Genomic DNA, 138,993 nt, shown 5'->3' on the forward strand with positions numbered 1-138,993 from the left:
AGGCTGGCTCATGATACAATCCTAAGCACTGCTGATCCCATTCTGATGTACTTAACCTTTACCTGAAAACTTCAAGCTTTCTACCCCCAGTAGGCAGTATGGAACACAGCAGAGATCAACTACCTCTGTTCAAGGATCAGAAGCTTACTAATTCTACTCGCCCATTCAAAATCAAGAGCCATCTCACCCCTGGAGTGAGTTGTCTCTCCTAAACAAGAAATAGAAATAGTACTAGCTTAAACTTTTTGATCTATTGCACTCCCCTTCTTACCCTGCTTATCTAGTCTTATGACATATGTTAGTCCTGCCCTTACACATCTGAACTCTAGTCCTAGTTTTACCTATTGCTCCTTGTCCCATTATATGGCAGCTTATAGTAGGCTGAAGGCTACTGAACTGCTTAGTGCCCTACCTCAAAAAGTAATATGGCAGAAATAGCACAAACTTTGAGTGCAGAAATGCTGCCGGATTCTATTAGAGAAGAGACTATTCTGCTTTAATTATATTCTATCCAACAACCACCTTCAAAACACTGGTGACCATGGTCATCCTGGATCAATATGGCAGCACTGAGCACAGTAATCTGGAAATTATCAAGCCTACTAAGCTCTTCGGTTTGGGCCTATAGATCATGGCAACCTGGAGAACAAAATAGCCAGACAGCCCATTAAGATTCTGAATGCTCCAGCAGTAATGAGTTGCGTGTATGGAGTGGGCTGTGTGACTAAAGCCAACACATCAAAATCTCTGTCCCCTAAGCAAAGGATTCTTTGTGTGTGCATGTGCACATGTGTGCATGCATGTTGGGCACACCATGGAATGTTTTAGCAGTCTTGCAAAGAGTATGGAGGGGCACAGAGATATACCCTACAGGGCATGATCTCAGAGTCCAAATATAAACCAATATTTCCCCAAAACAATAAGAAAAAATACAAATATGAAAAAACACACAGACCAGAGACTTAGGTTTAGAGATGTAAATACCAGTACACATGCTTTCACATGCAGATCCTAGGAAGATTAAAGTAGGAACACACACCTGAGATGCATAGTCATTAAAAGATGAATTCATACATGAAGGTACAAAGGCAAACATGTTCTATAGAGGATAGACATGGGCGTTTTGTTACAGAGATACACATTCACAGACCTCTACCAGACATCCTCTTAGGGAGATCCAGAGAGAAAAAGAAAGAGAGAGGGAGAGACAGAGTGAGAGAGAGAGAGCAGAGGAGAGCAGGATACACCCCTGGTCACAGAGAGAGTCATGCAGATAGATATCAAGAAAGAGACATTAACATTGAGACCTGGCTGAACACAGAAACCCAGACGTTCAGAGACACAGACAAGCCAAATGTTAAATGCAAATGGAATGCCTAGCTGAGAGTCAGTCTCAGGTGAAGACCAGAAGAAATACATAGGATGAGAAACAGACAGGGAGATATAACAGAAGTATGAGGACATGGGAGAATAACTACTCTCTCCTCTTTATTTGTCTCATTCCCCCTCCCCACTCCTGCCAGCTAAGCGGACCCTACCCCAGCGCCACAGTCTCTACTCAGCCTTCTCCTGGGCTCAGGTTTGATTCTCTTTCCACAACACCATTTGCTCTCTAGGCTCCCCTCCAGGATGGCCCACCTGGGCCTGCCCTGAGCTCCCAGAGCTCCCCTCCCAGCAGGACCCAGCACTTCCCAGCTCTGATGCTGTAACTTCTTTCACACCAATGAGGCTTCTGAGTAGATCGACCTTCCCTCTTCCCCAGGAAGGTGTGTTTCTAGTTTCCTCACCTGAAACTTCCTAGGAGAACCAGATTCCGCCCTCCCATCCTGCTGATGCTGCCAGCCCACTTTACCCAACACAGACCCTGTTGAGGAGGCTGCTGTGGCCAGGGCCTATGCTGGGTAAAGTGGGCCGGCAGCACCCAGCACCCGGAATCCTTAGGGGACTCTGGGGCCGAGGCAGTATGTGACACTGACCAGGTGGGTGCCTTTCTCCATTCTCAGCTCTTGGCTCCCGGGAGCTGCAGAGCCCAAGAGGAGGTAAGGGAGGGGCTGGAGCAGAGGAAACTAGGCCTTCACCCAGGGATCAGGCCCAACTGGGTCCCTCAGCACAGGTTCTGGAAATGGGGGGGTTTGACAAATGGGCAGAGTTCTGGGTGTGTGGCTGAATGCCCTGGTAAACAAGAAGAGGGAGCTAAGAAGAATTGCTCTTGGCTGAAAACTTTGCTTCCTGACTCAGTCCCCACCTTGGAAATGGGCACCCTGTCCTCATGTTAGCCAGGCCCTCTTCAAAGTATAGGCCCTGGGGAGAACTAACCCCTATAATAAGGAATCATTGAGACTTGTCCCTATCTGGAGATGTTTTATTGTCTCCTTTTTGTCAACCAGACTGCACTCCATGGTCTTGCATTCTTATGTCTATTCCAGAAACCTCCCTGCTCCTGTTCAGTGCCCAGTGTGACCTCTTTCTCACACTTCCTGTGTTATCTACCCTGGAATATGAAGAAGTGTGCGGCCTAGGCACTATCATGTGAGGATCATTTGTTAACCAATCTGTAGGTCACCTGAAACTGAAGCCAAGTCCATTGCAGGGACTCTTGGGGGTAAGGGGACATGAGAGATGGGAGTGTTGATTTTGAGTGAGACTGTTGTGCACAGGAATTTGGGAAAGGAGAGAAGTCAGGGATGTGTTAAGGAATCCCTCTTACCAAATGATACGGTAATTCTACATATAGTCAAGTCTTCATGTAATAGGGGTCCCTAGAATATATGACTGCCTATAACATGGTCAGTCTGAAGATGTGTGTGACCACATTAAGCAGTGTCTAGGATAGACAAGAACATGTTATTCATGGTCTCCAGAGATGTCCATACCTATGCAGTATGGACAAAACAGAGTTACTTGCAGGGTCACAAATTGAACAGAAACAGTATTGCTCCAATATCAATAGTGTAGACAAAAACAGGAAATTTAAACATCTGATGTAGACTGGGGTTCAGTCTCTCAAAGTATCCACCAAGTGAATAGGATCTGATCACTTACAGTATCTGCAAGGTAGACAATAACAAGGACACAAACAGATCACTCACAATAAGTGTGTTGATGACATCAGGGCCACAAATGTGCTTGTGGGATATAGGTACATATTTTAGTCACAGCTGCTAAAACAAATGCCATATAATGGGTTCACTTAAATAACAGGAATTTCTTGGCCCATGGTTTTAAGGAGTCCAAATCAAGATGTCCTCAAGTTGATGCTTTCTCTCTAAAGACTGCAGCATCCGGGGCTGGCTGCTGGAGGTCCTTGGTACTTAACTTTTATACATGACATTTCCTATGGGAATGTCTTCTCCTTTCTCCTCTCAGTTCTGTTGACTTCTGGTATCTTGTTCTTCCCATGGCTTCTCCTCCTATGTCCAATTCCCTTTGCCTATAGGAACTTATACCAAATTGGATTAAGGCCCACCCTTACCCAGTCTGGGCGACCTTAACTAATAACATCTTCAAAGGTCCTATTTACAATTGGGTTCACACCCACAAGATCAGGGGTTGGGGCTTGAACACATCTTTTGTGGGGGACATAATTCAATCTCCAACCATCAGCATTGATGCTAATGATTCTTATTCAAGTTATTCAAGACCATCAGTCTATAAAGCAGTAGATGATGTGATATCTTCAAACATGAGAGAATAGATAAGAAATGTTTATTAAAGTTTTCATTGGGATGATGGAGTTCTCCTAAATGGATATGGCATTCATCTTAGCAGTCAGTTGTCCAGAAAGCTATCCAGATTTTGATATTTTATCTACTATTGGGGAAATTTATATCAAACACAATGAATATACTTGTTTGGGTGATCTTATTTTCTAAAGCAAAATGAGAACCCATGTTTTAATTTAGGGATCATTTTCCTAATGTAAGCAGTAGCATAGATGATATCATTTAAATGGAGAAATATTGTAATCTCAAGGGTATTTCAGTTATCTCTGGTGTATATCAATTATTTCAAGTAGACAGTGCTAGAAAATCCAGGAAGCATAGTTCTCAAAAATACACATGACATTTGACATCAGTTCAAAGAATAAACAATCTGATGTGGGAGTGTCTTTGAAATGCAGTTTTATCCTGATGACTAGAAATAAACAAGAGCTAAGATACAGAGGGCTTTAACTGAGATGAGGGAGTCTGTCACACAGTGTGTTAATGGGATGACTTGGAGCTTTGTGTCTTAAGAAGTCACATGGGTGGGGTCATGCAGATGCAAAATGTTTCTAGTCTGGAGCAAAGCCAGGCCATCTTTACCTGTGTTCAGGTAAATAGTGATTATTCACAGTCAAGAATGACATAAAGAGTCTACAGTAACATAATAGATAATACAAAAAAGGCTCTCCTGATAGCTTTATGTGAGTAAAACCATGTTTAAAAGATTTCTTTGGCTTTATTATGCCTTATTGTAACAAGATTACTAAGACAGAATCAAGCATAGAGAACATGCTGTAAGTTCTCCCTTTGGTATAAATGTGGCTAAAACAGGATCTACCAATTTTCCAAATCAATAAAGACATTCTTAAAAATAGTATCAACAGGTTGCAGGATACATGCATATGTCACTAGAATGGAATTGAAAATGTCCACGTGGCCCATGGTATATAGATATAGCCTGGATATGTGAAAAACACACATATATTTGTGTGTCTCCCTAAGACAGCAGTGAGGTGAGTTCCTGGGACTGAAGGCCATGTGAAGGGGGAGAGGTCTGAACAGGTGATAAGGCAGCAATACAGAAAGTCAGGAACAAGTCTGTGGAGGGAATATAATCCGTGATGAATATTTGGGTTTTATTCCAAGGGCACTGAGAGACTACTGAAGAATTTTAAGCTAGCTGTAGCGTTTTAAAGATCACCAAGGTGATGTGGGAAAAAGAAAGGAGTAAGATCAGGAGGTTAATACAGCTTTATGAGTCTAAATGAAATTGGTAAATTGTGGTACCAATCTAATAAGCCTCATTACACTTTAAAACAGCTGCCCCTAAAATTGACAAGAAAATTGTTAATTAGCTATGAGACTCTGCTAGACGCAAAGGAAAATAAAAAACATAAGTAAAATCTCAACTCTGTATACTTTGGTACCTGAGACATTGACTAAAATAGCCTGACCTATTTTAATCCCATGGCAACAATTTAGAAGGAAAATCCTCCTCCTGACACTACTTTCCTGAGCTGTTAGATCCAGTGTGTGTCAGACACACAGTGTCTTGGAGTAATATGGGGCTGAGTCACTCTTGGTGTCCAGAGAGTAGGCAGGGAGAAACAGAGCATAACATAATACAATCTAGAATATAATGGCCACTGGGAGCCCTTGGCACTCTGTGACAATGGTTTTATACTCTAACTTAATTGTTCATATTTTGCCTGTATGACCAGAATGCAAGCTCCATGAGGGAAAGGTTTTTGTCTATTGAATGAAGGCCCAGCATTTGAAAGGATCACTCAGTAATTATGTATTAAATGATAAGTTTTAAAGAACTTATTGCTTACTTTGTTGAGTACCTTTTGTCTCAAAGAATGAGCTTCAGTGGAAACAAAGAAATATCCCAACATGGTTCTTTATAGTTTCTCCCCTGAAATTTAAAAGCAGAGAAGGTAACAGAAACTTTTGTTTTTTCTTCCTGCTTAGGATCCAGCCCTGATGGAAGATATGGAGTTCCAACACAGATCCTCTACCCCATCTCTGACACAGTGGAATTAAATTTGATCCCTGAAGCTCTCATAAGTAGCAACAATAGCACTGCTTTAGGGCCTGAACCTCAAGAGAACCTGAACCCATCCTATGAGCGGGCAGAGTGACACAGACTCTCAGACATCCAGAAGAGAGAATTAATTGATATGAGTGACTGTTCAGATGACAGTAAGCCCTCTTTGCATATGGAAGACCCTGTGGATGTGGGAAACCAACCAGGGAGACCCTGTGCCTGAGGTGTGTGAAACTCCTGAGTTCCAGGAAGCAATATTCCAGAGCCTGGCAGACCAGCAAACAAGGACAATAGCTCACCCCCAAGATCTGGTCCTGCTCCAGCTGGGGGTAAAGCCTAGATATGGTCCCAGTCTTCAATGAATGGAACAGCAGAGTTTAGGCCAGAACTCATTTCTCTGACATCGGGAACATGACAAGCAGAGAAGGAAGAAATATCTTCAAACAGCTGTACTCAAACCAGATTTTGACAAGGTACATTTTGATAATATGTAAAAAATAATTTATCTGCTCCATATTTACAGACCAAACAATGGAGAGATGACAATATCTTTTGCTGTCTTTTACCAAATCCAGAATGCTGAGAAGTTTCCAGAACTCCTGTGCCACACTCGCTCAAATTTCTAGGAAGAGAAATCTTTAAACCTCAACCTACCTTTAATGCAGACATATTACTTTCATAAAATAGCATTTCTGGGGTGTGTTAGATTCGGTTGTCAACTTGGCCAGGTGAGCATACCTAGTCTTGTTGCTGCGGACATAAGCCAATGGTGCGTGAACCTCATCTGTTGCCAATTACATCTGCAGTCAGCTAGGAGGTGTGTCTGCTGCAATGAGTGACATTTGACTTAATTGGCTGGTGCTTAAATGGGAGATTGCAACGTAGCACTGCTAAGCAGCTCAGCATTCCTCATCTCAGCACTAGCAGCTCAGCCCAGGCCTTTGGAGATGCAGAAAAAAGTCACCCCAGGGAAAGTTGTTGGAACCCAGGGGCCTGGAGAGAAGACCAGCAGAGACCATCTTGTGCCTTCCACGTAAGAAAGAACCTCAGTGGAAAGTTAGCTGCCTTTCCTCTGAAGAACTAACAAAATAAATCCCCTTTTATTAAAAGCCAATCCGTCTCTGGTGTGTTGCATTCTGGCAGCTAGCAAACCAGAACATGGGGTCTACTAAATACTTTTACAGACTCTACTTCTTTTTTAGTTACAATATCTTTGTGAGCTGGAGGTCACTGTACCTATATAAAAAGATAAGAAAACTGAGCCTCAAAGTCATCTAGCTAGTGAATATTCCTAACTAAGGATACAAATGAATCTTCAGTGCTCCAGTTCCTTCAGAGTGGATGTGAAGATCTGGTCATGACATCAGTTATCCTAGTCATCACCATGGTGTGGGTCTTCTTTCTTATTTCTATCCACACATCCATCCATGCACCTTGACACATCTATCTTTTTCTTAAATAAAGATCATGACCATCCCCACTTGAGGAGGACAAAGCCATGAGCCATTGTACTTCTCTCCTGGGACCTACAAACAAGTTCTCAAGTGCTGGGTTTTTTCCATCAAGCCACAACTGTACTCTCTCATTCTCAAATATCCTACTTCCTTCTGTTTATCTCCAAAATGCAAATCAGACTCACCACCTTCATCCTCTTACTTTGTGCCTTTTTAAAATCCTCCAGTTCTGTAAATGACTCCATCATTCATCCAGTTACCCAACACAAAAACTGAAGCATTAGTTTGACTCTTCCTCTTGTTTCATCCCCTGTTTCTACTTAATAACCCAGTCCTTCCAAGTTTACTTCCTAAATAATTATGAAAGTGGTCTACCTCTCCATCCCCTTGGCTGCTCAGGCTTTCATCTCTCATATGGAATTACAAGAGTTTCCTAGCTATGCTCCTTTGCCCTTCTTTTATCTACACTGCACTCAGAAATAGCTTTATAAAATGTCTTTATTAAAAAGAAATCTAATCGAATTGTTTATCTATATGAAATCTTTTTTATTTTACCATTGCTTCAAGATAAGTCCAAATGATTTCATTGAGTTTACATAACCTCACAGACTTCATCTCTAGTTACCTCTCTACCTTAATAACTTGCCATTTCTTCCAAAAATGCTCAATTGATTTAAGTTTATTGAAGGCATCTCCTTCTCTTATACCCCTGGAAGCTTGCACATGTACTTTCTACCTCCCTTATGAATCAGATGAAGTGTGGTGTGACTGTGAGCTATAAAATGTTCTGTCCTTTTTGTGGCTCCAGGTCTAGAACATTGCACAATTCCTGGTACATTTCAGATTAACACAAAAGGTTTTAAATTAATCTTCTCCCTCCCCAAACTCCTAGGCCAAATATGAGCTGACTGTGTCAGAGGTCTCTAATCTATGTAGTCTACACATAGCTGTGGGTCACTTCCAATTTTCAACCCAGCTCTGACCCACCCGTTCCAACCAGGATCACCAATGGCTCTTCTCCCACTTACAGGAAGTGCACAACCTCAGTACCACAGGAGACACTACCCTTCTCCCAAATACCATTCACTTGTGCCTCACCAGAGTTAGTCTGTAAACCTCCAGGTGGTTTTTATCTTTCAGAAACACTTTCATAGTGACAGTTACAGAAAGAAATTGAACATCAACTTCCTTCATGATCTCTAATGCCCCTAGAGATAGGAAGAGCAGAGAAGAGGAGTATGTGGATGAATAGATAAATTAATGGATAAATAAATGAAGGAGAAATAAATGAAGGAGAAATGGGTTAAGGTTTTGAATGTACTGTGGGCATCTACTGCATTGTAGATGAGATGTGAGAAGCAACTTAAGATCAGAAAATGATTTTAGGAACAAAAGAATAATAAGAAATGGAATCTTAGGTTCAGAAAGTTACATTAAGGGCAAACTAGGGGTAGCCTTGGAGAGGACTCTAGAGCATAATAAAGGGCACTGAGCTAAGGACAGTCAATAGATCCAATTGACTAAAGGAGGAAAGAAGTCACAAGCTCAAGGTATAACAGAGGTCCATTAACTGCCCAGTTGTGATGTACAAGTCTCATGAGACTTGTTTGTATTCTATACAGGTTCCTTTCCAACCTGGAAGAAAACTTTGAGAACAACATCTTCATCTATCAAGTGTGTGATGTAATGCTGAACCATGGCCTGATTTCTACCAGATCTACGTGCCTTATATCACCAATCAGACCTACCACGAATGAACCTTCCAAAGCTTACTGTTAGACCTAATCCCTGCCCAACCCCGTCATGGGCCCTTGATGCCCTCTCAACACACCCCCAATCCACAGCTCAGAGTGCTATCCCAAGAGCATACTTTCTAGTGCCTGCTCTGTGATCTTAAGGCCTTACCCTTCCTCAGAGATCCTCTGAACGATCACCTCGGGACTACTGCAAGTCTACTTCTACCATTCCTTCCAAACCCAGAGATCCTCCTCTGAGCCTCCACTCCCCAGGCTGTCATTGTATACCCTATTACTCCCCACATCCCCCCCTTACCTGTCACTGTACACCCTATTACCCCCCACACTGTATACCCTATTACTCCCCACATCCCCCCTTACAGGAAATGGCTGCCAGTGATCTCAGCACCCACCAAAACATGCAACTGAAAAAAAGATTGAGTTATGATTCACATACCACATCTGTTCAAGGTTTTTACATTTATTTACCAAGTTTTACCAACATAACCACAATAATATTTTAGCATTAGCAATCATGACTCTATACACCAAAATTACACTTTCTGTGTGGTTCATGCAAGAATAGCAACAGCAATTTCCAAGAGGCCCTGGAGAAGCTGGAGAGTGACCCTATGTGCCAATGCCTTTCACTCAAATCATTTCTGGTTCTGCCCTCCCAACGCACCACTCATCTTAAATTGCTGCTCTAGGTATGTCAGCTCTCACCTCTGTCCCCTCCCCTACTCAAAGGGATGGTCTTAGGGAGGCCATCTTCTCCATGCTACCACCAAAGCAAAGAACTGCCCATTCTTCTTCTCTTCTTCCAAAGCTCTTCGATGATGTGATCAGTCTCTCTGAGGAGCCCACACCCTCCTCTCTCAGAAATATTTATTTGCTGTTGAAATTTTGTCCCTGGACCTCTCTGCTAACCCACCTCCAGTCACATCTTCCTGTTTCCCCGTTTCTCCTCCCTATCTGCCTACCATTTGTTCTATAGAACATTCTAAAGAGAATACAACCTGACTTTTCTGAGGCAGCTGAGGCCAAGAAGACACACCATGCACTGGAGGAGAAGGCAGCCACCACCCCAGCTCTGAACCCCTGCCCCCAGCGATTGTTTTCCACAATCATGAAGTAGGCAGATTGTATGGTGTGTGAATAAAACTGTTAAAAACAATACAAAAAAAAAAAACCTACTTAAAATGGGTCTATACCCACAGAAATGGTTCCCCTTAAGAACATGATTTTCTTGGGTACATAAGTTCCAAATCACCACAGATAATTTAGGTCTGAAAATCCAAGTAATTTCAGATATCTTTCATCTAAGACATAGGAGGTCTTATTAGGTCAGAAACTGGAATTGAGAAGAAAACACTATATTAGATGTCAAGTGAGAAATGTGTAACTTTTGGTCTAAGTTATACAAGTAAAAAGACATCTGGGAACAGAGTCCTGAATAAAGCATGTTGGAATAGCCATTTTCATATAGGCCCATCTGGAATCTGGTCAATAAGAAACAAATGTGACTGTCCTGTAACGTTGTATCAGCTCCTTCAGATTGGAGAACAGATAGCTCAGGGTTGTAAATAGATTAAGAGGGAGAGTTTGAACGTTGTAACCAAGTAGCTACATATATTGAGCCAAGTTGTAGGTAGGCTTTGTGGAGACTAATTCTTCCACTGTCTTTTTGTTCTTTCTTGGTATTAATATCAGTCTCAGATAAAGATAAACTAAAGGTAGAGGATTTTACCCTAGCTTTGCTGGAAGTATTAATATGGCAATAATAAATCTCAGAATCAACATGAGGGAAGCTGCCATAAAATCAGCACAATACAACCACACAGAAAGTGTAATTTTGGTGTATAGAGTCATGATTGCTAATTCTAAAATATTATTGTGGTTATGTTGGTAAAACTTGGTAAATAAATGTAAAAACCTTGAACATATGTGGTATGTGAATCATAACTCAATCTTTTTTTCAGTTGCATGTTTTGGTGGGTGCTGAGATCACTGGCAGCCATTTCCTGTGATTTATGCTATACTGGTTTGAAAGGATGTATGTCCCCTAGAAAAGCCATGGTTCAATCTAAATCGCATTTCGTAAAGGCAGATTAATCCTTATTCAATATTGTATGTTTGAAACTGTAATCATATCATCTCCCTGGAGGTGTGATTTACTCAAGAGTGGTTGTTAAAATGGGTTAGGTGACAACATGTCTCCACCCATTTTGGTGGGTCTTGATAAGTTTCTGGAGTCCTATAAAAGAGGAAATATTTTGGAGAATGAAAGAGATTCGGAGAGAGCAGAGAATGCTGCAGCACCACAAAGCAGAGAGTCCAGGAGCCAGGGACCTTTAGAGATAAAGAAGGAAAATGCCTCACGGGGAGCTTCACGAAACCGGAAGCCAGGAGAGAAAGCTAGCAGATGATGCTTTGTTCGCCATGTGCCCTTCCAGCTGAGAGAGAAGCCCTGACTGTGTTCGCCATGTACCTTCTCACTTGAGAGAGAGACCCTGAAATTCATCAGCCTTCTTGAACCAAGGTATCTTTCCCCGGATGGATGCCTTTGATTGGACATTTCTATAGACTTGTTTTAATTGGGACATTTTCTCAGCCTCAGAACTGTAAACTAACAACTTATTAAATTCCCCTTTTTAAAAGCCATTCTGTTTCTGGTATATTGCACTCCTGTAGCTACCAAACTAGAACATATGCCATCCCTTGGTTTTCTTAAAGAGAGCCATGTTTTTTTTTTTTCTATTAATTTTCCAGCTCATCTGATAGTTCTGTAAGCATCAAAAGTATTACCTTAAAACTCTTCCTCCTTGAAATAGATTGGTTCATATTTTCTTGAAAATACAGGCTGATATACATTTTGATATAGTTTCAAAATGGGAAGCAGGAATTAGTAACGTCATTATAATATAGGTGTCTTAAATTTCCAGTGCTGCTTTAATGAAGTACCAGAGACTTAGTTGGCTGAAACAACAGGAATTTGTTGTCTCACAGTTCTGGAAGCTAGATGTATAAAATCAAGGTTTCAATAAGGCCATGCTTCCTCTGAAGTCTTTAGGGTTCTTGTGGTGTGTTGCTGACAATTGTGATCTTTTATTGGCTGTGGTGTAACTCAAACTTTACCTCTATCACATGGCTGTTCTCAGTCTCTGTCTCTGTCTCTGTCTTTGCCCAAATATGCTGCCTTTAACAGACACCAATATATTAGATTAGGGCCCACTCTAATCCAGTTTCACATAATTTTAATTAATACCATCTTCAAAGATCCTATCTACAAATAAATTCACAAGATAGAGATTAAGTCTTGAACATGTCTTTTGGGGGGCATAATTCAGTTGATAATGATTGGAAAGCAATAATGACCTCATTACCAGAGCAAATGAAGGAATGGAATATTGACAGCAAAATTGTTATGTTATTACCTATAACTTGTGGAGTAAAGTAACCATTGAAAATGCAGTAACAATAATGCTTATTGCAGCATCAAGGTATAGATGATGAGTCCAAAGATGGTACAGTAGGCGGCTTGTTCTGAGTATACTGTAAAGCTTATATAAGGAAATGATGGGCTCACATTTCTATTCCAGACTATGAGCACTGCCAACAAAAACTTCAAAGATAGAGGCATGGTGACATTTTCATTTATCCTGTCAATTTGGACTATTCAGAAGATACAGATAAATGTTGGATAGAGAATTATGGATTATCTTGAACTTAATTCTGTGGTGATTCAAATTGCTATTACTAAAATAAAATTGCTATTATTACCAAAAAAAAAAATGTAGCCCATAATATATGATATATACTATTCATCTACAAATGTTCATTTTTTTCCTCTCTGCCAAAGTCCACCAGAAGCAGTTTGCTTTAACCTGAAAGAAATAGCAGTGCACTTTTACACTCACTTTTTACATTTACAGCAAGGTCTAAATTGCTGGTTCTCTATCTTAATCCAGACATAGGGACCATGATTGACTCATCATTCTATAATATACAACTCTAGTCCACTACATTGACCAAACCATGTTCTGTGGACCTGAAAAACAGGATGTGGAAAATAACTCAATTATTTGCTAAAATACAAAGACCAGAAGTTAGGAAATGTTCCTACTAAAATATAAGGGCCTGCCATATCAGTGTATTTTCCAGGGTCTAAAAGTAGGGGAATGTTGAGATACCCCTTAATTTATCAATCCTATCAAGCTACTGTTCAGATGAAGAATTTATCTGAATCTTAGGTAGTGGTCAGCATAGGTTATAATGCCAGCCCTAGGATTCTGGAGAAAGGGTTAATGAATTTCACTCAGATTCTCAGCACTGTAGAGTTTCTAGTGTTTCTTGATTTTACTTCTAAGAACAACTGTGTTAGTACTGAAGACTATATTTTCCAAGGGAAAAGCAGGACTGTCCTAAGACCATAGGAGAAACAAGAGCAGAACTTCCAAAGACCTTTGCGCATTTTTCCATTTACAAACCACCATACCAGAGAAAACAAGGCTTTTTCTTTCCAATGGTTCCTCACAATTCCCCTCTTCATGTTATTTTCTCCCTATAATACATCTTTAGTTGACACTGGAAGAATAGGCCTTTGCAACTTTAGCATCTTGGTAACCCTTTGAATTAATTTTATTCAGACTTCAAGTTTATCTCATTCATCTTTCTCCGCTTCTATCTAATGACCTTTTCCTTTGAAGCCAACTCTATGACTGGTGGTTTGGTGCTATGTATCCCCAGGAAAACTTGTTCTTAAGATTAATCCATTTCTTAGGGTATAAATTCTTGTATATTGTACTGTTTGATGAGGTTACTTCAGTTAAGATGTGGCTCATTGAATCAGGATGGGTCTTAATCCCATCACCACAGACTTCAGAGGGAAGGTTACAGAAAGAGAAAGCCAGACAGAGCAGCCAGAAGTTGAACATCAAAGGAAACCAGAAGAGAATGGAGATGCCAAGAGAGGTCACTACGTGATTTTCCATGTAATAGAACAGCAAAAGAACAAAGGTCAAGGGCAGCCCCAGGCCCAAAATGCCACAATCTCCTGGGAGAAAACATAGTCTTGGCAATGTCTTGATTTGGACTTCTCCTAGACTCAAAACCATAAACCAATAAATTCACATTATTTAAGTCAACCCATTGCATGGTATTTGATTTAGCAGCCAGGAAATTAAAACAATGACCTTTTATTTTTCCAGTTTGCACTGTGTGCCAGTTTGAAACTATTATGTACCCCAGAAAAGCCATGTTCTTTAATCCTCATTCAATACTGTTAGGTGGTATCTTTTTAATTAAGTTGTTTTCATAAAGATGTGACCAGCTCAATTGCGCAAGACTGTGCTGGTTTGAAATGATATTTGTGCCCTAGAAAAGCCATGTTTTAATCCTAACCCCATTTTGTAAAGGCAGCCATTTCTTTTAATCCCTATTCAGTATTGTATGTTTAAAACTGTAATTAGATCATCTCCCTGGAGATGTGATTCAATCAAGAGTGGTTGTTAGACTGGATTAGGTAGAGGTGTGTCTCCACCCATTTGGGTGGGTCTAGATTAGTTTCTGAAGTCCTATAAAAGAGGAAACATTTTGGAAAATGAGTGATTCAGAGAGAGCAGAGCAGAACAACATAGCCACAAGAAGCAGAGCCCACCAGCCAGCGGCCCTTGGAGATGAAGAAGGAAAATGCCTCCTGGGGCGCTTCATGAAACATGAAGCCAGAAGAAGCTAGCAGATGATACCGTGTTCACCATGTGCCCTTCTAGATGAGAGAGGAACACTGACTGTGTTCACCATGTGCCTTTCCAGATGAGAGAGAAACTCTGACTGTGTTTGCCATGTGTCCTTCCACTTGAGAGAGAAACCCTGAACATCATCGGCCTTCTTGAACCAAGATATCTTTCCCTGGATGCCTTTGACTGGACATATCTATAGACTTATTTTCATTGGGACATTTTCTTAGCCTTAGAACTGTAAACTAACAACTCATTAAATTCCCCTTTTTAAAAGCCATTTCGTTTCTGGTGTACCGCATTCCAGCAGCTAGCAAACTAGACAGAGACCCTTAGATTAGGTGGTTTCCATGAAGATATGTCTCCACCCATTCAAGATGGGGTTGTTTACTGGAGTCCTTTTAAGGAGGAAATATTTTGGAAAAAGCCAACATGAGACCCAGGAATTTGGAGATGCAGAAAGAAAATGCTCCTGGGGAACTTGTTTGAAACAAGAAGCCAAAGAACCCAGCAGACACCAACAACGTGCCTTCTTGGCTGACAAAGGTATTCTGGACCCATTGGCCTTTCTTGAGTCAAGGTATCTTTCTCTGGATGCCTTAGTTTGGACATTTCTATGGCCTTAGAACTGTGAACTTGCAACTTAATAAATTCCCTTTATAAAAGCCCACCCATTTCTGGTATATTGCATTCTGGCAGCTTTAGCAAACCAAAACATATGGAGAGCCAATTTTCTGTGTAATCTTCTTTGTCAATTTCTTGTAGTGAATTACTAGTAGTTACTTCATTCTTTAAAATATTTTTATATGGCATGACTTCTCTATAAAGAATGCTTCAGTTTATCTTGAATCCTACATAATCTCAACAGAAAAAGTCATTTTTTCAAAGTTCTCATTTGTTAAACAGGGAGATAATACTTATGTTACAGATTGTTTGATAGTCAAATGAGCTTTACCCTGCATAACTGCATGCTGGAGACTCTGGGCATTTGTGAGGCAATAAAGGACTGATGAAAGATTTCTAAGAAAATGAACGAAATTTCAAAGGATATCATTTACAGGAATAGATACAATAATTCAATGAGAATCAGGCTAAAACAGGTAAGATACCCAAATCAGGAAAATTGACTAAGCTATTGTGGTAATCTATATGTCAATGAATAAATAGCTACATGAGTAGGAAATAAGAACAATACAAACACGTGAGTGGTGTCAAAGGAAAAAATAATTTGCAAGGCTTAGCACCTGGTTATGTGTTATAGCAAAAAAGAAAAAAATCAATGAATAAAAATTTCCTACATAAATTTAATTCAAATTTCTATATTAAATTCTAGTCTCTCCTCTTCCAGTCTGCTCACACTATTTCTTCTCCATAAAATTCATATCATATTTCTAATTTTTACCCCTTATTTTAGCACATAATCATTGTTTTCTATTTATTCTCAATACATCATTTCTGTAATTCTCATATGACCACTGGTATTACAAAGCCTTAAAAAAGCAAGATTTAGACAATATATGTATATTCTTATGATATACAGTAGAGCGTATAAACGTATGTATACATATAGAATAGAGTGAGAGATGAATAAGGACTAGATAAAGGTAGAGACCAAAGGCATTGCAGGATATAGAAAGAAAAAATGCATCATATTAGAATAGTCGGGAAAACCCCAGATACTGTGTCAAACATTAGGACACCCAAATCAATAGGCCAAGCCCTTGATCTTCAGGCTTGCTCTTACAAAGCTTATGTATATTGCAGAGAAGCTTAGCCTACCTATAGGCATGTCTAAAAGTCACCTCTGGAAGACCTCTTTTTGCTACTCAGATGTGGCCTCTCTCTCTCTCTAAGTCCAACTTAGAGAAAACATTGCCCTCCCCACCACCGCCCCACATGGGACATGACATCCAGGGATGAAAGTTTCCTGGAAATCTGGAACATGACTCCCAGGGATGAGCCTGGCCCTGGCATCATGGGAACAACAATGTCATCCTGACCAAAAGGGGGAAAAGAAGTGTAGCACATAAGTATCAGTGGCTGAGAGAGTTCAAATAGAGTCAAGAGGCTACTCTGGAGGTCATCCTTATGCAACAGTTGGACATTGTTACCTATTATAACTTGCCAAACCCCAACCGAAGCCATTCCTGCCAATCCTAAAGAATACGTAGGGCAATATATGAGATTCTACAAAGGTTCCATGCACTAGGGTAACTTTCCAGAAACCTACAACCTCCAGATGGGTCCCTGGACCAGATAAGTCCTGAAATGCAGAGGGGCCGGCCTCTCCAGAATATCAGCTAGTTCTATCTCCCATTCCCTCCAAATGAAAAAGTTAGAGTGGGGATAACCAATATACCCCTAAGGAGTGAGAGAAAGATCAAAGGTGACTGTGGAGTTATACAGAAAGGTAGGGTTTAACAAATGAGTATGATTGCTGAATCATTATATTGATATTTCTTTTGGTCTCCAATGTATTAAAGTAGCTAGAAGAAAAAATGAAAAATTGTGGAACTATAACCCACACCAAACTTTAAAATCTGTTTTGCAACTACTTGTTAAAACGTACATGGAAATCTGTTACTTTTTTTGTATATGTGTTGCATTTCACAATTTAAAAAAAAAGTAAATAAAAGAATATATTACCTGATGTAACCAGCCGGAGCCAGCAGAAGTGAGAACATCAGCAGCTGTGGAGAACCGCTCGCCTCAGTTTGCAAGCATCATGGGCATCCCTGCCGAGCAGCCTCCTCAGCCTAGCAGTGAGAAGAGCAAAGCAAAGGTACAGTAGGTACAGACCAAGAGGGCTCAGCCTGTGACATCAGCTGGCCTTGACAGCTGGAGCCTGGGCTACAGGGCATCACCTGCACCATAAAGGAGCACAAGTGCATAGAGGAGGCCTCCAGCCTGCTCAACAAATATGGTGACGACATGTATGGGCCAGAAAAGTTTACAGAGAAGGATCAGCAACCTTCTGGAAGTGAAGTAGAAGATAATGTGGAGGCTGCCCTGAAGAAAGAAATTGGTGACAATAAGGTATCTACAAAGATGAGACTTCTTAGTCAGTGGAAAGTGGAGCGAATAATGTAGTCTTCATCAGGACACTTGGAATAGAACCTGAGAAATCGGTGCATCATATTCTCCAGGACATGTACAAAACCAAGGATAAGATTTGGGTTATTCAGAGATGTTACCCATCTCTGGCACATGCAAGGCTTTCTTAGAGGATAGGGAAAAATATATATAAACATTTCTGGAACCCTGGTTAAAAGCTCCAAATAAAGGGACATTTTAGACAGTATATAAATCTTGAAATAACAGTCATATGAATAGAGAATTTATCAAAGAATTGGAAGGAATTGTTGGCAGCCTCAATTCAGAAAATAAAGTGGATCTTTCCAACCCACAGTACACAGTACACAGTGGTAGTAGAAATCATCAAAGCTTTCTGTTGCCTGAGTGTTGTGAAAGATTACATGTTTTTCACAAAACACAATCTCCAGAAAGTGGTAAAGAATGCTAAGGACCTGTCACAGCTTATCCCAAGCAGACAGTGCAAGTAGGAAATGGGAAAGTAGCTAAATTGAAATCTGGTGACAAATCAAATCAAAGTGGTGCAGCAAAAGGAAAAAATAACCAGCAGGTGGTACCAGAGAATAGTGAAGAGGCAGGGAAAACAGAACCAAAGTCTGACACACAGTTGGTGAATGAGGGAGGAGCTAAACCTGAGCTTGCAAGTAAAATCACAGAAGCATCCAAGTCAGATGAAAATGACCTCTCATAGGAAAAAAAAAGCTGGTGTTAAAAGTGAGTTTTACAGCTTGGGTTCCATGTAAAATTATGGCTGGAAATAATTGTTTTTGAACTTTGTGTGCTGTACTTTAAATAGCAAACCATGACTGAGCAGCTCTGTTGACAATTTAGGTAGGACCTTTCAGCCCTGGATGGCAGTGTGTGGTAGGTCCATATACATTTGGTGCGTTTGGGGGGAAGCTTTTGATTATTGTTGAACACTGTATTATATGGAGGAGAGGAGAATAATTTTTGGTCTCTCTGCTAAGATTACCTTCCCCAGTCTTCCTCATGCACTGCCCATTGACTTTTGGGAGGAGCGAGCACTCCCAATAAGAGGGAGATTTGCATTCTAAGGATGGAATTTTTACATGCCACAACTCAGATGTTCTTAATATTTTGTTGTAAATCTTTCAAAAAATGTGGCTTGTATAGGTTAGAAATGAATTCTTTTGTCAAGTTTTTGTGTTTTTTGTGAATTTCCTTAGTTACACCCATTTTTATATTTTATTAATATTTGTTTGTTACAAACAACTCTAATGGTCCAATGCTACACTATTTGAAGGCATGGAGTGCAGTAGAAGGGGGCCATTCTAGGCTTACATCTCCACACCTTCTGATAAGGTTAGTGATGAAGAATTCCAGTGTTATGAGTTAATTCAGTATACTAGTCCTTCAGGGCACACAAAGAAAGTCTGTCTTCATGATGAAGGCTACTTATCCAGGGTATTTGTGTGTCTGTGTACTCTAAGCTTATATGTATATATGTGTACTCTTATCGTTTATGTATTCCATTATGCATCATCTGTTGACATGAACTTACAAATCTGACAATTGTAACTATAAATGACAGGCATTTGACAAGTAAAGATGTTGACTATCTCATAGGGATGTCAAAACAGCCTTTTTTTTTTTTTTTTTTGGTAAAAAAATGTTACATTCTTTGAAAAGATTTAGGGAGCAATTATTTAGTAGCAGAACTTACCCTGGAAAAGAAAAATTTACATAGCTGGTGAGAATCTAATAATGTCAACATTAAAATCCTAGGGCAAGATGCAGTACAGGAAAATGAAAAGACTTTATGATTAATTCAATAAGTTGACATATTAATGATAAGTCACATGATGTTTAGAGATTTAGTGTAATTGAAAATAAATAGCTACTCCATCTAGGTTGATGAGTCAGCAGATTTCACCAATATTTGACCTTCTATAGCACTTGTAAGATTTGTAAATGATGGTAACATTCAAACAAGCTTTTTGCTAAAAAAAAAAAAAAAAAAAAAAAGCTTTTTTCTGCACACAGCTGCCTGAGACAAATGACAACATGTATTTAATGTAGTGTCTTCATATCTGGAAACCAAAGGTCTGTCATTTAAACTGTTGGTGCAGTGGTTGGCTCCATGACAAGTATTGCCTTGTAAAAAAAAAAAAAAAGAAAATCTTATCGTTTTCTTCCCAGAGAGCTGCTGCTATCAAAACTTGGAGATGAAGTTCTGAACAATGCTAAAAATATTACTAAAACTAAAACCTGTTCATGCAAGAACACTAAAACAACAACTAAAACCTGGACAGAACACATAAATCTCCAACTACATACAGAGATCCAATGGCTGATGAGAAGAAGTTTTGAACAGGGTGATTGAGCTAAAAGTTGAATTACCAGAGTACTTATATAGAAAGTAGTAGGCCAGTTTTAAAGTGACAGACTTCTTAGATTAGAAATGACTCTGGAAAAATCACAACGCCAAAGGAGCTCTTGAAATGTTTCATGGTCACCCTAGCTTGAGAATGAAGAAGGATAGAACAATTTTCAAGCCTTACTAAAAAATACCTGGAACTGCAAAACCAATTAGACAGTACTTCCCCTTCTTTTTGGCAATACCTAGTGTATGACTGGTTGAGAACCCTTTCTCTAAATCTTTTACTCAGCCTGAGAATTTGTCTTTGAGAGAAGAGGAAGAACTCTGTGAGCTTTAGTCTGATAATTTTTGGATTTCTGTGAAACAAGAGTCTATATCTACAACTTGGTACCCATACTAACATACTATCTGGGTTCCCTGCAAGGGTTCCCTGAATTTAAGTGTTACTTTAAGAGTTCCTCCAGAGTACAAAGATTTAAAAAGGCTGGAAGAGACAGATACCAAAGAGAGCTGCAAAATAACTGTATGGATAGAGAATATTAAGGGACTATGAAATTAGCTTTTGGAGATGGATTTATTCTTAAATTTCAAAATATTAAGAAGCACTATAAATGACTTCCTACACAAATGGTTATGTTTAATGGCTGTTTATTAAATGACCAGTGATATGACAAAACTTTGCCTGGCATAAGCCTTCAACTGATTGGATTATCTTGTTGGGTGTGGCAGCCCTTAGTTGATTGCAGATGTAATCAGTCCTGGATGCAATCAACTGACTGATGATTTAATATACCAGACTTCCAGTTTATCAATCTTTGCTTGCAGCAATGTTCAGGCCAGCAACAAAACATGGGTTACAGAATTCATCTTTGTGGGATTTAAGCTCAATGCAGAGTTGGAAGTATTCCTCTTTTGGATTTTCTCCCTATTTTATATCTTTAGTCTGCTGGGGAATGGCATGATATTGGTGCTTATTAGGACCTCAAACTGCACAACCCATGTACTTCTTCCTCTCACACTTGGCCATCATTGATATGTCCTATGCTTCCAATAATGTACTCAAGGTGCTGAAAAATCTGGTGTTTCAGTTTGCTAAAGCTCCTGGAATGCAATATACCAGAAATAGGTGAGTTTTCACAAAAGGGATTTATTAAGTTACAAATTACAATTCTAAGTCTTTGTCTCCAAAATGTCTCTGTGGGCATTTTCTTTTTCTTAGCTTCTCTCAGCTCTGAGATCTCCTCAAAATGTCTCTCCCTTAAAAGACTCCAGGTAGCAGATTAAGATCCACTTTGAATACATGGTGTCGCATATCCATGGAACCAACCAAACCAAAAGGTCCCACATAACAATAAGTCTGTTGCCACAAGATTATATTAAAAGAACATGGGCTTTTCTTGGGTACATAGCAGATTCAAACCAGGATACCTAGTGAACGAGAAGAGAAAAATCTCTTTTGTCCCATGCACAATGCAGACTTTTTTGTATTTGGCTTTTGCTCACACAGACTGCCTGATTCTGATGATAATATCCTATAAAAAGGTATATGGCAATCTGCCACCTCCTTCAGTAAACTCTTATCATGAGCCAGAGAGCATGCACTGTCATGATAATCACTTCATAGGCATGTGGATTTTTTCTGGCCATGTTATATGTAATTCTCCTTCTAAGGCTTATATGGGCCCCAGGAAATGAACCACATCTTCTGTGATATCCTTTCTGTCCTCAAACTGGTCTGTGTTGACACTTGGATCAATGAAGTTGTCTATGCTACCTGTGTGTTTGTCTTATTCAGGCCCCTTTGCTTGATCCTGGTCTCCTACACATGCAACCTCTGGACCATTCTGAGGATATAGTCAGGGGAGGGCTGCAAAAAACCTTTCTCCACTTGCTCTTCAAACCTCTGTGTGGCTTTTGTTTTCTTCAGCACTGTCATGGTGGTTATACGGTCCTAAACTCCAGTCAGTAAGAGGAACAGGAGAAAATGCAGTCCTGTTTTACAGCCTCTTCAACCCATTGCTAAACCCCCTTATCTACAGCCTGAGGAATGCTCAGTGGCATGTGCCTGCTGCAGAGCACTATGGAAGATATGGAAGAAGAGGTCCATATGAAGGGAAGAAGTGGAGTCTTTAATAAAATGTGGTTCGAGGATGATGTAGGGACAGAAAAATTACCTAACAGGAATGTTTGATGTGAGATGTGATTTGAAAGACATATAAGAAGATTGAACTCCTGAACCAGGAAATAGGGTAAAGTATTGATGCACACAGATAGGTCCTGGAGTTGAGAATTTTTGTCTAGACTTGGAATAACTGAGTTATCAATATGTTTCATGCAAAAAAAAAAAAAAAACCTAGGAAACCTGCTTGCTTCAAAGACTAGACTAATATCCTTATAAAGCAAACATCTTTTTTGTATGTTTAGTTGCTGAAACAAGATGTAAACATATTACCTTAAATAATGAGCTCAAACATAACCATTCACATCACCAGGAAACAACTGACATTTTATAAGAGAAATGAACACCACAAAGGAAAATCCCTGAATGGATATTAAAGCACTATACATATAAACATTGCACTGCTGTGTGTTTCTATAAAACCAGCTGTGAAACAAATAATAAAAGGGCAATGGCTCACTATTGGATAACTGTTCTAGTTTGCTAGCTGGCAGAATGGCTTTTAAAAGGGGGAATTTAATCAGTTGCTAGTTTACAGTTCTAAGGTCGAGAAAATGTCCCAGTTAAAACAAGTCTATAGAAATGTCCTATCAAAGGCATCCAGGGAAAGATACCTTGGTTCAAGAAGGCCAGTGAAGTTCGGGGTTTTTCTCTCTCAAGTGGAAGGGTACATGGCAAACACAGAGTTTCTCTCTCATCTGGAAAAGCACATGGTGAACACGGTCAGGGTTTCTCTCTCATCTGGAAGGGCCCATGGCGAACACGGCGTCATCTGCTAGCTTTCTCTCTTGGCTTCCCTTCACGAAGCTCCCCAGGAGGCACTTTCCTTCTTCATCTTCAAAGGTCACTGGCTGGTGGACTCTGCTTCTCGTGGCTATGTCATTCTGCTCTCTCCAAATCTCTCTCATTCTCCAAAATGTTTCCTCTTTTATAGGACTTCAGAAGCTAATCAAGATCCACCCAAATGGGTGGAGACATGTCATCACCCAATCCAGTTTAACAACCACTCTTGATTAAATCACATCTCCAGGGAGATGATGTTATTACAGTTTCAAACATGCAGTATTGAATAGGGATTATTCTACCTTTATGAAATGGGATTTAGATTAAAACATGGCTTTTCTAGGGGACATACATCCTTTCAAACCAGAACAATAACTTATAATTTCCAAGAATTCGCTCTGGAGTTCATACATATTTAGTGTTGGACATAAATTATATAATGATATCTCACAACCCCTTGCATATCTGTAACTGTTTCTCCTTTTTTGCTGCCTTTATCAATACTCTACTATAACCACTCTTTCAATTCCTCAATTGTGTCTACAATACACATAATTAAACGCCTATTTATTCTCTAGTGCTGCTACTTCTATGGTGTTTGGGTATCTCTTGAAAAAGTTTTCTATAAAATTCTGTCTTTCTATTTTCCAGAGCAACAGAATGTTTTTAAATATTATCTTTCAACTCATCATGACTTTTAGGCATTAAAAGAAAGGGCGATGCAATGGTGGCTCAGCAGGCAGAATTCTCACCTGCCATGCTGGAGACCAAGGTTCGATTCCTGGAACCTGAGCATGCAAAAAAAAAAAAAAAAAGAAACAAAGAAACAAAAATAAATAAATATTGTAGAACACAGTAACATTATAGAAGCTTAACTTCTCAAAATATAAAGATAAAGCTCACTAATGTTTATTGTTTAGGAGAGGACTTCAAGGCAACATCATACAAGATAACCAGCACTTCTAAGGCACACTTTATATTCCTAAATGAGTTTCTTTCCTCATGAAATCATATAATCAAAACCCCTTTTTAAACCAATATTTGAACTATACTAGTTAATATTATTGTGAATTTTTTAAGATGTAAGGAGAGAATAATGAATTTATAGCTTTACATTAAGAAATAATCAGCGTGTATCTTGACCATAATAAGGTAGTTGGTATTAGATTTACCCTCCCACCATAAATAATTATGCAGTCTGGACAAAACACAGAAAACAATCTTGACAGACATTGAAGAATAACCAAGTCTGGTATGAGATATATAAGGAAGGGGAGGTGTATGAGGTGAGTACCAAATTTGTCCAAGTTTCCTATGAGGGCATTTTCCTGGGCTTGGAACAGGAAAATGGAACTCAAGGAGGGATCAGTGGTCTTGGTGGCCAAAGGAATCATAGATAAGAGTTCAAGGATGCTTCCTTGGTTAGAAAGGGAGAGCTGTGAAGAAAACATTATAAGCATGCATGGAAATACCACCTCGGACCTTAGCTTGGAGGTTTCTATTCACAAATGGTCCCATACCCTGAATGACTTTAACATATTCAAAGATACAATTTACAAATGGGTTCTCATCCACAGGAACACAGATTAAGACAAATACATCTTTTGTGGAGTACATGATTCAATTGCCAACATCTTTTCTTACCAGTAATCATTTTAAATGAAAATTGGTTAAGTCTTCCAATTAAAAGGCACAGATAGATAAGTAGAATAAAGAAGAATAAAAAACAGGATCCAAGTATATTCTGCTTACAAAAGAGTCAGGGTAATCCAAAGATACAAATTAGCTTGTAAAAAGGATGGAAAAGATATTCCATGCAAATAGAAAATAATACAGAGCAGGGGTGGTACAAAGTTAGAGGAGGCAGTAATCCAGAACCCTACTAACACACTTGATACCAAGAGTGAAGATTGGGAGACATCCACATGACTGTCCTCACTTCTTACTCCACTTCCTAGTTTGGAGCTCCCCAAGAGCTCATTCAGATTTAATAATTCACTAGAAAGAGTCACAGAAAGCTGTGGTATTCACAGTTAGTTTTTAGCATAGATTTAAATTACCCAAGAAAAACCCATAGGGGACATTCCAGGGAAGTTCCAAATATAAAGATTCCAGTTGTCCTCTCCTTGTGAAATCCCTCATTATTTTGCCAGTATGTATGTGTAATGATATGGATGGAGTATTGACAAAGAGAGAAGCTTACCAAATCCTTGGTGTTCAGAGTTTTTATTGGAACTTGGTCACATGAATCTGAACAATGACTTGGCAGAACTCAGCTTCCAGACTCTTCCCAGATCAAGTTACTTTGCATGACCCATCGTCCCCACCTTAAATTGCATTTTTGTTATGGCTCAAAGTCCCCAGGCAAACAATGGCCAGGATATTCCAAGGGTTGGTCCTTGTTATCTCCCAAAGGTCAAACTTCTCTTTGGACAAGGATAAATTTCTTACAACATGGGTGGCTATACTAACATCAGAAAAAAATAGACTTTAAATCAAAAACTGATAAAAGACAAAAAAGATACATATCTTGATAAAATGGTAATTTGTTAAAAAGATATGATAATCATAAACATATACATGCAGCCCCACAGCATACAGAGCAAGAAATTAGCAGATTTGAATGAAGAAAAAGTTCACAATAATATTGGGGTCTTCAATAACCCACTTTCAACAATGAATGAAACAAATAGAGAGAAGTTCCATGAGGAAATGCAATGTTATAAACCAACTAGATCTAACCGACATATACAGAGCACTCCATACAACAACAGCAGAATACACATTCTTCTCAAGGGCACGTGGAATATTCTCCAGGATAAATCACATGTTACAACATAAAGCAAATGCTAATAAATGATTTCAAATGATTGAAATCATACCTTCTCTAACCAAAATGGAGTGAAATTAGAAAACAATTACAAAAGAAAAAAGAAAACATTCACAAACATATGGAAATTAAACAATACACTCCTCAACTTCTAATGGATCAAAGAACAAAACAGAAGGGTATTAGAAAATACTTTGAAACTAATGGAAATGAAAACCCATCCCCAAACTTGTGGAATGCAACAAACACAATGCTCAAAGGGAAATAGCTGTAAACAACTACAGTAAAAAGAAGAAAGATTCCCAAATCAATAACCAAATGCTATACCTTAGGGAACAAATAAAAGAAGACTAAACTTAAAACTAACAGAGAAAAGAAGTTAAGACTAGAGTGAAGATAAATGAGAATAGAAAAACAACAGAGAAAATCAGTGAAACTAAGAGTTGGTTCTCTGAAAAAAAACCTACAAAGTTGACAACCTTTTAGCTGAAATAAGGGAAAAAGAGAGAAGACTCAAATGGCTAAAATCAGAAATAAAAGTGAGGATTTTCAACTGACACTACAGAAATTTTAAAGATTATGAGGTTATTATGAAAAATTGAACACCAACAAGTTAGAAACCCTAGATGAAATGGACAAAATTCCTAGAAAACCCAACTTCCCAAAACGGAATCAAGAACTAGAAAATCAGAACAGACCTACAACAAATAAGGAGATTGAATCAGTAATAATCTCTTTAGAAAAAAGAACTGCCAACAAAGAAAACCTCATACCAGATTTTCACAGGTGAATTTTCATTTGATCTACAGCATCTTTAATCTCTGTGATTTCTGCTATTTTTCTATTCATTCTTTCAAATTCCTCTTTATGCTCTTCTAGTGTCTCCTTGATCTTCTTTATGTCATTAGCCATCCCATTTACTTTATTTAGTAGAGTTATATGAACACCTTTGATTAGTTGTGCCAATGTCTGTGTCTGCTCTGGTGTTTTAATTTGGTCATTAGGCTGAGCTATATCTGTCTGATTCATGATATGCTTAGTGATCATGTGCTGTCTTCACAGCATGTAAATCTCTTGATTGGTTTACTTTGGGAGTTTGATTTCCTTCAGTAATCTAAAACCTTGTATTTGCAGGATGGACATGGAGCAGGATGTAGGGTGTGGCACAATAATGCAGTGATGCATTGCCACACAGGGGTAGGTGCAGGTTGGGGATGCTATGCCCGTGCCCGGCTCAGGAGTGGGGAGGATGTGTCTGTGCAGGTGCACAGGTGTGGGGGGAAGAGACCTGATGTGCACTGGTCTAGGACATAAGCCTTTGTGTACATGCTTAGGGCTCAGGGCAGCAAGTCAGCATTGCACCTGTGTGGCTGCAAGTGGATGTGGCCATGCTGCGCAGGTCAGAGCTTGCCCAGAGCTGAGGTTCATGTGCATGCGCAGATCTGGGAGGCCCATAAACTGATGTTCATGTGCAGAGAGTTCAGGGAAGTGGGTGAGGTTGCACAACTGTATGGGCTGGGGGCGGGTGTAGCCTGGGTGTGGACGTAAGCACCTACAGCTTTTTGTGCTGTCCCCAGTCTGCAGGAAGCAGGGACTGGGAGGTAGGACTCAGGAGGGGTGGGTGAAGACTGCACTTTTGTTGGAGAGGTGGGTTTGGCTGGGACCCGGCGTGCATGCACTTGAGATGGGGGTGTGGGACAGGTAGAGATGCCAAGGGTTGGTGAGGCAGGGCAGGGCAAGGCATATGAGCACAGGGAGGGGGTGGGTGACAGGGTTCAGGTGCATGGGGTGTGGGGTGAGTTGCAGGTCCTGGGGCTGAGCTGGTGAGGGTAGCATGTTCAAGGAACATGGCTTGGCTTACTTCCTAGTCCCAGTCTCCCTGTCTATGCACTGTTGAGGGCTCTGGGCTTCCACATTAGGCTGTTAGTACCAGCTGGTAGGATCCAGTTCTTTGCTTCTCAATTCCTCAGTTTTTGCAACCAGAGCCTCCCTCAGCCTTTATTTTATGACTGAAGAAACTGAAGCTCAGTGTTAAAGTGATGGTTAGTGGCAGGATGGAAGACCAGAGTGGGCCCAGTTCTTTAGAATCAGTCGGCTCCATCCCTGCTGCTGTGCTTTTCTCCACAGTGAAGACAGGACCTTTCACAGATGAATTTTAACAATCATTTTAAAGGAATTAGCACCAATCCTTCTCAAATCCTTTCACCGAATAGAAGAGGAGGGAACACTGCTAAACTTATTCTATAGGCCAGCATTACCCTAATAGCAAAGCCAGAATAAAACATCACAAAAAAAGGAAACTACAGCCCCTTATCCCTTATGAATATTGATGGGAAAATCCTCAACAAAATACTAGCAAATCATTTCCAGCAGCATATTAAAAGGAATATCCACCATGACCAAATCAATTTTTCCCCCAGGAGCACAAGGTGGTTCAGCATATGAAAATTAATAAAATTAACAATATATAAAATGAAAGAAAAAACCTTCATTATTAAAATAAAGGGGAAAAGCCCACATGATCATCTCAATTGATGTAGAATAAAGAATTTCACAAAATCCAACACCCTTTCATGATAAGAACACTCAACAAACTAAGAGAGAAGAGAACTTCATCAACTTGATAAGGAGCACTTATGAAAACACAGCTTATTTTGTACTCAATGATGAAAGACTGAGAACTTTTCCTCTAAGATAAGGTTGCCTACTTTTGCAACTTCTATTCCACACTGTACTGGGAAGTTCTAGCTGAGCTATTACACAAGGAAAAGAAATAAAAGGCATCCAAATTGGAAAAGAAGAAGTAGAACTATTTCTTCTCACATATGATATGATCTTATAAACAGAAAAGAATGAAGAACCCACAAAATATCATGAGCACTAAGAAAGTATATCAGTAATGTCACAAGATACAAGACCAACATCCAATATCACTTTTATTTCTATTCACTAGCAATGAACAATCTGAAAAGGAAATTAAGAAAATTTCATTTAAAGCAGCATTAAAAAAATTACTTAGGAACAAACTTAATCAAGGAGGCATGAGAGTTGGACACTGAAAACAGCAAAACCTTGCTGAAAGGAATTAAAGAAGACCTACATAACTAGAAAGACAGCCCAGATTCATGGATTGAATGAAATAATAATGCTAATGAAACAATTCTCCCCAAAACAATATACAGATTCAATGCAATCCCTATCAACATCCCTAATTGACTTTTTTGCAAAAATGCAGGTGATCTTCACATCCATATGGAATTACAAAGGGCCTCAAGTGGCCAAAACAATCCTGAAAAAGAACAACAAATTTGGAGGATTCAAACTTCCCAATTTCAAAGCATACAGCCAAAATGACAGTAACCAAAAGTGTGTAGTACTAGCATAAAGAGGGTCTTATAGAACAATGGAATCATACTGAGAGTCCAGAAATAAAACCTGCATTGAGAGTCAACTGCCTTTTTTTTTACTTTTTTATTGTATACTATAACATATACAAAGCAAAGAAATAAAAAAGCAATAGTTTTCAAAGCACTCTTCAACAAGTAGTTATAGAACAGATCCCAGAGTGTGTCATGGACTACCATATGATTCTCTCAGATTTTTCCTTCTAGCTGCTCCAGGAAAGAGGAGGCTAGAAGGCTTAAATACTTTTTTATCATCACAACTGACTTTTTTTCCTTCTTTTTTTTGTGAAAAATAACATATACACAAAAAAGCTATAAATTTCAAAACATGGCACCACAACCAGTTGTCAAACATATTTCAGAGTTTGACATGGGTTACAATTCCACAATTTTAGGTTTTTACCTCTAGATGTTCTAAAATACTGGAGACTAAAAGAGATATCAATTTAATGATTCAGCATTCATATTCATTTGTTAAATCCTATCTTCTCTGTATAACTCCACCATCACTTTTGATCTTTCCATCTATCTCTTTAGGGGTATTTGGGTGTTGGGTAGCTGATGGCTGGTTAGCTGATGGCTGGGGGTAAGTGGCCGTACTGAGTCAGCCACACAGACACAGAGCACACAGCACACAACTCAGGAGACAACCCTCAGGAGTGAGTGGAAGGCGTCCACTTTATTGAGGAAGTACACAGGCTTATATAGGCTGGGAAGCATGTAGGGACATGTGTCAGGCTGGGATTGGTCACCGTTGTTGCGAGGGTGGAGGGCAGATTTCAAGTCAGCCATTTTGTGTTGCCTTGCATCAGCCACGGCAGCCATGTTGGTGATATTTTATGGCTTCTCCAACAATTCCTCCTTTTTTGTTTTTTAGCTTTCTGGGTAACTGTGCCTGTCTTAGGCTGCTTCCTCCGGAGGTCTTACCCGTCTCTGGCTACCAGCTAAGCCACTGGAAGTGAGGGGCAACAGCGCCTGTCTTAGGGTGCCTCCCCAGGAGGTCTTACCCATCACCGGCTGCCTGTTGATCATCACCCAGGAGGACTGAGATGCGCAGCTTAGGCTGACTGGTATGGAGACCGTGGAGATGCAGGCAATGCTACTTTATGACAAAGCCAAAGCCCAGACAACGGGAGTGCATGTGGGAGGGGGTAGGCCAAAAACCACCTGTGTTCGGGAGGGGGATGGGGGCCTCAAGGAGCCCGAGGACTCCCTTGGGACTCGGGGGTACACAGCAGCTAGTGGGAGAGCGGGGGGAAGGGTGCACAGGGGGTTGTTGACGGCAGCTCAGAATAAAATCTTCAACGTTTTTCTCCAGCACTTAATTCCCTCTCAGCCGCAACTGCAATGGATCTTAAACAAACAATTTAGTGGGAATTGATGCAACAGGTCTTCAAGCTAGGGGATTTTTGTCATACCTCAGTTACTGCAAGGAATAGGTTAGGGGGAGGAGGAGATAGAGGGGGAGGAGAGAAAGGAGGGGGGAGTGAAGGAGGAGCAGGTGGTGGGGCAGCCATGGCGGCGGCGGCCGTAGGGGGTGAGGGTAAGGAAGGATATAGCAATGCTATGGAGGCAGGGGACGCTCGGCTCAGAAAGGGGAGGCTCGGGCTCGGAAGCAGCCGGAGGATCGGGCGTGGAGGTGGGGAGTGGAGGGGATGAAGCCGGCATGGCTTCAGAGGGGGCTCCCATGAGGCATGCATGTATTGCAAGGTGGGTGGGAATGAGACCTAGAGGAAAGGCTTTTCCCTCATGTTCATCAGTGGCACAAATGCACTGAAGGAGTTTGGACCAAGTATATGGGTCCCATATGAGGCAGTCTCGAGCCAGGGGTTGGATCGCTTAAGGACTTCCCAGTACTCGTGCAAGCTTTTTTCAGAGATTTTAACCCACCTCGCAGCCAATAAGGTGTGGATAGCCTGAGCCTGAGGTGCAAAATCAGAGGAGGGAGTGTTGCCCATGATAGGGATAATTTAGAGGGGGTGGTGTGCACAGAGAAACCACCGAGGGGGCCACTTAGCAAGAAGGGGGTGGCTGTCACTGAGAACCACTGAAGGGGGCAGCTACCACAGAGAACCGCCGAGGGGGCGGCTCTCAATGGAGAACCGCTGAGGGGGGTGGCTATCATGGAGAACCGCCAAAGGGGGTGGCCCCACACTGGGCGCCACTTGTTGGGTAGCTGATGGCTGGTTAGCTGATGGCTGGGGGTAAGCAGCCGTACTGAGTCAGTCACACAGACACAGAGCACACAGCACATGACTCAGGAGACAACCCTCAGGGGTGAGTGGAAAGCATCCGCTTTATTGAGGAAGTTCACAGGCTTATATAGGTTGGGAGCATGCAGGGACATGTGTCGGGCTGGGATTGGTCACCGTTGTTGCTAGGGCAGAGGGCAGATTTCTGGGATTGGTCACCATTGTTGCTAGGGCGGAGGGCAGATTTCTGGGATTGGTCACCGTTGTTGCTAGGGCGGAGGCAGATTTCTGGGATTGGTCACCGCTGTTGCTAGGGCAGAGGGCAGATTTCTGGGATTGGTCACCATTGTTGCTAGGGTGGAGGGCAGATTTAAGGTCAGCCATTTTGTGTTGCCTTGCATCAGCCACGGCAGCTATGTTAGCGATATTTTATGGCTTCTCCAACATTTGGGCTATGGACATTCTAATTTTTTTATGTTGGAAGGGTCTGTCACTAATATGAGGTAGGGACATGGAACTATCTGATGTTCTGGAGAGGCTGGGCCCTCTACGTTTCATGACTTATCTGGTCCATGGACCCTTCTGGCAGTTGTAGGTTCCTGGAAAGTTACTCTAGTGCATGGAACACTTGCGGAATTTTATATATTGCCTTAGGTGTTCTTTAGGATTGGCTGGAATGATCCTGGTTGGGGGTTGGCAGGTTATGATAGGTAGCAAAGTCTAACTGAAGCTTGCATAAGAGCAACTCCAGAGCAGCCTCTCAACTCTATTTGAACTCTCTCTGCCACTGATACTTTATTATTTACACTTCTTTTCCCCCTTTTGATCAGAAAGAATTGTTGATCCAATGGTGCCAGGGCCAGATTCATCCCTGGGAGTCATCTCCCATGTTGCCAGGGAGACTTTTACCCCTGGATGTCATGTCCCATGTAGGGAGGAAGGCACTGATTTCACTTGCAGACCACCTGCCTTTTTTAATGCAATTTTTTTAGATATATTTGCACACCATGCAAACCATCCAAAGTGTACAATCGCTGTATCACAGTATCACATATAGTTGTACATACAACCCCATGATCAATTTTAGAACATTCTCATTACTCCAGAAAAGAAATTTTAAAAAAGGGAAACTCAAATCCTCCCACACACCTTATACCACCCCATCATTGACTCAAGTATTCATGTAGTACATTTGTTACAATTGATGAAAGACTATTAAAATATTACTGTTAACTACAGTCCATGTTTGCAATAAGTACATTTTTCCCATATACCCCTGTATTATTAACTCCCGATAACAAAGTCATATATTTGTTCTAGTTCATTAAAGACCTTTCAAATATTTATACAGTTAATCATGAACACTGTCCACCACAAGATTCACTGTATTATACATTCCTATGTTTTAACATCCAACTTTCCTTCTGGCGATACATATCTCTAAACCTCCCCTTTCCACCACATTCACACACCATTCAGCACTGTTAATTATTCTCACAATAACATGCTACTTGTCACCTCTGTCCATTTCCAAACTTTTAAGCTCATCCTAGTTAAATATTCTGCACCTATTAAGCAACTGATCCCCTCTCTTTAGCCACATTCCATATCATGGTAACCTATATTCTATATTTTATGTCTATGAGTTAACATATTATGATTAGTTTACATCAGTGAGATCATACAATATTTGCCCTTTTATGTCTGACATAGTTCACTTAACATAATGTCCTCAAGGTTCAACCATGTTGTCATGTGCTTCAGGACTTCATTATTTCATATTGCTGAATAATATTCCATCAATGTATATATCACATTTTGTTTATTCATTCATCTGTTGATGGATATTTGTGTTATTTCCATCTTTTGGCAAGATTAATTGTCTTTTAACAAGGGTGATAATGTAATTCAATGGAAAGAAAAAATAGTTTCTTCAACAAATGGTGCCAGAGAGAACTGGATATACATATGCAAAAGAATGAAGTTCAATGCCTACCACACACCATATATAAAAATTAAATCAAAATGGATCAAAGACTTATATGTTACTGCTAAAACAATAAAATTCCTAGAAGAAAACAGGGGTAGATCTCCAAGAACTTAGATTTGGCAAAGGTTTCATGGAGAGATGAAAAGCACAAGCAACAAAAGAAAAAAAACACAACAGATTCATTGGACTTTGGACTTCACTAAAATTAAAAACTTTTGTGTATCAAAGAACACTACTGAGAAAGTAAAAAATACAACCAATGTAATGGGTGAAAATAGTTTCAAATCATATATCTTACAAGAATCCAGTATACAACTATTAACAACTCTTATGCAAAAAAATATAAATATCCCAATTTAAAATGGGTAGGGTTATTGAGAAGACATTTATCCAGAAAATATACAAAAATGGCCAGTAAGCACATGAAAAAAAAAAAAAGACAAACATCATTAGTCATTACGGAAAAGCAAATACCCTTCAAACTCTCTAGTATGGCAATAATATATATATATAATTATATTATAATATATTTTAATTTATTATATTATATTATAGTATATAATATAATATTTTAATTGGAAAATAACAAGTGGTAAGAATGTGGAGAAATTGGTACCATTGTATAAATTGCTCAAATATGAAAAGGTGAAGCCACTGTAGAAAACAGTTTGGCAGTTCCTCAAAAAGTTATCATATTACCCAGTAATTCCACTCTTAGGTATAGAGCCAAGTGAATCGAAACCTGGTATCAAACATTTGCACATAGTGTATAAAAGCACAATTCTTAATAACTGAAATGTGGAAACAACAAATATATCAATCAATCAAAGGATGAATAGATAAGTTAAATATGATAAATCAATACAATGGAATATTATTCAACTATAAAAAGGAATGAAGTTGTGGTACATGCTATGAATGAATACTGAAAACTTTATACTAAGTGAAAGAAACCACATAAAAGCTCACATATTATATGATTGTATTTATATAAAGTATTCAGAATAGGCAAATCCAGAGGGAAAGAAAGCAGATTAATGGTTGCCAGTGGGAGTGGAGAGACAAATGGGAAGCAACTGCTTAATGGGTATTGGGTTTTCTTTGGGGGTTATGAAAGTGTATAATTAGATAAAAATAATAGTTGCCCAACATTGTGAATGTAGTAAATGCCACTGAATTGCACACTTTAAAATCATTAATTTCATTTTTTTTAATTACACATGTGCTCTCCTTTGATAAAGCAATTCTCTTCTTTCTATAAGATCTATGTAAGAGAATATAAAAATATGCATAGAAGTTTTATTCACAATTCTCAAAAACTAGAAAGAATTGCCCTTCAACAGCATAATAGATAAACAAATTTTAAATATTCATATTGATAACAATGCAGCAGTTAAGAAAGAACAAACTACTGATTCATGCAACAACATGGATGAAACTCAAAAACATTATATTGAGTCCAAGAAGTCAGACAAAAAAGTGCATATATAGTATGATTCATTTATATGAAGTTCAGAAATAACTGAAACCAACCTGTGATGATAAAAGTCAGAATACCTCTGGGTCAGAGGAATGAATTCTGATATTAAGGTTGGAAACAAAGTAGTTACAAAGTAGAAATATTCAAGGCCTTGATGTGGAGTTAGTCACACAGATGTTAATGTACAAAAAATTCACTGAGCCAAATACTTGACATTTGCAATGGTACCAGTTCAGCATCTTCCCCAATCAAATCTCATGGATATGGTGGTATCAATAAGGAAAGAACAAATAAGTCACATGGAATCTCTAGCAAATCCCAATAGGAGAAACATAACAAGGGTCACTGGATTCTGCATTAAAGCATTTCCATCTACAGCAGAAAACTCTACATCATTCAAAATTAAATTATTGTACCTTGGTAGAGACTGAATCAAGTAACAATAAAGCTAAAGTTGCCCATCATGAGTTGGGGTGCTATCACAGCTACCAAGTGATAATTTAGAGTGGTCCCAGCAACTACCCACCATGTAAAGACTATGGAATATCTTAGATCAAGAACAAGTACAGGGGGCAAAAGTAAACTGAATGAAAAGGTGATTAGATACCCATTTCAGCCATATCCCCAATGTTTCTTTCTTAGCTAATATATATGTTGTCCTAAGGAATCCCTATGATTAACAGACAATCAGTTGAAGGAAAAAAGCCATGCCTGATTCATAGACATTTGGCTAGATACATTTATGCAAATTTTGACCACTGAGGTATGTTCCTAAAAGGTAATTGATGAAGGAATACATGCCCTTATCCATGTATTAGACAGGGAGAGAGAAGTGGCCTGTGGTGAGATACATAGACTACTGGAAAAGAGGAATTATTTTACTGGCTGTTCAGGAGCCTGTAAGGAACAAGATTGGCAGATCAGTGAATGGAGGCAGAGGGAAGAGACATGGGAGTGGCACAGATATAAGGATCTTTGATTCTGCATTCATGCTAACCAGTGACATCCATTCCTGAAGAGGCATTGAATAATCAGATAGAGGATTTCTCAGCCAATAGTTGTCAGCCCATCTCTGATCTCGGCCACTGCAGTGATACACTTTAGGTACACAAACGCAATAGCCATTGTGGCAGAGATGGAAGCTTTACATGAATTCAACAGTATGGACAGCCCCTTACCAAGACTACTCTGTCTAGTACCTCTGCTGAACATGTGATTGTCACTAGCAGAGATCAATGCTGGGCCCTCAATGTGGTATCTACCCTTAAGTAGTTCAATAAGCCAGCTGGTGCCTTGTTGATTATATTAAATTCCTTCCATCCTGGCTGCCATTGACATATATTCCAAGTATGCATTTCCTTTTCCTGTCTGTGGTAACTTCCTTGGAGTTCCCTTAGATCTTTATCTCATTTACTGATATGTTATTCTGCATAATATCACCTGAATCCAAAAGAACCACTTCACAGAAAAAGAAATGACAATGGACACATGCCCAAAAGACCTTAGGCCCAATACACACTGTTTTGCACAAAAAGCATTACATGACAAAATAGTGGAATGGCCACTTCAACACACAGCTTTAAGGCACAAGATTGTTGACAACACTCTGCAAAACTGGAATGCTGTACTCCAAGATGTAGTATGTATATACCTGCTCTCCTAGGTATTATATATGGATCCATCCCCATCCACACTAAGGATCAAGAAGGCTTGAGCGGGTCCTCTGATTTACAAGCATGCTATTCCTTTCCTGAAGGTAAAGCTTAGAAGTCATTATAAAGGGAGAATTTTCAAAAGCATTGCAGAGCCGTTGGGCCTGATGCATTCCTCCACCAGAAAGATCAACAAGCCCCAGGAGATGCCTAAAATGAATCCTTAACTTGAATGCCTGCAACCATGTCCAGATCCGTGCTCATGAATTCAGGGTCTGAGTTATTTGAGTGATCAAAAGACTTAAGATCAAAGAAAAAAATTCTTTCTTCTATAGCTTCAAGGAAACCAGACTGTAATAATAGAAAAGAGTCTGCAGGATTTAATGGAAACCAGGTATGGATTTTTACATGGCCCTCCTGGATGTTTGGGAGCTTGAATAATGTAAAGATTCATTAAACTGTAACAAATTAATGTATTTTGGAGCTTTAATAGTTGTGTGCTCTCAGGGTTATGATTTTTTATATTTATATCCTTTTAGTTGTGAAGGCATCACCTGATCTCTCTTAACCACTAATGATCTCTCTTTATTTCTTGGATTCTTTCTCCCTGAAAAGAGACATGAGTAGAGAGGGACAGTAAATCCTCTGCCCTCTCAGAACAAAGGTGACTGTGTTCTTTATGTTTCTCAAGGGAGCATGCTGGAGCCACTGGGACCTATTATCTTGGGCTCTGCACGGAGCCTTCAGGACAGCTAGGAAGGTGTCCCATGGAGATGATCAGTTAATAAATCCCTCCCTCTGGACAGTACCATGAAGAGCAGAGATTCTTCCTTAGCAGTCAGAGGACAGCAAGGCTTCCAGCACCATCAGTAAATTCAGCCACCCAGTATAAGTATTTGCCTTTTCTGCCTGAAGATTTCTGGGGGTGCTTATACAACAGCCGGTTTAGATACTCAGGTTTCCTAGTTGTATTAGCCTGTGAGTTCTGGTGAAATATATTTTAACGCAATTTTCATCACTTCTGTGTTTTTTACTGTCATACTCTACTATCATGTAAAAAAGTATATTTTTACTCTCTTTTAATACTTATTCTCATTGATAGCTTTATCTTACAGCATGAGCTGAGTAAATATGGTTAGAGAAGTAGTTATTTTTAAGGTAAAGAAATATGTGTACAACTAGCTTCCTTCTGACCATTTAATTAAACTCGGCTTAATTAAACTGTCACATGTAGAGGAAAATCAAGTATCTAGATAATTAAAGAGGAATTTCCAGAGTTTTTGTATAAGTATATAAATACTTCTTTATTTCTTCCATATGATCCTTGAGTCCAGAGTCTGAACTTAGAAACTGCTAACTTTGATAGATCCACCCTCAAAACAATGTAAGGTACATATGAGGAAACCAATAAACTAGCAGCCTGACCATGACATTTATTTTTGGAATGATGATAGAGGAACTCTAATGCAAATGGATGGTTTTTAAATATTTTCGTAGTCTTAGATAATTGTATATGCATTTAAACTGAAGAATATTGCTCATCCCTGCCCTCACCAAGATAAGGCGATTGTACCTAAAAGAAGGGAATCAAATTTAAGCAAGAAGGGCAATATCATATTTGTACCTAGGTTTTAATTGTAGAATCATAGAGTCAGAAGGATGCTTAGTACAATCTCCCAGAGAATTCAGAAAACCCTTCAGTACCATTGCTCATGGGGTCATCTGGCTGCTGCTGATGTCCTGCAAGGCCAGTTCCCAAAATCACGCCTTCTAGAGCATTACTCAATATTCAATTACTGACTGAGGTTTCCTCAAGACAAATGACATGGTATAAATCTGTTCAGTCATTCAAATAGATGCTCACCAAAATATTAATTGTGAACAACTAACTAAATAAGAAAAACTGAGACATTTTAGGCTGAAAATAAGTCTTCACACTTGACCAAATGATGTTGTGTGAGCATGGATGTCTGCTGAACAGGCGAGAAGAGATGCAGGAGTGGAAAGAATGTTGAGATAAGCAGGTAAGGAGTGAAGGGCCAATGAGGTAGAGAAGATGAATTCTATTTCTAATCCTAGTAGACCCTCTGCATAATGAAACCTTCCAACTCAAGATCACATCTATCACCATTTTAAGAATTTTGCCCAACTGTCCATGAGGATTTGTTGTTCACAAACAGCAGAGAACAACTCAATCTAATAAAAGCAAAGAAAAAAGCAAATTATTAGAAGGATAAAGGAGATCTGTGTTAGGCTAACTTGTAACAAGTTATCTAAATTGGAAATTTAGTCTCTGTTAAAAAATAACAGTTTCAGTAAAGAGAAACATGTAAGACTATTCATTTTTAAAGATTCCAAATCAAATCTTTATACATGTATTAGAAAAACAGGAAATCCACTGCAATTGTTCCTGAATGCATCTATTCTCTACAAAAGAGTGCCAAACAAATTAACATAAATACATTTTTAACACTTCTCTTAAACCATGAACATTAACTCAATTTCCTCTCTACAGAGATATGGCAGAGAATCAGACCTCCATCACAGAATTCATCCTACTGGGATTTCCCCTTGGCCAGAGGATTCAGAAGCTGCTCTTTGGGATCTTCTCCCTGTTCTATCTCATCACTCTGCTGGGGAACGGGATCATCCTGGGTCTTGTCTCACTGGACTCCAGGCTGCATACCCCCATGTACTTCTTCCTCTCACACCTGGCCCTCGTCGACATAGCCTATGCCTGCAACACAGTGCCCCAGATGCTGGTAAACCTCCTCAATCCAGCCAAGCCCATCTCCTTTGCTGGCTGCATAACACAGACCTTTCTCTTCATGAGTTTTGCTCACATAGAATGCTTTCTCTTGGTGGTGATGTCCTATGATCGGTACGTGGCCATCTGCCACCCTCTCCGGTATGCTGCCATCATGAACTGGAGAGTCTGCATCATTCTGGCAGTGACTTCCTGTATTTTAGGAGTCCTTCTGGCCTTGGTACATGTAGTGTTACTCCTGCCACTGCCCTTCTGTGGATCCCAGAGAGTTAACCACTTTTTCTGTGAAATTATTACTGTTCTCAGACTTGCCTGCGCAGACATCCATATTAATGAGATGATGGTCTTGGCTGCAGCAGTAACTGTACTGGTGGTACCCTTTACCTTAATTGTGATATCTTATATTCGTATTCTCTATGCCATTCTAAGGGTCCAGTCAAGGGAGGGTCTCCAGAAAGCCTTCTCCACCTGCTCCTCCCACCTCTGTGTTGTTGGACTTTTTTATGGCACAGCAATTATCATGTATTTTGGACCCAGAAATGACAACACAAAGGAGAAGAAAAAATATCTCCTGCTATTTCACAGCCTTTTCAATCCCAGGTTCAACCCCTTGATCTATTGTCTGAGGAACTCAGAAGTTAAAAATGCCTTGAAGAGAATGCTAGGAAAAGAGATACCTACATGAAAAGATTATGGCATCAAGGTTGAAAGTAGCCTATAAAGTTATCACCAGAGGTTTCAAACTCAATTCAGCATCAGAATTAATTAGGGCACTTATTTAAAATAGAGGTATCTCTCTTCCTCCCATTGGAATTCTAATTCAGTTGATGTGGGGTGAATTCTAGAAATCCATGTTTTCAAAAATTATCATAGCAAGTTGTGGGGCAGCTGCTTCATGGACAAAGATGGGGAAACCATGGCTCCAAATACATCCTTTTTAAAATCTGATTAAGTTCCATATATCTCAAAATGCTTTCCTCAAACTCTATTCCCACAAAAGGGCTTTTAATAATATGTACTATAGTCAAATATGTTGGAGAATTATTGTATATTTAGCACTCACAATTCATAGTCACATAATGGATGTGAAAATTCCTTAGATAAGGAGGAAATCTTTTTGAATTTTTAAGCCAATGTGTTCCAAAACTTATCTGATCACATACAAATTTTTCCATAACACTTAGCAGTTTCCTGGAACAGGAGATCTTGATCTTGACTGACTTGTGAATACTTCCTGTGTTTACCTTCTAGAGCAGAATTTTTTTTTTCCCTGCAAGGTGACCCTCTGAAGGAATGTAATAGATCCAAACATGATGCCATAGATCAGCCTGCAAGAACCTGTGCTCTGTTTGGGTACAGAAAGAGAGAGTTACTGTCTCCCCTCTTCAACGCTGTTGGATCACAATCCAACCCTCTCAATATTAGACCAGCATTCCTAGATGATTTTTAAGGGATGGAACCATTCAATTAGACAATCTTGCAGATTTGGATAAAAAATGTTTTCCTCTGTTTGCCCACTGCATGAAATCAATTGAGTTTTTCAGCCACAGAGACTTAAAGAAGACAAAAATTCCTCACATTAATCTAGAAAGATTGGCAAATCCCACCAACACAGTGTGTAAATTTTAAATGGTTTTTCAATTACTGTGTTTAGAAAACAGAGACATAGGAGACATTCTATAAAAAAATGTTCACAGAAGGACAGCCATGGTGGCTCAGCAGACAGAATTCTCACCTGCCATGTTGGAAACCCAGGTTCGATTCCTAGCACCTGCCCGTGCAAAAAAAAAAAAAAGTTCATAGGAACAGTAATAAGATGAATATCATGGCTAAAAAGGAAATAAATAAAGGATAAAATGTCCAAGGAGCTAATAGATCTGTGGAGATTAAGATAAAAACAAAATTCATTGGTTATTCATTCAATACCCACATCTCAAATGATAGCTTTACAAAGAGGAATTTACGAACTGCCTGTCTGTAGAATTCTATATAGCACTTCATATGCATGACTGCAATCTCAAAAGACAAAGAGGGGGTGCAAGGGTAGTTGAGTGATGGAATTCTCGCCTCCCATGCGGGAGACCCAGCTTCAATTCCCGGTCCATGCACTTCACAAACAAACAAGCAAGCTAAAAGCCAAATAAACAAAAATTCAGCAAACGGTGCTGCAATAAGGGAATACTCGCATGGAAAAAGAATAAAATGTGACCCCCACCATACAGCATACAAATAAAAGAAGACAAAGAGGTAATTGTGGTGTTTATACAGTTGCAAAGATTTCTTCCAATAAAGAAAAGAAAAAAAACCACATTATGAGCAAGTTCTTTTTTGGCTAATGCATAAGGAAGATTTTCTTTTTCATTTTCTTCTCTTTGAAAAAACTAAGCTAGTTTTTAAAAAGAAGATATATGAAAGTAAACGAACTCTTCTCTCTCTCCTTCCCTCCCTCTTCCCTTCATTCCTTCTTTTCTCTTCTCTTCTTTTCTCTCTCTCAGTCAAATGCACTGGTGATTTTCCAAACATTAAACCACTTTAAACTTGATCTTCTAAAAGACTCTTTCCCGTTCCTTTCTTTCACAGTCATAGTGTCTACCTCGCAACCAACCCAAAGGCAGTAGATTGAATGCGTGCACTGAAGAGGAAACATGCCATGTACACAGGGCTTTTGAGTTATGGTGTGTTCCTGATTATGTTGAACATGTAACCTAAATCAAATAGTGATGGGGATATCTTGAATTTTGAACTAGGTATGAACTATTTTTAAAACTCTTCTTGTCATTTAGACCTAAGTTTATTAATTCCTGGCTAAGGGACCATTTGACCTCTCTGTGGTTCTGTCTGTCCATGTGTAAAATGACTATAATAATAGCTCAGAGAGCTGATATAAGAAATAAATTGTGAGGGGCCAAGATGGCAGCTTAGTAAGGTGCGTGTTTTAGTTCATCCTCCAGAACAACTACTAAATAACCAAAAACAGTACAGAACAGCTCCCGAGGCCACGACAGTGACTGGACACACAGCGTACCCCAGTCTGGAACAGCTGGACCAGCTGCAAGCCCCTCCCCCCGGAACCGTGAGTTCCCCAAGCTGTGATGGCCAGTGCCTGGTGCCCCTCCCCCCACAGGTGGCTTCCCAGAGGGAAAGGAAAGACACTCTAACTGTAGCAGGGACTGAGTCCAACCAAGCACCAATTGAGGAATTAATTAACAAATTATGACTACTAAAAATAGGCTCCCAATCAGGCGAACCTGGTAAAGGCAGAGGTCGCTTATTGGGCTAACCGAAAAAGAGGAAAGGGGCCAAAATGGAGGTTTTTGTGGCTGTCTCTATGGAGGGTTGGCTGCCTCTGGACTCAGCGGTGGGACTATTTGGGCTGCAACTGCCCTAGGCATAGGCAGAAATGGACTGCTTTCAGGGCTGTCTCCCTCCTGTGCCTTCCCCAGGGGAGGGGCGAAGCCCAACTCAGGTGAAATCCCTCTCTCAAGGAATTCAGAACCCAGGGCTCAGCAATTTGAAGCCATTAAAACTAGTCTACAACCTCTCCTCTGTCACCACGCCCCCAGCAAGGAGAGCCTTCCAAACTTAAAGGTGCCACAACATCTTTTGCTGGTGGGACCCACAGACAGACAAGCGCTACATACTGGGTAGGATAAGAAAAACAGAGCCCAGAGACTTCACAGGAAAGTATTTTAACCTGCTGGGACTCACCCTCACGGAAAACTGATGCAGGTGACTCCTTCCCCCTGATAGGAGTCCAGTTTAGTCCAGGAAAACCTGGCTGAAGTATATATTACCTATGTAGACACTCCTAAGAGTGGGGAGGGAAAAGGCACCTTGCAAGCAGGGCAAGAAACAAGAAAAGAAGAACTGAAAAATTATCCTCTGTTAAACAAAACCTAAGCTAGAGGTCCAGAAAAAGTTGAACTGAAGGTCAAAGAACAGATAGACAACAAACTCATCTAGCAAGAAAACCCTAGGTAAGATAAGTGAAAGCAATCTCCAGAATTAACTAATTAAGGTAATTAAATGTCTAGATGCCAGCAAAAAATAACAAATCACACCAGGAAAATTGAAAATATGGCCCAGCCAAAGCAGCAAACCAATAGTTCAAATGAGATACAGGAGCTGAAACAATTAATTCAGAATATATGAACAGACATGGAAAACCTCATCAAAAACCAAATCAATGAATAGAGGGAGGATATGAAGAAGGCAAGGAATGAACAAAAAAAAAGAAGTGGAAAGTCTTGAAAAACAAATCACAGAACTTATGAGAATGAAAAGTACAGTAGAAGAGATGAAAAAAAACAATGGAAACCTACAATGGTAGATTTCAAGAGACAGAGGTTAGGATTAGTGAACAGGAGGATGGAACATCTGAAATCCAAAAAGAAACAGAAACTATAGGGAAAAGAATGGAAAAATATGAGCAGGGTCTCAGGGAATTGAATGATAATATGAAGTGCACAAATATACGTGTTGTGGGTGTCCCAGAAGGAGAAGAGAAGGAAAAAGGAGGAGAAAAACTAATGGAAGAAATTATCACTGAAAATTTTCCAACTCTTATTAAAGACACAAAATTACAGATTCAATAAGTGAAGAACACCCCAAAGAGAATAGACCCAAATAAATGTTCTACAAGACATTTACTAGTCAGAATGCCAGAAGTCAGAGAGAAAGAGAGGATCTTGAAAGCAGCAAGAGAAAAGCAATCCATCACATACAAGGAAAGCCCAATAAGACTATGCGCAGATCTCTCAGCAGAAACCATGGAGGCGAGAAGACAGTGGGATAATATATTTAAATTATTAGAGAAAAACTGCCAACCAAGAATTCTATATCCAGCAAAACTGTCCTTCAAAAATGAGGGAGAAATTAAAACATTTTCAGACAAAAAATCACTGAGAGAATTTGTGACCAAGAGACCAGCTCTGCAAGAAATACTAAAGGGAGTACTAGAGACAGATATGAAAAGACAGAAGAGGGATGTGTGGAGAAGAGTGTAGAAAGAAGGAAAATTAGATATGACATATAAAATCCAAAAGGCAAAATGGTAGAAGAAAGTACTACCCATACAGTAATAACACTAAATGTTAATGGACTGAATTCCCCAATCAAAAGACATAGACTGGTAGAATGGATTAAAAAACAGGATCCTTCTATATGCTGTCTACAGGAAACACATCTTAGACCCAAAGATAAACATAGGTTGAAAGCAAAAGGTTGGGAAAAGATATTCCATGCAAATAACAACCAGAAAAGAGCAGGAGTAGCAATATACCCAACAAATTGGACTTCAAATGTAAAACAGTTAAAAGAGACAAAGAAGGACACTATGTACTAATGAAAGGAACAATTCAACATGAAGACATAACAGTCGTAACTATTTATGCACTGAACCGGAATGCCCCAAAATACATAAGGTAAACACTGCAAACACTGAAAAGGGAAAAACACACATCTACCATAATAGTTGGAGACTTCAATTCCCCACTCTCATCGATGGACAGAACATCTAAACAGAGGATCAATAAAGAAACAGAGAATTTGAATATTATAATAAACGAGCTAAACTTAACAGACATTTATAGGACATTACATCCCACAACAGCAGGATACACCTTTTTCTCAAGTGCTCATGGATCATTCTCAATGATAGACCATATGCTGGGTCACAAAGCAAGTCTCAACAAATTTAAAAAGATTGAAATCATACACAACACTTTCTCAGATCATAAAGGAATGAAGTTGGAAATCAATAATACGTAGAGAGCCAGAAAATTCACAAATATGTGGAGGCTCAACAACATACTCTTAAATAACGAGTGGGTCAAGGAAGAAATTACAAGAGAAATCAGTAAATATCTCAAGGCAAATGAAAATGAAAACACAACATATCAAAACTTATGGGATGCAGCAAAGGCAGTGCTAAGAGGGAAATTTATTGCCTTAAATGCCTATATCAGAAAAGAAGAAAGGGCAAAAATTCAGGAATTAACTGTCCATTTGGAAGAACTGGAAAAGAATAGCAAACTAACCCCAAAGCAAGCAAAGGAAGCAAAAGGAAAGAAATAACAAAGATTAGAGCAGAAATAAATGAAACTGAAAACATGAAAACAATAGAGAAAATCAATAAGACCAGAAGTTGGTTCTATGAGAAAATCAATAAGATTGATGGGCCCTGAGCAAGACTGACAAAAAGAAGAAGAGAGAGGATGCAAATAAATAAGATCAGAAATGGAAGAGGAGACATAACCACTGACCTCACAGAAATAAAGGAGGTAATAACAGGATACTATGAACAACTTTATGCTAATAAATACAACAATGTAGATGAAATGGACAGCTTCCTAGAAAGGCATGAACAACCAACTTTGACTCAAGAAGAAATAGATGACCTCAACAAACCAATCACAAGTAAAGAAATTCAATCAGTCATTCAAAAGCTTCCCAAAAAAAAAATCCAGGACCAGACGGCTTCACACGTGAATTCTACCAAACATTCCAGAAAGAATTAGTACCAACCCTGCTCAAACTCTTCAAAAAAATTGAAGTGGAGGGAAAGCTACCTAATTCATTCTATGAAGCCAACATCACCCTCATACCAAAACCAGGCAAAGATATTACAAAAAAAGAAAACTACAGACCAATCTCTCTAATGAATATAGATGCAAAAATCCTCAACAAAATTCTAGCAAATCGAATCCAGCAGCACATTAAAAGAATTATACATCATGACCAAGTAGGATTCATCCCAGGTATGCAAGGATGGTTCAACATAAGAAAATCAATTAATGTAATACACCATATCAACAAATCAAAGCAGAAAAATCACATGAGCATCTCAATTGATGCAGAGAAGGCATTTGACAAGATTCAACATCCTTTCCTGTTGAAAACACTTCAAAGAATAGGAATACAAGGGAACTTCCTTAAAATGATAAAGGGAATATATGAAAAACCCACAGCTAATATCTTCCTCAATGGGGAAAAACTGAAAACTTTCCCTCTAAGCTCAAGAACAAGACAAGGATGTCCAATATCACCTGTGTTCTTCAATGTTGTGTTGGAAGTTCTAGCCATAGCAATTAGACAAGAAAAAGAAATGCAAGGCATCAAAATTGGAAAGGAAGAAGTAAAACTATCACTCTTTGCAGATGATATGATACTATATGTCAAAAACCCTGAAAAATCCACAACAAAACTACTAGAGCTAATAAACAAATACAGCAAAATGGCAGGTTACAAGATCAACATTCAAAAATCTGTAGTGTTTCTATTCACTAATAATGAACAATCTGAGGGGGAAATCAAGAAATGAACTCCACTTACAATTGCAACTAAAAGAATAAAATACCTAGGAATAAATTTAACTAAAGAGACAAAAGACCTATACAAAGAAAACTACAAAAAACTGTTAAAAGAAATCACAGAAGACCTAAATAGATGGAAGGGCATACCATGTTCATAGATTGGAAGATAAATATAGCTAAAATGTCAATTCTACCTAAATTGATTTACAGATTCAACACAATACCAATCAAAATCCCAACAACTTACTTTTCAGAAATAGAAAAATCAATAAGCAAATTTATCTGGAAGGGCAGGGTGCCCCAAATTGTTAAAAGTACCTTGAGAAAAAAAACGAAGCTGAAGTTCTCACACTGCCTGACTTTAAGGCATATTATGAAGCCACAGTGGTCAAAACAGCATGGTACTGGCATAAAGATAGATATATTGACCAATGGAATTAAATAGAATGCTCAGATATAGACCCTCTCATCTATGGACATTTGATCTTTGATAAGGCAGTCAAGCCAACTCACCTGGAACAGAACAGTCTCTTCAATAAATGGTGCCTAGAGAACTGGATATCTATATCCAAAAGAATGAAAGAGGACCCGTATCTCACACCCTATACAAAAGTTAACTCAAAATCGATCAAAGATCTAAACATTAGGTCTAAGACCATAAAACAGTTAGAGGAAAATGTAGGGAGATATCTTATAAACCTTATAATTGGAGGCAGTTTTATAGACCTTACACCTAAAGCAAGAGCACTGAAGAAAGAAAGAAATAAATGGGAGCTCCTCAAAATTAAACACTTTTGTGCATCAAAGAACTTCATCAAGAAAGTAGAAAGACAGCCTACACAATGGGAGACAATATTTGGAAACGACATATCAGATAAAGGTCTAGTATCCAGAATTTACAAAGAGATTGTTCAACTCAACAACAAAAAGACAGCCAATCCAATTACAAAATGGGAAAAAGACTTGAACAGACACTTCTCAGAAGAGGAAATACAAATGGCCAAAAGGCACATGAAGAGATGTTCAATGTCCCTGGCCATTAGAGAAATGCAAATCAAAACCACGATGAGATATCATCTCACACCCACCAGAATGGCCATTATCAACAAAACAGAAAATGACAAGTGCTGGAGAGGACATGGAGAAAGAGGCACACTTATTCACTGTTGGTGGGAATGTCAAATGGTGCAACCACTGTGGAATGCAGTTTGGCGTTTCCTCAAAAAGCTGAATATAGAATTGCCATATGACCTAGCAACACCACTGCTAGGTATCTACTCAGGGCAAAGACACAAACGGACACTTGCACACCAATGTTTATAGCAGCATTATTTACAATTGCATAGAGATGGAAACAGCCAAAATGTCCATCAACAGTCGAGTGGCTAAACAAACTGTGGTATATACATACGATGGAATATTATGCAGCTTTAAGATAGAATAAACTTATGAAGTATGTAATAACATGGATGGACCTTGAGAACATTATTCTGAGTGAGACTAGCCAAAAACTAAAGGACAAATACTGTATGGTCTCATTGATATAAACTGACATTAGTGAATAAACTTGGAATATGTCGTTGGTAACAGAGATCATCAGGAGAGAGAAATACGGTAAGATATTGGGTGATTGGAGCTGAAGAGATACAGACTGTGCAACAGGACTGGATACAAAAACTCAGAAATGGACAGCACAATACTACCTATCTGTAATATAATTATGTTAAAACACTGAATGAAGCTGCATGTGAGAATGATAGAGGGAGGAGGGCTGGGGACATAAATGAAATCAGAAAGAAAGATAGATGTTAAAGATTGAGATGGTGGGCGGGCCAAGGTGGCTCAGCAGGTAAGAGTGCTTGCCTGCCATGCCCAAGGACCCGGGTTCGATTCCCGGTGCCTGCCCATGTTAAAAAAAAAAAAAAAAAAAAGATTGAGATGGTATAATCTAGGAATGCCTAGAGTGTATAACAATAGTGAAATATACAATGTACAAAATTTTAAAAATGTTTTTGTATGAGGAAGAATAAAGGAATGTCATTATTGCAGGGTGCTGAAAATAGATGATAATTAATACTTTAAAATGTCACCTTATGTGTGAGACTAAGGCAAAAAATGTTTATTTGTTACAAAATTTAGATTTTGACTAGAGCATTTCCTAATATAACTTATATAGATAGTTTGATTGAACAGATAGTTTGATTGAACTTGGAATCTCAGGTAGGGCATGAGATTTTGTTGGTTTTTCCAGAGTGATGCCCTAATGTATCCCAGAGTGATTTGATCAGTGAATGGAAAAGTATTTGCAAAGCCCCCTTCAGGGAATGGTGAGAGTGGGGAGAAATTCAACTTCCCCAAGTTGAATTCTTGATATTCTCACAAGCAGTGTGGACAACCAAAGCTACAGGCTGAGCCCCCAGTCTTGGGGTTTGTTCATATGAAACTTAACCCCACAAAGGATAGGTCAAGTCTACTTAAAATTTAGGCCTAAGAGTCACCCCCGAGAGAGCCTCTTTTGTTGCTCAGAAGTGGCCTCTCCCTCCAGCCAACATGACGAGCCGTTTCACCACCCTCCCCCTCTCTGCGTGGGACATGACTCCCAGGGGTGTGGACCTTCCTGGCAACATGGGACAGAGATCCTGGAATGAGCTGAGACTCAGCATCAAGGAACGGAGAAAAACCCTAGAATGAGCTGAGAATTAACATCAAGGGATTGAGAGAACCTTCTCAACCAAAAAGGAGAAGAGTGAAATGAGACAAAATGTCAATGGCTGAGAGATTCCAGAGTTAAGAGGTGATCCTGGAGGTTATTCTTACGCATTAAGTAGATATCACCTTGTTGTTCAAGACGTAATGGAGAGGCTGGAGGGAACTGCCTGAAAATGTAGAGCTATGTTCCTGTAGCCATGTTTCTTGATGATGATTGAACAATGATATAGCTTTCACAATGAGACTCTGTGAATGTGAAAACCTTGTGTCTGATGCTCCTTTTAGCTACCATATTAACAAAAGAGTAGAACATATGGAATAAAAATAAATAATGGGGGAATAAATGTTAAAATAAATTTAGTTTGAAATGCTATTGGTAAATGAAAGCGAGGGATAAGGGGTATGCTATGTACAACATTTTTTTCTTTATTTTCGTTTTATTTCTTTTTCTGTTGTCTTTTTATTTCTTTTTCTAAATCAATGCAAATGTTCTAAGAAATGATGAATATGCAACTATGTGATATTAAGAATTACTGATTATATATGTAGAATGGAATGATATCTTATTGTTTTGTTTGTTTGTTGTTAATATTTTTAATTAATTAAAAAATTGCTATAAAAAAAAAAGAAAGAAATTGCTACCTGCCTGGAACATGGCAGCCCTTATTGTATGTTAACGCCCCTGCTTTCCTGGCAGCCTGATGCCTGCACTGTCCCTTTTTCATCATTGCTCCCACTCTTCTCCTCTTCAAATCTTCAATTCTTTCCAGTTTTCCACTAACAACATGAAGGAACCCAGGTTCAATAAAAAAAAAAAAAGAAAAGTGAGGTAATATATTTTACAAATCGTATTTTGAAAATATTATTTTGACCATAGTCAAGTCTCTTACATGAAAAGCAAAAACAACCTGGAGATCATAAAGCCATTTAAGTATAATTATAGGAATGCTGTGTTTGAAAATTAAACCCTCCGGTAAACTGAAGGAAAAGTCCTAGTCAAGTGTGAGTAGAGTTAACACTGCTAAACAATAAGGATTGGGGGAGATTATGAGAAGCTACTTAATTGTGCCAAAGTATTTTATATTATTGAACAAGCACCACTATTTCAAGAGAGTGAAGTGCTGTTTATGGAGTTAATGTGTAGCTCTCAATAAAGGTTTATACCTAATTAAGTCAGGAAAAGCATACCAATCTCTCCTAGTTAAACATTTCAGTGGGAATCCTAACTGATTCTGATCAGGGAATCCTGTTAATAGTGTGAATATCGATATTTATCTGATGTGTGGCTCCATCCGGAATCTACAGACACCAAAGAATACCTTGATGGTCTTCCATGGCTCAATGGATCCCTGAAATTGTAAGCAAAGTTCTGTTTATTTGCCGTGTTTTTGGCCCAAAGGGAGAATGACAAGGGAATCACTAGCATCAGTTTAGAAATATTACGTGACCTCATAAAAAGCTAAGAACCATTGGTGTAATAATGAAAGTTTTTTTGAAATTTTTTCCACTTAGTATATTTGCGAGTCTAGTCCAAAATATTAATTTAAAAAAGATAAAAAAGAAAGAAAACCAACCTCTCTTCATCAGAAGAGTCTGATCCTCAGCATTGTAGGTCAGAAATTAGCTTTCTATCAGTTCAACCAGGATTGATCAATACTGAAAGAATTGACTGAACCTCACAAAACTCACAAGATATTCATTGTTAACCCTATGTCAATCTCAACCTTTATATGGAGTGAATTTTTTTTCCCAAGGAATGGAATACATTCACCCATTATCTAAGATACCCCAGTTCTCTTTTTTAAAATTGGACAAATGCATAAAAAATTAAAGTATGGCTCAAGGACCAAATAGAATTGAATGCTATTGAAGGATATTTCTTCAAAGCTGTTGAAAAAACATCCCCCAAATAGACCACAACTCTGATCATCAGAACACAGGTTTCTACCAACTGAAGTTTCTTTGTCTTTGGCAGTGCACATTAAGCTCTAAAAAATACTGTCTCTCTATTTCTCCATTTTCAAGATTCCAAGTAAACCATTGAACTATTGATCTTTGAACTCAAAATTACTCCATAAATACAATTAATAATACTTTACAATCGTTCTTTTCCATCAATTATATACCTGTCATGACTTTCTGAAGATACATTCAACCTTGACTTGGACATTTACTTCATCATTAAAACCCAATATTTTGCAGGCCAATGCTTTAGGTAATTTAGTTTGAGTGATGTTTAAAATCTATTCATATGTGGATTTATACTTATTTTACTTTCAAATGAATATTAATCCAAATTCTGGTGGATTTGCACTTACCAACGTAAGTACAAGTTGAAATAACATCCAAGATTGGAGAAAAATTTCAAATGCTAGTGAAAAATTTAAACATTTAAGAACATATTGTTGCCCTTGAGAGATTACAGTGTTGTTCTGCTTTGTTTTTTTGTATGTTTTTATGTTTTGTATATATTAATATTTTACCAGGACCACTTTTAGAATCTTTCCTCAACTTCAAAGCTGCATCAGCTTGATATGCAATAGAAAGCATGTCATTCTGAGGTGATTCATTTTTCTAAGTAAAAATTTCTTTCACTTCATAAAATTATATACTTAATTTCTGATTGTCTTACTTGACTTTTCCATCCTTACATCCTAAAGTGACTTTTTCTAATTGATTATGGTAAGATATTGAACATAGAAAAACACATCATAAAACTATTGATTCTACAGGTTTCACATGATTTTTGTCCTTTAGGTCAGTTTCCTGATTTCAACATTTTCTGCAGATTACCTGAATCATAAAAAGAGAATAAAAGAAGAAAGGTTGCAATATTTATGGATTGCCTACTATACACCAAAATTTTAATATGATCAGGAGCAATTTTTTCACATCCTTGAATGTGTGGTTTTCCCATAGCAGACATGTAATGTTGTGTAGCAGACATGTAATGTTGTGTAGCAGGCATGCATGTTCTTAAAAATTTGACAACCTGTGTCAGGTCTTCCCCAAGTTTTCGCCATATCCCCAGCAATTCAGAGGTCACAATGTAAAGAATCAATTAGTTTGCAAATTGCATGATTGCTTCATGTGAGTCCCAACCCTGCTATGTTCAATTTAAAGGAGAAATATTAAGTATAAGAACATGTAACAAATATGTCCACCTTCCCCAGAGAGGCAGGAATCTTCCAGGGAAAGCTGCCTTAGAGAGGGTCCTCTCCTCTACTCCCTTTAGAGCACAAACTCAGAATCTCCCTACTCCAAAATAAAGATTAGAGAATACTTCCAACTGCAGACCTACATTGATATTTTGTACACTATAAGCCTCTCCTTTAGACAGGCTCTAATCAGCCCCACTGGGACACCACAACTTCTTTTTGGTGTCTCCAATCTTCTCTGTGCCTCTCTAACCAGCTCTCTACCACGTCTTAAGAACTCCAAGTTGTTGCCTGGAATGAGCTGATTTTTCATGGTTCTGGGCTTCTAATTCACTATCATTTCAGCTCTGCTGCAACCCAAGAGACTCAGATTATGTTAGGAAGAAGCTGAACTATAGAGGTTAATGCTAGGAGCTTATTCGTTGTTCCTGGTTCTATTTCCTTACAGATTCACCTGAACCAACTGGAGATTTGGGTATTGCAACAGTGCTGGGATTCACTTAGTTCAAATAATACCAAGTATTTGGGGAGCTGTAATGAGTGATGTTGTCTCAGAGGTATGCTCTATGGTTGTCTGTGTTTCCTAATTGTGTATCCCGCTGGGGATGAGAACAGAAACAGAAATAGAGAACCGCTTTGTTTCTTCTTCCCAAAGGAGATAGGCATGCACCATATCTCTGACTGCCCCCCTAGTGAACTCTCAACAGCGGCCAACCAGGTTGAGCCCATCAGCACATAAAACATTTTCTAAGGATTCTAGCATATTTTCCACCAGAAACAGGTGCCAGGATTCTGCAACTTCCACAGAACCCTCCAGAAAAGCCCCCAGGTGTTTTTCCCTTCTGAGATCTTTGAGCCCAAATAAGAGCACTGATCAAGTTGCCTTCTTTTACTTTACCATAAATTCTGATTAGACTTGTAGCATCTAGTCTTCGGTTGACTGTCATTCTGTTACTGCTACTTTTCATTTAAGCATTGGAAGAGGAAACAAATATTCTCTATTAATGCCAAACATCGAAGTTCATCACTAATATTCTCTATGAATAGCTCCAGGAAAAAGTGACGTGAAGTTAGATGCACAATTTATGGAAAATTATGTAAAGATGTTTAGGATTTTGGTTACTATGTTTTCCACTGGTGAAGAAATACCAATGTATATAGTTGGGCGAATGGAGATGTTACTGAAAAAAGAAGAAATTTCTGTATTATGCATTTAATTTCAATATATGGAATGATTTCCTAGCCAAAGGAAATTTTAATAGGATATATTATAAAGTGATGTTAAATTTCAGGAAAACTAACATATATTAGTTATTTTATAAAATATTCATTTAATTCTTGTCAGAACAGCCACAGTGCATACTAAATCCATAAGAACATACTTATTGAAGTGGATTATGAAGCCAAACAAATCTTAAATCTGTGTCTTATGTTTATTTTTCAGTAACTACAGCATGAAAGACTGTATCAGGCACCCTAGAAGTTACTCAATAATGTGTAAATCTTAGCTTCTGTAGTAGGAGGAAAAAGTTCTTAGTGAAAAGAGTATGGAAAAGGAAGCAAGGTATTTCCTAAAGGTACAAAAAGAATGGGATTGTCAATTAGATTTCAAATTTTCTTCTTATAGGATTTTTATATTTGGTAAGTACATTTTTATTTACCTCTGCTCTTTCTCCTGAAATATATTTCACAATAAAATCTTTACAGATATCAAAACCATCAACCTGCTTCACTCTATGCTTCTATGGGGTCCAGTACATAGGAAGTACTCAATAGATATGATCAATTATTATCAACCTTTAACAGCCTCTTGTAATTACATGAATTTTTGTACTGTAGTTACATGAAACTGACACTCAGTTATTCCTCATGGTTCCCAATAGTTTCTATATCCAGAATTTCATTCACCTTATCAACCTTTTTCCCATAAGTCAAGTTTGAAAAGTCTTGACATATAACTTCTTAAGCATTAAGATGAAGTAGTTTTCAATTCACTTAAGTTATGGATTTAACAACAGGTGATTATGCTATTTAGCCATGCCCACTACTTTAGAAAAGAACTGGCAAACTCATCAAACTGAAAAATTTACTTCTTTTTTTTCTGGCATGGGCAGGCACCAGGAATTGAACCTGGGTCTCTGACATGGCAGGCAAGAACTCTGCCTGCTGACCCACCGTGGCCCACCTTGAAAAAATTTACTTTTTGAAATACAGGTTTCAAGTTCTGAAGCTTTGTGTATAAATGAAGAAATGATTTCCTTCTTAGACATTGACTTTAGGTCTTTAGAGTTACCTGATTACTTGTTAATCAGATAACAATTTGCCATTTTCTTAATTCTGAAATTGTTCACACATAAAAATGTATAAATTAATGTACATCACCATGCTTGAAAGTTACATTTGGAACACGTTATATTTCAATGCTCTGAGCCAACCCCTTTTTTCTCTTTCAGCCTATTAGGAAATTTAATCCATTTGGGTTCCATTTGTTTGTTTTTAGTTAATATTAAATGTTAGTTTAACATTAGATTTCAAATAAAATAGGGAAAAGATAAATAAAAGGGAGACTATCCAAGATTCAACTGTCACTGCTTTGTAAATCATTCAATTTGATTTCGGATGGAGAAGCCATAAAATATTGCCAACATGGCTGCCATGGCTGATGCAAGGTAACACAAAATGGCCTAGTCCGCGACCGGCTTTCTTCCCAGAACTGGCGGTGGTTCGCGCCAAAAGCGCTAATCTTAAATCTGCCCTCTGTCCTAGCAACAACAGCCACCAATCCCCATCCGAAAGCGGATGCCTTCCACTCACCCCTGAGGGTTGTCTCCTGAGTCGTGTGCTGTGTGCTGTGTGTCTGTGTGACTGACTCAGTACAGCAACTTACCCCCAGCCATCAGCTACCCAACAGATTTCATCAGATTTTTAGTTTTGTTTTAATACAAGTCATTGGGGAGAAAATTTTTCAAAATTCTTTTACTTCTATTTCCTCTAGGAAGAAAGGACTGAACTTGGCATAATTAGAGTATATTTAAATTATATATTACATAAGGAAATCAATTTTTAGGCATTTGTTCATTCATTTATATTACCTCATCATTTGTCAGTCAAAAAATGCATATTAACTGTCATGGATACCAAAATAAAGCTGTATTTGTCAGGGTTCACTAGGAAAACATATGTGACAGGAGATATTTGTAACCATTATGAGGTTTTTATAAGAATTGTTTCATGTGACTGTTGGAATAGTTATGTCCAAATTCCATAGGACAGATGAGAAGCTGGGGACCCCAGTAAAGGTTTTCGATGTATTCTCCAGGAGAAGCTGGCTGACTGAAGTATAGATGGAAATTTCTTCTTCTAACTGCAGAAGTCTTCACTTCTTTTAAGCCTTTAAGTGATTGTATGAGACTTTCCTCATTATTGAAGCAATCTCCTCAGTTTATTGTAGATATAATCAGTCATACATACAATCAACTTACTGATTATTTAAGTCCACAAAATATCCTCAGAGTAACAATCAGGTCCATGCTTGCTTGACCAAACATTGGACACAATAATATAGCCAAGCTGACACATGAAATTAACAATGACAGAAGCCTATTCAATTACTTTAAAAAAACAAAATTTGAAATAAAAATTTACTCTTATAATCTTCCTTTTATCTATCTTTCAGTTAGCTATCAAAAAATCATGTTTTGTAAAATGAAAAAGTGATTAGACTTCAACTAGAGTTATGAATGAAGCTGATCTGGATTGGACTAAGGTAAGTCAGAATACAGGATAAAGGATGATATGTTCCATATTTTAAAACTTCAGCTTTTTGTGTGAGACCAAACAGAGAGATATTTATTTGGTGCAAAATTTATATTTTGGGTAGCACATTTCCTAATTTAACTTGTATGGTCAGTTTAGTTGAACACCATAAGTACATGGAATCTTGAATAGGGTGTGAGATCTTGTTGGTTTGTACAGGTTGGTGTGATACCCCGATATATCCCAGAGTAATTTGGGCAGTGAATAATGAAGTATTTGCAAAGACCCCTTGGGGGATTGGGGAAAAAAGAGGAAACATTCAACTTCCCCATTTGGGGAATTTCTGATATTCTTGCAAGTAGTAGGGACAATCAAATCAATAGGCCGAGGCCTCAATCTTGGGGTTTGCCCCTATAAAACTTATTCCTGCAAAGGATAAGCAAAGCCTACTTAAAATTAGGCCTAAGAGTCACCCCCAGAGAACCTCTTTTGTTGTTCAGATGTGGCCTCCCTCTCTCTATGCCAACTTGGCAAGTAAACTTATTGCCCTCCCCACTATATGGGGCATGACTCCCTGAGGTGTAAATCTCCCTGGCAACATGGGACAGAAATCCTGGAATGAGCAGGGACCCAGCATCAAGGGATTGAAAAACCCTTCTTGACCAAAATGAGGAAGAGAGAAATGAGACAAAATAAAGTTTCAGTGGCTGAGAGATTTCAGAGTCAAGAGGTTATCTTGGAGGTTATTTTTATGCATTATATAAATATTCCTTCTTAGTTATGGTGTATTGGAGTGGCTAAAGGGAAGTACCTAAAACTTGTGAGCTGTGTTCCAGTAGCTTTGATTCTTGAAAACAATTGTATAAAGATACAAGCTTTACAATGTGACTGTGGGATTGTGAAAACCTTGTGTCTGTGCTCCTTTTATCCAGGGTATGGACAGATGAGCAAAAAAATATGGATAAAAACTAAATAAATAATAGGGAGGGCAGAAGGTAAAATAAATTGGGTAGATGGAAATACTTGTGGTCATAGAGAGGGAGGGGTAAGGGGTATAGTATGAGTTTTTTTTCTTTATATTTCTTTTTCTGGAGTGATGCAAATGTTCCAACAAATTATCATGGTGATGAATGCACAGTTATATGAAGATATTATGAGCCATTGATTGTACACCATGTATGGAATGTATATGTGTGAATATTTATTAATAAAATATTTTTTAAAAAACATAAAACTCCTACAAGAAAGCAGGGATGCATCTTCAAGAGTTCAGCAATGGTTTCTTAGACTTTATATCAAAAGCATGAGCAAACAAAGAAAAAAGAGATAAATGAGACTTCATCAAAATTAATATTTTTGTGCATCAAAATACTTCATCATAAAAGTAAAAAGATAACCTAAAGAATGGGAAAAAATATTTGGAAACCACATATTCAGTAAGGGCTTAATATCCAGACTATATAAAGAAATACTACAACTCCACAACAAAAAGATAAACAACCCAAATAAAAAATGGGCAAAAGACTTGAATAGACAGGTCTTCAAAGAAGATATAAAAGTGGCCAGTAAACATATGAAAATAATCTCAGTTTCATTAGTCATTAGGGAAATGTAAATTAAAACTGCAATGAGGCACCATTTCATGCTAGAATGGCTACTATTAAAAATGGGAAATAAGGGTTGTAGGATGTGGAGAAATAGGAATGCTTATTCATTGTTGGAGGGAGTTTAAAATGGTACGGTCACTGTGGATAATTGTTTGGTAATTCTGCAGAAAGTTAAGAAAAAAATACTATACAACCTAGCAATCCCAGTTCTTGGGATACATCCAAAAGAATTGAAAGCAAGGAATTGAACAGATATTTGCACCTATGTCCATAGTAGCTTTATTCAAAATTGCCAGAAGATGGAAGAAACCCATGTCCCTCAACCAATGAATGAATAAGCAAAATGTGGTATATACAGACAATAGAATAGTATCCAGTAGTAAAAAGGAATGAAGTTCTGATGCACACTATAACATGGATGAACTTTGAACACATGTTGAGTGAGATAAGCCAGACACAAAAGGACAAATATTGTGTGATCTCACGGATATGAAATAATTATAATAGGCAAATTCATAAACTCAGATATTAGAATGCAGGTTATCAGGGGCTGAGATGGGGTAGAGAATGGGAACTTAATGTTTATCTGTTACAGAGTTTCTTTTGGGGGTGATATAAAAATTTTGGTAATGGAGGGTGGTGATTTTTAGCACAGCACTGTGGATGTAATTACCACCACTGAAATATATATATTTGAATTTTGGTTAAAAAGGGAAATTTAAGTTGCATATATGTTACCAGAATTAAAAATTAAAAAAAAAAAAAAACATAGGATTGTGAACCCTAATGTTAACTATGGACTGCACAGTTAATAGTATAGTTGCAATAATATATCAGTTGTAACAAAGGTACCCAACTAATGTAAAATGTTAATAATAGAGAAAACTGGATCAATGAGTGAAGTATATGGAATCTCTATTATCACCATGATTTTTTTGTAAATAAGTAACTTCTCTAATAAAAAATAAATTTAAAGATCTAAAGGCAGTGGGGTACAAGGGTAGTTCAATGTTAGAATTCTTACCTGCCATGCGGGAGGCCCTGGTTCGATTCCCGGTCCATGCACTTCCCTAGAAACAAAACAAGCAAGCTAAACAAACAAAAATTCAACAAATGGTGGGGCAATAATAGGGTACTCACATAGAGAAATAATGCAATGTGACCCTGCCATACAGCATACAAAAAAAAAAAAAAAAAAAAATGTAAGGGCAGTACCGTAACTTGCCAAACCCCAAACAAGACCATTCCAGTCAATCTTAAAGAACACCCAGGGCATTATATAAGATTCTACAAAGGTTCCACACACTAGGCTAAATTTTCAGAAGCCTACAACCTCCAGATGGGTCCCTGGACCAGATAAGTCCTGAAATCCTGAAATGCAGGGGGACCAGCCTCTCCAGAACATCAAGTAGTTCTATCCCCCTATTCCATATTATTGACAGTCCCTTCCAGCATGAAAAAGTTAGAATGGGCATAGCCTAAATACCCCTAAACAATGGGAGAAAGATCAAAGGTATTGGTGGAGTTATACAGAGAAGGTAGGGTTTTTAAAAATGAGTATGATTGCTGAATCGTTATATTGATATTTCTTTAAGTTCCAGTATCTGAGAGCAGCTAGATGTTTTTAAAAACCTAAAATTGTATAATTGTAACCCCTACCAAACTGTGAAATCTGTTCTACAACTAATTGTTGCAATGTGCTTTGAAATTTATTGCTTATTTGAATATGTGTTATTTTTCACAAAAAAGAAAAAATATATATTTCTTCTAGCCTCCAACGTTTTGGAGCAGCTAGAAGGAAAAATCTGAAATAGTGGGATGATAACCCATAACAAACTCTGAAATCCATTCTGTAACTACTTGTTGAAGTTTATTTTGAAAATCATTGCTTTTCTTCAAAAAAGCTTTTAAAAAATCATGTTTTGAATAGTTAATTTTTTTCCTTTATGTTTTCATTTGGAGAACTATAGAAAAAAATGAAGGAGAAACAGGAAAGGAGATTACAATTTCATAAATGGGTGGGTTCAAGTAGATCTTTCACAGCCAAATATTTTCTAGTGCTTTACGTGTTTCCAAAATTAATTTACAAAGCACGTTGTGCACAGACATCTTTAATATTAATCTATAAGTCAAATAAGCCCTGATCATCAGTGAGGAATCTAGTATATTAGATTTTTTTGTCCAGGTGATTTGACAATGTATCAATAATGCTAATAAGAAAACAGACTCATCTGCTGCTGTAAGGGAAAGTTCAGATGCTTTCCTTGGGAATTACTTCAATGAGGTTACCCTTGTTCAGGGTTTGGTTTTTACCTTTCAGACTCAGTTTGGGTAACTTTATTCAGAACAGCATCATGCTATCCAAAATCACAGGAGGACAGTATGAAAGCCAGACTGCCTGTTCATTTATTTAAAATTCAAAGTGTAAAATGGGACAAGAACTTTGCTAATTAATACATTTCTTCATATATCTTCACAAGGAGACAAAATATTACTTAATGTGTATTGGTAAGAATAAGATCCGAGCAAGATCTTAGCAAGGGCTAATCAGAGATTTACAGACTAGGGTTATTGATTACTGATGACCCAAGTGATTCATCTAGACCTTAAACATAGAACCTGCCAGTATTTAGTACCCTCATGTCAACTGATCAGGCCTCCTCTTCTCTGAAAGTTGCTAAAGTTGTGCTGACAAATGCTTCCCCTCTGACCTGCTGTCTACATTTCACACTGATCACCCCTCTTCCTTTCTACAGTCTTTCTCCATGCAACTGACTACATTTGGATTCACTGAATCAGTCATATGCCCCTCTCCTCTCTCCCTGAAACTGCATCAATGCACCAAGTTACATGTTTCCTGATATTGCCTTGGTTTCCCCCTCCAGAAAGTTATTCTCACCAGTTACATGTGGATTTCATAAGTTTATTTCCCAGTACACAGCCCTGTGTCTTGTATCTGAGTTCTTAGAGAAGCACCTCTCTAAGGATTGGTATTGGTAGAAAGCTGAACTAGGACTGGTCAATTCCTGGAGAATTAGCTAAGCCTCCAGTTATTTTGGCCTTGCAAAGCCAAAAAAGTTGTTAAATTTCAAAATGGTTTATTGGGAAAGCTGTGATCCAAGACCCAGGGTCTGAAAACCAATTCATTAACCAATAATTTACAGATTAATTATCTGACTGCCAATTTGCCAATGCTACCATTTGGGGGTGAAAAACTGAATTAATAATTTTTCAATATTTGTTTCTATTAGCCATTTATAAATTATGTGGTAATTCTTGTTGCTGAGTTCAGCCAGTGTATTTGTGTTTTGGATTTCAGGTATAGAGCATGTTACAAATACCAAGGATTGAACAATTAGCAGGGTTGGTTTATTCCCTACTTATTTTCATCCCAGGCTATGGCCTTTTTAATTCTCTTGATTCCATAGATGTTCTATCTTGAGAAAAATAATAGAAAGAGAGGTCTGTAGAGGCAGCACATGGGGAATTATGCCTGCACTTGTTTTCAGTGATTGTTCATAATCACCCAATATACATACCCTCCAAATGCTTGCAAGCATATGGAGCACACATTTATTTCTACAGATGTGAACAGATGCCAGGCTGGTAATTCCAAGTTGTTCAAACTCTATGGGTTTCATTAAAAAGTAATTTAGGTGAATTAATAATTCTATGAATCATTCAGTTGACCAGTGGCCAAATTGCAAAATATTGGTTTGTTTCCACTATCCAAGGTTAAGCTACATATTTCAGGTACACACACAGAGAGAGAGAGAGAGACCCATCTTTCCTTTCTAACACAAACTGGGGCATGCAGAGCTGCCATTCACTGATCTGGACATGAGTAGTGAGCCTCTCTAGGAGACTGACCATGATGGGATTTCTTCCCTTGCTCTTTTTCACCCTTTGTGCTGCATAAGGAATAAAACAGTCATTTGCTGAAAGTATCTGCTATGTCTGAGCTTCGTTTCCACAATGCACCAGGTAGCAGCCCGCTCCCTACTATGCTTGCAACATGGTGCTCCAGATGCTGACAGACCTCCTGAGTCTAGCCAAGCCCATCTTTGCTGGTTGCATAACATGGTCTTTTCACCTCCTGAGTTTTGCTCTAACAGAAAGCCTTCTCCTGGACATGATGGTCCTGCAATCAGAATATGGCCATCTGCCACTCATTCCAAAATTCTGCCATCATGAGCTGGAGAGTCTGCAGTACCTTGACAGTGACTTCCTGGGCATGTGGCTTCCTCCTGGCCCTGGTCCACATGAGCCTCATTCTGAGGCTGCCCTTCTGTGGGCCTCATGAAATCAACCCCTTCTGTGTAATCCTGTCTGTCCTTAGTGCGCCTGTGCTGACACTAGGCTCAACTTACTTGCTATCTTTGCTGAATGTGTATTTATTTAGCTTAGTGGGATCTCTCAGCTCGGTGCTGATCTCCTATGCTTGCATCCTATTTGCCACTCTGAGGACTCACTCCAGAGCAGAACACAGACAGGACTTCTCCACCTGCTCCTCCCACCTCTTGTGGACATGCTCGTCTTCAGCAGCACTATCATTATGCATATGGCCCCCAAATTCTGCTTTCCTGAGTTGTGATAAGAGATCCTTTCCTATTTTACAGTCTTTTCTACCCTTTGCTGAATACCTTGTTCTATAACCTGAGGAACACAGAAAGGAAGGGCGCCCTGAAGGAGAGCACTGTGCAAGGAGTGAGTAGCTTCCTGGAGCCTTGGGGCTGATTAAGAGCTGATTACTGCCAGAAATGTTCCTTACTCCCTTCTTAACTGTGCCTTAATGACTCAAGTGCAAGCCTTCCCACTTCCTTTGCAGAAAAAATTGTTAGCTGTGTACATTCATAGACTTTTATCAGGTATGGTTTTATCAGATATTATTTTTTTTCTTTCTTGCTCATTGAATTGAGAATGTGTGAAAATAAAATTTTAATAAGTATTTTTCTGTATATAAAAGTTGAATACAGGGGCAGGCCACGGTGGCTCAGCAGGTAAGAATGCTTGCCTGCCAAGCCCGAGGACCGGGGTTCGATTCCCGGTGCCTGCCCATGTAAAAAAAATAAATAAATAAAAGGGGAATCTATTAAAAAAAAAAAAAAAAGTTGAATACAGTTTCTCTACCTCCCTTATCTAGCTATGCAAAACCACTAAACGCATACCACCAGATTTGCAAAGGAAAACAAGCTGCAGCTTAGTGAAGTGATCCCCAAAACCCAATGGTACAGTCGTCCATTCTCCCATAATTTCACTTGCCCTGTTAAAGAGTTACTCAGGGATATTTAATTAGCTATGCCACATGCTATAGAGAAGTTTTGTACAAAAATATTGATTCATATTAGGAGTTAATCAGCTGCGTGAAGGAAGAAAGTTAAAACAAGATGCATAGATTAGGGAGAGAGTATGGGAATCATGAATATTGTTTACAAATTTCAGGGTAAACTAGTTAGCTAATAACTAGCAAAGAGCCCAAACTGGGCAACCTCTCTTTTAATAGACTGATAACGAATAGGAAAGAAAACAATTTAGATTGTTTATGGATACCCCAGAAACCTTTTGGGTTTTTAGCTGTGAATTATATGTGTATATGTGTGTATGTATAGTGAGACTATACATAATATATAGAGTACAGAGAATAGACACAAGGTATAATGCATACAGACTATATATAATGATTTCCCCTGTCTTTTTATCAACACTTCTACCTTAATTGAGCTAGATATGTACCATTTTCCCCATTAGAATTTCTTACCCCTGATGTAGAATTTTTTTCACCAAAAAGTTTATGTATCTAGCTGGCTATTCAGCCTTGGCAGCAGATTGGTTTTTGCTGATTTAAGCTAGTTTATAATTTAGTGGTGGGGGTCATCATACATGTAGGTAGCTTTACAGGGTATGAACTAACTACGCATCCACTTTCTAACCCTCCCTGAGAGTAAGACGAGCACATGCTTCCAGGTCATTCCTCAACTTCACATCAAGTGTGAACATGACAAGAAAAAGAAATGAAAGGTATCCAAATTGGAAAGAAAGAAGTAAAACTCTCACTGTTTTCAGATGACATGATACTATATGCCAAAAATCCCAAAAAAAAATCTACAGCAAATCTACTGGAGCTAATAAATGAACATACAAAGTGGCAGGGTACAAGATCAACACCCTGAAGTTAGTAATGTTTCCATATACTAGTAATGAGCAGTTTGAGTAGGAAATCAAGAAAAACAAATCCATTTATAATAGCAAACAAAAGAATAAAATATTTAGGAATAATTTTAACAAAGGACACAAAAGACCTATACACAGAAAAGTACAAGAAATTGCTCATAGAAATCATGGAAGGCCTAAATAAGTGGAAGGACATACTGTGTTCATGGATGGAAGACTAATATAGTTAAGATGTCAGTTTTACCCAAACTGATTTATAGATTCGTGCAATACCAATTAAAATCCCAACAGCTTACTTTTAAGAAATAGAAAAATCAGTAACTAATTTGGAAGGTCAGGGTGCCCTGAATAGCTCAAAATATCTTGAGAAAGAAAAATGAAGCAGGAGGTCTCACACTACCTGACTTTAAAACATATTACAAAGCTACAGTGGTCAAAACAGTATGGTATGCTGCTCCTGCACGATGCGAATTCACTTGGATTCACACTGTCTGACATACATGGCAGCTTACTACTGGTGATGCTAACTCTAAAGCAGATTTTGCAAGTAATTTGACAGGTTCCAAATGACTCTGATGGAAAATAACCTGAAGGACTGGGCAAGAGAAGAATTCAAAAGAAACAAAAGTGCCACTGAAGAGGACACAATCCGGATGATGATTACTCAAGGCAACATGCAGCTCAAGGAGTTAAAAACAACAACAAAACACTTGCTTTAGCAAAATCTTAACTGTTAGCATTATTCTGAAGAATTTTCTAAACCTTCATGTATTAGTTAAGCTTAGGCTCAAGGATGGGCAGCCCAAAGCCAAGTCGAACTGTTCATATGTACAATACTTTGATAAATATAACAGATCATGGAGCACAGCATGCTACAGAGAGCAAGAAAGAGAGCATCAGAAAAATTGCTTCAGTAATGGAAAATATACCCTTAACTTTGAAAATGTATCTGGATGTGTCAACAGTTTTGTAAACAACAAAAGCCAGTATAAAAATTGGACAACAACCACCTGAAAAGAAGCTTAGCATTAATAGCTATCAGGGAAATGTAAATCCAAGCACAATGCGATAACACTTGGCCCCCACTGGCATGGCTATAATAAAAAAGACAGCTAATATATGTTCATGAGACTGTGGAGAAGTTGGAAGTCTTATTACCTTGCTCTAAAGGGGATGTAAAGTGGTTCAGCCACTTCGGAATCCAAATTGGTATCTCCTCAAAAGGTTAAACGTAAAGTTGCCATATGACCTGGAAATTCTACTCTGAGATATATAGCCACACAAAAATATGTATACGTGTTCATAGAAGGATCATCTATAGTACCCAAAAAGTGGAAACAATCCAAATGTTCAACAACTGACAAATGGATAAATAAAATGTGGTATATCCATTATAATAAGTATTATTTTGGAATAAAAAAGAATGAATTCGGATATATGCTACAAAGTGGATGAACCTTGAAGACATGTTAAGTAAAATAAGCCAAGCACAAAGGGAGAAATATATGATTCCATTTATAGGAAATGTTCAGAATTGGGAAATCTATAGAGACAGAATGTAGATTAGTGGTTGCCTAGGGCACAGGCTAGAATGGGGAGTTATTCTTACTGGGAATAGGATTTTTTTGTGGTATGAAAATAGTCTAAAATGAGATTGTGGTGATGGTTGCACAATCCTCTAATATACTAAAATCCACTGAAATACACCTTTTTTTTTTTGCATGGGCAGGCACCGGGAATCAAACCCAGGCCTCCAGCATGGCAGGTGAGAACTCTGCCTGCTGAGTCACCTGAATTATACATTTTAAGTAGGTGAATTGTATGGCATATGAATTGTATCTCAATGAAGTTGTTTTAAAAAGCAATATAACAGGTCATTTCTCTCTTCAAAATATGCCATTGGGTTGGAAGCATTAAAACCGTGGTGCAAAAATTCCTGTGAATGTTCCTGCAGAGGGAGAACTACTTTCCTGATCACTGAAGAAAGCAAAACACGTTTCCTGGTCCAGGCATACCTCAGAGACAAATACAAACTTTTTTTTGGTTTCCCAGTGCATATAAAAGTTATGTTTATGCTATACTGTAGTTGATCAAGTGTGCAAGATCATTATGTCAAAAAAAGACAATGTACATATCTTAATTAAAAAATATTTCACTGCCAGAAAAAAACCAGCATCGTGTGGGCATAAAGATAGATATACTTATCAATGGAATAGAATTGAGTTCTCAGAAATAGATCTCCTCATCTTGGACAATTGATCTTTGATAAGGTAGTCAAGTCAACCCACCTGGGACAGAACAGCCTCTTCAATAAATGGTGTTTAGAAAACTGGATATCCATATGCAAAAGAATGAAGGAGGATCCATATCTCACACCTTATACAAAAAGTAACTCAAAGACCAAAACATTAGAGTTAAGACCATAAAACTTTTAGAAGAAAATGAAGAGTAATATCTTATAAATCTGTGAAAGGAGGTGTTTTCCTCCTTAAATCCAAAGCATGAGCAAAGAAAAGGGAAATAGATAAATGGGATGTCCTCAAAGTTAAATACTTTTGTGCATCAAAGAACTTTGTCAGAAAAGTAAAAGGCAGCCTACTCAATGGGAGACAAACTTGGAAACCACATATTAGATAAGGGTTAGCTGAATATATAAAGAGATTTATAGCTCAACAACAAAAAGACAAACAACTCAATTTAAAAATGGGCAAAAGACATGAACAGACACTTTTCAGAAGAGTAAATACAAATGGCTAAAAGGCACAGGGAAAGATGCTCAACTTCACTGGCTATTAGGAAACTGCAAATCAAAACCACAATGAGATATCATCTCACACCCACTAGAATGGCCATTATAAAAATTAAAAAAAAAACTAAACAGAAAACGACAGGTGCAGGAGAGGATGTGGAGAGAGAGGCACACTTAATCACTGTAGGTGGGAATGTAAAATAGTACAACTGCTCAGAAGGCAGTTTGGTGATTCCTCAGGAAGCTAAGTGTAGAATTGCCATATGATCCAGCAATCCCATTACTAAGTTTATATTCAGAGGAACTGAAGGCCAGGACACAAACAGACATTTTCACACCAGCAGCATTATTTATGATTGCCAAGAGATGGAAACAGTCCAAATGTCTATCAATGATCAGTGGCTAAAACAAGCTGGAGTATATACATATGATGGAATATTATGCAGCTGTAAGACAGAATAAAGTCATGAAGCATGTAAAAACATGGATGAACCTTGAGGACATTATGCTGAGTGAAATTACCCAGAAACAAAAGGCAAATACTGTATGGTCTCACTAATGTAAACTAACATTAATACTGAATTTTGAGAGTTAAAGTTAAGAACACAGGTCATCAGAAGAAAGAAGAAGGGTACAGATTGGGTATTTGGTGCTGAAGGAATACAGAATGTGCAACAGGACTGATTATAAAATTTCAGATATGGATAGCACAATACTACTACCTGATAGAAGCACAATAACATAAGTACACTAAATGAAGCCGAATGTGAGTATAGTTGAGGGAGAAAGGCTGGGGGCAAGTAGGACACTAAAACGAAAGATAGAGGATAAAGACAGACGGTATAATTTAGGAATGCCTAGAGTGGACAGTGATGTTGATTAAACGTACAAATATAAAAATGTTTTTGCATGAGGGAGAAGAAATCAATGTCAACATTACAAGGTGTTGAAAATGAGACAGTACACAGGAAAAAATACAACCAATGCAAGCTAGAGTCTATAGTCGACAGTAACATTGTAATATATGCGTCCACTGAATGCAACAAAGGTATTATGCCAAGACTAAATGTCAACAAGTGGGGGATATCAAGGAGGGGTATGGATTCTTTGTAGAAGAAAAAGAAATGTCTTCATATAGATTATGGTGGCAAAGGCATGGCTACTTACTTAGATTGGATTGTATGATGTGCAAATAAAATTGTTTAAAAATGAACAGAGAGGAACAAGTTCTAGAGAAAATGTGGAGAAAGAAACATAACTATTCAATGATGGTAGGGAAGCTGAGAGCGGCAGCCCCTCTGGAGGGCATCTTTGTGGTTCCACAGGAGGCTAGAGATGGGGTTGCCATATGATCCTGAAATCAAGTTGCTAGGTATACACCTGGAGGAACTGAGAGTGGGGACATGAATGGACATTTGCACACTTGTGCTTTTGGCAGCAGAGTTCATGATTCACAATGAATGGAGGTGGCCTAAGGGTACAATGACTGAGGGATAAAAGTGGAAACTGTGGTATACACATACAATGGACTACTGAGTGGCTATAAGAAGGAATGAAGTTCTGAGGCACGTAATGAAGCTTAAGCATAGCATGTTGAATGAAATGGCAGAAACAAAAAGACAAATATTATCATGCCTCACTCATATGGACTAACTATAATATACAAACTTGGAGAATTGAAGTTGTGAGCATGGGTTATTAGATTGGAGCCTATTGTAGAAGGTCCGAGGCTGTAAGCTCTTGTAGCAGTCACATATATTTAGGAATTGTAATTGTTATTTCTAAATTCTAAGATATTGAGCTATTTGCATATAACCTGGTTATTCCCTGAAACTTCAGGTATTTATGTGATACCTGAGACTCTGAGTTAGAGCACTGAAGCTAGGAATGTCAGCATTACCCCATACAGCAGCTATTTAAAAAGTTGAAAAAGTGATCAGACTTTGACTAGAGGTATGAATGAAGCTGATGTGGATAGGACTAAGGAAAATAAGAATATGGGGTAAAGGATGATATGGCCCATATTTTAAAACTTCAACTTCTCTGTTATACTAAAGGGAGAGATGTTTATTTGGTGCAAAATTTATATTTTGGGTGGCGAAATTATCTAACTTAGCCTGTATTGTCAATCTATCTGAACACCATAAGTGCATGGAATCTTGAATAGGGCATGAGATTTTGTTGATTTGTACAGGTTAGTGTGATGTCATGATATATCCCACAGTAATTTGTGCAGAGAATAAAAAAGTATTGCTAAGTTCCCTTGGGGGACTGAAGAGAAAGGAGGAAATATTAAACTTCCCATCTGGGAGTTCCTGATATTATTGCACACAGTGGGGACAACCAATTCAATAGGCTGAGCCCTCAATCTTGGAGTTCGCTCCTATGAAACTTATTCCTGCAAAGGAGAAGTTAAGCTTACTTATAATTACACCTAAGAGTCACCTCCAGAGAATCTCTTTTGTTGCACAAATGTGACCTCTCTTTCAAGCCAACTTAGCAGGTGAACTGCCCTCCCCACTACATGCAACATGACTCCCAGGAGTATAAATCTCCCTAGCAATGTGGGACAGGACTCCCGGGATGATCGGAGACCTGTCATCATGATATTGAGAATGTCTTCTTGACCAAAAGGGGGAAGAGAGAAATGAGACAAAATAAATTTTTAGTGCTGAGAGAGTTCAGAGTCTGGAGGCTATCCTGGAGGTTATTCTTATGCATCATATAGATATCCTTTTATAGTTTATGGTGTATTGGAGTGGCTACCAGGAAGTACCTGAAACTGTTGAACTCTATTCCAGGAGTCATGATTCTTTTTAAGATGATTGTATAACTATATAGCTTTCACAATGTGACCGTGTGATTGTGAAAACCTTGTGTCTAATGCTCCTTTTATCCAGGGTATGGACAGATGAATAAAAAATAAGGATAAAAATAAATACCAAAGAGTAAAAAAATTGGGTAGATTGAAATACCGGTGGTCAGTGAGTGGGAGAGGTAGGGAGTAGGAGATGTTTGATTTTTTTTCTTTTTACTTTTTATTTCTTTTCTGGAGTGACGCAAATGTTCTAAAAATGATCATGGCGATGAATACACAGCTATGTGATGATATTGTGAGCCACTGATTGTATATTAGGGATGGACTATGTGTGTGTGTGTGAAGGTTTCTCAATAAAAATATTTAAAAAGAATGAACATAAGACTTAGAGAAATAAATGTTTGCTTTTCACTTGGGGGTTAATCAGTACCCAACCCAATTCTTACATGTATGAGAGAAATCCCCATGCAGAGTTTACCAAATGTAAAAACATGATGAGTTTTCACAATAATAACTAAAGTTTTTATTAATCACTTAGTGTTCCATGCTACACATTGATAGTCATGTTACATGGATCACCTAATTGAGTCATAATAAGAAATACATGAAGAGGTTCCTATTCTCACACTTTTCTATATGTACATATCATAAAGTAGCAAAGGTCAGAATTTTACCTAAACTATTTGTCTCCACAGTCCTCTGTACTTAGCGATGACAACATGGTATATCAGTATCAGCATTACATAATAAAGAACAAGGCTAAGCTATCCCCAGGCAGGATGTGTTAAGTGGAGGAGAGTTTCTGTACAGGTTAATGTGTGGAGCAGTGATTTGAGCTCCATGAGTCTCAGAGGATCTGAGATCATTCATGGGAGGCTGGTTGTCCTAGGCAGTGAATAATGTGGGCTGAGTCACAAAGGAAAATTGTACTTTAGAGAATCACAGAAAACACAGAAGGTCAGAATGGAGGCTATTCTCATTGACACTGGCAATTGAGTTCAGCTAAGTTCCATAATCAAAACACCCTAGTCTATCTGTTTCTCTCTCTTATTGCCTCCTATCTCCCCACCATCTTTCTCACTGTAGCCTCCCTCCCTCTTTCTCTGTCCAGTACTGAGAGTTTGCCACTGTAAGTACCACACAGGTATTATCTTATTGAATACTCAGAACATCCCTTTGAGGCAGAAGACAATCATTTTCCTACTTTGCATATAAAAGGTATCCAGTAAATCAATGAGCTAAGACAATCTCATGCCTGACTCTATATTCATAACCGCTATGTTACAGCTTCTATAAAGCTTGTTTGCAGATGAAGATCAGAGAAACTACAAAGTTAAAACAAAACAAAGATTAAGAATAAAAGCTGGGCATTTGGCTTTAGACAGAAGAGGACTTAACATGTGCTGAAGAAAGCAACTTGATTCTAAAATCATATGTGAAAATTGGGTGTGGGAGCAAGAAAGAGCTGGGACTCCAAGGGTCAGGGATGGAGGAGGGCTCTGGCCACAAGTAGGACAGTAACACAGAAACCAGAGGAAGACAAGATTGTCTGAAATTTTAAATGGATAACTCAACAATCGAATAAAATTAGAGTGTGTGTTTTAAACAATTTTATCTAAAAAAGAGACTTTTCCCAAGGCAAAGGAATTCAGATTTCATTTTCCATTTGGAAATTTTTATAAATTCCAGAGAGATTGCTCTGGAAGTTATCAAATTTTACATCTAAGATGGTGTATTAGTCAGGGTTCTCTAGAGAAACAGAACCAATAGGAGAGATCTCTAAATATGAGGTTTATAAAAGTCATGGGGAAGCAAAAGCTCAAAATTGGTAGGGCAGGTGGTGAAACTGGCAACTCCAATAAAGGGTCCTGACAAACGCCACAGGAGAGGCTTGCTGGATGAAGAAAAAATGAAAACTCTCTTTCCTTAAAAGTCTTCAGATTATCTCATTTGCAGGAGACACTCCCTTAGTTGATAGTAGATGTAATTAGCCATAGCTGCAATCAACTGCCTGCTGATTTAATAAACCAGCCTTCTGGTTTATCAACCAGTCATAAGATATCCTTGCAGTTCTTACCTGATCAGATAACTGGGCACCATCACCTGGCCATGTTGACACCAGAGCCTAACCATCATAATCCACCCCTTGTCAACTTGGCAGCCACACACATCACCTTAAAACATGCTTAATTTCTAAATAGAACACAATAACAGATAATAACAATTTCACCTAACAATACTCAACTGTCCTGTGCACAACCAGAAACACACTAAATTTCTCAAGAACAGGGTGCAAGTTTTAAGGTAACATTCACTCTTAAATGTTATATTATATAATCATTTATATAATTATATAATATATCATTTATATAATATAAATAATATATTATAACTTAAATACTATAATATGAACAATATAACTTATGTCATATGATAAAAAAGAAAACAAGATATTTGCTTTATGTACAAATACAAACATAGAACAAAACAAAGAAGTATTCATACCATCACAGTCCTCGTTTCTATAAATGACCACATGGTCATAGTTCATATTTATCACTATTTTCTTCTACTACCTATTCCATGTTCCCTTTACCCTCAGCAAGCAATTCAGCTGGCAGTGGTTCTTTTCCTGGTGGGGTGACCCAAACCTTCATTCCTAAAGCTTCTGCACCATTGATATTCCTGCCTGGATTGGGTTGTTGCAGTTTTCCATTGGCTTTAATCACAAGGCATGGTAGTACTAAGAGATGTCCTAGTGCATCTCCTATACTCTAGGAAAACTCTTCTTTACCTCCTTTGTGTAGTTGCAGTCCTAATTCCCCTTGATAGTCAGGATCAACCACGCCAGTCAGTACAGTAATCTCCTTCTTTGCCTGTTGATTCAGAGGCATGGGAAGTCCAAAGCAGCCAGGTGGCAGTCTTAACTTCCAGTTCAATGGAATCATTGTTGTTTCTCCTAGTAAGAGCACTCCTTGCTTTGGAACTAGGATCTGTAGACCAGTACAGCTTAAGATTGCAGGCATGGGCAGGCCACGGTGGCTCAGCGGGCAAGAATGCTCGCCTGCCATGCCAGAGGACCCGGGTTCGATTCCCGGTGCCTGCCCATGTAAAAAATAAAAATAAAAAAAATAAAAAATAAAAAAAAAGATTGCAGGCAGAGGAGGCAAAAATATGTCTTAGTGGAGGGGATGCAAGGGTAGTTCAGTGGTAGAGTTTTCATGTGCCATGCTGGAGATCGGGTTCAATTTCCTGTCTATGCACTGCCCCCCCCATAAAAAGTAAATAAGCAAAACAAGCAAACAAATAACAAAATTTTAAAAAATGGTGCTGTAAAAATAATGGGATATTCACATGGAAAAATAATGAAATGTGACCCTGCCATACAGCATACAAAAAAAGAAAAATGTCCTAGTGGATCACTACATGTGACAGAGAGTGGTGCCACTCCCATTTCCATCCCTTGATTCCTGGAGTCGTGAATCCTGGCTATGGGAGAAATAGCACCATAAGTGGACATTGATTCAGAGCATACACAATCTCTTAAAGAATGTTGCCCCAGTACTGCTAGGTATCGCCACCTAGTTGGCCATAATTGGGTCTTCAAAAGACCTTTCCATCACTCTATCAACCCAGCTCCTCTCTATGATGAGGAACATGGTAAGATCAGAGACTTCCATGAGCATGTGCACGTTCCTGCACTTCACTTGCGATGAAGTGAGTTCTTTGACCAGAAGCAATGCTGTGTGGAACACCATGACAATGGATAAGTCATTCTGTAAGCCCAGCAATGGTAGCTTTGGTAGAAGTTTTGTGTGCAGGGAAGACAAACTTATATCTGGAGTATGTGTCTGTTCCAGTTAGAACAAATAGTTGCCCCTTTCATGATGGAAGTGGTTCAATATAATCACCCTGCCACAAGGTAGCAGGCTGATCACCTCAGGGAATGGAGCCATATCAGGGATTGAATGTGGGTCTCTGCTGCTAGCAGACTGGGCACTTAGCAAGTCAGCCTGTGTGAGTGGAAGTTCATATTACTAAGCCCATACTAACCTCCATGCCCACTTTGTTCATGAGCCCATTGGGCAAAGGTAGGAGTGGCTGGGAAAAGAGGAGGACTGGTGTCCGCAGAACTGGTCATTTTATCCACTTGATTATTGAGACTTTCCTGACGTCACCCTCTGGTGTGCATTCGTATGAGACACAAATATCTTCATGTCCTTTGCCTACTCAGAAAGGTCTATTCACATACCTCTTTCCCAGACCTCTTTGTCACCAATTTTCTAATCATGTTCTTTCCAAGTCCCTGACCATCCAACCAAACCATTAGCAATGGTACATGAGTCAGTTGCAAACGCACTTCTGGCCAGTTCTGCTTCCAAGCAAAATGAACAACAAGGTACACTACTCAAAGTTCCACCCACTGGGAGGATCTCCCCTCATGACTGTACTTCAAGGACATCCCAAAAAGGGTTGTAGTATTGCAGCTGTCCACTTTCGGGTGGCACCTGCATATCATGCAGAAGCATCTGTAAACCAGGCCCAAAATTTCTCCTTCTCAGTCAACTGACTGTAAGGAACACTCCAAGAAACCATACCTCTGAGCTGGGAAAGAGAAGGTAAATGTGGTAGGTGTGGAAGGCATAAGCATTTGGGCCACTTCCTCAAGTAACCTACTTGCACTTCAGGACCTCCTTGAGCCCTATTACTTACATAACATTTCCATTTTATGATGGAGTGCTGCTCTGCACAACGAACTTTATGGCTTGGTGGGTCAAACAACATCCAGTTCAAGATAGGCAACTCAGGTCTCACAGTACCTTGGTGGCCCAAGTAACTTGGTTAAGTGTTTAGTCTCTACTGAGGTACAGTAGCAAGCCAAAAGCTCTTTCTCAAAAGCAGAGCAGTTATCTGCAGAGGATGGTAAGACTTTACTACAAAATTCTGAGGTCTTGCATTTTGATTCTCCTATAGGGGTCTGCCAAAATCTCCAAACAGCATCTCTATTTGCCACAGAAACTTCCAGCACCACCGGATCTGTTGGATCATATGGCCCAAGTGGCAGAGCAGCCTGGACCTGTCACAGAGCCTCCTCTTCTTCTCATCTGTGCTCAAAACCAGGAGCTTTTCTGGTCACTTGGTAAAATGGGCCAGAGCAGCACATCCAGATGAGGAATATGTTATCTTCAAAATCCAAAGAGGACAACTAAGCATTATGCCTCTTTTTTGGTTGTAGGAACAGCCAGGTGCAGCAGCTTATCTTTCACCTCTGAAGGGATATCTCAACACACTTCACATCACTAGACACTTAAAACTTTTACTCAGGGGGTTGCCCCCTGTATTTTTGTTGGATTTAGCTCCCAGGCCCTGACACAAAAATGCCTTATCAATAAGTCTAGAGTTATTGCTACTTCTTGCTCACTAGGTCCAATAAACATGATTTCCTCAATATAATGGGCCAGTGTGATGTCTTGTGGGAGGAAGAAATGATCAAGTTCTGTGTGGACAAGATTATGACTTAGGGATGGGTAGCTGATAAACCCCTCAGGTAGGATAATGAAGGTATATTGCTGGCCTTGCCAGCTGAATGCAAACTGTTTCTGGTGGTCTTTACTAACAATTATTGAGAAAAAAAGTATTTACCAGATCAATAGCTGCATACCAGTACCAGGGTTGTACTGGTGGCTGTTTTTTCAGGGTAGGTGGGAGGTAGCGTAGCTGTTTCCTCAGAACTGGCCATTACAGTTCTATCCAGTAAAAGACTCAGCAGAATCCAGGGTTTCCATGTCCGACTGCCATCATTATCAATCCATATGTCCCATCCCAAGTTTCAGGATCCTATTCTTCTCCAATCAAAGCCCTTACTTTAAGGGCAAACACTTGCAAGGTTGAGACTTTAGTTTACATTGTAAATCTGCCACTCTGTACAATCAGGCTCTGTGTTTGGGTTTCAGAGATCTCACGTCTGTGACCACAAGAAATAAGATTTTTTTTCAGGTCACATATGGAGACTTTTACACGTTTCATATGGCACTTAAATTGCAAATTTGAAGCCTTCAGCTCATTCCTTTCCCTTATAACTGTATCTAGCATATCTAACATCAACCAGTTAACATCATTATACCTTTTCACTCCACAAAACTCCATTAAGATAAAAACTACTTTCACCAGAGCCTTGTCTCATATAAATTGTGCATGTTTGAAAGGATGTATGTACCCTAGAAAACCCAAGTTTTAATCCTAATCCCATTTTGTAATGGCAGCCGCTTCTTCTAATCCCTATTCAGTACTGCATGTTGGAAACTTTCATTAGATAATCATTATATTATCTCCATGGAGATGTGACTCACTCAAGAGTGGGTGTTAAACTGGATTCTAGGTGGGTCTTGATTACTTTACTGGAATTCTATAAAAGAGGAAACATTTTGGAGAAAGTGGGAGATTTGGAGAGAACAGAGAAGAATGACAGAATCACGAGAAAGCCACAACAGAGAACTCTACAGAACCATAAAGCAGAGTCCACCAGCCAGCAACTTTTGGAGATGAAGAAGGAAAATGCCTCCCCAGGAGCTGGAGAGGAAGCTAGCAGATGATGCCATGTTTGTCATATGCCCTTCCAGCTGAGAGACCTGTATTAACCATGTGCCTTTTCACTTGAGAGAGAAACCGTGAACTTCATCAGCCTTCTTGAATCAAGGTATCCTTCCCTGGATGGCTTAGATTGGATATTTCTACCGACTTGCTTTAACTGGGACATTTCCATGACCTAAAAGCTGTTAAATTGCAACTTATTATATTCCCCTTTTTAAATAACATTCCATTTCCAGTATATTGCATTCCGGCAGCTAGTAAAGTAGAACACAAGTATACAATTAACAGAAACAAATGGTGATATATTGCATATCTCTATTGCCAACTCATGCCATGGACTGTCAGTGCCATCCTGATTATTGGAAACAAAGTCACTAGTGCCTTTGTCCAGAGTAGAAAATCAATTGTAAGAACCCACTTTTGAGATTTTGTTTCTCAGGAACCACTCCTGGTACCAAGCTGGATTAGACAGGGTTCTCTAGAGAAACAGAACCAACAAGAGATATGTATAAATAATAAATTTATAAATGTGTCTCAAGCAACAATGGAAAAGCAAGAGTCCAAAACCTGTAGCACAAGCTGTGAAGTTAGCACCTCTGATGAAGGGTCTGGATGAACTCAAACTCCATAGGAAAAGCTTGCTCGGTGAAGAATAAAAAAATTCTCTGTTCTCCCTTAAAATCTTCAACTGGTTGGATCAAACCCAACTGATTAGATTATTTCATTTGTGAAAGATTTGCCCTTAGTTGATAGTAGATGTAATCAGTTACAGCTGCAATCAACTGACTGATGATTTAATAAACTCACCTTCTGTTTATCAACCAGCTATGAAATATCCTTACAGTAATGGTGAGGTCAGTGCTTGCCTGACCAGACAACTCGGCACCATTACCTGGCCAAGTTGACACCAGAAACTAACCATCACAAATGGGGGAGCTGCATGATGACTGGAACTGGAATCTATTCATTTTTTTATCACCAACACTAGGGCATAGTAAACACTCAACAAGCACTTTCCAAGTACATGAGTGAACCTTTAAGGATCAATTGGTTACTTAGAGTGAACCATTCTTCTGAAAAGGGAATCTTGATCTTAACATCCTCAGGGGCCAGTACCATGCCTGTTTCATAGCAGTCATTCAATAAATGTTGACTAAACAAATAAATGACTGACCGTTAAGCCCAAACTCCTATTAAAAAAAAATGTAACTCTAATATATGTAAATTTAATATGGCAGCCATTTTTTTTCAAGGTTAAATATTTTGTCCATTAGTCAATTTTCATTACAGACATATTCAGTTCTTACGAAAGTTTATGATAGCAGAGAAAACAATAAAATCCCATTTGTCAGGCAGGGATGAGACAGAGGTCACATGCTTCCTGCAGAGATATAACAAAGCTGTCTCTATGGGAATAGGCACCTGATGTTCTGAAAAGACTAAAGTGTTGCAAAGCTGCTTGAGTCTGGGGCTGAAGGAGGCCTTGGGAAACGTGTAACTTTTGACTCATCTGGACACAAGGAAGCAGAGGGTTCAGCTAGTGTTTCCTCCTTCCCTGTTCTTTAGTTACATTTTTTACTTTCTTTATCTTGCAGCCCTGTAAAATAAACAGTGCTGAACCTCTTGGGGTCTTTGAGTATCCATGGGAGCTCAGAGTCCCACCTGGTCCCAGCTTTAACTATATCTCTGTCTCTTGTGTTTCTTTCTCAATTCCCCATCACCTCCCTTCAGTCCTGACACTGTGCCATGCTGGTTGCGGCACCCATTAGCCAATGATCACAGCATAATTGCGAACATTATAGGAGGCGGCATTTTTTCGCTTAATATTTGAAAAAATGAGGCCTATGTATATTCATTTCTATCTTGTAGAACAGGGATTGTGGAACTTTCAAAAGAAGTGTGCTAAATTTCAAAACCCTATAATTATGGAATGCCAGGATGGTGCACATACTAGCAGAATATCCATGCAGAGGATGCTATCTTTCCTTTCTCTTGCAAGAGGGTGGAGACAATTAGGTGGTGCAACTACTGGAAATGATAAGGATGGGACACTGTGGGCCAGTTCACATGCCATTTGAAATTGTCCCTGCAGTGTCATTGGCATGTGGAGTGGGCACTGTCAACCACTGACTTAGAGAACTATTGTTTATTCCTTACTAGGTAGCATAGACCAGTGTTTCTCAGATGTTAAAGTGCACACTAATCATCTGGGGATCTTGAAAATATATATATTTGGATCTGGCAGTTCTGAATGGATGGGCCTGAGACTTTGTATTTCTAACTAGCCTGCAATTCTTGTCACTACTGTGGCTGCTCTGTGAAGGAGACTTTGAATATGACAGGTAAAGAGAAACATTATTAAATCTATGTTTTGTGAGAGGAAGAGGGAACAAAATGGAAAAAGATTTACTATGTGCTGTCACAGAACCACATGGCTCTGATGTTTACCTAGTCTGCAAGGAAGTGTCCAATTTCCTTGCTTTCTTAATGAAATTTGAGTAGTACTCAAATTGATCTGATTTTTATTTCCTACCTGTGTTTCTCTGCATGTTGGTCCTCAATTTTGTAAAATTTTTTTTATTGTGAAATATAACACATATACAAAAAAAAAGCAATAATTTTATAGAATGTTTTAATAAGTAGTTACAGAACAGATTTCAAAGTTTAGTATGGGTTACTGTCTACATTTTTAGGTTTTCCTTCTAACTGTTCCAAAACACTGGGAGCTAAATGAAATATTATTATAGTGATTCAGTAGTTATACTCTTTTTGTTAAATCCTATTTCTCTGTTATAACTCCTCCTCCTTTTATCCTACTCCCAATCTACCGGAGTCTTTGGGCTATGCCCATTCTAACTTTTTCCATGTCAACAACATAAGATGGGGGATGGAATTAGTTGATATTCTTGGAGAGGCTGGCCCCTTCGGGTTTCAGGACTTATCTGGCCTAGGAACCCTCAGAGGTTATAGATTTTAGGGAAGTAAACAGTACATGAGACTTTTGTAGAGTCTCAGTGTCATGGTCAGGTTCATGTGTCAACTTGAGCAGGTGGTGGTACCTGTTTATCTGGTTGGTCAAGTGCTGGCCCGTCTGCTGCTATGAAGACATTTCATAGAATTAAATCATGATCATGTTGGCTTCATCCACAGCTGATTCCATTTGCAATTAGCCAAGAGGAGTGTCTTCTGAAATGAGTGATGCTTAATCTAATCACTGCAAGCTTTTTAAGGAGGATTCAGAAGAGACAGGTTCTCTTCTCTCCCTACTTTGGCTGGCGAGCTTCTCCTGTGGAGTTCATCCAGACCCTCCATCGGCGTCATCAGCTTCACAGCCTGCCCTATGGATTTTGGACTCTACTTTCCCACAGTTATGTGATACACTTTTATAAATTTTATATTTATGGATATTTCCTGTTGATTCTGTTTCTCTAGAAAACCCTAAATTTTAAATACACTCAGTTAGACCCCTAGGTTTTCTTCAGCATTAATAGGAATGATGTTATTTGGGGTATGGCAAACCATGGTAATTAGCAATATCTAGCTGAAGGTAGGGTAAGGGTTGCCACCAGAATAGCCTCTCAACTCCATTTGAACTCTCTTAGCCACGGATAACTTATTTTGTTACATTTCTTTTCCCTCTTATTAAAAAGTATCGGGAGACTTCCTGGAAGATGGCGGCTTAGTAAGACGCGCGGATCTTAGTTTCTCCTCCAGGACACCTACTAGGGGAGTAGAAACGATACAGAAAGCGCCCAAAGCCACAACAGAGATAAAAAAGACAGCGTACCCCATCCTGGAACGGCTGGCTGGCTGAGAGAAGCAGCTCGGGTGAGATTGCCGAGGCGCGCGGGCCTTACCGGGCGGGGTGGCAAGCGGCCGGAGTTACTCCCTTCCCCCTTCCCGGGCCGGCTGGGAGAATTGGAGAGGCGGTCCCCTGAAACAAAGACGGCTGGCGCCCACACTACGCGCAGCCCCCGGACCAACTGAGAGAATTGGATCGGAAACCCCCAGGCCGCGGAGAACGGTGACGGGTGGGGGAGGCCCCTTCCAAACCCGTGACTCCCGGGGAACGTGCACTCTCTCGGGCGGGCCGCTGCCGCTGGCGCCCTCCCGCCACGCTTGTTGCCCAGGGCCGACTAGGAAATTCAGACGGGCTCTTTCCCTGGCTGCGGCGACCAGCAACCCTCCCTGCGTTCGGACCCCGGGCCGGCTCAAGCCGTTTCGGCTAACGAACCCCCAGGACGGCGAGAGTTTTCCAAAGTTTAAGGTCCCACAGCACCTTTTACTGGTGGGACCCGCAGACAAACGGGTGCCACGAGCGCCACCTACTGGGCAGGATAAGAAAAACAGAACCCAGAGATTTCACAGAAAAATATTACAACCTTGCTGGGTCCAACACCAAGAGAAATCTGAATAAATGCCCAGACGCCAGCAGCAGAAGATAACTGTCCACGCTCAAAAGATTGAGAATATGGCTCAGTCAAAGGAACAAACCAATAGCTCAAATGAGACACAAGAGCTGAGACAACTAATGCTGAATATACGAACAGAAATGGAAAACCTCTTCAAAAATGAAATCGATAAATTGAGGGAGGACATGAAGAGGACATGGGCTGAACATAAAGAAGAAATAGAAAAACTGAAAAAACAAATCGCAGAACTTATGGAAGTGAAGGATAAAGTAGCAAACATAGAAAAAATAATGGATAGCTACAATGATAGATTTAAAGAGACAGAAGATAGAATTAGTGATTTGGAGGGTGGAACATCTGAATTCCAAAAAGAAACAGAAACTATAGGGAAAAGAATGGAAAAATTTGAACAGGGTATCAGGGAACTCAAGGACAATATGAACTGCACAAATATACGTGTTGTGGGTGTCCCAGAAGGAGAAGAGAAGGGAAAAGGAGGAGAAAAACTAATGGAAGAAATTATCACTGAAAATTTCCCAAGTCTTATGAAAGACCTAAAATTACAGATCCAAGAAGTGCAGCGCACCCCAAAGAGATTAGACCCAAATAGGCGTTCTCCAAGACACTTACTAGTTAGAATGTCAGAGGTCAAAGAGAAAGAGAAGATCTTGAAAGCAGCAAGAGAAAAACAATCCATTACATACAAGGGAAACCCAATAAGATTTTGTGTAGATTTCTCAGCAGAAACCATGGAAGCTAGAAGATAGTGGGATGATATATTTAAAATACTAAAAGAGAAAAACTGCCAACCAAGACTCCTATATCCAGCAAAATTATCCTTCAAAAATGAGGGAGAAATTAAAACATTCTCAGACAAAAAGTCACTGAAAGAATTTGTGGCCAAGAGACCAGCTCTGCAAGAAATACTAAAGGGAGCACTAGAGTCAGATACAAAAAGACAGAAGAGAGAGATATGGAAAAGAGTGTAGAAAGAAGGAAAATCAGATATGATATGTATAATACAAAAGGCAAAATGTTAGAGGAAAATATTATCCAAACAGTAATAACACTAAATGTCAATGGACTGAATTCCCCAATCAAAAGACATAGATTGGCAGAATGGATTAAAAAACAGGATCCTTCTATATGCTGTCTACAGGAAACACATCTTAGACCCAAAGATAAACATAGGTTGAAAGTGAAAGGTTGGGAAAAGATATTTCATGCAAATAACAACCAGAAAAGAGCAGGAGTGGCTATACTAATATCCAACAAATTAGACTTCAAATGTAAAACAGTTAAAAGAGACAAAGAAGGACACTATATACTAATAAAAGGAACAATTAAACAAGAAGACATAACAATCATAAATATTTACGCACCGAATCAGAATGCCCCAAAATACGTGAGGAATATACTGCAAACATTGAAAAGGGAAATAGACTCATATACCATAATAGTTGGAGACTTCAACTCACCACTCTCATCAAGGGACAGAACATCTAGACAGAGGATCAACAAAGAAATAGAGAATCTGAATATTACTATAAATGAACTAGACTTAATAGACATTTATAGGACATTACATCCCACAACAGCAGGATACACCTTTTTCTCAAGTGCTCATGGATCATTCTCAAAGATAGACCATATGCTGGGTCACAAAGCAAGTCTTAACAAATTTAAAAAGATTGAAATCTTACACAACACTTTCTCGGACCATAAAGGAATGATGTTGGAAATCAATAATAGGCAGAGTGCCAGAAAATTCACAAATACGTGGAGGCTCAACAACACACTCCTAAACAACGACTGGGTCAAAGAAGAAATTGCAAGGGAAATTAGCAAATACCTCGAGGCGAATGAAAATGAAAACACAACATATCAAAACTTATGGGACGCAGCAAAGGCAGTGCTAAGAGGGAAATTTATTGCTCTAAATGCCTATATCAGAAAAGAAGAAAAGGCAAAAATTCAGGAATTAACTATCCATTTGGAAGAACTGGAGAAAGAACAGCAAGCTAACCCCAAAGCAAGCAAAAGGAAAGAAATAACAAAGATTAGAGCACAAATAAATGAAATTGAAAACATGAAAACAATAGAGAATATCAATAAGGCCAGAAGTTGGTTCTATGAGAAAATCAATAAGATTGATGGGCCCTTAGCAAGATTGACAAAAAGAAGAAGAGAGAGGATGCAAATAAATAAGATCAGAAATGGAAGAGGAGACATAACTACTGACCTCACAGAAATAAAGGAGGTAATAACAGGATACTATGAACAACTTTACGCTAATAAATACAACAATTTAGAGGAAATGGACGGGTTCCTGGAAAGACATGAACAACCAACTTTGACTCAAGAAGACATAGATGACCTCAACAAACCAATCACAAGTAAAGAAATTGAATTAGTCATTCAAAAGCTTCCTAAAAAGAAAAGTCCAGGACCAGATGGCTTCACATGTGAATTCTACCAAACGTTCCAGAAAGAATTAGTACCAATTCTCTTCAACCTCTTCAAAAAAATCGAAGTGGAGGAAAAACTACCTAATTCATTCTATGAAGCCAACATCACCCTCATACCAAAACCAGGCAAAGATATTACAAAAAAAGAAAACTACAGACCAATCTCTCTAATGAATACAGATGCAAAAATCCTCAATAAAATTCTAGCAAATCGTATCCAACAACACATTAAAAGAATTATACATCATGACCAAGTAGGATTCATCCCAGGTATGCAAGGATGGTTCAACATAAGAAAATCAATTAATGTAATACACCATATCAACAAATCAAAGCAGAAAAATCACATGATCATCTCAATTGATGCAGAGAAGGCATTTGACAAGATTCAACATCCTTTCCTGTTGAAAACACTTCAAAAGATAGGAATACAAGGGAACTTCCTTAAAATGATAGAGGGAATATATGAAAAACCCACAGCTAATATCATCCTCAATGGGGAAAAATTGAAAACTTTCCCCCTAAGATCAGGAACAAGACAAGGATGTCCACTATCACCACTATTATTCAACATTGTGTTGGAGGTTCTAGCCAGAGCAATTAGACAAGAAAAAGAAATACAAGGCATCAAAATTGGAAAGGAAGAAGTAAAACTATCACTGTTTGCAGACGATATGATACTATACGTCGAAAACCCGGAAAAATCCACAACAAAACTACTAGAGCTAATAAATGAGTACAGCAAAGTAGCAGGTTACAAGATCAACATTCAAAAATCTGTAGCATTTCTATACACTAGTAATGAACAAGCTGAGGGGGAAATCAAGAAACGAATCCTATTTACAATTGCAACTAAAAGAATAAAATACCTAGGAATAAATTTAACTAAAGAGACAAAAAACCGGCGGGCCGCGGTGGCTCAGCGGGCAAAGTGCTTGCCTGCTATGCCGGAGGACCTCGGTTCGATTCCCGGCCCCAGCCCATGTAACAAAAACGGAGAAACAGAATACAATAAAACAAGAAAATGTTTAAAAATGTTTCCCTTTCTTCCTTCCTTCCTTCTATCCTTCCTTCCTTCTCTCTGTCTTTCCTTTAAAAAAAAAAAAAAAAAAAAAAAAAAGAGACAAAAAACCTATATAAAGAAAACTACAAAAAACTGCTAAAAGAAATCACAGAAGACCTAAATAGATGGAAGGGCATACCGTGTTCATGGATTGGAAGACTAAATATAGTTAAGATGTCAATCCTACCTAAATTGATTTACAGATTCAATGCAATACCAATCAAAATCCCAACAACTTATTTTTCAGAAATAGAAAAACCAATAAGCAAATTTATCTGGAAGGGCAGGGTGCCCCGAATTGCTAAAAACATCTTGAGGAAAAAAAACGAAGCTGGAGGTCTCGCGCTGCCTGACTTTAAGGCATATTATGAAGCCACAGTGGTCAAAACAGCATGGTATTGGCATAAAGATAGATATATCGACCAATGGAATCGAATAGAGTGCTCAGATATAGACCCTCTCATCTATGGACATTTGATCTTTGATAAGGCAGTCAAGCCAACTCACCTGGGACAGAGCAGTCTCTTCAATAAATGGTGCCTAGAGAACTGGATATCCATATGCAAAAGAATGAAAGAAGACCCATCTCTCACACCCTATACAAAAGTTAACTCAAAATGGATCAAAGATCTAAACATTAGGTCTAAGACCATAAAACAGTTAGAGGAAAATGTTGGGAGATATCTTATGGATCTTACAACTGGAGGCGGTTTTATGGACCTTAAACCTAAAGCAAGAGCACTGAAGAAGGAAATAAATAAATGGGAACTCCTCAAAATTAAACACTTTTGTGCATCAAAGAACTTCATCAAGAAAGTAGAAAGACAGCCTTCACAATGGGAGACAATATTTGGAAATGATATATCAGATAAAGGTCTAGTATCCAGAATTTATAAAGAGATTGTTCATCTCAACAACAAAAAGACAGCCAACCCAATTACAAAATGGGAAAAAGACTTGAACAGACACCTCTCAGAAGAGGAAATATGGATGGCCAAGAGGCACATGAAGAGATGCTCAATGTCCCTGGCCATTAGAGAAATGCAAATCAAAACCACAATGAGATATCATCTCACACCCACCAGAATGGCCATTATCAACAAAACAGAAAATGACAAGTGCTGGAGAGGATGCGGAGAAAGAGGCACACTTATCCACTGTTGGTGGGAATGTCAAAGGGTGCAACCACTGTGGAAGGCAGTTTGGCGGTTCCTCAAAAAGCTGAATATAGAACTGCCATACGACCCAGCAATACCATTGCTAGGTATCTACTCAAAGGACTTAAGGGCAAAGACACAAACGGACATTTGCACACCAATGTTTATAGTAGCATTATTTACAATTGCAAAGAGATGGAAACAGCCAAAATCTCCATCAACAGAAGAGTGGCTAAACAAACTGTGGTATATACATACGATGGAATATTATGCAGCTTTAAGACAAGATAAACTTATGAACCATGTAATAACATGGATGGACCTAGAGAATATTATGCTGAGTGAATCCAGCCAAAAACTAAAGGACAAATACTGTATGGTCCCACTGATGTGAACGGACATTCGAGAATAAACTTGAAATATGTCATTGGTAACAGAGTTCAGCAGGAGTTAGAAACAGGGTAAGACAATGGGTAATTGAAGCTGAAGGGATACAGACTGTGCAACAGGACTAGATACAAAAACTCAAAAATGGACAGCACAATAATACCTAATTGTAAAGTAATCATGTTAAAACACTGAATGAAGCTGCATCTGAGCTATAGGTTTTTGTTTTGTTTTGTGTTGTTTTGTTTTGATTTTACTATTATTACTTTTATTTTTTTCTCTATATTAACATTCTTTATCTTTTTCGGTTATGTTGCTAGTTCTTCTAAACCAATGCAAATGTACTAAGAAATGATGATCATGCATCTATGTGATGATGTTAAGAATTAATGATTGCATGTGTAGAATGGTATGATCTCTAAATGTTGGGTTAATTTCTTTTTTTCCGTTAATTAAAAAAAAAAAGAGAAGGGATAATTGGAGATGAAGGGATACAGACTGTACAACGGGACTGGATATAAACACTCAGAAATGGACAGCACAATACTACCCAATTGTAATGCAATGATGTTAAAACACTGAATGAAGCTGCATGTGAGGTATAGGTTTTTTGTTTTTGTTTTTTTTGTTTTTTTCTTTCTATTATTGTTTTAATTCTTATTCTGTTGTCTTTTTATTTCTTTTTCTAAATCGATGCAAATGTACTAAGAAATGATGAATATGCAACTATGTGATGTTATTAAGAATTACTGATTGTACATGTAGATTGGAATGATTTCTAATTGTTTTGTTAATTCTTTTTTTAATTAATAAAAAAAAAAAAGCCAAAAAAAAAAAAAAAGTATCGGTAGAGTTCCCCAAGGGACAGGAGAAAAAATATGGAAATATTTGTCTTCAATTTTTGAAACTATAATGGGCCAAGAGAAGAAGTGGATCATTGGGCACAGTCTGGCTCAGTCCTCAGAGTCCTGGCTCAGTCAGGATATTTGGATTCCTATCCCAATTCTACCATGAACTCGTTGTGTAATATAAGAAAGTCAACTTAACTCCTCTTAGCATGGGTTCCCTCATGCGTAAAATGAAATGTTGGACTAAAGATCTGTAAAAATAAAAGTGACTTCAGTTTAATTTGAACCAGAATATAATAATTTTGAATTATTGATACTGATACTTATGTTCTTAAAGAATTTTTCTAATGTTTGTGACATTCCCAAACATTATTCTTAATTACTGATGTTATTAGTTCTAATTTTTCATGTTTATATCCCTAGGTGTCTGTTTATAACCAGTTCTTAAAGTGTTGATTATAGTAATGTATTATCTAAAACCAACTTTACACAGGTTTTCAGGTTGCTACTTGCTCATGACAGGCAATTTCCTGATTTCCACATGCTGGCAGATAATGTAAATATTTGAAGGCACATTTCAATTAAGACCTGACTGTTCTCTGTGTGTTGTGTTCCTTTGCATACATTTATATTTTGAATACATTTATGTTTCCCTTTGACCACTTCTAGAAGCCATCCACAACTTATTAGCTATATCAGCTTGAAATGCAACAGAAAAGTAATTTTGAGATGCTAGATTTCCTGTTTCATTTTGTTTGACATCATAACATTTTATATTTAATTTCTGATGGCTTTAGTTCAAACTTTCCATTTTTTACATCCTAAAATTATGTTTTCGAACTGATGGCCATATGGGGTCAAACATAGAAAATTATGTTCTCATATGATTTCACAGGATTTTTATAATCATCACAGGCTATCTGGGTCATTAAAAGAGAAATAAAAAAGAAATGGTACTGTTTCACATTACCTACCACGCACCAGGATTTTCATGTCACGAGGAACATCATTTTTGAACACCTAAATGTGTATTTCTTCTCACATTGGGCATGTATAGTTGGAGAACAGGCACTTACTTCCCCAAAACTTAATAACCTATGCTAAATTTCCCTCGGGTTTAAACCATAACTCTAGCAGGACAGAGATCACACTTAAAGAATTAGTTTGTAAATTGTACAATCGCCTGATATGAGAGTCCTAATCTTTCCATATTCAGTTTATGAAAGAAATATAAATAATTATAAGAACACTGTAGGCAGCAAATGTGTTCATTCTCCCCAGAGAGGCAGGAACCTTCTAGGGAAGGGGTCCTCTCCTCCACTCCCCTGAGAACACAGACTCGGAATCTCTCCACTTCAGAACAGAGATTAGAGAATACTTCCAAATGCAGACTTCCATTGGTGGTTTGTACACTAGAAAACCCTCCTTCACTCAGGCCCTAATCAGCCCCACTGGGACACCTCAGCCCTTCTCTGGGCTTTCCAGCCTTCTCTCTACCTCCCTAAACAGTTCTCTGCAGCACCTCCAAAGTGCTGAATTGTTGCTTGGAATGAGCTGATTTTTCAGAGTTCTGGACTCTTTTCAATTCTACTGCAGCACAAGAGACCCAGATTACATTGGGAAGAAGGTGCACAGAGTTTAATATTAGGAGCTTATTCATTTGTCCCTGGTTCTGCTTCCATACAGATTCACCTGACCCATCTGGAGATTTGGGAACGAGGTAGTGCTGGTATTCATACAGTTCAAATAATGCCAAGTATTTGAGGGCAGTAATGGATGATGTTGTCTTAGAGGTGTGCTCTGTGGTTGCCTAATTGTGTGTCCTGCTGGGGGTGAGACTAGAAATAGATTCAGAGAACTGTTTTGTCTCTTCTTCCAAGAGAAGGTGGGCATGCACCATGTCTCATGACTGTCCCCTCTAGTGAACCCTCAAAAGTGGCCAACTAGATTGGGTCCATCAGAACAAAAATTCTCTAGGGATTCTGGTACATTTTCCATTGAAAACAGAACTGAGAGATTTACATTTCCCACAGGGACTTCCAGAGAAAATAGAATCCCTTGTCTCAACCTGCAATGGCTTTCCCCATCTGAGAATGTTTGAGTCCAAATATGGGAGCTAGCCAGTTTGCCTTCTTTTACTCTACCATTAATTCCTCTTGGCTATGTTACAGCATCTAGTTTTTTGCTGATTGTCATTGTGTTACCACTATTCTTTTGAAGCACTGGTAAGGAAATTTTTATGTCCTCAGTATATGCTGCTTTCATTATGTTGGGAATAGTTTTTTGGAATGCCAATGTTAAATTGATTGAATATATTATTACAAATAATAGAAGTTTGTATAGAATTTGGGGAAGGGTGAAATTGAAATGAGAAAGCAGGGAAGAGTTCAGAAAAGGAAGAATTGCTCCTAAAAGATAATCTTTTCAGTTTTATATAGGATTGTCACAGTTTTGTGCCTTTTTTTTTATTCTTACTATCTTTTCAACTGACAGCACACTTTCCCAATAAACACATCAAAAGGTCAGAAGCTTTATTAAATCCTTCAACAACAGAATCACATTACTCACAAAATCACTCTGTTAGTTTACGTTGTTTTAATTAAGACTCTGCAAACTGGCTTTCAGAGGATTGTGGTTGCTAAGACAAGCAATGGTCTGTCTCCAGGTAGTCTGATGAACAAGGGAGAGGACATAGCTGTCAGATCTGTAAATGATACACTACCCAAGAAACTGTAAGAAGGTTCTTGGATAGTGTATAACTAGGATAATTGATTTCGATTATTTAACGTTCACTGTGTAACAGTAATGTGTTAAAAGTAGAACATGCATCATCTCAATTAATCTTCACAATAATGCCACATAACAGAGAAAACTGTGGCTTGGATTGGAGAGATTAAGAAATATACTCAAGGTCATACAACTAGAAAATGTGTGTCTGATGCCTAACTAAGTGCAAAATCTTTCATTACGACCCCCTCGTGCTTTTCAATATTTTTCTTTCCCTCAGAATCTGGCTCAAGGTGGAAAGAGGAGAACTCATGAATATTTTGCTTTCTTATATTTAATCAGATTGATATACAGTTAGTCAATAGATATTTATCGAACATTTCCATGTTCCAGAAACACTCACAGTCAAATATGTGATCTTTTTATTATTGACTAAATTAAAAATATTTCTCAATAGACGGGTATATCCTAAACATAATTTCTGATGGAATTAATTCTGAAGTACAACTAGAAAGCCCTTCTTGGCCACTCTGATATCAGTGGAGAATATTTCAATTTCCCAGAGAAGTGGATCAGCAAAACATCATTGTTATTGCAAATTAAAAGATAGAATTTTTTCAATGTTGCTTATAAGACAGTTAACCTGAATGTTGGCTTCCTATGTAATCAAAATCCGCCAATGAACAACTCAAGTATTTGAACTATTGACAAGTGTCTAGAAATACTATGGAGATGTATGTTGGGGAGATAGGAAAGAGAGATTTTGAGAATGGAGAATTGTAGAAGAAAGATAAGAAAAACAGAATGGAGAGAGAATGTCAGAAAAGGAGTCCCAAGGAAGGAAAAATAGATCAGGATGGAGACAAAGACACATAGTGAGCTATAGAAATAAAGACTGTGGGAGAAACAGCCATCAAGAGAAAGGAAAAAGGGTTCTAGTGAGTATATTGATTGTAACTAAAATACTTCTTGCTACCTGGAGGTAAGCCACCCCATATTTCAGTTGAACTGAAGATTTACAGATATCTTTCATTTTAAAAATATTTTGTGATTCATGCCTACTACATTAAACTTGGTTTAAAAACATCTAGTACTGACATTTGTTGCTGTTTAAAGAAATGGTTTGTCTTAAATATTTACTTTGACACCATAGAGATGCCAGAAATGTATTAGTCATCTAACAAGTTGCGAATTTTAAATAACTTGTACATACCTATAAAATATACAGTTTAAGGTATAAAGCAGTGTCAGAAAATTACACTTGGAACTGAAGTTTACTTATTTAATTATTTTTAGTCTCTCCCCTTGCGCAGTTCTTTGGCAAATCAAATTAATCTGGGTTCAGTTGAGATGATTTTAATAGTGTATAGGGATGAAATAAAATATGGGGGACAAAAGCTTAAACATTTTGGGTACTCTCCAATTATTGTTATCAAACTTCAGAAAGCCAATTCTTTTTTGCCTTGGGATGAATGTCTTTAATTGGGTACAATTATAGTAGGAAAGATTTAAACAAGCTAGAAATTCCAGATCCAGCCCAAGGATGGCCAAACAAAATTATCACTTAGGCATTCATTAATTCACTTCTCTTCATTCATTCATTATTTACTTAAACATTTAAGTGTTCATAAGGAGTATGTTAACACCCCAGTCCTATAAGAGAAACCAAACTTTCGACCTACATGGCAGCTATCCTTAAACAATCTTAATGAACTCAGTCCTTCTTACCTTTTGTCTCTCAGTTTTGCTTTCAAAGAGATACATATTTCGTGAGTACTGCTTTTTTTTTTTCCTTTATGTAATCATTTTGGAAGTTAGAAAAGGAAATAAAGGAGGATTGAAAAAAGAGAGAAAGGTTTTTATAAGATGTGGATTCAAATGCGTATTCAGAATCAAATGTTTTCATAGGCTTTGTATGTTTGTCAAATAAATTTAGAAGGTTGGCCTGACAGAGTCATTTTCCTTAAAATAGAAATCCCTGGTCATGTTAAAAGTTTACAATTTACTGGTTAGATTTATTTTTGTCTTAGTGATTTGATAACTTATTGGTAATGCTTTTAAGAAAAAAATAATTTCTTGCTGCTAGTTAAGGATCCAATGGGGATGGCTTTCTGAATATCAACCAGCTGCTCAGAAAAGCTTTTCTTGAGTTGAACTTCAATGAGGTAATTCAATGAATTACCTCAACTCAGGGCTGGGTCTTTGTAGATCAAGCTCTGGACATCTTGTTCAGCATACACGTTTCTAGGGAAATATATCACACTACCCAAATTCGAAAGAGAACTACATGTAAACCTGAATGATGGTGTCATGGTTAGGGACAGGTGTCAACTTGGCCAAGTTGTGGTACCTGTTCATCTGATTGGGCAAGGGCTGGCCTGTCTGTTGCAATGAGGACATTTCATAGGATTAGGTCATGATCATGTCAGCTACATCCACAGCTGATTCCATTTGTAATCAGCCAAAGGGGAGTGTCTTCTGCAATTAGTGATGCTAAATCCAATCATGGGAAGCCTTTTAAGGAGGACTCAGAGGAGACAGGTTCCATTCCTGCTTTGGCTGGTGAGCCTCTCCTGTGGAGTTCATCCAGGCCATCCATTGGAGTCATCGGCTTCGCAGCCTGCCCTGTGGATTTTGGACTCTGCATTCCTACAGTCACGTGAGACACTTTCATAAATTTTATATTTGCAAGTGTTCCCTGTTGATTCTGTTTCTCTAGAGAACCCTAACTAATACATCTTGGTACCAGGAGTGGTTCTTAAGGAACAGAATCTTAAAAATGGGTTTTTATGAATGGTTTTCTACTCTGACTGGGCTCAGAGACACTAAGGACTCTGATTCCCGTAATCAGAATGACACTCCCAATCCATGGACTGAGTTGGCAAAGGAGATAGTCAAAATATCATCATTCGATTCTCCTAATGCGTCGCTTGTACGAAGCCAGACTCTGGGGGATAATGTTTTTGACACCTTCACAGAGTTTTGTAGAAATAAGAGTTATAGAGATGTTGGTTGGTTGTTGTTAGATACACTGTCTACATTAAAGGGTGAAAGGGATGGGCTTAAGGCTTCAAACAAGAAGCTTAAGTGCCATCTGAAAGATGTAGAGGTTTCTATGAGTATCCTGAAGGAAAATTTTATTTCCTGTAGCCGTAGACTTGAGATCTCTGAAAATCAAACTCAGAATCTTATTGTTAGAGTAGCAACTTTACAACGTAAACTGAAATCTCAGTCTTGCATGGTGTCTGCCGTTAAAGTGAGGGCATTGATTGGAAAGGAGTGGGACCCTGAAAAATGGGATGGTGACATATGGATTGATAATGATGTTGGGGGTGAGGTTGAAACCCTAGACCATGCTGAGCCTTCTTTAGATAACCCTGTAATAGTCTGCCCTGAGGACATAGCCGCCCCACCTCCAGCCTGCCTTGAGGAATTGGCCACCCAACCTCCTCCTGAAGGGATTAGCCCTAGAGTTATTAATCCTGTTTCACCAGATGAAACTGCAAATGAAAGCCCTGAAGCAAATGGCTTGGAAGATATTTCTAATTCTTTTCATGACCCACCCCCACCACCCCTCATTTCTTCTAGACCTATAACTAGACTAAAGTCCCAACAGGCCCCTATAGGAGAATCACAACGCAGACCCTTAGGATTTTGGAGCAAAGCCTTACCATCTGCTGCAGATAACTACTCTCCTTTTGAGAAACAGCTTTTGGCCTGCTACTGGGCCTTAGTAGAGACTGAACGCTTAACCATGGGCCACCAAGTTACCATGAGACCTGAGTTGCCTATCATGAGTTGGGTGTTGTCTGACCCACCAAGCCATAAAGTTGGGCGTGCACAGCAGCACTCTATTGTAAAGTGGAAATGGTATATACGAGATAGAGCCAGAGCAGGTCCTGAAGGCACAAGTAAGTTACATGAAGAAGTGGCACAAATGCCCATGGTTTCCACTCCTGCTGCCACATTACTTTCTCTTTCCCAGATCAGAGCTATGGCCTCTTGGGGTGTTCCTTACAGTGAATTGACTGAGGAAGAGAAAACTCGGGCCTGGTTTACAGATGGTTCAGCACGATATGCAGGTACCACCCGAAAGTGGACAGCTGCAGCACTACAACCCCTTTCTGGGGTGTCCTTGAAGGACAGTGGTGAGGGGAAATCCTCCCAGTGGGCAGAACTTCGAGCAGTGCACCTGGTTGTTCATTTTGCTTGGAAGGAAAACTGGCCAGAGGTGCGTTTGTATACTGACTCATGGGCTGTTGCTAATGGTTTGGCTGGATGGTCAGGGACTTGGAAAGACCATAATTGGAAAATTGGTGACAAAGAGGTCTGGGGAAGAAGTATGTGGATAGACCTTTCTGAGTGGGCTAAACACATGAAGATATTTGTGTCCCATGTGAATGCACACCAGAGGGTGACTTCAGCAGAGGAAGATTTTAATAATCAAGTGGATAAGATGACCCGTTCTATGGATACCAGTCAGCCTCTTTCCCCAGCAACTCCTGTTATTGCCCAATGGGCTCATGAACAAAGTGGTCATGGTGGTAGGGATGGAGGTTATGCATGGGCTCAGCAACATGGACTTCCACTCACCAAGGCTGACCTGGTTACAGCCACTGCTGAGTGCCCAATCTGCCAGCAGCAGAGACCCACACTCAGCCCCCGATATGGCACCATTCCCCGAGGTGACCAGCCAGCTACATGGTGGCAGGTTGATTACATTGGACCACTCCCTTCATGGAAGGGGCAGCGATTTGTTCTAACCGGAATAAACACATACTCTGGATATGGGTTTGCTTTCCCTGCACGCAATGCTTCTGCCAAAACTACTATCCGTGGTCTTACAGAATGCCTTATCCATCGTCATGGTATTCCACATAGCATTGCTTTGGATCAAGGAACACACTTCACAGCAAATGAAGTGCGGGAATGGGCACATGCTCATGGAATTCTCTGGTCTTACCATGTTCCCCATCATCCAGAAGCTGCTGGATTGATAGAACGGTGGAATGGCCTTTTGAAAACTCAATTACGGTGCCAACTAGGTGGCAAAACTTGAAAGGCTGGGGTAATGTTCTCCAGGAAGCTGTGTATGCTCTGAATCAGCGTCCACTGTATGGTGCTGTTTCTCCCATAGCCAGGATCCATGGGTCCAGGAACCAAGGGGTGGAAATGGGTGTGGTGCCACTCACTATTACTCCTAGTGATCCACTAGGAAAATTTTTGCTTCCTGTCCCTGCTACCCTGAGTTCTGCTGGTCTACAGGTTTTAGTTCCAAAACGGGGTGTGCTTTCTCCAGGAGAAACAACAGTGATACCACTGAACTGGAAGTTAAGATTGCCACCTGGCCACTTTGGGCTACTTATGCCTCTGGATCAACACACCAAGAAGGGGATTACATTATTGTCTGGGGTAATTGACCCTGACTATCAGAAGGAAGTAGGACTGCAACTACATAATGGAGGTAAAGAAGAGTTTTCTTGGAATATAGGAGATCCCCTGGGGCGTCTATTAGTACTACCATGCCCTATGATTAAAATCAATGGAAAACTGCAACAACACAATCCAGGCAGGACCACTAATGGCTCTGAGACTTCAGGAATGAAGGTTTGGGTCACCCCACCAGGCAAAGAACCACGGCCAGCTGAAGTGCTTGCTGAGGGGAAAGGGAACATGGAATGGGTAGTGGAAGAAGGTAGTGATAAATATGAACTTCGACCACGTGATCAGTTACAGAAACAAGGACTGTAATGCTGTTTTGTTTGTGTTATACTATTTAAGTTGTAAGATATCAAGTTTAAGAATGAATGTTGCCCAAGGATTTGCACACTATTCTGGAGAGATTTAATGTGTTTCCAGTTATATGCAGGACAGTTGAGTATTGTCAGGTAAAAGAAAAAATGTGTGCTTATTTGTTTTCATTTGGAAATTAAGTATGGTCTAAGGTGATATATATATATATATATATGTACCAAGTTGACAAGGGGTGGACTGTCATGGTTAGGGACAGGTGTCAACTTGGCCAAGTTGTGGTACCTGTTCATCTGATTGGGCAAGCGCTGGCCTGTCTGTTGCAATGAGGACATTTCATAGGATTAGGTCATGATCACGTCAGCTACATCCACAGCTGATTCCATTTGTAATCAGCCAAAGGGGAGTGTCTTCTGCAATTAGTGATGCTAAATCCAATCATGGGAAGCCTTTTAAGGAGGACTCAGAGGAGACAGGTTCCATTCCTGCTTTGGCTGGTGAGCCTCTCCTGTGGAGTTCATCCAGGCCATCCATTGGAGTCATCGGCTTCGCAGCCTGCCCTGTGGATTTTGGACTCTGCGTTCCTACGGTCACGTGAGACACTTTCATAAATTTTATATTTGCAAGTGTTCCCTGTTGATTCTGTTTCTCTAGAGAACCCTAACTAATACAGATGGTATTCAAAATTAAAATGTGAGTGCAAAATGGGCCAAGAACTTTGCTGTTCTTTGTTGAAATATCTGCACAAGAAGGCAAATCAGTACCTAATTGTTTATGGATGACCATGGGATCAGAACAAAGTGAGGAATACCTGGAGATACTTCTGGCTAAGAGTATGGATGACTGATCACTCAAGCATTTGGACTGTAGATATAGCTCTACCGTGGGACCACATCTGGTGCCCTTTGTCAGGATCACCTTCTCCTTGGACAGTGTCAAACAGGTGCTGAAAAAAACTGCCCCTCATGCATCACCCTCCTTCTTCTTCCCATTACTTTTTTACAGACACAACTGACTGCACTTGAGTTTATGGAGCCATAGTCACATCTTCATGCCCTGTCTTCCTGAGATTGCACCAAAGCACCATAGTAGAGTTTTGGATGCGCCCCAAACTGTCCAGTTACATGTTTCCTCATGTTGTGTTGTTTTCTTCTCCTATTACCTCTTAAAAAAACAACAATAGTCTTTCTTATTTCTCTTACATCCAACTTCCTCATGGACCACTCACTGATGTCTCCATTTGTGATAATGACAGCTGGTCCAAGTTCTTGTCAAAAGCAGGACCTTTTCTTGGAACTGAAGTTTACTTATTTAATTATTTTTAGTCTCTCCTGGAGGAGCTTTTTCTCCATAGGCAAGCAGGAACAAGTTCGATAGTTCAACCTCAGTTTCTTTTTCCCAATTAAAAGCACGAAGCAAATATTTGAACCAGCAAAATTGCTGCTATTTTGAGAAGGCTGTTCTTCAGAACTCAAAGAGAAAAAGCCAAATACTATTTGGCTCACTACCAAGTCAAAAAACTACAATCAACCTAACAGGCAATTTATTGCTAGAGCAATCTGTCAAATGGCAAATTGACTAAATTATTTCTGCCAAAAATTGTTTAATTTGTTACCTGTAAAGAGTTTAGCAAATTCACATGCTGCTGAAATAAGACAGGGTTAATTTCTTTTATGAACCGCCATTTCTTATATTTTTAATTGCACATAAAGTACACGATGCAAATAGTAAGCATCACGTAAATAGTATGTTTTTCAACACATGGTCACATTGGGTATGACCTTTCCTTCTTTTCTTAGTACATAGGATTGCTCTTTTGAGATGAGTAGAGAAGGAATGAATTATAGATAGTGTGTGTAGTACTAAGTCTTGTAATGTTTTCTCACACCTCTACACACAATCACCATAGCCTCCAAAACCGTGTCTGAACATCTGACCTCACACTCACTTATATGCTTGCACATATAATCTAGGCTCACAATATATGAATAACCGGACTCATGGGGAGATACAAATTTCTCAGCTTTATGGGTTGCTGTTCAAAACAATTTTTGGTGAATTAGTAATTGTAAACCAATCAGTAGATTAATCACCAAATGGCCAAGTGTTGGTTTGTATTCATCATCCACGGTAAAACAGACAGCTAATATAGCCAAAATGTAGCACATCCATGGATTTCTTCTTAGCAACCTCACCAACTGAATTGTTATGAAAGTTGCTTTTTCTTTTTGGCTCTCCCTATTAGTCATGCAAGTTCCTCTAGAGGGCAAAAGTAACTCAGTCAATATTTCCATTGAAGAAACTGGAAGTACATGTCTTTTCTAGGACTTTTGTCATTCCTATATTTGGAGTTTTTCTATTACTGATTATTTCTACACTCTAGGAATTCTCTTAATTTCAATATAGGCATCTCTGAGACAATCCTTATTTCACGGTCCTTATTCTTTTTGTTTGACATTCTTTCTTCCACTCACTAAGTGTCATGGCTCTGTATATCCTGTTACTGGTGTCACAATCACCTTCTGCAAATTTGTCAGATTCAGTGGTTAATTTGATTGGTAAACAGATATTTAATTTTAAAAGTTTATCTTTTAAACTAACAACTAAAATAAGGAAGTTTATCAACAACGTTTTCATAAATTATCCATTTATCTCTTTCACAGTGAAATGGAGGAAAATCAAACCTCTATCACAAACTTCATCCTACTGGGATTTTCTCTTGGCCCAAAGATTCATTTGTTCCTTTTTGGACTGTTCTCTCTACTCTATACCCTAATACTGATAGAGAATGGGATCATCTTGGGGCTCATCTCAATGGACTCCAGGCTACACACCCCCATGTACTTCTTCCTCTCACACCTGGCCCTCGTCGACATAGCCTATGCCTGCAACACAGTGCCCCAGATGCTGGTAAACCTCCTCAATCCAGCCAAGCCCATTTCCTTTGCTGGCTGCATAACACAGACCTTTCTCTTCATGAGTTTTGCTCATGCAGAATGCCTTCTTCTGGTTGTGATGTCCTATGATCGGTATGTGGCCATCTGCCACCCACTCCAATATTCTACCATCATGAGGTGGAGAGTCTGCAGCACCCTGACAGTGACTTCCTGTGCGTGTGGCTCCCTCCTGGCCCTGGTCCACACAAGCCTCATCCTGAGACTGCCCTTCTGTGGGCCTCATGAAATCAACCACTTCTTCTGTGAAATCCTGTCTGTCCTCAAGTTGGCCTGTGCTGACACAAGGCTCAACCTCCTCATCATCTTTGTTGCCTGTGTGTTTATCTTAGTGGGGCCTCTCTGCTTGGTGCTGGTCTCCTACACCCGCATCCTGGTGTCCATCCTGAGGATCCAGTCCAGGGAGGGACGCAGAAAGGCCTTCTCCACCTGCTCCTCCCACCTCTGTGTGGTCGGGCTCTTCTTTGGCAGCGCCATTGTCATGTACATGGCCCCCAAGTCCCGCCATCCTGAGGAGCAACAGAAGATCCTTTTCCTATTTTATAGCTTTTTCAACCCAATGCTAAACCCCCTCATCTACAGCCTGAGGAACACAGAGGTGAAGGGCGCTGTGAGGAGAGCACTGTGCAAGGAGAGTCTTTCTCTGTTGGTGGGACATTTGAGTCACCAACCTTAATAGCTTCCTTTAGCCTTAGGGCTGAATACAACGTAAGTTCATCATAGTTTTATATGAGCCTGAGCAATGCAAAAAGCTCAGCAAAGCATTCCCTTTTCCTGCCTAGGAAGAAGTTGGGTTTTGCTGTATTAGATGTATTTAATTTTATAAATATATTTTTTAATTTATTTTATAAATATATAATTTATAAATATATAATTTTAATTAATTTTATAAATACATTTATAAATATATATTTTCACTTGATTGTCAATTGAGCTGAGAATGTTTTGGAAATAAGTCTGTTTCAAGAGCTGCTATGGGCCTAGAGTTTAAAATAGGTGCTCTACCTCCAAGTTAGTGTGCTAAATTGCTGCAAAATAGTAGGTGTTACCAGATACAGTCATGTCAGTAACAATTTTTTAAAACCTGCAACCATAGTCAGAGACCCCAAAATTTGTTGATACATTTCTCCATTTTCATACCACATTTGGATATTTCCCCTAATTGTACTTCCTCTTACATATAGCAAATGTTCCTAAATACCTATTTAGACATGGAGGTAGCTGCTTATCATTGATGAAATCCTATAATCTGTCTCACAATTTCTGTTGTCAGAGAATGAGTTTCCACATTTTAATGTGGCTTCCTAGGGAATTACCCAACAAAATCCATTTTCCAATCTCCTCTGGGGTTTTGATGGCCACTGGTGTTAGGCCCTTTTCACCTTCTCAACAACTTTGTTTATGATTCTCTCTGAGTAAGCACATGTTCTCCACTTGGCAGGAATTAGTAAGTTCTACAACCCAACTCTCAATTACTGGATATGGATGGATATTCCCACACAGATAAAAATCAATGGGAAAGATTTTAACAATATTAGTTAACACTTATTTTACATACTTATACTGTGTCATACACTGAACATTGAGAAGTACTTTACAGAGACCAACCCATCTTCCACTATCATCTCATTTTATAAGATGTAAACATTAAGCAAACGGAAAATGCTAATATGGTTTGTATGGTGTGTGAACAGATCTCAACAAAATCTCAAATAACCTGGCTTCAAAGCCTCCTTTTCTACTTAATCACAACAATTAAGGACATTATTTTCAAAGTTATCAAATTAAAAAGTTTCACCTAGAATAATTTATAGTATTGAATGGTGTGTGAATGTGGTAGAAAGGGGAAGTTTCGAGCCATGTATGTCATCAGAAGGAAAAATTGGAGGTTAAAAAATTGGAATGTATAACACAGTAACTGGTGGTGAACAATGTTTGTGATTAACTATACAAATATTAAAATGTTCTTTCATGAACTTGAACAAATGCATGATACTATTACAGAGAGTTAATAATCGAAGGCATATGTGTAAAATGTACCTATTGGAAACTATGGACTACAGTTTACAGAAATATTAGTAATATTTTAATATTCTTTCATCAATAGTAACAAATGTACCATATCAATACTATGAGTAAATGACAGGGTGGATAGGGGTATGGGAAGATTTGAGTATGCTTTTTTAATTTTTATTTCTTTTCTGGTGTAATGAAAATATTCTAAAATTGATCATGGGGATATAGGCACAACTATGTGATGATACTGTGAGTCATTGATTGCATACTTCAGTTGGTTTGTATGGTGTGTGAATAGATCTCAACAAAATTACATTAATAAAAAATGTCTCACCTAACCCAAACATATCTTAACAAAGTAGACATGTCAAGTTGATATGGGCTTTTTATTTTCTATCTCAGTGAGGCCAGGAGAGCCAGAAGTTATTATGGAAGGCTCCTGGGCTGCACAGTGAATGCTAACAACAGGATCACAAGGAAGCTTCAGAACTTAGAAAAACCATATCACAGAGAGAGTGGAATTGGAGGGTCTTCCCATTGAAATGAGAGGTTTAACACAGAATAATTGAACACAGAGATAAGATCTAAAACCAAGACACCCATAGTTTCACACACAGCACTTACACACTCATGCATGCACACACAGGGTTATTGAATACTTACTGTGGATGAGGTGCTATTCTAAGCATCTTTTGCATATTATCTCTTTCAATTCTCATAACAACCCTATGAGGTAGGGATTATTATTAACCATTTTATAGATGGGGATACTAAGGTACAGAGAAATTATATAATTTACTCAGTGCCTGACAGCTAGTAAGTACCTAGTTCAGCATTATTGTAATATTTGGAGAGGTGCATCCAATATGCTGGCCAGAGGGTGAGGAGTTGTAATTCCAAGGGTAGGCCTCAGGTAGAGCAGCAGAAAATCACTCACACATGTGGCACAGATGCGACCTCAGGAAGCTTCCTGCATGAATCTTCCTCTCTGTGTGCAGTTTCCCCTAGCAACAGCCAAGGCTTCCAGGAAACCTAAGAAGTAGCCTGACCTTAAACAGGTAAAAACTGTAGCTACAGATCTGGGGTCTAGTCTGAGGTGTACCATTTGCTAGGTGTGCTCCTTCTAGGAAAGCCTGTTAATCTGCCTGTGTCTCAGTCCCTTATGCATAAATTATGCACAATGAGAGCTGCCTAGGAGTTCCCACAGGGTTACTAAAAGCCTTAAACAAGACAGATGCAAATGGACACACTGTGCTAGGCAAGTATATTACCATTATTATTACTATTGTCAAAAATTATTCGAATCCTGTCAGAGTTGCTAAACTCTCTGGTCTGGGACCAAGTTTGCCTTTCAATCAGGTAAGCCATTGGCGCTCATAAATTACCCACACCTTCACCATCATGGCTTTCCCCGTATCTTTCTTTGCGGGAGAGGGGACCACTCAGTCTTGGACTGAATAGCCTCACCAGGTCAGCATCCAACCTGCAACCACACTCAATGGGCCCAGAACCCCTCTGTGAGTTGGTTGGCAAAGGACCCAGAGGAAACCTCTCTCCCATCAAACCTATTTCTAGCCCACCCACCAGGCAATATAGGTGACCTTTCCCCCAAGCAATGTTGGGTTGCTTTTATCCCCAAGCAAAAAGTTGGGTTTTGATTCCCAACTTTTCATAATCTTTAGGGAATTAAAGTATCTTTCTCAATTATATATCATCTCTCCACAAGGACAAGGACAAGGATAAGGATCTGTTCTCCTCTTCATCCCCAACACTTGCACTTTGCCTAGAACCAGGTGAAGACTCACCGAAGACTTGATGAATAAATAAAGGAGCCATTACTATCAGTTCATCTCACTTCCAAATATGAGCTATCTTCCAATTTCTAAGTCTTTAAATTCCTGTAATTATTCATTATCACAATAGTAGAAATTTAATTATAACTAATAATGATTGACTACTTACTATGTGGTAGGTACTATATGAAATGCTTTAATATAATCCTCACATCAAATCTGTGGTGAGGACACTAACACTCCTTTTATATAAAGGGGAAATGAAGTTTTAAAGATGTTAATTAATTTACCCAAGTTTGCAAAACCAGTCAGCAGTGGAAACTTTATTTAAGAATTGGCAGTCCAGTCTGGTTTTGAACTTTGAACCACTCTTTTTGTAAAGAACCTACTGATATTTATATCCGAAATGACTGGCCTCAGTCCTGTTAATAGTAGACACTCATTGAAATTTGAAAACAAATGGTCATTGTATCCAAATTCCTACCCATAATATATGGACCTCGGGATGTGTTACCCTTCGATCTTTTAAGGTTAGAAATCTTTTGTCCACTGGGATGTATACACTTCTTGCTTTCAGAATATCCATCTGTGCTGGATGTTAATGATCGAGAACATATTACAGCTCAATTATCACAGAGAGGAACAGAAACAAATAAGGATGGAAATTTAGCACAATATAAAAATGCCAGGAACATTTTTTCATTCCTATCATGGGGAACAGTCATCATTGGCTGCTCAAAACACTGTGCATATGGCTGAACACGTAATTCTGGAAGGCCATGTTAGGGTGTTGCCATTGAAAACTCTGGCAATAGGGTGGGGACAATTATGGGTAATCACTACTGAAAATGATAAGGATCAGATACTATGTACAGCAGCCAGTTCACCTGCTGCCTGAAATTGGCCCCTTCAGCATTTTTGGCATGTGGACTGGGGTTGCCCCTCATTGCTCTGTAAGATTCTTGTTTGCTATTCGCTCTGAGTGTAGGATATCACTGTTAATTATGGGTTGTGGGGAGAGAGAAAAAAGGATGGAGAGTTAGAATGCAGCCCCGCAGGACTTTATGGCTGTGATGTTTTCCAACAAGAAGGGAGATATCTTATTCTCCTTGCTTTCTTGATTAATTTTGAATCATACTGGTTCAATGTTATACATTCTTTACTTAATCTGTGTTTCTGTTTGTTTGTTTTTCTTTTATTGCAATTTTATAGAGATATATTCACACATCCAAGTATACAATCAATGGCACATATTATCACTACATAATTGTGCTTTCATCACCACAATTAATTTTCAAACACTTTCATTGTTCCAGGAAGAAGAAAAAAAAAGAAAAAAATAGAGAAAACTCAAAACATCCTGATCCTGCACCCTATATTCCCCCTTATCATTGATAACTAGCATGGGTACAGTAAGTTTGTTACTGTTAATGAAAAAAATATTAAGATATTGCTGCAGTCCATAGTTTGCAGTAGGTGCTTTTTTCTCATATACTGCTCTAGTATTAATTCCTTGTAATACTTTTGTACATTTGATCTAGTTCTTGGAGGAAATTTTTTATATTTGTATCAGTCATCATCCACCACAATATTTACTGAGTGATGCAGTCCCATGTTTTAAGCAAGGTTCATCCATGTTATCACATGCCACAGGATGTCATTCCTTACTGCTGAATAATATCCCATCACTTGTATATTCCACATTTGCACATCCATTCATCAGTTGATGGACACTTGGATTGTTTCCATCTTCTGATGATCATGAATAATGCCACTTTGAACATTGGTGTGCAAATGTCTGTATATATCCCTGCTTTCCGTTCCTCTGTGTATATACTCAGTAGTGGGATTCTTGGATAGAAAGTCAACAGTATACTTAGCTTTCTGAGGGAACACCAAATTGCCTTCTACAGCAGCTGTACCATTTTACATTCCCACCTGCAGTGAACAAATGGTCCTATTTCTCCACATACGCTCCAACATTTGAAATATACTGTTTGTTTAATAGTGGCCATTCTAGTAGGTATGAGATGATATCTCATTGTGGTTTTGATTTGCATTTCCCTAATAGCTAGTGAAGATGAGCATCTCTTTATATACCTTTTTAGCCATTTGCAGTTCCTCACTGGAAAAATATCTGCTCGAGTCTTTTGCCCATATTAAATTAGGTTATTTATCTTTTTACTATTGGGTTGTAGGATTTCTTTGTATATTCTGGAAATCAAACCCTTATCAGGTATGTAGTTTCCAAATACTTTCACCCATTGAGCTAGATACCTTTTTGACTTTCTGACAAAGTCCTTTGAAGCAGAGAGGTATTCAGTTTTGAGGAGGTCCCATTTATCTATTTTTCTTTCATTGCTTGTGCTTTGTGTGTAAGGTCTAAGAAACAACTGCTTATTGCTAGATTTTGAAAAATGTATTCCTACATTTTCTTCTGGGAGTTTTATGGGGTCTGTCTCTTATATTTAGGTCTTTGCCCATTTTCAGTTAATTTTTATAAAGGGTGTGAGATAGGGAATTCCCTTTCATTCTTTGGATATGAATATTCATTATTTCTTCAAGCTCCATTTATTCAAGAGAATAAATGTTTATTTCTAGTTAAATGGACTTGGAAGCCTTGTCAAATAATCAATTGACCACAGAAACAGGCAGGGAGAGTTCCAGGAAGATGGTGTAATAGTATAGATCAAGTTCACCCCTGCTCTAAGGAATAGCTCAAGAAGGGATGGGAAGGCGACTGGGATGGCAATTCCAGGGCATAGGTGACCTGGGAGGGTCTTCTATACTGCTGAGGGAAGCCCTAGTTGCAAAAACTGAAGAACTGAGATGCAGAGAACCAGAGACCATCCAGTTGGTGCAAACAGCCTAATGTGCCCTTTCCAAATAGAAGCTCGGAGCCCTCAGGAGTGCATGGATTGGGAGACAGGGACAGGGAAGTAAGACAAGCTGCATTTCTTGAACATGCTCCTCTCACATGCATCTGAAAGGGAAAACTAAATTTGTAGAGTATGTTCTGCTCAACTGATGTTGTCATTGTGTGACCTTGGTAATAAATTATTGAAATGTGCACTCCAGCTGAGAGGACTGACTATCCTCCCAGAAGGAGACATACTTTGATAAAGTTATCTAGCTCCCAGGAAGCTCCTCTCAATTCCTACCCAGTTCTCAGAATACCACCTGGGCCCGGTCACGTAGGCTAATTGGAATCCAGCCACGATTGTGTAAAGACACCATATAAACTGCATGTAAGCAGCTAGAAAGAGGAAGAGGAGAGGACAGTGAGAACAGAAAAAATCTTATCCAAGAGGTGACAATGATGCTTTGCTCGGGACTTGTCCAGTTGTACCCTGAAAAAGGCTGGCTGTCTCAGGATTCCCCAGCACTCCTCTTTGGGTGTTGGTATTGTCCCACCTGGTGATGTAACTATGTCTCATTTTCTAACAATCTTTTAATTATTTTCTAATAAATTCTGTTCTTATATCACTGAAGTCTGTGTTGTCCACAAATCTGAGCCTCTAAATTAAGTGGCCACAAATATAACGTCGCCTTCTGTGCAACAGTACCACCCCCCATCAGCAACCTGTGATCTGCAGCTCACCGCACAGCCCACACACCTGAACTCCATCACTGCTCCCCCACCACACTCCAAGAGCCCCTGCCCTGACCACCATTCTCTATGCAACCCCTCCCTACACTTCCATCCTGTGCACACACATGCCTGTTCCAGCCTGACCCACCTCTCCCGCACAAGTGCACAGTCTCGCCCCTCCCCTCCAGAGACCCACACACTCACCTCCAGCCCCTAGACCCCCACCTTCCCATCCCTTCCCCCTGCAGGCAGTCAATTGCTCAACTGGGATGTGGGTACTCACCTTCATACCTGGGCTACACCCACCCCCAAACCATACAGTCTGGCAACTCCACCCCACCACCCTCTGAGCTCTGTGCTCATATACATGAGCTTACCAACCTCCCAGATCCATGTAACCCCCACCACACTCCCCAGCTCTGGACAAGTGCTGACCTGCATCTGGACCACCCCCACCTCCAGCCCATGCAGGTGCAACCCTGACTACTGACCCTGACCTCTGTGCACACATACACCAGGGCCCCGACCCCAGACCCACACAGCTGCACAGTCACATCCTCCACACTCACATATCCACATTCTGGGCCCCCTGAACCCTTCCCCCTGTGGAAAGACACACCAGTGCTCCACCCTCCCTGTGCCCTGACTACTGTGCCCTGTACCCACACCCTGGCACCCAAGACTCATACGCTTCACGTGCCCACCCACATCCTGCCCATGTACCAACCCCAGAACATCCACTCAGCCATCCTATCAGCCGTCAGCTGCACCCTACCTCTGTGTCCTCCATGCCACACTCTGCCCCTGTGCTCCAAGACCTGCCTGAGCAGCAACTTACCCCCACAGTCCCTGCACCATACCTCCACAACCTCACAATCCACACCCCATGCTCACAGGCAACAGTGTACAGTCTCCGACACATGCATATACCTGCACAGCAACCCATCAACGTACTGTTTTGTCCCTCTCCATGCCCCACATCCTGTTCCACATCCATCCCACAAATACAAAGCTTTAGACTACTGCAGGAAATCAACTTGCAAAGTAAACCTATCAAGATATTTACATGTTGCAAAGACAACAGAAAATCATTAACCATATGAAGATGCAGACAGATATAGTCCAGTCTAATAACCAAATTAAAACACCAGAGGAGACACAGACTTTGGAACATCTAATCAAAGATGTTCATATAACTCTACTAAATAAAATCAGTGGGATGGCTAATTACATAAAGGAGATGAAGAAGACACTAGAATTGCATAAAGAGGAATTTAAAAGAATAAATAGAAAAATAGTGGATATTACAGAGAATAAAGACGCTGAAGACCAAATGAAAACTACACTAGAGATACTCAGTAGCAGATGTGAAGAGCCAAAAGAAAGAATAAGTGAACTACAGGACAGAACAACTGATTTTGAACACACAAAAGTGCAAGTGACTAAAATGATGGAAAGATTTGAACTGGATATCAGGGAAATGATGGACAAAACAAAGCATACAAATATAAGAATCATCAGTGTCCCAGAAGTAAAAGAAAAGAGTAAAGGACTAGGAAGATTAGTGGAGGATATAATGGGGTAAAACTTCCCAACCTTTATAAAAGACATAAAAATGAAAATCAAAGAAACCCAATGAACTCCAAATAGAATAAATCCAAACAGGTCTACCCCAAGAAATATAATAACCAGTCTGTCAAATGTTGAAGAGAAGCAGAAAATCCTGAAAGTGGCAAGAGAAAAACAATCTACCATGTGCAAGGGAAACCACATAAGACTGAGTTTGGACTACTCAACTGACACTATGGAGGCAAGAAGGCAGTGGAAAGATATACTTAAGATCCCAAAAGCAAAAGACTTTCAGCCAAGAATATGGTACCCAGCCAAATTGTCCTGCAAAACTGAGTGAGAGATTACAATGTTCACAGACAAACAAAGGCTGAGATAACATGTTAACAAGAGACTGGTTCTATAAGAAATACTAAAGAGAGTTCTGCTGGCTGAAAAAAAAAAAGGAGACAGAGTTCTGAAGGAGGACAAAGAATTAAAGAGTACCAGTAAAAAGGTAACTTAAAAGAAAAAAAGAGAAAGAGGGAAAAATATATAGGTCTGACCAATGAAATCCAAAGGATAAGATGGTGGATTCAAGAAATAAATTTACAGTAATAACTTTGAAAGTTAATGGACTAAACTTACCAATTAAAAGATACAGATAGGCAGAATAGATTAAGAAATAAAATCCAGCTATATGCTGCTTACAAAAGACTCATCTTAGACACAAGGATACAAATAGATTTAAAGTGAAAGGACAGAAACAGGTGCTCCATGAAAGCTATAAACAAAAGAAAACAGGAATAGCTATACTAATATAAGACAAAATCGACTTTAAATGTAAAGACATCATAAGAGACAAAGAAGGACACTGTATATTAATAAAAGGGACAATTAACCAAAAAGAAATAACAGTTATAAATGTCTACACTCCCAATCAAGGAGCTCCAAAGTACATGAGACAAACATTGCCAAAACTGAATGGAGTAATAGAAGTTTCAACAATAAATAGTAGGAGACTTCAATACACCACTCTCCTCTGTAAATAGAACCATGAGACAGAGGATCAACAAGGACATAGAGAACTTAATTTGATAAATCAATTAGACCTAACAGAAATATATAGCTCATTGCACCCCGAAACAGCAGGATTTACATTCTTCTCTAGCGCTCATGGAACATTCTCCAGGATAGGTCATATGCTGGGGCACAAAACAACATATGTTTTGGGGTTTTTTAATAAATTTTAAAGTGTGGAAATTATTCAAAGCACTTTCTCTGATCACAAAGGGATGAAGAGAGAAATCAATAACCACCAAATAATTAGAACTTCACAAATATATGGAGAATAAACAATTAAACAATGAGTGGATCAAAGAAGAAATTGCTAGAGAAATCAGTAGCTATCTGGAAACAAATGAAAACAAGAATACAACATATCAGAACTTGTGGCAAAGGCTGTAGTGAGAGGGAAATTTATTGCCCTAAATGCCTTTATTAAAAAAGAGGGGGATCAAGAATGAAGGGAGGAGAAGATGGTGGTTTAGTAAGGCGCACGGGTCTTAATTCCTCCTCCAGAACAACTACTAAAGAACTAGGAACAGTACAGAACAGCTCCCGGAGCCATGACAGAGACCAAACACACAGCGCACCCCATTCAGCAACGGCTGGACCGGCTAAGAGACTCCGCTGCAGTGAGGTCACTGAGAGGCGCGCGCTTCCCCGGGCCGAGGCGGCTGGTGACCGGAGCCCCTCCCTCCCTCATTCCCGGGCTGGCTGGGGGCTTTGGATCGGGTTCCCTAAGCCGCGGCGACCGGAGACCCTTCCACACACGCGGCTTCCCAGGCCGGCTGGGAGCTTTGGAGCGGCGGTTCCCCAAGCCACGGTGGCCGGCGACCCTCCCCCATGCGCGGCTTCCCGGGCCGGCTGGTAGCCCCGGAACAGCGGTCCCCCAAGCCGCGGTGGCCGGCGACTGCAGCTCCTTCCACACACGCGGCTTCCCGGGCTGGCTGGGAGCATTGGAACAGTGGTTCCCCAAGCCGCGGTAGCCGGCGACCCTCCCCCACGCGCGGCTTCCTGGGCCAGCTGGTAGCCTCGGAACAGCGGTCCCCCAAGCCGCGGTTTCTGGCGACCAGAGCCCCTCCCACACACATGGCTTCCCGGGCCGGCTGGGAGAATCGGATCAGCGGTTCCCCAAGCCACAGCAGCTGGCGACCCTCCCCCACAGGCGACTTCCTGGAGGGAAAGGAAAGAGTCTCCAACAGTAGTAGAGACTGAGCCCAACCTAACACCAATAGTGGCATTAAGGAACAACTTGTGGCTACTAAAAATAGGCCCTCAGCTCAGGTGAAACTGATCAAGGCAGAAGTCACCTATTGGGCTAACTGAAAAAGAGGAAAGGGGGCAAAACAGACTTCTGCAGCTGTTTCTACAGAGGCTTTGTTGCCTCTGGGCTCAGCGCTGGGATTACATAGGTTACAACTGCCCCAAACGCAGAAACAGGCTGCTTTTAGGGCTCTCTACCACCTGAAACTTCCCTGTGGGAGGGGTGAAACGCAACTCAGGTGGAATCCCTCTCTCAAGGAATTCAGATCCCAGGACTTCACAGTTTGAAGCCATTAAAAACAACCTACAACGTTTCCTCTGTCTCTACCACACACCCAGCAGCAAGAGTCTTCCAAAGTTAAAGGAGCCACAACATCTTTTGCTGGTGGGACTTGCAGACAGACAAGCACCATGTACTGGACAGGATAAGAAAAACAGAGCCCAGAGACTTCACAGGAAAGTCTTTCAACCTGCTGGGTCCCACACTCAGGGAAATCTGATTAAATGCCCAGATGCCAGCAAAAAATAACAAATCACACCAGGAAAATTGAAGATATGGCCCAGTCAAAGGAACAAACCAATAGCTCAAATGAGATACAGGAGCTGAGACAACTAATTCTGAATATATGAACAGAAATGGAAAACCTCTTCAAAAACCAAATCAATAAATTGAGGGAGGACATGAAGAAGGCATGGGATCACAAAAAGAAGAAATGGAAAGTCTGAAAAAACAAATCACAGACCTTATGGGATTGAAAAAAAAAGCAGAAGAGATGAAAAAAACAATGGAAACCTACAATGGCAGACTTAAAGACACAGAGGATAGAATTAGTGAACTGGAGGATGGAACATCTGAATTCCAAAAAGAAACAGAAACTATAGGGAAAAGAATGGAAAAATTTGAGCAGGGTATCAGGGAACTCAAGGACAATATGAAGCGCACAAATATACGTGTTGTGGGTGTCCCAGAAGGAGAAGAGAAGGGAAAAGGAGGAGAAAAACTAATGGAAGAAATTATCACTGAAAATTTCCCAACTCTTATGAAAGACCTAAAATTACAGATCCAAGAAGTGCAGTGCACCCCAAAGAGAATAGACCCAAATAGGCGTTCTCCAAGACACTTACTAGTTAGAATGTCAGAGGTCAAAGAGAAAGAGAGGATCTTGAAAGCAGCAAGAGAAAAACAATCCATCATATACAAGGGAAACCCAAAAAGACTATATGTAGATTTCTCAACAGAAACCATGGAAGCTAGAAGACAGTGGGATGATATATTTAACTTACTAAAAGAGAAAAACTGCCAACCAAGATTTCTATATCCAGCAAAATTTCCTTCAAAAATGAGGGGGAAATTAAAACATTTTCAGACAAAAAGTCACTGAGAGAATTTGTGACAAAGAGACCAGCTCTGCAAGAAATACTAAAGGGAGCACTAGAGTCAGATATGAAAAGACAGAAGAGAGAGGTATGGAGAAGAGTGTAGAAAGAAGGAAAATCAGATATGATATATATAATACAAAAGGCAAAATGGTAGAGTAAAGTATTACCCAAACAGTAATAACACAAATGTTAATGGACTGAATTCCCCAATCAAAAGACATAGACTGGTAGAATGGATTAAAAAACAGGATCCTTCTATATGCTGTCTACAGGAAACACATCTTAGACCCAAAGATAAACATAGGTTGAAAGTGAAAGGTTGGGAAAAGATATTTCATGCAAATAATAACCAGAAAAGAGCAGGAGTAGCTATACTAATATCCAACAAATAGACTTCAAATGTAAAACAGTTAAAAGAGACAAAGAAGGATACTATCTACTAATAAAAAGAAAAATTCAACAAGAAGACATAACAATCATAAATATTTACGCACCAAATCAGAATGCCCCAAAATACGTGAGGAATACACTGCAATCACTGAAAAGGGAAATAGACACATATACCATAATAGTTGGAGACTTCAATTCACCACTCTCATCAATGGATAGAACATCTAGACAGAGCATCAATAAAGAAACTGAGAATCTGAATATTACAATAAATGAGCTAGACTTAACAGACATTTATAGGACATTAAACCCCACAACAGCAGGATACACCTTTTTCTCAAGTGCTCATGGATCATTCTCAAAGATAGACCATATGCTGGGTCACAAAGCAAGACTCAACAAATTTAAAAAGATTGAAATCATACACAACACTTTCTCAGATCATAAAGGAATGAAGTTGGAAATCAATAATAGGCAGAGTGCCAGAAAATCCACAAATACGTGGAGGCTCAACAACACACCCTTAAACAATGAGTGGGTCAAGGAAGAAATTACAAGAGAAATTAGTAAATATCTTGAGGTGAATGAAAATGAAAACACAACATATCAAAACCTATGGGACGCAGCAAAGGCAGTGCTAAGAGGGAAATTTATTGCCCTAAACACCTATATCAGAAAAGAAGAAAAGGCAAAAATTCAGGAATTAACTGTCCACTTGGAAGAACTGCAGAAAGAACAGCATACTAACCCCAAAGCAAGCAAAAGGAAAGAAATAACAAAGATTAGAGCAGAAATAAATGAAATTGAGAACATGAAAACAATAGAGAAAATCAATAAGACCAGAAGTTGGTTCTATGAGAAAATCAATACGATTGATGGGCCCTTAGCAAGATTGACAGAAAGAAGAAGAGAGAGGACGCAAATAAATAAGATCAGAAATGGAAGAGGAGACATAACCACTGACCCCACAGAAATAAAGGAGGTAATAACAGGATACTATGAACAACTTTATGCTAATAAATACAACAATGTAGATGAAATGGACAAGTTCCTAGAAAGGCATGAACAACCTACTTTGACTCAAGAAGAAATAGATGACCTCAACAAACCAATCACAAGTAAAGAAATTGAAGAAGTCATTCAAAAGCTTCCCAAAAAGAAAAGTCCAGGACCAGACGGCTTCACATGTGAATTCTACCAAACATTCCAGAAAGAATTAGTACCAACTCTGCTCAAACTCTTCAAAAAAATTGAAGTGGAGGGAAAGCTACCTAATACATTCTATGAAGCCAACATCACCCTTATACCAAAATCAGGCAAAGATATTACAAACAAAGAAAACTACAGGCCAATCTCTCTAATGAATATAGACACAAAAATCCTCAACAAAATTCTAGCAAATTGAATCCAGCAACACATTAAAAGAATTATACATCATGACCAAGTAGGATTCATCCCAGGTATGCAAGGATGGTTCAACATAAGGAAATCAATTAATGTAATACACCATGTCAACAAATCAAAGCAGAAAAATCACATGATCATCTCAATTGATGCAGAGAAGGCATTTGACAAGATTCAACATCCTTTCCTGTTGAAAACACTTCAAAGGATAGGAATACAAAGGAACTTCCTTAAAATGATAGAGGGAATATATGAAAAACCCACAGCTAATATCATCCTCAATGGGGAAAAATTGAAAACTTTCCCCCTAAGATCAGGAACAAAACAAGGATGTCCATTATCACCACTATTATTCAACATTGTGTTGGAGGTTCTAGCCAGAGCAATTAGACAAGAAAAAGAAATACAAGGCATCAAAACTGGAAAGGAAGAAGTAAAACTATCACTGTTTGCAGACAATATGATACTATATGTCAAAAACCCGGAAAAATCCACAACAAAACTACTAGAGCTAATAAACATGTACAGCAAAGTAGCAGGTTACAAGATCAACATTCAAAAATCTGTAGCGTTTTTATACACTAGCAATGAACAAGCTGAGGGGGAAATCAAGAAACGAATTCCATTTACAATTGCAACTAAAAGAATAAAGTACTTGGGAATAAATTTAACTAAAGAGACAAAAGACCTATACAAAGAAAACTCAAAAAACTGTTAAAAGAAATCACAGAAGACCTAAATAGATGGAAGGGCATACCGTGTTCATGGATTGGAAGACTAAATATAGTTAAGATGTCAATCCTACCTAAATTGATTTACAGATTCAATGCAATACCAATCAAAATCCCAACAACTTATTTTTCAGAAATAGAAAAACCAATAAACAAATTTATCTGGAAGGGCAGGGTGCCCCGAATTGCTAAAAGTATCTTGAGGGAAAAAAAAACAAGCTGGAGGTCTCACACTGCCAGACTTTAAGGCATATTATGAAGCCACAGTGGTCAAAACAGCATGGTATTGGCATAAAGATAGATATATCGACCAATCGAATCGAATAGAGTGCTCAGATATAGACCCTCTCATCTATGGACATTTGATCTTTGATAAGGCAGTCAAGCCTATTCACCTGGGACAGAACAGTCTCTTCAATAAATGCTGCCTAGAGAACTGGATATCCATATGCAAAAGAATGAAAGAGGACCCATATCTCACACCCTATACAAAAGTTAACTCAAAATGGATCAAAGATCTAAACATTAGGTCTAAGACCATAAAACAGTTAGAGGAAAATGTAGGGAGATATCTTATGAATCTTACGATTGGAGGTGGTTTTATGGACTTTAAACCTAAAGCAAGAGTACTGAAGAAAGAAATAAATAAATGGGAGCTCCTCAAAATTAAACACTTTTGTGCATCAAAGAACTTCATCAAGAAAGTAGAAAGACAGCCTACACAATGGGAGACAATATTTGGAAACGACATATCAGATAAAGGTCTAGTACCCTGAATTTATAAAGAGATTGTTCAATTCAACAACAAAAAGATAGCCAATCCAATTACAAAATGGGAAAAAGACTTGAACAGACACCTCACCTCTCAGAAGAGGAAATACAAATGGCCAAAAGGCACATGAAGAGATGCTCAATGTCCCTGGCCATTAGAGAAATGCAAATCAAAACCACAATGAGATATCATCTCACACCCACCAGAATGGCCATTATCAACAAAACAGAAAATGACAAGTGCTGGAGAGGATGTGGAGAAAGAGGCACACTTATCCACTGTTGGTGGGAATGTCAAATGGTGCAAATGTGGAAGGCAGTTTGGTGGTTCCTCAAAAAACTGAATATAGAATTGCCATATGACCCAACAATACCATTGCTAGGTATCTACTCAAAGGACTTAAGGGCAAAGACACAAACAGACATTTGCACACCAATGTTTATAGCAGCATTATTTACAACTGCAAAGAGATGGAAACAGCCAAAATGTCCATCAACAGACGAGTGGCTAAACAAACTGTGGTATATACATACAATGGAATATTATGCAGCTGTAAGACAGAATAAACTTATGAAGCATGTAATAACATGGATGGACCTAGAGAACATTATGCTGAGTGAGACTAGCCAAAAACTAAAGGACAAATATTGTATGGTCCCACTGATGTGAACTGACATTAGAGAATAAACTTGGAATATGCCATTGGTAACAGAGACCATCAGGAGTTAGAAACAGGGTAAGATAATGGGTAATTGGAGCTGAAAGGATACAGACTGTGCAACAGGACTAGATACAAAAACTCAAAAATGGACAGCACAATACTACCTAAGTGTAATGTAATTATGTTAAAACACTGAATGAAGCTGCATCTGAGCTGTAGTTTTTTTTTGTTTTGTTTGTTAGTTTGTTTTTATAGATATTTTTTGTATTCTTTATTTTTATTTTCTTCTCCATATTATCATTTTATTTCTTTTTCTGTTGTCTTGCTATTTCTTTTTCTAAATCGATGCAAATGTACTAAGAAATGATGATCATACATCTATGTGATGATATTAAGAATTACTGATTGCATATGTAGAATGGAATGATTTCTAAATGTTGTGTTAGTTAATTTTTTTTTAATTAATAAAAAAAAAGAGGAAAGAAAATCAAGGACTTAATTGCTCACCTGGAGGAACTTGAAAGAACAGCAAACTAATTCCAAAGCAAATAGATGAAGAGAAATGACAAAGCTTAAAGCAGAATTAAATGAATGGGAGAACAAAAGAACAATAGAAAAAATCAATAAAATCAAAAGTTAGTTCTTTGTGAAAATCAGTAAAAATGATGGGCCACTAGCAAGATTGACAAAGAAAAAAAAGGAGAAGATGCAATAAGCAAAATCAGAAATGAGAAGGAGTGCATTACCACTGACCCTGAAGAAATGGAAAAAATCATAAGAGGATTCTATTAACAACTATGTGCCAACACCTAAACAACTTAGATGAAATGGACAAATTTCTGAAAACACATGAACAGGCCACACTGACTCCAGAAGAAATAGGAGATCTCAACAAACCAATCAGAAGTAAACAGATTCAAACAGTCATCAAAAATCATCCTGCAAAGAAAAGTCCAGAGCCAGATGGCTTGACAGGGGAATTTTATCAAACATTTCAAAAGAAATAACACCAATCCTGCTCAAACTTTCCCCAAAATTGAGGAAAAAGGAACACTACCTAAATCATGTTAATGAAGCTAACATCACTTTAATGCCAAAACTGGGGAAAGATGCCACAAGAAAGAAAAACTACAGGCCAGTCTACCTAATGAACATAGTTATAAAAATTCTCAACAAAATATTTGAAGATCAAATCCAACAACACATTAAAAGAATTATACATCACAACCAAGGGTGGGGGGAGTTATATCAGGAATGCAAGGATGGTTCAACACAAGAAAATCAATTAATGTAATACAGCACATTAACAAATCAAAAGGGAAAAATCACATGATCATTTCAATTGAGGCTGAAAAAACATTCAATAAAATTCAACATCCTTTTCTGATAAAAACACTTCAAAAGGTAGGAATCAAAGGTAATTTCCTCATATATGATGAAGCCAGCATTGTACTCAATGGAGAGAGACTGAAAGTTTTCAGCCTAAGATCAGGAACAAGACAAGGATGTCCTCTGTCACCACTATTGTTAAACATTGTACTGAAAGTTCTAGCTAGAGCAATCAGGCAAGATAAAGAAATAAAAGGCATCCAAATTTGAAAGGAAAAAGTAAAACTTTCCTTATTTGCAGATGACACAATACCATGCTTGGAAAATCCTGAGAAATCTGCAATGAAGTTTCTGGAGCTAATAAATTCATCAGGGAGGCAGGTTATAAAATTAATGTGCAAAAAATCAGTAATGTTTCTATACACAAGCAGTGACATAACTGAGGAGTTAAATAAGGAAAAAAATCCATTCAAAAAAGCAACTAAAAGAATCAAGTATTTAGGAATGAACTTAATTAGGGATATAAAGTACTTCTACACAGAAAATTACATAACATAGCTAAAGGTAATGAAAGATATAAATAAAGAGAAAGATATTTCCTGCTTATGGATAGAAATATTAATTATAGTTAAAATGTCAATTCTATCCAAATTGTTCTACAGTTTCAATGCAGTACCAATCAAAATCCCAACAACGTATTTTGAAGACTTGGAAAAGCTAGTTACCAAATTCATCTGGAAGGGAAAGAGACCTTGAATAGCTAAAAGCATCCTAAAAAAAGAACAAAGTGGGAGGATTAACACTTCTGATCTTAAAACTTATCATAAAGCCACAGTGGTCAAAACAGCATGGTACTGGTACAAAGATAGAAGTACTGACCAATGGAATTGAATTGAGAGTGCAAAAACAGACCACCAAATCTATTGTCAATCGAACTTTGACAAGGTCCCAAAATCCATTCAATTGGGACAAAATAGTCTTTCCCATAAATGGGCATGGGATAACTGGATATCAAAAGCCAAAAGAATGAAAGAGGATCCTTATCTTATACCCTATACAAGAATTAACTCAGAGTAGATCAAACACCTAAATATAAGAACAAGTACCATAAAGCTCCCAGAAGAAAATGTAGGGAAATATCTTCAAGACTTTACGAGGTAGCTTCCTAAACTCTTCACCTAAAACACAGGCAATAAAAGGAAAAATAGATACAGGGGAACTTCTCAAATCAAATGTTTTTGTGCCTCAAAAGACTTTGTCAAAAAGGTGAAGAGGCAGCCAACTCAATGGGAGAAAATATTTAGAAATCACACATGGAATCACACAACTCAATAACAAAAGAGCAAACAACCCAATTATAAAATGGGCTAAAGACATGAATAGGCATTTTTCTGAAGACCAAATACATTTGTCTAAAAACCACATGGAAAGATGCTTATTTTCATTAGCTATAACGGAAATACAGATCAAGACTACAATGAGATACCAACTCACACCTAGAAGAATGGCTGCTATTAAAAAAACAGGAAACTACAAATGTTGAGGATGTGGAGAAATTTGGACACATGCACTGCTGATGGGAATGTATAAAGGTACAGCTGCTACAGAACACAGTTTGGTGGTTCCTTAGGATACTAAATATCGAGTTGCCCTAAGACCCGAAATACCATTACATGGTAAATACCCACAAAAGTTGAAAACAGTGACACAAACAGACTTTTGCACACCCATGTTCATAGCAGCATTATTCACAATTACCAAAAGATGGAAAGAATCCAAGTTCCCATCAACAGATAAGTGGATTAACAAAATGTAGCATATATATATCATGCAGCAATAAGATGAAATGATGTCCTGAAGCACATGACAAGATGGATAAGTCTTGAAGACATAATGCTGTGAAAAAAGCCAAATACAAAAGGATAAATAATGTATGAGTTCACTTTTATGACCATGGTAAAACTAAGATCACAGGCTTATAATACAGAATATAGGGTACCTAGAGATGCATGGAAGCTAGAGATGGGTGAATGGTTTGCTAAAGAGGTTGAACTCAAATGTAAGGGAATAGATAGAAATGAAGATGGTTCACTATATTATTTAATATAATACTATATTAAAAATAATATAGTATTAATTATAGTGGGTCTATAATTAATACTACCATATTAAAGGTAAACATGATTGAAAGGGGTTGTATAGACCCATGTGTACCAGCAATTCACACTACAAATGTAAGTTCTTGCATGAATTACTTCAAAAGTATGTATCTTGTACAAAGAATGTGTAAGTTTGGGGTATAAGGGGAAAACTGTTATTGCATGCTATGGTCTATGTTTAACAGGAAAACATCAACAGTAACACAGCAACAGCAGGGGTAAATAACAGGGGGAGGGACAAGAGTTAAGGGGAGGTTTAGATTTTCTATTTGGTGAAGGTGTGTTTTTAGGTTATCTTTCTCTTGGGTACAATGAAATTATCTAAAATTGAAAGTGTTGATGGACTATTGACTTCGAACATTTAACATGATGCCTAATGAATGGAGGTGGCTGAAGGATGTACTGACTGAGAAGTTGACTGATGAACGATGGTGAATACATGTGAGTGAATATTGTGCTGTTACAAAAAGGAAGTTGTGAAGCATGCAACATTGTTGCATGTTGAACCTGTGGGACACTGGGTGAGGCAAAATAAGCCAGAAACAAAAGAGCAATTATTTGATGGTCTCATTTGGAAAATACTTATAAGAAAACAGGGGCCTCGATTATAACTCTTATAACAGTCACATTTAGTTTGAAGTAGTAATTATTATCTTCAGATTTTGAGAGGATGTTTTATACACATATAACCTGATATTTAGAGATAAAAATGAAGCCAATCAGGTCAGGATTAAGGTAATTCAGAATACAGGGGCAAGGAAGACATTGTCTATATTTTAGAACCTCATCTACTCTTTGAAACCAAAGAAGAAAGATTTATTTTGTCCAGAACCTAAATTTTCTGTAGCACAAAATCTAACTCAGCCTGCCTGGATAGCTCATTTAAACAATCCAAACACAGGGAGGCCAGAATAAGAATGCAGAACATTAATCCTGTATAGTTTAATGTAATGACTGGATACTTCCGAAAGCATATTAAACAGGTAATCAGAAAGTATTTGCAATGTCCCTTGAGGGATGGGAGAACAAATATAGAACTATTAAACTTTACCACCTTGGAAACTCCTGATACTGTGTCAAACATTAGGGACTCCCAACTCAACAAGCCTAGCCCTTGATCTTGAGGCTTGCTCTTGTGACTCTTATGTATGTAGCAGAGAAGCTTAGCCTACCTATAGGTATGCCTAAGAGTTACCTCTGGAGGACTTCTTTTGTAGCTCAGATGTGGCCTCTCTCTCTTTAAGCCCAAGTGTGCAAGGGAAATCATTGCCCTCCCCTCTACATGGGGCATGACATTCAGGGGTGAAAGTCTCCCTGGTGGCAAGGCTGATGGTTCCCAGAGATGAGTCTGGCCCTGCACCATGGTATCAACAATGTCATCCTGACAAAAACGGGGAAAAGAAGCATAACAAATAAGGTATCAGTGGCTGAGAGAGTTCAAATAGAGTCAAAAGGCTACTCTGGAGGTCTCTCTTATGCAAACTTCAGTTAGACATTGCTATCTACCATAATTTGCTAAAACCCAACCAAAACCATTCCTGCCAATCCTAAAGAACACCAAGGGCATTATATAAGATTCTACAAAGGTTCCATGCACTAGGGTAACTTTCCAGAAACCTACAACATCCAGATGGGTCCCTGGACCAGATAAGTCCTGAAATGCAGTAGAAGCCAGCCTCTCCATAACATCAACTAGTTTCATCTCCCTACCCCTTATTACTGACAGCCCTTCCAACATGAAAAAGTTAGAATGGGCATAGCCCAAATAACCCTAAAGAGTGGGAGAAAGATCAAAGGTGATTGTGGAGTTATACAGAGAAGGTAGGGTTTAACAAATGAATATGATTACTGAATCATTATATTGATATTTCTTTTAGTCTCCAGCATCATTTTTTAAACTTTTTAAATTGTATAATATAGCATACATACAAAGCAAAGAAATAAAAAAACAATAATTTTCCAAGCATTTTTCAACAAGTAGTTACAGGACAGATCCCAGAGTTTGTCATGGGCCACGTGCCATCATTTCAAATTTTTCCTTCCAGCTGCTCCAGAACAATGGAGGTTAGAAGGAATATATATATTTATAATCAGCACTTTTTTCTTTTTTGTGAAAAATAACATATATACTAAAAAACAATAAATTTCAAAGCATATCACAACAATTAGTTGTAGAACAGATTTCAGAGTTTGGATGAGTTACAATTCCACAATTTTAGGTTTTTACTCCTAGATAGTCTCTAGTATCATAGAGCAGCTAGAAGTAAAATACTAAAATTGTGGAATTATAACCCATAACAAACTCTGAAATCTGTTCTAAAACTAATTGTTGTGATGTGCTTTGAAATTTATTGCTTTTCTGTGTATATGCTATGTTTTACAAAAAAAAAAAAAAAGAAAGGAAGAAAAAAAATCAGTTGACCACCTTAGGTTTTATTTCGAAACTCTTAATTCAAGTCCATTGATAAATGTCTATCTATATGCCAGTACCATACTACTTTGACCACTGGGCCTTTATAATACACTCCGAAGTCAGAAAATGTGAGTCCTCCCACTTCATTCTTCTTTTTCAAAATATTTTTGGCTATCTGAGGCCCCCTTTAACTTCTAAAAAAATTTTTTGATAAATAGCTTTTCCAATTCTGCAAAGTAGGCTGTTGGAAATTTGATTGGTATTACAATGAATCTGTTTATCAATTGGGGCAGAATTGACTTCTTAGTGACATTTCCCCTTCCATTCCGTGAACACCGAATCTCCTTCTATTTGTTTAAGTCTTTGTTTTTATTTTGGAAATTTGTAGTTTCCTGTATGCAGGTCCTTTATATCTGTGCTGGTTTGAAGCTATTATGTACTCCAGAAAAGCCATGTCCTTTAATCCTCATTCAATATTGCTGGGTGCAAGCTTCTTGATTGCTTCCATGGAGATGTGACCCACCTAATTGTGGGTAGTAACTTTTGTTTACATGGTTTCCATGGAGCTGTGTCTCCACCTATTCTAGATGGAGTTGCTTACTGGAGTCCTTTAAAAGGGAACCATTTGGAAAAAGCTGGAGAGCCACCAGAACCAATAGAGCACAGGCAGCCAGAGACCTTTGGAGATGAAGAAGGAAAACACCCCTGGGGGAGATTCATGAAACAAAAGCCAGGAGAGGAACCTAGAAGATGTTACCATGTGCCCTTCCAGCTGAGAGAAAATCCCCGAACTTCATCGATCTTTCTTTAGTGAAGGTTACCTCTTGTGGATGCCTTAATTTGGACATTTTCACAGCTTTAGGACTGTTAACTTGCAACTTAGTAAATTCTTCTTTTTAAAAGTCACTCCTTTTCTAGTATATCACATTCCAGAAGGTTACTAACTAAAACAATATCCTTGGTTAAGTTTTTTCCTAGACATTTGACTATTTTAGTTGCTACTATAAATGGAATTTTTTCTCTTGATTACCTGCTCAGATAGCTTTTTGCTAGTATATAGAAACATGACTGATTTTTGCATATTTATCTTGTATCCCACCACTATGCTTAACTTATTAGCTATAGTACCTTTGTTATAGTTTTTCAGGACTTTCTAAATACAGGTCATGTCACTTGCAAATAGTGAGTGTTTTACTTCTTCCTTTCTGATTTGGATGCCTTTTACTTCCTTTTCATGGCTAATTGCTCTAGCTAGAACTTCCAGCACAATGTGGAATAACAGTAGTAACAATGGGTATCCTTGTCTTCTTATTCCTGATCTTATAGGGAAAGCCTTCAGTCTCTCACCATTAAGTATGATATTGACTGAGTTTTTCATATATGTCCTTTATCATGTTGAGGAATTTTCCTTCTATTCCTACCTTTCAAAGTGTTTTTATCAAGAAAGGGTGCTGGATTTTGTTAAATGCCTTTTCTGCATCAACTGAGATAATCATGTGGTTTTTTCCTTTTTGATTTGTTAATGTCATATATTAAATTAGTTTATCTTCTTGTATTGAATCACCCTTGCATGCCTGGGGAAAAGCATTTAATCATGTGTATAATTCTTTTAATGTGCTATTGGATTCTATTTGCAAATACTTTTTTGATGATTTTTGCATCTATATTCATATAGATAATGGTCTATAGTTTTCTTAATTCATAGTATCTTTATCAGGCTTTGTATTTGGGTGATGGTTTTACAGGATGAGTTAAGTAGTGTTCCCTCTCCTTCAATTTTTTGGAAGAATTTCAACTGAACTAGTACCAATTTTTTTTAAAATGCTTGTTAAAAATTCCCTGTGATGCCATCTGGTCCTCAGCTTTTCTTTGTTGTAGACTTTTGATGACTGATTCAATCTCTTTACTTGTGTTGGTTTGTTGAGGTCTTCTATTCTTGATTCAGTGTAGGTTGTTCATGTGTTTCTAGGAAAGTGTTCACTTCATCTAAGCTAAGCTGCCTAGTTTGTTGGCATACAGTTGTTCATAGTATCTTCTTATGATCATTTTTATTTCTTTGGGGTCCATGGTAATGTCCTGCTCTCATTTCTGATTTTATTTATTTACATCTTCTCCCTTTTTTTCATTGTCAATCTAGCTAAGGGTTTGTCATTTTTGTTGATCATCTTAAAGAACCAACTTTTGCTTTTGTTGATTCTATTATTTTTTTCCTGTTGTTTCATTTATTTCTGCTTTAATCTTTGATATTTCTTTCCTTCTGCTTACATAGGGGTTAGTTTGCTGTTCTTTCTCTAGGTTCTCCTGGTGTTCGGTTAGGTCTTTGATTTTAGCCCTTTCTCCCTTTTTAATATAGGCAGTTAGGGCTATAAACTTCCCTCTCAGCACTGTCTTCACTGCGTCCCATAAAGCTTGATATGTTGTATTCTTATATTCATTTATCTTGGGTTCTTTAGTGATTTCTCTTACAATTCTTCTTTGACATACTGATTGCTTAACAGTGTGTTGTTTAACCTCTATATATTTGTGACCCTTCCAGTTCTCTAGTTGTTATTTATTTTCAGCTTCATTCCATTACAATCAGAGAAAGTATTTATATTATTTCAATCTTTTTAAATTTATCAAGACTGCTTTTGTTCCCCAGTATGTAGTCTATCCTGCAAAATGTTCCATGAGCTCCTGAGAAGAATGTGTATACTGCTGTTTTCAGGGTGCAATGTTTTACATATGTCTATTAGTTCTAGTAAATCTATCATATTATTTAGGTTCTCTGTTTTCTTATTGATCTTCCATCCAGTGGCATGTTGACTTTTCCACTATTATTGTAGAGATGTCTATTTCTCCCTTCGGTTTTGCCTGTGCTTCCTTCATGTATTTTGGGGCACCTCGATTAGGTGAATAAATATTTATTATTGTTATTTCTTCTTCATGAATTGTACTCTCTCTCTCTCTCTCTCTCTCTCTCTCTCTCTCTCTATATATATATATATATATATATATATATATATATATATGTATGAATATAGTGTTCATCTTTGTCTCAAAACATTTTTGGATTTAAAGTCTATTTTGTCTGATATTAGTATAGCTACCCCAGCTCTTTTTTGGTTACTACTTGCAATGGAATATCTGTTTCAATCCTTTAACTTTCAACCAATTTGTATCTTTGATTCTAAATTGAGTCTCCTCTGGACAGCAAATGGATGGATCAGATTCTTTTATCCATTCTGCCAATCTGTGTCTTTTTGATTGGGCAGTTCAAACCATTAACATTAAATGTTATTACTGTAAAGGCAGTTCTTCAATCATTTTACCCTTTGGCTTTTATTTATCAGATCTATTTTTCCTTCTTTTTATAATTTTCATTACCTTTATTGATAATTTTCATTTCTATACTATCCCCCCAAGCCTCTCTCTCCTGTCTTTTTTTTTTTTTCAGCCAGCAGAACTCCCTTTAGTGTTTCTTCCAGAGCAGCTCTCCCATTAACAAACTCTCCCAGAATTTGTTCATCAGTGAATATTTTAAGCTCTCCCTCATTTTTGAAGGATAGCTTTCCTGTATAAAGATTTCTTGGCTGGTAATTTTTCTCTTTCAGTATCTTAAATATATTGTACCATGCCTTCTTGCCTCCATGGTTTCTGTTGAAAAATCAGCTTAGTCTTATTTTGTTTCCCATGTATGCAGTTAATCACTTTTCTCTTGTTAGAAGTTCTGAGTTTAGCTCTGTTCGTCCTCAGGACAATAGTAAAACCCTGAGGCAGAGATGATGCAAAGAGGTAGAAAAGAGAGACTTGAATTTCCACTGCAAATATACAACAGCAACTCCATTGATATAGACAATTGATTTTCTCTATCTGAAATGAAAGGCAATCCAAACACAGCTTCAAGACATATCCTTTAGGCCCCACTTTGGTACAATGATCTCAGAAGTACCCAAAGGCTTACAAATACCACCCCCCCCCCCCTTTTACCCTCAGGTGCTCATGTTTTTTTTTAGCAAGACAAACTTTCATTCCACAATCACAGATAAACTTAAAATGCAGGTGCATATATTCATGCTACGTTGTGAATATCAAGTATGAGAAAACAGTTTTGATAAGAGCTAGAGTCTTCGATACCTGAAGAGGGTGGGAAATAAGGGAAGGTGGGACACCTTCTACTTTTTTCACCTATTTAGATCCTTACCTCTGCTGAAATCTGTGGCCATACCAGATTGTTAGCTACTTTTAAGTCTCTGAAACCTACGAAGAGACATAATAAAATTCCATTAAGAAGGGTGCATCTAAATAATGGAATGCCACGCAATTCCCCCAAATAAACTAAATTGAAAGCATTATGTAGGCTTTATGTCTTATAAAGAAAAATCTCCAAGACACATTGATAGAAGCAAGTGTAAGGAGGGAGGAATGGATAATCTATATCTCTACGTGCTGATATATGTACAAAATAATTCTGGAGGTGTACATAAGAAACTAAGAAGAGAACTGGTGGAAATTGGGAAGATGGCAATGAACAGTGCCATCCAGACCTGAAGCTTAAATGATTTGGGGCAATTTCTTTAAGAAAAAAATGAGAACTTGTGACTACAAAATTAGGTCAGGGCTTTGGAAGGGGCCTTTGAATGAGGCTCTGAAACTTAAGCTCTAGTATACATGGCAAATTCACTATTGGTGACAAGCACATATGGGAGAATTTCAATGTACACTTTTTGAAAGCTATTTGAATTTTAAACCATGTGAATAGTGTACTTATTCGAAATTAATTTTCTAAAAAGTCAACATGTTTCTTTGTTAAAGAAGCTTTGGAGAAAGAAACTGGGTGACAATACCTCATTAAAAATTGGAGTTTATATAACTAATTATATAATAAGAAAATTGCAACAGCTGCAAACTATACACTGAAATATTTTCCACCAATCAGATTAGCAAAAAACAAAGGGTTTTTAAAACACACAGTTCATAAGGGAATAAGGTGTCTGACTGCTATAATTTGCATGAATTCTATGTAAAGCAATTTGCCAATGTATGTCATAGTTATAAATGCACATATTATTTGACCCAGAAATTCCACATCTAGGAATATGTCCCATAGATAGACTAACATGTGTGTGAAGCCACAGATATAACTGTGATATTCTGCAGCATTGTTTGTAATTACAAAATTGTAGAAGCAACTTCAGTAGGGCATTAGTTCAATAAATTGCATTATATCCATTCAACAGTATATTGTACAGCTAAATCAATAAATTACATTATATCCATTCAACAGTATACTGTACAGCTAAAAGATATAAACAGAATCTCTTTATGTAGTGGTATGAAACAATCTGCAATCTATATATATTTTATTTATTTATTTATTTATTTATTTATTTATTTATTTATTTTGCATGGGCAGGCACTGGGAAATGAACCCTGGTCTCTGGCAGGCGAGAACTCTACCTGTTGAGCCATGGTGGCCCACCTTCAATCTATACTTTTACGTGAAAAAAATCAAATCAACTATTTTGTGTGGTAGGTGTACCATTAATGCAATATATTTTCCATATTACAGCACATTTTTGGAAGAATATTGGTGTCTTCAAGAAATAGAACCGGATTACTTGAGGACATAGGTGGAAAAGAAAATTGACACCATTGTACTTTTTAATTTTGAAAGATGCCAATGTGTAGCTTAAAACACATAGAGAAAATAATTTTTCAAAGTACACACTGACCTTAAACCATAAAGAAGCATGGAATTATTCAGGGAGCAGCCAATTGAGGTTCCAAACCTTCACAAGGAAATCAATTCCATAGTCAATGTAGACCAAATCAGTGTTAAGAAAACCATAAGGGGATTGAGCCATTTTTCCTGCACTGGAGAGTAGAGAACTAGATTTATAAGTATTTTTAATTGTTCAGTGAATCAGTGAATATATTACTCTAAATGCCACATTTTCACATGGCAGACCTAACGAAATTTTTAGGATATGATTGTTTAAGTCTACACCAGTTATGAAATCATCTTCGAGCTTTCCATTACACTGCTTTGGCTCCTTCAAGATTAAGGGATCTCCTTTTCCCAAGTACTGAGAGGCATGAACACAATCACTTACAGATAAGGGGATAGGTTTCTGATAAAATGGAGGAAACAGAAAAAAGTAACGGTGCTCAGAGTTTATTTTACTTTATTTTCTTTGAGGATTTACAGTCATTTTGCTAAATTGAATGAAGACAGAATCCCTGAAGCATGGTTGACACCCACACCTGAGGACCCATGCCTAAAAAAAAATAAGTGTGAGGGGGATAATACTGGGTCTTAGGCATGTTTGATTAGTCTTAAAATAAAGATGCTATCACTGATGGACTGCTAACTGCTAATTTTACCATCAAAGATCTAGAATAAACGAGAAGCATCTTTTTAGTGGCAGATTGTGCAATTCAAGAGTGATTTAGAGTCAAGAATGCTTTTTGAGACTGATTTTTTAAAAAGACAATTGCAGTTTTCAGAACAAAAATGCTTTGGTTCTCAAAGTTTAATTTAAAATACTTACTTCCACAAGATGGTGCTATAACTTCTGCCAAGTAGAACACATTTCCTTCAGGAACTAGAAATCCAAAATCTAGATCTGATTGAGGATCAAATCCTCATGTTTATGCTCTGGTGAGTCTGTAAGAGAGACACATTGTACAAAAATGTCCTACTGGAGACTATTTAGACCTCAAGGGTGAAGGCTGCTCCTGGTAATAATTCCTTCTCCCACCTCCTCACATAACTAAGTTGATTTCTCAAGGCTATATGCTGTCCTTTAGCCCCTTCTTATCTTAAATTGCAACTCTTACCACTGCCAGGTGAATGCGTGGGTAGTGGTGGAGCAGTCAATTCAAATCAGATGAGTTGTACAGCACTGCAAAACATGCACACATGTATTAAAGACTGTCTCATGGAACGATGTATGTGTGGCAGGGATGAAAGCTGGACATTGAGGAGTGACATAGGATGCTAAGGACCATGGAAATGCATCTCCCACACACCCCTATACTTCCTATTCTGGGCAGCTTAAGATTCATCTCCTCAGTAGAACCTCTCTTTACCATTCTTGCCCACAGTAATCATCCTTCCTTTGAACTTCTGGCATTATTATTTTTACTACTCTTTGGGCTTATTACATGTTGCTTTAGAATGCTATTTTACTTTTACCATTCAAAACTTTCCAAAGTCATTTGAGGACAGAGGTCACATCGAATTATCTTTATAGTACCAATAGCAATGAGCATCCTATCTTGACCTTCTGCATAGTAGTGACATCATGAATGCAGACGATCTAAAGTAAGAGCTCAATAAGCTTGGTTTGCAGCCTGAATGGAGGGGCCCTCCAGCCCCAGCTGGCTGCTAACTAAGATCTAGGAGTATGATACTGAGTCACAATTTCTCTGGAGCTGTTTGATAATCTCTAAATGATAGGATTGAATTGACCCTTTAGCTCTTTTTTTTTTTAATAGCTTGCTTCTAGGATTTTAATGTCTTCTGTATCCCTCTTTTGAGTGACTAAGGGAGACAGGAATATTTGTAATATCCATATCATAAAGGAAAGAAAAGGATGCTTCCACTGAAGTCAATGGCATCTCCCTCTCTAGTCATCTTTATTCTTATCTTTCTGTCTCGGTTCTGTGCCTCTGTCCCTTGGCAATCAAAACTGTGACATAGCTATGCGTGGCTAGCCACTCCCTCTCTCTTTTTTACCACATCCTCTCTACTCCCACAGGAGAAGTAAGTAAAGGGTAAGGAAGGGGAAGTCAAGGCACTAGTGACAACTGGATACTCTGTAGCCACTATCAGGAGCAGGAGCAGACATGTGCTGTGCAGTATTCTGGAAGAAGTGTGGGCTGATATGGATCAAGACAGAAGAATGACACTTGTGCCTAAGGACATCACTTGGGACTCTGATAGCCATCAGGACATTCCCAGAACTTGAAATTAGGGTTTAGGCCAATGACTTTCTATTGGCAATATGAAAAGAATGTTAGACCAATAAAGACAGAACTAAGACAATTTCTGTATTGTAAATTAATGGCATGTTATTATTGGTTTTTCTTTGATTACGCCCATCAGGAGAGATAATACACAACTAATTTCAATAAATGTTGAGATTTTAATCCATTAAGACAAGATGTAAAAATAAAGATGTACTGTATGTTTTCCAGCTTTTCTCAAACAGGAGGAAAAAAATAAAAGTTGGCTGTGTAAAAAATGGTAACAAAATCTTTGGCTATAAGTTATCTTCAGAGGAATTGTTGGAACTTTAACTTCCTCTTCCTTTGAGTAAAAAGGCCAATACATTCATCTAGGTATGTATGTAGATATTTATTTGCATGTGTTATTTCTCATCTTACACAAAAAATAATGTAATATGGCTCATAAATATATATACACACATAGTAAGATAAAATGAAATTAAAGGTGAATGAAAAAGAAAAATGGAGCAAAAGGAAAAGAAGAATAAAAAGGATAAAAGCTCACAACATACACTTTAATTTCCATTGTGTTTGTAAAAAGTAGGTTACAATTTTGCTATTGAATTCTAATTTCCAGTTTAGAAGGGAAGATGTGAATGATAGGATTTTTTTCAAACTAGCCTTGCTCTCTCTGTTTCTTCCAGCACCTCTAATAATAAAATTTGTCATTGAGATGCAATTTTCATAATCACCTATCTTGAGAAATTGAAGCACCTTCCTTAAAGATAGTGTCAAATGTGATTCACAGTTTCCCATTCAAATATCCTTCCCACCAATATTACCTAAAGTCTTAGGACTCACAGAGTTTGAGAATTTCTACTTTCTCTAATCTCAGTTGAGTTTCATGCTCACTCCCAGTTTTCCCTCAGAGGCTAAGGGAGAAAAGGACAGCCCTGCTGTCCTTTTCTTCAATAATCTTAATGTGTATTCTAGGGATTCATTTCTCACATAAAATCAACTCCTGGCAGATTGCTTTGATATGGAGTGAGTGAGAAAGTTGTGAACCCCCCAAATTTACACAATCAATAGCATCGCCTCCCAAATGCTATAAAAATCAGAAGGTTGAACCTAGAATTGGAAGGTAGCCCTCATTTCCTGGTGGCAGCATTGAGCAAGGTTCATCGTTCACTCACCGGGGTCCCCTTGTTTGGAGATTGTTTTTAATTCCTTAACCAGATTCAGTTTTTATAGATTTATTTCATAGTACATTCATAATTGAGCAAATGCAGATATGAATTTCTTTATTTTATAGATGAATAGAAAGATCAGTTCCTTGTCTAGAACCACATCATCAGTGTTGGACACAAATCTCATTCTCTCCATGGGGAATTTACTGAATCATTTTCTCAATAAATGTTAATTGACCACCCACGTATACAAAAAGCTATGATGGATTTGAAGTTATAAATTTATGTGGTCCTGAACCTCAACAAGATTACAACTTTGCAGATGAAAAACAAAAATATTAGTGACAATACCATAGCATTATAAACTCACTAAACAGATGTCCATATTAAGTATGTTAGGGTAACAAAGAATAAAATGTAACTGGGTGGGCCACTATGGCTCAGCAGGCAGAGTTCTCACCTGCTATCTGCCATGCTGGAGACCTGGGTTTGATTCCTGAGACCTGTTCATGCAAAAAAAAAAAAAAAAAAGCACCAACATTCCATTTGGGAAGGCTTCAGTAATGAGGCAATATATGGATTTATCATGAAAAGAATTAGTAGGAGATTGACAAATAGAGAAAGGGAAGAAGGAGGTGTCAGACACAGAAAGTACTGTCTAGCAAGATCTAGGAGTTAAAAAATAACCAGCATGATAACGATTTGGGAAACAATCAGTACGGCTAGAGCACAGAGTATGTGCAATGCAGAAGGAAAAAAGATGATGACAGACAGGGAAACTGGATAGGACAGAAGAGGCCAGATTGTGAAACCTTCATTTTGCACTCAATAAAATTCTTGTTGAATAAATTAACTGTCATTTTCAAGGCCTAACTTAGCCTTTTAGTGATTTCTTGTCTCTGTCTAAAATTACCAAGAGAACCTAAGTCTCTCTATGTGCAAACTGGTTCTATTCATAACATTAGCTGGATCGTGGTATTAAAATTCTTCTTTCCCCTTCTAGGAGTTCAAGATTGGCTCATCACCAGGGAGCAGGTTTAAGTGCCTCATGACCAGGTAAATGAAAGAACCAAGATCAGTCCTGTAGGTACTTCAGGAGGCTTTAGTATTATGGATTGAAGATCCAAGTTGACCTTCATAGTCCGACCCAGTCTGGCACTGCAGGCTTTTAAAAATGTGTGCCTAGAAGAAGTCACAGGAAATAACAAAAAGCTGTGTTACAAAGAATGTATGTGGGCAGGCCACGGTGGCTCAGCAGGCAAGAGTTCTCACCTGCCACTCTGGAGACCCGGTGCCTGCTCAGGCAAAAAAAAAGAAAAGAATGTATGTGGTCTGAGGAACTTTGGGGGTAGAGTAGAAGTAAGCCCCCTGGGGAATTAATGGATCATGCCCAGGGTGACCACCATGTAAAGGAAATGATTGTCCCTTTGTCCTTGTGTAGTGTTACTAGTTACGGCAATTACCGTGGATGTTGCCATGAAGTCCCTCTATGGACACAAATGTCACAGCAGACAATTCTGTTCTACATATGCTACTATTCCATTTATTCATTCAACAAATACTAATGATCAATTGTTATATGATTGTTTTGGTTTGCTACAGCTGCCAGAACGCAATATACAGAAATGGGTTGGATTTTACAATTGGGATTTTAACTTACAAATTTATAGTTCTAATGAAATTTGGACATGAAAATACCCAATTAAGGCATCAACGGGATGATACCTTCTCTGAAGAAAGGCTACCAGCATCTGGGACAGCTCTATCACATGGGAAGGTGCATAGCCAATGTCTGCTGGTTCTTCCCTCCCAGGTTTCATTGCTTTTAGCTTCTGGCTTTCGTGGCTTCCATTGTCAGGTTCTGTGAGCATGTTCTTGTTGTTCAGCTTCTCTGGGACTTCTCTATGAGTTCTCAGGTTTTTTCTATCTTTTATCCTCTCATAAAGGACTCCAATAAAAGGATTAAGGCCCACCTTATTGTGTGTGGGGGGGGTGTCACATCTCAGTTAAAATAACCTAATGAAAAGTTCTACACTCACAGGAACGGGTAAAAAGAACACGGTCTTTTCTGAGGTACAAAACATTTTGAACATTGGGAGTATAGAGACAAAAGGCACAGCCCTTCTTTTGAGAAACTTTGAGTCTAGCAAAGAAACTAAAATCAAAAGCAGTTCTGCAAAATAGTGCCAGGCACCATTACAATAACAAAAGTTTCTGGTTTTTTTTTTTTTTTCTTTTTTTTAATGGAGGACACTGGATGTCTATAATTTTGTCCAGATGACTGCAGAACCTGGAAAAACTGTTGCTACTATTGATGTATAACAAACTGCTATTTTTCTTTTTATATAAATATAGATATAGGTATAGATAAAGTTATGTAATTTGAATCTTTGGAAACTTTAGTTGTGCTGTCGACTTGGAAAAAGAATCCCAATTGTACTGTATTGAGTTGGCATTGTACAGAAATTAACAGCCATATTGGTCTAGAAATGTTAAACTTAATTTTTTTTCATTTGTGCAAGGGTAACTAACTGCATTAAATATGTCAGGTCTTATCTGCATGGGTTGGATTACAGAAACTAATAAAGTATTCTCTAAATAAACATCTCTAGACTAGAATAATCTACTAGAAAAATATAATTGAAAACAAGATTTAATTCACAACAGCATAGCAATTTTTAAAGTATGTGAATCAGTTTAATAAAGAATACATAGAAATTTGGTTAAAATTGATTAAAGAGGGCGGGCCACAGTGGCTCAGCAGGCAGAGTTCCTGCCTGCGATGCTGGAGACCCGGGTTCAATTCCCGGTGCCTGCCCACACACACACACACAAAAATTGATTAAAGAACGTAGAAGATGAGAAGAATAATGGGTAGACATTCTATGCTTTGAGGTAGGAAAATTTAGGATCATAATGATATTGAGTCTATCTAAATTAACCTCAATCAAAATTACAGTTAGGTTTTCTGAGGAACTCTGAAAACTCCCTTTATAATCCATAACAGAAGAATAAAGATCCACAAATAATTAAGTCAATGTTGAGAAAGAAGAGTAAGTTTGGGGATGTGACCCTACCAAACATTATGAATATGTTTCAAATTTATAATAATGAAATTTTTTTAATGCAAGAGCATTCAAATGGAAAACTAGAACAGAATAGAGAGCAAGAGTCATAAAAAAGATCCATCTAATTAAGGGAACTTAATACATACTAAAGTTGTTACCATCCATCAACAGAAAAAGAAGATTCAGTATTAAGAAAACTGACTCAATGTGTAGAGAAAAATAAAACTGAATATATGTCTGTTATAAAATAAAAAGGTAGACTAAGAATGGAAAATAATCTAGATGAATAGGAAGGTGGCATAAGAGCAGGTAAAAGCTTTTAAATCAAAACCAAAAATAGAAATCATAAGGCAAAAAATGAATATCATTGCATCAAAATTATATATTATATGTTTCTATTCAGATTACTAAGTGACAATGTTTTCAACGTCTAAAATTTAGAGGACTAACCTCAAGAATACAAAATGAAGTATAGTAACAATACATGAAAACTATGGTATTCCAATAGAAAAATGGGCAAAGGATGTGAACAGGTAATGTGCATAAGAGGAATCACAAAATGCTAACAAATGCATTCAGATGCTCAAATCCATTAGTAATTAGAGATATGAAAATTAAACAGCAATGAAATAATGCTTTGCTGTTACTAGATTATCAAAAATAGGAAGCCTAATAATGGTAAGAGTTGATGGGGTATGGAGCATAGGGACTTATGCATTGTGGTGGATATGTAACCATGCTAGGGAGTAATACAGCAGGACTTGCTTAAATAAGCATACCATTTTTTCCAACTTCAAAATTCTGAGAATTTGACACTAGAGGAATTCTCACACAGGTCCATAAAGAATGTGTACAAGGATATTCACTATAGCATTGTTTATGACACAGGGAAAGTGAACAGTTGAAGGAGGGGATTGGTAAAATAAGGTGAATGCACATGGTGGGTACCATGCATTGGTTAGAATCAATGGACTAACATGCAAAAAGAAAAATTACTAGATCTTTAAAAACCAGTTTCAGTTAGAGAAAAGAGAAACATAAGCTCTATAGTACAACAATAGCATTTATGTAAATTGAAGATCTATCCACACAAACAGTACAGAACTTTTTCATAAAGAAAAAAAGGAGAAAATAAAATAAGGGAGCGGTCTTAAACAAATCAAAGGAAGTTTAAGATGACAGTGTGCCTACAAACTGAACATTGTAATGAAGTCAATTTTTTGTACCTGGTCCTCCTAAAAAAAATTAAAGAGGTGAATTATAATAAAACCTAGACAGTACCATTACAATCTTCAGTTCAAGGAACATTGTTAAAAGAGGAAGCAGGGAACGTTCACCAAGGAGGTGACATTGGAGTGTGATCTTGAAAGATATGTAAGAGCAAGAGTTTTCTAGATCCAACCAAAAGATAAGGGAAAGAACTGGGATTTGTTACACAAGTAAGTGATTTTTTTGAGATGCAAATTTGACCCTGTTTCTCCCCTGGCTTCAAGTGCTCTGAAGCTAAAGACCCGAATCCTTAATGGGGTGTACTAGGTGCACCGGATTCCTGGTCTCTGCTCACTTTTCATTTTGTGTCCTTGTACCTCCACTCTACAGATCTGAAACACTTTCTTTCAGTGCCTGTAATAAGCCAGTGATCTTCCTGCCTAACGGTTTTCAAATGCTTTGCCTCCTCCTGGATCCCTCTTCCCCAACTCTTGGCCAAACTCATTTCGATTCATGCTTCAGAGATCAGCTAGAATATGTTGCTTCCTGTAGAAATGGAGCTCGAAGGATATTAAGGAATGATCAGAGAGAAAGAAAGGAAGAAAGAAAGAAAGAAAGACACAGACGGGCTCAGGGGGTCTGAAGCTTGAGTTTACTTCCGACAGACTTCAGACAACTTTATTCTCAACCAGATCCTTGTTACATACCACAGGATGTCAATAGATACGCAGGCATTTCCTGAGGGAGCAAGATTTTTATCTCACAGTGTTCTTCATACTTAACATAACTGTTTGGGGTAAACATTCTCTTCCTCCCAGACTGCTCTACATAACAATCGCCACAGTTTACCGCTGCCATCCCGAGGCCAGCAGCTTGCAACAAATTCTGTATGTCTTGCTTTAAACTCTTGGCTTCTACAGAATATCAGTTCCAAACTTTAGATTCCTCTAACCCTTCAAATGAAGTCAGTTTCTTATGTTATACATATATCCATATACATTTTAAAACCTATCAGAAGTCTAGTAACATCATTATCAGGCAATTACTTGTTTAATGGCCAGTGTAGATGCAATGTAGCTTCCTTGAGATCAAGAACCACGTTCACCACTTCTTTACTTTTCTGCTACCCCTGTATGAGTTCAACCAACATCATTTCTCCCCTAACTTACTACCTCTATCTAACTGCTTCAACATCCATCTAATTGGCTTCCCTGCCTCCATCTCACTACCACCACTCCAATCCATTCTCCACAATGCACCCAAAGTAGATTTCTAATGGTTATAGATTGAATCTTGTCCCCCACTAAAATATCTTCAAATCCTAACCTATAGTCCTGTGGATATGAATCCATTTGTAATAGGATCATTTTTTAAATATATTTTTTTATTGAGAAATCTTCACACACACACAGTCCATACATGGTAAAAAATCAATGGCTCACAATATCATCACATAATTGTGTATTCATCATTATGATCATTTTTAGAGCATTTGCATCATGCGAGAAAAATAAATAGAAAGAAAAAACTCATACCCCTTACACCTCTCTCTCATTGACCACTTGTAAATAGGATCACATAGGTGTTATTAGTTAAGGAGAGGCCAAAATGAATCAGGCTGTATCTTAATCTAATTTGACTGGAGTCCTCATAAACTGAGGAAATTTGGACTCAGTCAGGTTGAGAAGACAGAAAGAGAACACTGACTGTGTGACAGAAGTAGAGATTGACTTATAGATAAGCCACCACCAAAATACTTCAGACTTTAGAGAAAGCATGAAATGGGTGACATCTTGATTTTGGACTTTCAGCCAACTATGAGACAATAAATTTCTGATGTTTCTCAGCTGGTTTGTGCTAGCTTGTTATAGCAGCTCTGGAAAACTAAGACACTAACCTTCAATCTCTTCACATGTTTCTTTCCTCAAAATCCTTCAGTGGAGTCCCATTCCCAGCATATTGAAGTCCAAACTCAGTAGCATGCACAGCCTCCAAGGTCCTTCATGATCTGGCTTCCCAACTAGCATTCCTACTTCATACCCTGCCATTATGTCATCATGCGTCATGTTAAGCCCACACCATTTGCATTTCTCTAAACATAAGGTGGTCAGGGCTCTTTAATTGAGTTATTTCTGCTGTTGGTATGCCTTTCTTCTATCTTTCTCTCTAACAAGTAATAGACTTCTTTTTTTTCACACAAATTATGTATCACTTTATCTTCTTAAACCTTCTCTGACTCCCTAAACACTACCCCTTGCTTTCTCCTTTATGCTTCACTGCACTGTGCACAGTTCTTAACATAATACTTAGCATGCTGTATTGTCATTATTTATTACCAGCATCTCTCCTGGATTAGAATGAGAGTTTCTTGGGGCTGGAGACCTAGTCTTTGTATATCTAATTTCTAAACATGCTTATTATATAATGAAAGAAAACAATGAGGTAATTAGTACTTTTACCCTCAACAAGAACTGAATTTAGGCTAGTGCCAATGGGCAAATATTGAGAAAAGAAATGTGGGGATAAGTGGGACCTTGTCAAAATTTAAAACTTTTGTGCATCAAAGAACTTTTAACATGAAAGTAAAAAGACAACCTATACAATGGGAAGAATATTCAGAAACAACATATCTGATAAAGGTATAATATTTAGAATACATAAAGAAATCTTTCAACTTAACAACAAAATCAGGCAAAAGACTTAAATAGACATCTCTTCAGAGAAATTACACAAATGGCCAAAAAGCACACAAGATGCTCAACATCATTAGCCAACCAGGAAATGCAAATTAAAATCACAAAGAGATACCATTTCAAGCCCATTATAATAGCTACTATTAAAAATAAGGGAAATTACAAGTGTTAGAGAAGATACAGAGAAATAAGAAAACTCACTCATTGCTGGTGGCAATATAAAATGGTACAATTGCTACAGAAGGCAATTTGATGGTTCCTCAGAAGCTAAAGTATGGAAGACCCATATGAGATAGCAACCCACTTTTATATATATATACTCAGAAGAATTGAAAGCAGCAACCTACTTTTAGGTATATACTCAAAGAATTGAAAGCAAAGACTCAAGTAAATAACTGCACACTAATGTTTATAGTGTCATTATTTAGAATTGCCAAAAGATGGAAGCAATCCAAGTGTCCATTGACCAATAAATGGATAAACAAAATGTGGTATATCCCTACAATGAAATATTATTCAGATGCAAAAGGAAATGAAGTTTTGATATGTGCAACAACACAAATGAATCTTGAAGACATCATGTTGAATGAATTAAGCCAGACACAAGAGAAAAAGTATTATATAATCTCACTAATGTGAAATAATTAGAATAAGCAAAGTTATCCCTTCAGAATCTGAAATACAGGTTACCAGGGGACAGGACAGGGATAGGGAATGGGAAGCTAAGGCTGCAAATGTTCAGAGTTCTTATTCGGAATGATAGAAATGTTTTGGTAATGGATGGTGGTGATGGTAGTACAACATTGTGAACATAATTAACAGCACTGAAATAAATATCTGAATGTGGTTAAAATGGGAAATGTTAGGTTCTGTATAGATATAGACCAAATTAAAAAAAAACAAATGGACCTGCACTACATAAACTGTGAACCATAAGTTAAACCATGGATGATAGTTAATAGTGCAATTATTAAAATGTGCCTCCATCAATTGCAACAAGTACACCACACTAACAGAAGTTGTCAATTATAGAATGGTATATTTGAATTATGCGCACGACTGCTCTGTAAACCCACAATTTCACTCATGAAAAGAAAAAAGAAATGTGGGGAAACTAAGGATGAGATAAAAGAAAATATATTCATCAATTTGGATCAGGACAGCTAAGGATCAATGTGGCTAAGTCAGGGTGAATTTATAGGGCAAAGACCATGCTCAGCCAGGTTAAGAGAACAACTGAGATCAAATCAGTTCCACAAGGTTCAAGGGTAGGTCAGGCTAAAGCAGAGGCAGAAGGGCCAGAGCAGTTTTCAGGGAAGGAGCACTGAATCAGCTGAGAGCCAGTCATCCAAGTGGGAAGTCACAGATTATAAGCCAGTAACGGGGGATGGTGATACCATAAGGAGGGTTGCCAATGCCATAGGTACAGTCCAGTCAGGGCAGTGGCAGCTTCAGGAATAACTCTGATGAGTTCCTGCTTCAAGGGTCACAGTCATTCCTTTAGTCCTGACACCTAAAATTATATAAGCAGTCTTCCCTCTTTCCCGCCATAGCAGGATTTCAAAGACATTTTCTCCAATTAAAATGGTCTCAAATTCCAGGATCTATACTCCCTACATCTTACACAGCTCTCATTTTACAATAACTTTATTTTGAATTTGTGTACCTTTCCCAGTCCTTATCAACTTGTCATTGTTAATTCATGCACGCAACATCCCCAATTGTTGGGCACTATAGGAAATCAAGCACCTTCTACACCTCGGGTACCTGTGCTAAGGTCATTTCTATAAATTACTGAATTATTAGAATAACCCCATAAGGCAGGTATTATTATATATTATTAGTCCGTTTAACAGATGAGAAAATGAGAAACAGAAAGTTTAATATGAAGCACAGAAAGATAAGTCTGCTTGAGGTTTCTTACTAAGTGAAAGATAAAAGTACAATTCAAAACTACCCCTCTCAATCCAAATCCCATACCTTTCCACATATCATTCTCTCTCCTCTCTAGATCTTTAGAGAGGAAATAAAGCCCAAATAAGGTAATACCAATAACCTAGAATAGGATAAAAGTCTGATTAAGAAATTCAGGCAACAAGAACAAGTGCCAAAAAAAAAAAAATGGATAAACATAATAATGAGAGAGAATCACTGACTGCAGAGTAAAGGCAGGAAGATTCAGGGGAATTGGACTGGTTCCAATATACAAACATACCCTGCAGACAGCGACAACTCTATGGGAAGGGAAAATTCCCTAAGTGATAAATTTTAACTTTCCAGGGTATTATCAGTGGTTGGAAAGTCAGGTCAAATTTTGTGTTCTTAATTCTCTGGATAAGAGTCCAAAAGTCAC

At 38.4% G+C, this 138,993-nt stretch overlaps 2 protein-coding genes, 1 long non-coding RNA gene and 3 pseudogenes across 4 annotated transcripts; 5 read left to right on the top strand and 1 right to left on the bottom strand.

Annotated features, from left to right (window-relative positions):
* Positions 1-17,407: 17,407 nt before the first annotated feature.
* Positions 17,408-18,466, top strand: LOC143687663 (THUMP domain-containing protein 1 pseudogene; annotated as a pseudogene).
* A 555-nt stretch (positions 18,467-19,021) lies between these two features.
* Positions 19,022-22,249, top strand: LOC143682186 (olfactory receptor 2A5-like; annotated as a pseudogene).
* A 16,896-nt stretch (positions 22,250-39,145) lies between these two features.
* On the top strand, positions 39,146-40,078 carry LOC143687669 (olfactory receptor 2A25-like). The gene has a single exon (XM_077164852.1). It carries the CDS (start codon positions 39,146-39,148, stop codon positions 40,076-40,078), a length of 933 nt encoding a protein of 310 aa, XP_077020967.1.
* A 2,619-nt stretch (positions 40,079-42,697) lies between these two features.
* LOC143682197 (olfactory receptor 2A1/2A42-like) lies at positions 42,698-62,673 on the top strand (annotated as a pseudogene).
* Positions 62,674-97,745: 35,072 nt separating this feature from the next.
* On the top strand, positions 97,746-98,708 carry LOC143682208 (olfactory receptor 2A1/2A42-like). Its single transcript, XM_077159093.1, has one exon. It carries the CDS (start codon positions 97,746-97,748, stop codon positions 98,706-98,708), a length of 963 nt encoding a protein of 320 aa, XP_077015208.1.
* Positions 98,709-124,730: 26,022 nt separating this feature from the next.
* Positions 124,731-136,044, bottom strand: LOC143687673 (uncharacterized). Of its 2 annotated transcripts, none has more exons than XR_013177635.1 (4): positions 135,845-136,044; positions 127,371-127,435; positions 127,082-127,197; positions 124,731-124,787 (listed from the first exon to the last, which is right to left on the bottom strand). It is a non-coding gene; the product is annotated as an uncharacterized LOC143687673 (long non-coding RNA). The 2 variants fall into 2 exon arrangements; XR_013177634.1 differs by lacking the exon at positions 124,731-124,787 and adding an exon at positions 126,300-126,404.
* Between the last annotated feature and the right edge of the window lie 2,949 nt (positions 136,045-138,993).

This window comes from Tamandua tetradactyla, chromosome 1 (genome assembly GCF_023851605.1).
Source record: "Tamandua tetradactyla isolate mTamTet1 chromosome 1, mTamTet1.pri, whole genome shotgun sequence".
Taxonomy (NCBI): Eukaryota; Metazoa; Chordata; class Mammalia; order Pilosa; family Myrmecophagidae; genus Tamandua; species Tamandua tetradactyla.

Bases quoted from the DNA above. Each gene is read 5' to 3' on its own strand.
- LOC143687669 (XM_077164852.1), top strand. From the start codon at position 39,146: ATGGCAGAGAATCAGACCTCCATCACAGAATTCATCCTACTGGGATTT.
- LOC143682208 (XM_077159093.1), top strand. From the start codon at position 97,746: ATGGAGGAAAATCAAACCTCTATCACAAACTTCATCCTACTGGGATTT.